This window comes from Microtus pennsylvanicus, chromosome X, assembly GCF_037038515.1.
Source record: "Microtus pennsylvanicus isolate mMicPen1 chromosome X, mMicPen1.hap1, whole genome shotgun sequence".
Classification (NCBI taxonomy): Eukaryota; Metazoa; Chordata; class Mammalia; order Rodentia; family Cricetidae; genus Microtus; species Microtus pennsylvanicus.
Genome location: NC_134601.1, coordinates 15458773 through 15585415, shown reverse-complemented (window position 1 = coordinate 15585415; position 126643 = coordinate 15458773). Strand labels below are relative to the sequence as shown.

At 44.4% G+C, this 126643-nt stretch overlaps 3 protein-coding genes and 1 pseudogene across 3 annotated transcripts; 3 read left to right on the top strand and 1 right to left on the bottom strand.

Annotated features, from left to right (window-relative positions):
- Positions 1–46851: 46851 nt before the first annotated feature.
- LOC142841675 (LIM domain kinase 2 pseudogene) lies at positions 46852–48927 on the top strand (annotated as a pseudogene).
- Positions 48928–63834: 14907 nt separating this feature from the next.
- Positions 63835–65362, bottom strand: Hsfx4 (heat shock transcription factor family, X-linked member 4). Its single transcript, XM_075958570.1, has 2 exons — positions 64862–65362; positions 63835–64437 (listed from the first exon to the last, which is right to left on the bottom strand). Exons 1-2 carry the CDS (start codon positions 65360–65362, stop codon positions 63835–63837), a joined length of 1104 nt encoding a protein of 367 aa, XP_075814685.1.
- Positions 65363–79372: 14010 nt separating this feature from the next.
- On the top strand, positions 79373–80332 carry LOC142841673 (melanoma-associated antigen 10-like). Its single transcript, XM_075958569.1, has one exon. The coding sequence runs from the start codon at positions 79373–79375 to the stop codon at positions 80330–80332; it is 960 nt and encodes a 319-aa protein (XP_075814684.1).
- Positions 80333–89773: 9441 nt separating this feature from the next.
- Tmem185a (transmembrane protein 185A) lies at positions 89774–120388 on the top strand. The gene is made up of 7 exons (XM_075957698.1): positions 89774–90089; positions 104557–104733; positions 107012–107219; positions 114217–114300; positions 118242–118418; positions 118967–119090; positions 120142–120388. Exons 1-7 carry the CDS (start codon positions 90052–90054, stop codon positions 120384–120386), a joined length of 1053 nt encoding a protein of 350 aa, XP_075813813.1. The 5' UTR covers positions 89774–90051; the 3' UTR covers positions 120387–120388.
- The last annotated feature ends 6255 nt before the right edge of the window (positions 120389–126643 follow it).

Genomic DNA, 126643 nt, shown 5'->3' with positions numbered 1-126643 from the left:
TCCCTAGGTCCCCCTGGGTCGTCCCTGGGTCCCCCCCTGGGTCCCCCTAGGGGGTCCCCTGGGTCCCCCCCTGGGTCCCCCCTAGGGGGTCCCTGGCTCCCCCCCTGGGTGCCCCTAGGGGGTCCCTGGGTCCCCCCCCTGGGTCCCCCTAGGGGGTCCCTGGGTCCCCCCCCCTGGGTCCCCCTAGGCGGTCCCTGGGTCCGCCCCCCTGCGTCCCCCCTAGGGGGTCCCTGGGTCCCCCCCCCTGGGTCCCTTTGGGTCGTCCCTGGGTCCCCACCCTGGGGTCCCCCTTAGGGCGTCCCTGGGTCCCCCCCCCTGGGTCCCCCTGGGTCGTCCCTGGGTCCCCCCCCCTGGGTCCCCCTAGGGGGGTCCCTGGGTCCCCTCCTGGTTCCCCTCGTGTCGTCCCTGGGTCCCCCCCCTGGGTCCCCCTAGTGGGTCCCTGGGTCCCCCCTGGGTACACTTGGATCGTCCCTGGGTCCCCCCTGGGTCCCCCTAGCGGGTCCCTGGGTCCCCCCCCCAGGGTCCCCCTGGGTCGTCCCTGGGTCCCCCCCTGGGTCCCCCTAGGGGGGTCCCTGGGTCCCCCCCCCCTGGGTCCCCCCTGGGTCGTCCCTGGTTCCCCCGCTGGGTCCCCCCCCTGGGTCCCCCTGGGTAGTCCCTGGGTCTCCCCCTGGGGTCCCCCTAGGGGGGTCCCCTGAGTCCCCCGGGGGGGGTGTCCCCCCGGGGGTCCCTGGGTCCCCCTGGGGGGGTCCCCCCTGGGTCCCCCCCCCTGGGTGTCCCCCCTGGGGGGTCCTTGTTTCCCCCTGGGTGTCCCCCCTGTGTCCCTGGGTCCCCTGGGTCCCCCTCCGGCACCCCCTGGGGGTCCCTCGGTACCCCTGGGTCCCCCTGGGTCCCTGGGTCCCCCCCTAGGTCCCCCTGGGTTGTCCCTGGGTCCCCCCCCTGGGTACCCCAAGGGGGTCCTTGGTTCCCCCCCCCTGGGTCTCCCTGGGTCGTCCCTGGTTCCCCCCCCTGGGTCCCCCTAGGGGGTCCCTGGGTCCCCCCCCTGGGTCCCCCCTGGGTAGTCCCTGGGTCTCCCCCTGGGTCCCCCCTAGGGGGTCCCTGGGTCCCCCCTCCCGGGTCCCCTCCCCCAGGTCCCCCTAGGGGGGTCCCCTGCGTCCCCCCCCCCGGGTCCCCCAAGGGGGTCCCTGGGTCCCCCCCGGTCCCCCCTAGGGAGTCCCTGGGTCCCTGTGTCCCCCTGGGTCCCTGGGGTCCCTGGGTCCCCCTGGGTCCCTGGGTCCCTGGGTCCCCCTGGGTCCCTGGGTCCCCCTGGTCCCCCCTGGGTCCCCCTGGGTCCCTGGTTCCCCCCCCCTGGGTCCCCCTGGGGGTCCCTGGGTCCCCCCACTGGGTCACCCTGGGGGGTCCCTGGGGTCCCCCCCCTGGGGTCCCCCCTGGGGGTACCTTGTTCCCCCCCCTGGGTCCCCCTGGGGGTCCCTGGGTCCCCCCCCCTGGGTCCCCCTGTGTGTCCCTGGGTCCCCCCCTGGGTCCCCCTGTTGGGGTCCCCCTGGGTCCCCCCCCCTGGGTGTCCCCCCCGGTGGTCCCTGGGTGCCCCTGGGTGTCCCCCTGGGTCCCCCTGGGTCCCTGGGTCCCCCTGGGTCCCCCTGGGGGTCCATGGGTCCCCCCCTTGGTCCCCCTGGGTCCCTTTGGGTCCCTGGGTCCCCCTGGGGGTCCCCTGGGTCCCCCCCCTGGGTCCCCCTGGCGGTCCCTGGGTGCAACCCCCCTGGGTCCCCCTGGGGGTCCCTGGGTCCCCCCCCCTGGGTCCCCCTGGGGGTCCCTGGGTCCCTAACCTGGGTCCCCCTGGGGGTCCCTGGGTCCCCCCCCCTGGGTCCCCCTGGGGGTCCCTGGGTCCCCCCCCCTGGGTCCCCCTGGGTCGTCCCTGGTTCCCCCCTGGGTCCCCCTAGGGGGTCCCTGGGTTTCCCTGGGGGGGGTCCCCTCCCGGGGGTCCCTGGGTCCCCCTGGGGGGGGTGTGTCCCCCCGGGGGTCCCTGGGGTCCCCCTGGGGGGGTGTCCCCCCGGGGGTCCCTTTGTCCCCCTGTTGGGGTCCCCCTGGGTCCCCCGCCTGGGTGTCCCCCCGGGGGTCCCTGGGTCCCCCCTGGGAGTCCCCCTGGGTCCCCCTGGGTCCCTGGGTCCCCCTGGGTCCCTGGGTCCCTGGGTCCCACTGGGTCCCCCTGGGTCCCTGGGTCCCCATGGGGGTCCCTGGGTCCCACCCCTGAGTCCCCCCTGGGGGTCCCTGGGTCCCCCTTTCCTGGGTCCCCCTGGGGGGTCCCTGGGTCCCCCCCCTGGGTCCCCCTGGGGGGTCCCTGGGTCCCCCCCCTGGGTCCCCCTGGGGGTCCCTGGGTCCCCCCCCCTGGGTCCCCCTGGGGGTCCCTGGGTCCCCCCCCCTGGGTCCCCCCGGGGGTCCCTGGGTCCCCCTGGGGGGGTGTCAACCCGGGGGTCCCTGGGTCCTCCTGTTGGGGTCCCCCTGGGTCCCCCCCTGGGTGTCCCCCCCCGGGGGTCCCTGGGTCCCCCTGGGTGTCCCCCTGGGTCCCCCCTGGGTCCCTGGGTCCCCCTGGGTCCCCCTGGGTCCCTGGGTCCCCCCTGGGGGTCCCTGGGTCCCCCCCCCTGGTTCCCCCTGGTGGGGGTCCCCCGGGTTCCCCGCCCTGGGTCCCCCGGGGGGGGTCCCCCGGTCCCCCGCCCTGGGGTCCCCCGGGGGGGTCCCCTGGGTTCCCACCCTGGGCCCCCCTAGGGGGTCCCTGGGTCCCAGGGTCCCCCCCCCTGGGTCCCCCCAGGGGGTCCCTGGGTCCCCGCCCTGGGTCCCCCTAGGGGGTCCCTGGGGTCCCAGGGTCCCCCCCCCCTGGGTCCCCATGGGGGGGTCCCTGGGTCCCCCCCCCCTGGGTCCCCCCAGGGGTCCCTGGGTCCCCGCCCTGGGTCCCCCCTAGGGGGTCCCTGGGTCCCAGGGTCCCCCCCCTGGGTCCCCCTGGGGGGTCCCTGGGTCCCCCCCCCTGGGTCCCCCCAGGGGTCCCTGGGTCCCCGCCCTGGGTCCCCCTAGGGGGTCCCAGGGTCTCCCCCCCTGGGTCCCCCCTGGGTCGTCCCTGGTTCCCCCGCTGGGTCCCCCCCCCTGGGTCCCCCTGGGTAGTCCCTGGGTCTCCCCCTGGGTCCCCCTAGGGGGTCCCTGAGTCCCCCGGGGGGGGGTGTCCCCCCGGGGGTCCCTGGGTCCCCCCTGGGGGGGGTCCCCCTGGGTCCCCCCCCCTGGGTGTCCCCCTGGGGGTCCTTGTTTCCCCCCTGGGTGTCCCCCTGTGTCCCTGGGTCCCTGGGTCCCCCTCCGGCACCCCCTGGGGGTCCCTCGGTACCCCTGGGTCCCCCTGGGTCCCTGGGTCCCCCCCTAGGTCCCCCCTGGGTTGTCCCTGGGTCCCCCCCCTGGGTACCCCAAGGGGGGTCCTTGGTTCCCCCCCCTGGGTCTCCCTGGGTCGTCCCTGGTTCCCCCCCTGGGTCCCCCCTAGGGGGTCCCTGGGTCCCCCCCCTGGGTCCCCCTGGGTAGTCCCTGGGTCTCCCCCTGGGTCCCCCCTAGGGGGTCCCTGGGTCCCCCTCCCGGGGTCCCCCTCCCCCAGGTCCCCCTAGGGGGGTCCCTGCGTCCCCCCCCCGGGTCCCCCAAGGGGGTCCCTGGGTCCCCCCCCGGTCCCCCTAGGGAGTCCCTGGGTCCCTGTGTCCCCCTGGGTCCCTGGGTCCCTGGGTCCCCCCTGGGGTCCCTGGGTCCCTGGGTCCCCCCTGGGTCCCTGGGTCCCCCTGGTCCCCCTGGGTCCCCCTGGGTCCCTGGTTCCCCCCCCCTGGGTCCCCCCTGGGGGTCCCTGGGTCCCCCCACTGGGTCACCCTGGGGGTCCCTGGGTCCCCCCCTGGGTCCCCCCTGGGGGTACCTTGTTCCCCCCCCCTGGGTCCCCCTGGGGGTCCCTGGGTCCCCCCCCCTGGGTCCCCCTGTGTGTCCCTGGGTCCCCCCCTGGGTCCCCCTGTTGGGGTCCCCCTGGGTCCCCCCCCTGGGTGTCCCCCCCGGTGGTCCCTGGGTGCCCCTGGGTGTCCCCCCTGGGTCCCCCTGGGTCCCTGGGTCCCCCTGGGTCCCCCTGGGGGTCCATGGGTCCCCCCCCTTGGTCCCCCCTGGGTCCCTTTGGGTCCCTGGGTCCCCCTGGGGGTCCCTGGGGTCCCCCCCCCTGGGTCCCCCTGGCGGTCCCTGGGTGCAACCCCCCTGGGTCCCCCTGGGGGTCCCTGGGTCCCCCCCCCTGGGTCCCCCCTGGGGGTCCCTGGGTCCCTAACCTGGGTCCCCCTAGGGGTCCCTGGGTCCCCCCCCTGGGTCCCCCTGGGGGTCCCTGGGTCCCCCCCCTGGGCCCCCCTGGGTCGTCCCTGGTTCCCCCCTGGGTCCCCCTAGGGGGTCCCTGGGTTTCCCTGGGGGGGGTCCCCTCCCGGGGGTCCCTGGGTCCCCCTGGGGGGGTGTGTCCCCCCCGGGGGTCCCTGGGTCCCCCTGGGGGGGTGTCCCCCCGGGGGTCCCTTTGTCCCCCTGTTGGGGTCCCCCCTGGGTCCCCCGCCTGGGTGTCCCCCCGGGGGTCCCCTGGGTCCCCCTGGGAGTCCCCCTGGGTCCCCCTGGGTCCCTGGGTCCCCCTGGGTCCCTGGGTCCCTGGGTCCCACTGGGTCCCCCCTGGGTCCCCTGGGTCCCCATGGGGGTCCCTGGGTCCCACCCCTGAGTCCCCCTGGGGGTCCCCTGGGTCCCCCTTTCCTGGGTCCCCCTGGGGGTCCCTGGGTCCCCCCCCCTGGGTCCCCCTGGGGGTCCCTGGGTCCCCCCCCCTGGGTCCCCCTGGGGGTCCCTGGGTCCCCCCCCTGGGTCCCCCTGGGGGTCCCTGGGTCCCCCCCCTGGGTCCCCCCGGGGGTCCCTGGGTCCCCCTGGGGGGGTGTCAACCCGGGGGTCCCTGGGTCCTCCTGTTGGGGTCCCCCTGGGTCCCCCCCTGGGTGTCCCCCCGGGGGTCCCTGGGTCCCCCTGGGTGTCCCCCTGGGTCCCCCTGGGTCCCTGGGTCCCCCTGGGTCCCCCTGGGTCCCTGGGTCCCCCTGGGGGTCCCTGGGTCCCCCCCCCTGGTTCCCCCCTGGTGGGGGTCCCCCGGGTCCCCCCGCCCTGGGTCCCCCGGGGGGGTCCCCCGGGTCCCCCCGCCCTGGGTCCCCCGGGGGGGTCCCCTGGGTTCCCACCCTGGGCCCCCCTAGGGGGGTCCCTGGGTCCCCGCCCTGGGTCCCCCCTAGGGGGTCCCTGGGTCCCAGGGTCCCCCCCCCCTGGGTCCCCATGGGGGGGTCCCCTGGGTCCCCCCCCCCTGGGTCCCCCCAGGGGTCCCTGGGTCCCCGCCCTGGGTCCCCCTAGGGGGTCCCTGGGTCCCAGGGTCCCCCCCCTGGGGTCCCCCTGGGGGGTCCCTGGGTCCCCCCCCTGGGTCCCCCCAGGGGTCCCTGGGTCCCCCGCCCTGGGTCCCCCTAGGGGGTCCCTGCGTCCCAGGGGTCCCCCCCCTGGGTTCCTCCAGGGGGTCTCTGGGGTCCCCCGCCCTGGGTCCCCCTAGGGGGTCCCCAGTGTCCCCCCCCCTGGGTCCCCCCCAGGGGGGTCCCTGGGTCCCCGCCCTGGGTCCCCCCTAGGGGGGTCCCAGGGTCTCCCCCCCTGGGTCCCCCCCAGGGTGTCCCTGGGTCCCCGCCCTGGGTCCCCCTAGGGGGTCCCAGGGTCCCCCCCCTGGGTCCCCCCCAGGGGGTCCCTGGGTCCCCGCCTTGGTTCCCCCCAGGGGGTCCCTGGGTCCCCCTGGCGGGGGTCCCCCTGTGTCCACCTGGGGGGGGTCCCCCTGGGTCATTCCCCTGGGTGTCCCCCTGGGGGTCCCCTGGGTCCCCCTGGGTGTCCCCCTGGGTCCCCTTCGGTCTTGGGTTCCCCTGGGTCCCCTGGGTCCCCCCTGGTTCTCCCTGGGTCCCCCTGGGTCCCTGGGTCCCCCTGGGTCCCCCTGGGTCCCTGGTTCCCTGGGTCCCCCTGGGTCTCTGGGTCCCCCTAGGTCCCCCTGGGTCCCTGGGTCCCCCTGGGTCCCCCTGGGTCGTCCCTGGGCCCCCCCCCCTGGGTCCCCCTAGGGGGTCCCTGGGTCGCCCCCCCTGGGTACCCCTAGGGGGGTCCCTGGGTCCCCCCCCTGGGTCCCCCTAGGGGGTCCCAGGGTCCCCCCCCTGGGTCCCCCTAGGCGGTCCCTGGGTCCCCCCCCCTGCGTCCCCCTAGGGGGTCCCCTGGGTCCCCCCCCCTGAGTTCCCCCTAGGGGGGTCCCTGGGTCCCCCCCCCTGGGTCCCTTTGTGTCGTCCCCTGGGTCCCCCCCCCTGGGTCCCCCTAGTGGGTCCCTGGGTACCCCCCCTGGGTCCCCCTGGGTCGTCCCTGGTTCCCCCCCTGGGTCCCCCCTAGGGGGGTCCCTGGGGGGGGGTGTCACCCCGGGGGTCCCTGGGTCCCCCTGGGGGCGGTGTCCCCCCCGGGGGTCCCTGGGTCCCCCTGTTGGGGTCCCCCTGGGTCCCCCCCCCTGGGTGTCCCCCCGGGGGTCCCCTGGGTTCCCCTTTGTGTCCCCCTGGGTCCCCCTGGGTCGCTGGGTCCCTGGGTCCCCCTCGGTGTCCCCCTGGGTCCCCCTGGGGGTCCCCTGGGTCCCCCCCCTGGGTCCCCCTGGGGGTCCCTGGGGTCCCCCTCCCTGGGTCCCCCCTGGGGGTCCCTGGGTCCCCCCCCCTGGGTCCCCCTGGGGGTCCCTGGGTCCCCCACCCCGGGTCCCCCTGGGGGTCCCTGGGTCCCCCCCCCCGGGTCCCCCTGGGGGTCCCTGGTTCCCCCCCCGGGTCCCCCTGGGGGTCCCTGGGTCCCCCCCCCCGGGTCCCCCCTGGGGGTCCCTGGGTCCCCCCCCCCGGGTCCCCCTGGGGGTCCCTGGGTCCCCCCCCGGGTCCCCCTGGGGGTCCCTGGTTCCTCCCCCGGGTCCCCCTGGGGGTCCCTGGGTCCCTCCCCTGGGTCCCCCCTGGGGGTCCTTGGGTCCCCCTCATGGGTCCCCCTGGGGGTCCCTGGGGTCCCCCCCTGGGGTCCCTTTGGGGGTCCCTGGGTCCCCCCCCCCTTGGCCCCCTGGGGGTCCCTGGGTTCCCCCCCTGGGTCCCCCTGGGGGTCCCTGGGTCCCCCCCTGGGTCCCCCTGGGGGTCCCTGGGTCCCCCCCTGGGTCCCCCTGGGGGTCCCTGGGTCCCCCTTTCCTGGGTCCCCCTGGGGGTTTCTGGGTCCCCCCCCGGGTCCCCTTGGGGGTCCCTTGGTCCCCCCCTGGGTCCCCCTGGGGGTCCCTGGGTCCCCCCCCTGGGTTCCCCTGGGGGTCCCTGGGTCCCCCCCTGGGTCCCCCTGGGGGTCCCTGGGTCCCCCCCCTGGGTCCCCCTGGGGGTCCCTGGGTCCCCCCCCTGGTTCCCCCTGGGGGTCCCTGGGTCCCCCGCCCTGGGTCCCCCTGGGGGGTCCCTGGGTCCCCCCCCCCGGGTCCCCCTGGGGGTCCCTGGGTCCCCCCCCTGGGTCCCCCTGGGGGCCCTGGGTCCCCCCCCCTGGGTCCCCCTGGGGGTCCCTGGGTCCCCCCGGTCCCCCTGGGGGTCCCTGGGTCCCCCCCCGGGTCCCCCTGGGGGTCCCTGGGTCCCCCCCCCTGGGTCCCCCTGGGGGTCCCTGGGTCCCCCCCCTGGGTCCCCCTGGGGGTCCCTGGGTCCCCCCCTGGGTCCCCCGGGGGTCCCTGGGTCCCCCCCCTGGGTCCCCCTGGGGGTCCCTGGGTCCCTGCTTCTACACTGGCGAGAAATGTTTTATGTTGGGCCTGGACCCAAACATTCAACCCCTATGAAAGGGTCATTTGACACCCCTAGGGGTCATAACCGACAGGCTGAGAACCACTGCACTATGAGGAAATAGTGTGTTCAAGGCCATGGTAAACATTAGCTAGTGGCATTTCATTCATCAAGATAGCCTTTCTCCTACAGCTTCCTGCAAGCATCATTTGTACATATTCTAACTGGATGATGCAAGCTACCAAGGCCATCTTCCCTCATTGCCCTGTATCCATCACCTACCCTGTTATGGTTTCTGGTCCCTGGTCCCTTTAAGAGGCAAGCCACGCCTACTCCCTGTGATTCCCCCCCCCCCCAGCCCCTGCCCTGCCATGTTGGATCTCTCTCTCTCTCTCTCTCTCTCTCTCTCTCTCTCTCTCTCTCTCTCTCTGTCTCCTCTTGGCGTTCGTGCATGTCTGTCTGTTTCTCTCTCTCTGTCTCTCTCTCTCCTCTAAGTAATAAAGGTTCAGTTCTGATTCATACTATGTGTCTGTCACATGTCCCTATCCACGTGCCCTCTGGACCTGTCCGGAGTCTGGCACCTGCCCTGCTGGGGATTTGCCAGGGCTCGCAGCTGCTCTGTGAACTCACCGCTGGCTAGTCACCTCATGGAGCAACCAGCCCACCCCACCACTGCTCAGGCTAGGGTGGCTTTCCCAGGACAGGCTGCAAGCTGTCTCCGCCCCACTGGCTGCCACCAGGAATATTATACCCCACTGTTTTTCAACCTTCCTAATGCTGTGACCCTTTAATACAGTTCCTCAAGTTGTGGTGGCTCCCAATAATAAAATTGTTTTCCTGGCTATTTCATAACTTTTATTTTGCTACTGTTACGAGTCATAATGTAAACATCTGTGTTTTCCAATGGTCTTAGGTGACCACTGTGAAAGAGTCAGTTGACTCTCTCAAAGGGGTCACAACCTACAGGTCGAAAACTGCTGACCTACTGTTTTGCTTCAGAGACAGCACATTCAGAGGCAGTGGGTGAGGGACCCACAACAAAACCCAACCTTGCCCTCGACACTGAGATAAGTCAGGTCATGAAGGACACTTCTGGGCAAATCCACATCAAATTGTTCTCTTTAAGTCAGCAGCAGCAAGCATTCCATTGCACAATTTAAGGTAACAAAGGTGGCAAATTGAATTGAAGGGTCTAACTACAACATCATTTTCTCCTGTACACTTTGTTGTAGAATATTTGTTTACCTTGTGTGAAGATGTGTCACTGTGGTTGGTTTAATAAAGAGCTAAATGTCCAATAGCTAGGCAGGAGAGAATAGGTAGGGCTTCCAAGCAGAAACAGAAACTAAGAGGAGGGATCTAGGCTCATGATTTCACCAACTGACTCAAAGCAAGTAAGATGTGTCCTACTAAGAAGAGATATCCAAGCCATGTAGCATAACGTAGATTAATTTAAACAGGTTAACTTATAAGAGCTAGTTGGAGAAAAACCTAAGCTAAGGCCAAGCTTTTATAATTAATAATAAGTCTTTGTGTCATTATTTGCAGACTGGCAGTCCCATCAAAAAAAGTACTACTACAAATGGCATCCAACATTCAGCATGTAAATCCACATAGGGCTTAAAAAAGCTGAAAATAAAGTTTTAATTAGGCTCGGTGTTTGCAGTGTACAGAGGCACAACTTCTTTATGTGACCCTGCTACTAAGTGTTAGGAATATTTTCTAACACAAGCTCAATGCAATGCAAAATCCCAATCAAGTCAAATCAAAACAAACCAAATTAAAAGATATCCAGGTTTAATTGAACTCCTGTCCTCTCCGGTGATCACAAGGGAAATGGGAAAGCTGCCAATGCGACCACGGGGTGGGGGGGGCAGGGGGACCACATGTTTATTTGGGGGGGAGCAGTTAAAATAGCCTGGGGGAGTGGTCTTGACCTTTCCTGGGGAGGGGTCAAGGTTTGGCAGGCTACTTTGACCCTCCTTGGGGAGGAGTTAAGGTTCAAGGGGCACAGGGATGGGGCTTCCAAAGATGGAGGCCGGAAACAGGATTTCACTAAGCACTTGAATGGGATTTATGAGCAATGGGCAATAACTTCTCTTGGCAGGAAACTAGGTAAAAATATGCCTAACAGTGTAAGATGTACCTTATGCATCAGAGAACAACTGCAAGTGCATGACTGCAGGATTCAGGCCGAGAAAGCCTCTGGACAGGTTATGATGTACTTAAAATATGCTTAGATGCTAAAGGGAAAAGAAAATGGGCAGAGACATTTATAGAAAAATAAATAATTTAAAAATAATAGTATAAAATCTTTAAAGAGAGAGTAAAGCAAAATGAAAAGAAAAGGCCATGTAAACATGAAAAATATACAGGGTATCTGGATCCTGTATAATGCTTTGTTGACTTTGAATTTTTTAAATGCTAATGAACAAAAACAATAGCTGCTGGAGACATTGGATTATGGAAACTGTTAAATGAAACCAACACATATATTTTTAAGAATATCTAAACTTTAAAATGGAAGTCAGAAAATACGTTGCATTGGGAGAAGGATAATGCCTTTGTTTCCTCAGAAAACAAAAAGCTATAGATCTCTTCAAAATTATTGAAGAACAGTTTTGACTGGGGGAAAACTTCTGAGGTTCCTGACTACAGACATGAGAAAAGAAAGCAAAAAAGACTACAGGACAGGTGACATGTTTGCCGATTCCTTTACATGGGAACAGCTCTCAGACTGGATGAGTGGTGAGGGATATTCAATTACAGTGTGAACCCCACAAGCATTTGTGTTGATTAAAATTAACCTTGGATCTGGAGGTTGAGTTAATAATTATTTGACACAAAGTAATCACAGAGCATCAAAGGGCATCTTGGGGAGATAGAGAAACACAGGAAGTAGTAGGGAGGGATTTGGAATGGCACAGTTTTTTTCTGGTTTGACAAAGAAGAAGCAAGGGTTTTTCAGAGATACAAGCAAGGAAAGATGGTTATCTTGTTGCTGTCCAGCCTCTCTGAACTAGCAGGTTTTCACCTCAGCCTTTAATCTTGAATCTTATTTATAAATAGAATGATAGAGATTTAGTTAAACCTACCTTTAGTGTCAGCAACAGAGCTCGTGCCTGTGGGAAAAGAATTCCCACAAGGCTAGAGACTGAGCAACCAGGCCACTGCTAGATAGCAGAGACACTGCAGAAACACAATTGCTGGGTTAGATAGCAGTAGACTAAAGTGCGGCCACTCTGCCAAAGTTAAAACAACAGATGAGACATGATAAATCTTGTTGGCTACAGAATCTTCATGACAGTTTGGTTATACAGTCCAAATGGACCTATAAAGTTGACAGATGCCCTTTACCGGCTCAAACATAGAACAGAAAATCATCTTTACCTGATTTGCATACACTGTACATTTCATATTTTTAGTAATACAGATATGTATGTTACCTTTTAAAGTTTGTATGTTTTCAGAACAAAAGAACCAGATATGAACAAAGACAAGACAAGTAACCCATATGATCCAACCTCTCAGAATGCCTCAATTACAGTTTCCTCAAAATTCTACATACAGGACAACTTCAAAGCTGCTAGCTGAGATGGTCCAGCCTCACACACTACTCCAGCCATGACTTCATATAAGCTCTACACTTTCCCATAACACAAAACTAAACAAAAATAATACAGCAAACCCTCTCAGGACTTGACTATTATCCCAAATTTCTCAGGTTCTCCTAAGAATTACATTGTCCCCAAACAAGAGGAAACAGTCTAGAGAATACAATGCCTATATTCCCAAGAGTTGGAGTGAGTGTTTTTTGGTTGGTCGATGGATTATGGAGTTTATCATCATTTAGGAGGTTGTTTGCAAGTTATTGTTGGTCACGGACGGGGAGAAAGCTAAGCAAAGGAGATTAGATTAAAGTATCTCTTTCTGAGGAGAAGAAGGGGAGATATAGTATGAAAATGATGGGATGAATGATAGATTATTGAATCAACTTTAAACTAAAAAGCAGCCATTAATATTTTAATAAATACTTTATATTGGTATGAATTTTTGTATATTGACACAAATTTAAGGTTATTTTGTTAGAACATTATATGTTTCTTTTGTTTAGGGTATTTTTGTACATTAATATAAGTTTAAGGTTATTTTTATTATACTATATAGATGTTTCTACTCTTGTTTAAGGTATTGTACCTCTGAAGATTATTTAAAGCTATTATTATAAACTATTTAGGATAATTAAGTCATACAGGTTAGTAGTTAGTAATCTATAACAATCAAACTTGTAGTCACATTATATATGTTTTGAAGGTAAAACATTTTACATAGATATGTGATCTTCAAACACTTCAGAGGTCTACAGAATATGGCATTTAAGATGTTTTAATAATATGAAGTTTTACATGATGGTGAGACATGTCTGTTCCTGGCAGCACCAATTTACTTCAAAACAGGATGATGGGCATTGAAGAACATCCCTATGAAGTATACTTTTATTGTGGCAAAGTTAGCCACTGGACAATAAACTGTTCTTGCCTCAAGTGTTGACAATATGCTGTCCAAATTGGATAAGCAGGGCATAAAAGAAGGTTACTGCCAAATATTGTCAAGACAAGGTAAGACAGTCATTCAAAAAATTCCTGCTCCACAAAAAAATTGTCAGATATTCTAGGCCTATAGGTCAAAGATGGATAACCCAATGTTGAAGAGAAACCTTGGGTAACTGTCCAGGCATCCAGGTTGTGTACTAAGAAAAGGTAACTGAACCACATGGAAGAACATAGATTAAAATATATGGGTTAATTAAGTTATAACAGCTAGTTGTAGAAAAGTCTAAGCTAAGGTCAAGCTTTCGTAATTAATAATTAGTCTCTGTGTCATTATTTCTGGGCTGGTGGTCCTGATCAAAAAGTACTAGTACAACTCTCTGAGTAGTACTGCCCAGAACTTCATGTCATCTATCAATACTTCCTCCAAGCTTCCCAGGTTCTACAACTTTGATGCTATAACTTTTATTGGGATGGTCAGCCTGTGAAATGAACGGGATTGGTAACCCAACAATGGGAAATATTACACTATCTGTATCTACTTTGCTATGGTAACCCACAAGGCTCAGAAGCTTTAGGTGATTAATAAATGGCTGAAAATGAAGTGAAATTACCAGCCTCCATTTAGGGCTGATAGAGTATCCCTATCTTAGAAACAAGGGATCAGACAAAGCTAAAAAGCAAACACAGCTTAGTTAAGGTAGTTGAAGTCCAAACCCAATCAGAGTCATGGGGTACATCTTCTTCCTATGTATGAAAATAAAGCCAGTGATAAACATGAATCTATATTTCAGGAGCCTCAAAAGGAAAAAGAGAGAAAGGTGGGAAACAGGTCAGCTCAACATTGAGATGAGAGAGTCAAAATGGGGAGCATCTGGGAAAGATAAAACAAGGCACAATGTACTTACTACACAGATGAACAGAGGCCTAGAGTTTCTTCAAGCTCTGAGTTCATGTGGCCCTGAGTCAGGCTGGAGACAAAACCAAAGATGGGGTTTGTAAGGAGACAATTCAAGAGTGCACAGAAGGATCACTCCTCGAAAGAAAGAGTTCTGGATACCTGAGTGCCTCCCTCATCAGAAATGGGGGTCACAGGCTCCAGAGGATGAATGGTAGGGAACTCCAGGGTATTTGTGGCTATTTAAAATTACCAACACCCACATGAATACTGAGTCAAAAGTAGCCCTACAGGACAGGCACTAAGAAGTTCTGGGGACTAAGAGTAGAGACTGAAACAAGACTGAAATACAAATACACATAACAGGACTTGTGCACTGTCAGGGTTTATGTGTCAACTTTACACAAGCTAGAGTCATCAGAGAACAAGGAACCTCAGTTGAGGAAATGCCTCCATGAGATCCAAGTTTAAGGCATTTGTCAATTAGTGATCGATACGGGAGGGTCCAGCCAATTGTGGATGGCTTCATCCTCAGTTTGGTAGTGGTTACTAAGAAAGCAGGCTGAGTAAGCCAGTAAACAGCACCTCTCCGTAGCCTCTGCATCAGTTCCTGCCTCCTGTTTGAGTTCCTGTCCTAACTTCCTTCAATGATGGACTATGATGCGGAATGTAAGCCAAATAAACCCTTTCGTCTATAACTTGCTTTTTTTTTTTTTGTTTCATGACAGCAATAGAAACACTAACTAAAAACCCCAAGAGAATTTGGTACCAGTATACTTGGGTATTGCTGTGACAGACCTGCGCATGTTTTGGAAAGGAATGTGGAAGGACTTTGGAACTTTGAGCTAGAAAAGCCATTGAGTGTTGAGAGGTCAGTGGAAAATTCTTGAGGAACTTGGAAGATATGAATGTCGAAAGCAGTGCAGAAGATAGGCCTGGCTTAGGATATTTCAGAGGGAAATTTAAAAACTCGATGAAGGCTGATTGCTATTTTAAATTGAAATTCTGTAGTTCTGGTAAGCTGGGGCTGAAGAGTCAACTGTGATTAACAAGAGACCAGCACCATTGAAGTAAAATCTTTGAGTTACTGGGACAATTGATGTTGGTAAACTGAAACTGAGAAATTATCAGTGATTTTTAAAAAGACTAGTATCACTGAGGTGAAATCATCTGGGAAGTGTTTCCTGAGAGCACAAAAAAGCTATGTTCCAGGGGCTGCCAGGTCATGGTTGTACCTCATTTTGGCAGCTGGACTTGTTAATGTGTAAAAGTCACCCAGGTGGTACTTGTTTTTGAAGGCATGAAGAGGTCATGCAGAGAAGCTGAGGCTTGGCACCATGAAGAGAGCCTATGCGAGGCTACTGGTGAAAGTACAGCCCAGCTGCAGCAAGGGAGCCCAGCGTTTTGGAGATTCCAGTACCATGGGATGACTATCAAGAACAGCAGTAGCAGTGTACAAGAGCCAGCTGGAACTCAGAAGATAGCAGTGTGTGCTACAGAGGGCAGAGCTAGAGAAGTGACCCAAGCTATTTGGAGGAATCCAGATGATTGTGAGTGGATCCCAGACAGTGGATGAATTGAATTTGATTTTGCTTTGATTTGATTGTGACTGTGCCCTAATTTTTCCCTCTTGAAGTAAGAAGGTATTTGGCTTATTTTTTTTTATTTTACTGGATCTTACAGTTGAGAGACTTTGAATTTCAAAGGACTGAAATTTAAAAGAAATTGGCTATTTTAAAGGGACTAAAATTTTTTTTTTATTTTTTTATTGAGAAAAGTAGAAAAAAAGAAAAAAACAAGTTTCCACCTCCTCCCAGCCTCCCATTTCCCTCCCCCTCCTCCCACCCTTCTCCCCCTCCTCCCACTCCATTCCCCCTCCCTCTCCAGTCCAAAGAGCAGTCAGGGTTTTCTGCCCTGTGGTAAGTCCTAGGTCCTCCCCCCTCCGTCCATGTCTAGGAAGGTGAACATCCAAACTGGCTAGGCTCCCACCAAGCCAGCACATTACGTAGGATCAAAACCCCGTGCCTTTGTCTTTGCGTCTCATCAGCCCTCATTGTTCCCCATGTTCAGAGAGTCCAGTTTTATCCCATGCTTTTTCAGTCACAGTCCAGATGGCCTTGGTGAGCTCCCAATAGATCAGCTCCACTGTCTCAGTGGGTGGGTGCACCCCTCGTGGTCCCGACTTCTTTGCTCATGTTCTCCCTCCTTCTGCTCCTCATTGGGACCTTGGGAGCTCAGTCCAGTGCTCCAGTGTGGGTCTCTGTCTCTATCTCCATCCATCACCAGATGAAGGTTCTATGATGATATGCAAGATATTCGTCAGTATTGCTATAGGATAGGGTCACTTCAGGTTCCCTATCCCCAGCTGCCCAAGGAAGTAACTGGGGACCTCGGCTTGGGCACCTGGGAGCCCCTCTAGGGTCAGGTCTCTTGCCAACCCTAAAGTGGCTCCCTTAACTAAGAATTGTGGTTCCGTGCTCCCCTGTCCAACCTTCCTTTATCCCAATCCTCCTGTTTCCCCAAGGCCCCACCTCCTTCCCTTCTAACTTTTCTCTCCCCATCTCCCCTTACCCCATCCCACCCCACTCCCAAGATCCCAATTTTCTCCCAGCAATTTTGTCTACTTCTCTTAGCCAAGAGGAAAACTATATCTTTTTCCTTGGGTTTCCCTTCTTACTTAGCTTCTTTAGATTCACCTATTGTAGACTCCGTGACCCTTATTTTTGGCTAGAAACCAATTATGAGTGAGTACATCCCATGTTCATCTTTTTGGGTCTGGGATACCTCACTCAGGATAGTGTTTTCTATTTCCATCCATTTGCATGCAAAATTCGAGAAGTCATTGTTTTTTACCGCAGCATAGTACTCTAATGTATATATATTCTAGACTTTCTTCATCCATTCTTCCATTGACGGGCATCTAGGTTGTTTCCAGGTTCTGGCTATTACAAATAATACTGCTATGAACATAGTTGAACAAATGCTTTTGTCATATGATAGGGCATCTCTTGGGTATATTCCCAAGAGTGGTATTGCTGGGTCCAGGGGTAGGTTGATCCCGAATTTCCTGATAAACCAAAACACTGACTTCCATAGTGGTTGCACAAGATTGCATTCCCACCAGCAATGAATGAGGGTACCCCTTCCTCCACAGCCTCTCCAGCAAAGGCTATCCTTGGTGTTTTTGACTTTAGCCATTCTGACAGGTGTAAGATGATATCTCAAAGTTGTTTTGATTTGCATTTCCCTGATTGCTAAGGAAGTTGAGCACGACCTTAAGTGTCTTTTGGCCATTTGAACTTCTTCTGTTGAGAATTCTCTGTTCAGTTCAGTGCCCCATTTTTTAATTGGGTTTATTAGCCTTTTACGGTCTAGTTTCTTGAGTTCTTTATATATTTTGGAGATCAGACCTTTGTCTGTTGCAGGGTTGGTGAAGATCTTCTCCCAGTCAGTAGGTTGCCTTTTTGTCTTAGTGACAGTGTCCTTTGCTTTACAGAAGCTTCTCAGTTTTAGTAGGTCCCATTTATTCAATGTTTCCCTTTAATGTCTGTGCTTCTGGGGTTATACATAGGAAGCGATCTCCTGTGCCCATCTGTTGTAGGGTATTTCCCACATTCTCTCCTATCATTTTCAGTGTGTTCGGGCTGATATTGAGGTCTTTAATCCATTTGGACTTGAGTTTTGTGCACGGTGATAGATATGGGTCTATTTTCATTCTTCTACAGGATGACATCCAGTTGTGTCAGCACCATTTGTTGAAGATGCTTTCTTTCTTCCATTTCTTTTAGCTCCTTTATCAAAAATGAGGTGTTCATAGGTTTGTGGATTAAAATCCGGGTCTTCTATACGATTCCATTGGTCGATTTCTCTGTTTTTATGCCAGTACGACACTGTTTTCATTACTGTGGCTCTGTATTCGAATCTGAAGTCAGGGATGGTAATGCCTCCAGAAGATCCTTTATTGTATAGGATTGTTTTGGCTATCCTGGGTTTTTTTGTTTTTCCATATAAAGTTGATTATTGTCCTCTCAAGATCTGTGAAGAATTTTGATGGGATCTTGATGGGGATTGCATTGAATCTATAAATTGCCTTAGGTAGAATTGCCATTTTTACTATGTTGATCCTCCCAATCCAAGAGCAAGGGAGGTCCATCCATTTTTGGTATCCTCTTCAATTTCTTTCTTCAATGCCTTAAAGTTCTTGTCAAATAGATCTTTCACTTCCTTGGTTAGAGTTACCCCAAGATATTTTATGCTGTTTGTGGCTATCGTGAAAAGTGAAGCTTCTCTGATTTCCCTCTCTGCTTCCTTATTCTTTGTGTATAAGAGGGCGACTGATTTTTTTGGAGTTGATCTTGTATCCTGCCACATTACTAAAGGTGTTTATCAGCTGTAAAAGTTCTTTGGTGGAGTTTTGGGGGTCGCTTAAGTACACTATCATATCATCTGCGAATAACGAAAGTTTAACTTCTTCCTTTCCAATTCAAATCCCCTTGATCCCATTATGTTGTCTTATTGCTATTGCTAGAACTTCAAGCACTATATTAAAGAGGTATGGCGAGAGTGGACAGCCTTGTCGTGTTCCTGAGTTAAGCGGGATGGCTTTGAGTTTCTCTCCGTTTAATTTGATGTTAGCTGTTGGCTTGCTGTATATAGCTTTTATTATATTTAGGTATGACCCTTGTATCCCTAATCTCTCCAAGACTTTTAACATAAATGGATGTTGAATTTTGTCGAATGCTTTTTCAGCATCTAATGAGATGATCATATGGTTTTTTTCTTTCATTTTATTTATATGCTGGATTACATTGATAGATTTTCATATGTTGAACCAGCCCTGCATCTCAGGAATGAAGCCTACTTGATCATAATGGATAATTTTTCAGATGTGTTCTTGGATTCGGTTTGCCAGTATTTTGTTGAGGATTTTTGTGTCGATGTTCATGAGTGAGATTGGCCTGTAATTCTTTTTCCTGATTGAGTCTTTGTGTGGTTTTGGTATCAGAGTAACTGTAGCTTCATAAAAGGAATTAGGTAATGACCCTTCTGTTTCTATATTGTGGAATACATTAAGGAGTATAGGTATTATGTCTTCTTGGAAGTTCTGGTAGACTTCTGCATTGAAACCATCTGGTCCTGGGCTTTTTTTGGTAGGGAGGTTTTTGATAACAGCTTCTAATTCTTTGCTTCCAACAGTTCTTTTTAGATTGTTCACCTGGTCCTGGTGTAACTTTGTTATATGGTATTTATCTAAAAAAGTGTCCATTTCTTTTACATTTTCCAGTTTTGTGTTATACAGGCTTTTGTAGTAAGATCTAATGATTCTCTGAATTTCCTCTGTGTCTGTGGTTATGTCCCCCTTTTCATTTCTGATCTTATTAATTTGCGTATTCTCTCTCTGCTGTTTGATTAGTTTGGATAGGGGTTTATCAATCTTGTTGATTTTCTCCAGGAACCAGCTTTTTGTTTCATTGATTCTTTGGATTGTATTCTGTGTTTCTATTTTGTTGATTTCAGCCCTCAGTTTGATAATTTCCAGTCTCCTACTCCTCCTAGGTGAGTCTGCTTCTTTTTTTTCTAGAGCTTTCAGGTCGGCTGTTAAGTCTCCAATAGGTGCTTTCTCTGTTTTCTTTAAGTGGGCACTTAGTGCCATGAACTTTCCTCTTAGCACTGCTTTCATAGTGTCCCATAAGTTCGAGTATGTTGTTTCTTTATTTTCATTGAATTCCAGGAAGATTTTAATTTCTTTCTTTATTTCTTCCTTAATCCAGGTATGGTTCAGTAGTTGACTGTTCAGTTTCCATGAGTTTGTAGGCTTTCTGGGGGTAGCATTGTTGTTGAATTCTAACTTTAATTCATGTGATCTGATAAGACGCAGGTGGTTACTAATATTTTTTTGTAACTGTGTAAGTTTGCTTTGTTACCGAGTATGTGGTCAATTTTCGAGAAGGTTCCATGTGCTGCAGAGAAGAAGGTATATTCTCTCCTATTTGGGTGGAATAATCTATAAATGTCTGTTAAGTCCATTTGCTTCATTACCTCCATTAAATCTCTAATTTCTCTGTTAGGTTTCTGTTTGATTGACCTGTCCATTGGCAAGAGAGGAGTGTTGAAGTCTCCTACTATTAGTGTGTGTGGTTTGATGGCTGCCTTGAGTTTTAGTATTGTTTCTTTTACGTACGTGGGCGCTTTTATATTAGGGGCGTAGATATTCAGGATTGAGGCGTCATCCTGATGAATTGTTCCTGTTATGAGTATAAAATGTCCCTCTCCATCTCTTCTGATTGATTTAAGTTTGAAGTCAACTTTGTTAGAAATTAGTATGGCCACACCTGCTTGTTTCTTAGATCCATTTGCTTGATAAGCCTTTTCCCAGCTCTTTACTCTGAGTAGGTGCCTGTCTTTGTGGTTGAGGTGTGTTTCTTGTAAACAGCAGAATGTTGGATCCTGTTTTCATATCCAATCTCTTAGCCTGTGCCTTTTTATAGGTGAGTTGAGCCCATTAACATTAAGTGATATTAATGACCATTGGTTGTTAACTCCGGCCACTTTTTTAGTAGTAGGGTTTGTGTGTTTCCCTTCTTTGAGTTGCGCTGGTGAAAGGTCTCCAGATGACTGAGTTATTGTGGGCATTGTTGGACTCCTTGGTTAGTGATTTTCCTTCTATTATTTTCTATAAGGCTGGATTTGTGGCTACATATTGTTTAAATTTGTTTTTATCCTGGAAAATTTTGTTTTCTCCATTTATAATGAACGAAAGCTTGGCTGGATATAGTAGTCTGGGCTTGCATCCATGATTTCTTAGTTTTTGCAGTACATCTATCCAGGACCTTCTGGCTTTCATGGTTTCCATAGAGAAGTCAGGTGTAAGTCTGATAGGTTTACCTTTATAAGTAACTTGGCCTTTTTCCTTTGCAGCTCTTAATATTCTTTCTTTATTCTGTATATTTTGTGTTTTGATTATTATATGGCGAGGGGATGTTTTTTTTTTGATCCAGCCTATTTGGTGTTCTGTATGCTTCTTGAACCTTCATAGGTACATCTTTCTTCAGGTTGGGAAAGTTTTCTTCTATAATTTTATTAAGTATATTTTCTGTACCGTTGAGCTGCACTTCTTCTCCTTCTTCTACTCCAATTATTCTTAGGTTTGGTCTTTTTATTGTGTCCCAGATTTCCTGAATGTTTTGTGATGAGAATTTGTTGGTTTTGCTGTTTTCTTTGATCAGTGTGTTTATATTCTCTATGGTATCTTCAGTGTTTGACATTCTCTCTTCTATCTCTTGTAATCTGTTGTTAGTACTTGTCTCTGTAGTTCCTGTTCGTTTACCCAGATCTTCCATTTCCATTCTTCCCTTGGTTTGTGCTTTCTTCATTGCTTCCATTTCATTCTTCAAGTCTTGAACCGCTTCCCTAACCTGTTTGATTGCTTTTTCTTGTTTCTCTTGGTTTTCTTGCATGTCTTTGAGCGAATTATTCATTTCCTCTACATTTTGTTTGTAATCTCTAATTGTTTATGGCAGTTTTTCACCTCCTGTTTAAGGTCCTCTATTATTTTCATATAGTTCACTTTTGAGTCGATTTCTTCTATTTCTTCAGGAGTAGGGTGTACAATTCTTCTTATTTCGGGATCCCTGGGTTCTGGTGGTGTCATGTTGCCTTTCAGGTTGTTGGAGGAATTCTTGCCTTGGCGCCTTCCCATCTCTTCCTTCAAATGGAGCCAGGAGAGGCCTGGTGTCTTGGTCCAGTCTTTGCTGTGATTGACTCTCTGGGTATATCTCTTCAGTGTAGAAGCAGGAACCGTTCCCGTCCAGATGGGATTCCTCAGCAACTAAACAGGGCCTCCGGTAGCCCAATGATCCAGCGCCAAAAGGATGAATGGAGCAAGGGGGGGCGCGGTATCCAGGAGCGCACAGGAAGCCTGGCACTGGAGCTGAAGGTGCTCGGGCTCCCTTACAGGGGACCCTGAGGCCTGCCCAGTAGGCAGGCACTCACCGCTCTCAAGGGACTAAAATATTAATATTTTAATTTATAAAGACTGTAGGACTTTCAAGGTTATTTATATTTTTAATGTGAGATTTTGCGGATGAATAAAAAAGAATTTGGCTTATGTAGTGATTTGTTTGTGTATCAAGTTGAGAAGGGGTCAGTTGTACTGGCTGGTTTTGTGTCAACTTTACAGAAGCTAGAGTCATCAGAGAGGAAGAAGCCTCAGTTGAGGAATTGTCTCCATGAGATCCAGCTGTAAGGCATTTTTTCAATTGGTGATCAATGGGGAGGGCTCAGCCCACAGTGGATGGTGCTATCCCTGGGCTGGTGGTCCTGGCTTCTACAAGAAAGCAGGCTGAACAAGGTAAGGGAAGCAAGCCAGTAAGCAGCACCCCTCCATGGCCTCTGGATCTGCTCCTGCCTCCAGGATCATGCTGAGTTTTTTCAATGATTAACAATGCTATCGGGAACTCACCAAGGCCAGCTGGCCTGGGTCTGAAAAAGCATGGGATAAATCCGGACTGGCTGAACATAGAGGACAATGAGGAATACTGAGAACTCAAGAACAATCGCAGAGGGTTTTTGATCCCACTGCACGTACTGGCTTTGGGGGAGCCTAGGCAGTTTGGATGCTCACCTTAGGAGACCTGGATAGAGGTGGGCGGTCCTTGGGCTTCCCACAGGTCAGGGAACCCTGATTGCTCTTCGAGCAGATTAGGGAGGGTGACTTGATCGGGGGAGGGGGAGGGAAATGGGAGGCGGTTGCGGGGAGGAGGCAGAAATCCTTAATAAATAAATAAATAAATAAAAAACAAACAACAACAACAAAAAAAAAACAATGCCATGGAGGTGTAAGCCAAACACTTTTTCTCCCCCAAATTGCTTTTTGATCATGGTGTTTCATCATGGTGTTTCATCACAGCAATAGAAACCCTAACTATGACAATTTGTTACATAGAATTCAAACAGCACCAATTCCACCCAACAAGACAAGGGACTCCACAGAAAATTGGGCCAAAGCCATATCTTAAAGGAGGAAACTGGACTGAGCAAGAAGTACGTAAGGGAAACTATCAATCTGAGTCAAGGTACTACAAAGTGCTGGAGCTAGATCACAAGACAGGGTCAAAGGTGAAACCTCTATAGAGGAAGGCTTGCTATGTGTAGGGGAGACTCAGCCAATCACCTTGCTAGCAGGGGGCGGGGTCCCCCAAGGATATTTTTTACTTATAAAGATTGCAGGCGTGCTCCCAGCTGCCCCTTCTTCTGCTTTCCTGTTCTCTGCGGGAACCTGTGGTTCTGTAAGTCTATTTCCCCATTAAAGCTGTATATATTATTACAATCTGTCTGTATTTATTTACACTGCTATGCTTGGTGCCAATGTCGGGGTTTTTGCCCCTCCCCAAGCTGCTCGGGGACTTAGGCTTGAATTTTAGTTTGAGAGAGCTACACGTCCCAATCTCGTAGCCCTCTGACTGGGTCCTAAAAACACAGCACGCTCCTGGGTGCCGTTTTTTTAGTTCGTGACTCGGGCCTCAGTGCTGAGTCCGAGATACACTCGGCCATGCATGCCATAGCCTGTGGGGCCCACCTCGCTGGAGCACATTAACCCCTCCCTGCCTGCCTTGGCTAAGTTTGCAGTGGAACCCCGCTGCCTGAATTAGCGGAAGCTCAGGAATTAGGGGTATTTTCAAAAAAAAAAAGTGGATTAACTGGTTTGATGGGATGATTGGTATTTGTGAATTACTGTTTTTAGAAAATTGTATTGGTACTGTTTCTTGTATATTGATATATTGAATATTGAATGTAAATGTTCCTACCTCTATTTTTGTATGCTTATAACTTTGTCTATATTGTATTGATACATCTACCATATTACAATGTACATTTCTACCTCTGATATTATTTATATAATAACATTGTTTACATTTGATATGTAATGACATTGTTTACAGTTGAAGATCATTGTCTTCATATATTGCACAGTTGTTTATTCTCTTATCTTCAAGTTAGATAGGTATTGAGAATTAATCAGGTCTTTTAGATACATAGAGATTATATTTAGTATAGATAGTATAATCTTCAGCCTCTTCGAAGAGCTGTAGAAAATGGCCTTTAATCTAACCTAGAACCTTCTTAATCTAACCTAGAACTCTGTGCCAACGAGACAGAATCACTCCTGGCGACACCACTCTACTCCCAGGAGAACGTTGAGCATCAAAGACACTCCACTGGGAGCTTGTCTTCTTGGCAGAACTGGCCTTTGGGTTAAGAAAAGCCCATACCTCAACTACTGACAAAGATACAGAATATCCATAAGTGGATAAAACAGGATTGTCTTATCCTGCCAAGACAGGGTAGGATAGTTCTAAAAAAGTTCCTTGCCTTTAGTAATGGTATGTCAGTTATGTTAGGCCTTAGCCAAAGTTGGTTGACTCAACATTACAAACGAGACTTTGGGTGATTGCCCAGGTAGTCAGTTGTCTCTGTCAATTGTTATACATTTTGGATATCTCTCGTTTGTTAGGTAATATTAATTCCCTTCTCAAATCTTTGACGGAGTTGAAGATTAGATAATTGTAGTTACTCTCTACATTATTTAGATTCTTTGAAATAGAACGTTTAGTATATTTATTATTTGTTCCTATTGTATATAGTTGTATTTGGTTTGGCTCTATCTTATTTAGACAAAACAGGGAGATGTAGGGGAGACCCAGCCAATCACCTTGCAAGCAGGGGGCGGGGTCCCCCGAGGATATTTTTTACTTATAAAGATTGCAGGTGTGCTCCCAGCTGCCCCTTCTTCTGCTTTCCTGTTCTCTGCGGGAACCTGTGGTTCTGTAAGTCTATTTCCCCATTAAAGCTGTATATATTATTACAATCTGTCTGCATTCATTTACGCCGCTACAGCTATGGACTTCTCACTTGAAAAAGAAGCGAGAAGAGGGTGGCATTCTCCAAATTGCACAAGGAGACAATAAGAGCAGGCACAGAGGAAGGAGAAACAATGGAAAACACAATATCCAGAGCCTGAGATCTCTAAAGCACCATGCAAGGACAGTGAAGTGGTAGATGAGAGAAGGAGAGATTGTGGATATGAAAGCTAACCTTTTGAGAGATGAGCACAAAAGAGGTGCATCCTTTCAAGACTCTGTCAGTGAGAGCAGCTGTGGAAGCATCTGTTAAAGAGAATGTGGATCGAGGGTTAGAAAGCAGATCATTTCCAAGATTATTACTTCGTAATTCCAAATGAAAAGAAAGATAGAGGAGGAATTCTAGAGTTTTCTCAAGGGCACCTGTGGTGATATTTTGTTTGTGCTTTAGCAAAGTTTGCATGAAGATCAGAGTGTAGAGCAAGTCACGAGTTAGCTTTAGAAGCAAGGCAGTGGTGGAACACACCTTTATTCCCAGTACTCAGGAGTACTGAGGCAGATGGATCTCTGCGAGTTCAAGGCCACCCTAGGCTAAAGAAGATCGAATCTGTCTAAGAGAGAAACAGAATTCATACAAAGGTGATTCCAGCACTTGGGATCACACGCCTTAAATCCCAACACTAGGGAAAGGAGATAGGAGTGATATGGCTGGGCAGAGAGAGGACTATAAGGCAGGAGGAGACAGGAGCTCAGAGCATTCATTGTGAGGATTCATGGAAACAAGATCTTGCCCACTTTGGTCTGAGAATTCAGTAAAGGTAAAATGTCTCTCTAGTACCTGGCTTTTTTTAAATTTTCTGATCTTTCAGCTTGCACCCCGATATCTGACTCTGGGTTTTTATCATTAAGACAAATTCGAATTTGAGCTACAAGTACCCAAATGTCACTCCACCCTATCTAGAACTTGGTAAGATGATACTTTTCCAAGTCCTGCCCACCAATGCAACAGAGTTGGCTTTGCCTTATTAGATGACAGAGCAGTCTTCTGATGCTTGACAAAGCCAATAGGGAGTTTGTGCTCCATTTTGCACCCTGCTCCTAAGGGTACCCAGAGAGATGAGGGACAGCTTGGTAAATCAGAGTAGGGGACCCTTGTCAGTGCCTCCACACAGTTTCTCACTTATGATTTCCACACTGAAAGAATCTGGATCCTTGAGTACGTCCAAATTCTTCAACACAGCAGACAACAGGAAGAGGAGTATTCCACATTTAGGGGGTGCTCCCTCACATTCATGAACTGAAATTGTTCTGTGGAAGGTATTGAAGTGTTTGGCAGAAGACAGCAGCCTTCCAAAGTAGGGGCCAAGGCACAGACAGTGGCATAAATGAAAAACAGGTCCAGTGACCTCTAAAGTCTTGGTGGCTTGCACAGAATCTCTCCCCACATGATGAAGGGACTCTATTCCCCTCCCCTCCCTCCATGTCCTATTCCCTGGGATTTTAAAACAATGATAGTAGGTGCACCTCACTGCAAATGAGATGGCAATCCCTTGTGGACCCAATATTTTTTAAGAAGCTACTGTTTTCCAGGAACCCTGCTTATAGAAATGAGTAAAAATGCACAGATTCTGAGAAAGCAGTTACAGCCTCTGGTAGGTTTCAAGTACATATTGCAAAGAACATGGGGATGGAGGACAAAATACTACCAAAGCTACGAGATAAAAGTGCCTAAATATCAGGGTTAAGACAGTGAAGGCTTATGAACAAAGGCAGCTTGGAGATGAGTGGGGCAGACATGGTGGAGAAGAGCAAAGTCAAAGGGAGAGTTCCCCCAGTGCAGCTTGATGAGTCAGACAAAACAGTACAGAGTGCAGTAGAATGCTGAGCCATGATACACCATAAATGAAAAACTAAGATTGAAGTATGCTCTTTAGACCTAACACAAGAAGACTTGGTGGAAGAAATGCCTTCCATAGGGGATTCACAGGAAAGTTGTGGGTAGAGAATGGCTGGAGCGGGGATATTCAGGAGGCTGGCAGTCTCAACCAGATTCTTAGGGATAATCTCAGGCAGCAGATGAGGACTGTCCTCAGAAAGTATCCCTCATGGCCTGGAGGATGAGATCCAGACCTTGACTCCCAAGACAGTGTGCAGGACTCTCTGCAAGAGAGCACAGGAGCAGAGCAGAGTGCCCTGAAGAAAGACTGGGACTCCAATTGCAAAGTAGAACACTGGAAATGCAGGCTTCATGGGAAAGGTGGACTGTGCTTTGACCATCTAAGAAATGCACGCCATAAGAGCAAAGATTTGCTTTACTCTTGTAAAATAGGTCTTAGCAAGATTAGGGTCACTGGAATAAATGGACAGTGGAGCCTAAAGAAAGGAAGGTTTACCCAGGGAATACAGTCTTGCACTCTAGACTCAGCCTAGAGCTGCCTGGATCCCAGGCTAGAGTTCCTGGCCTTCTTGCAGCCTCCTTGTCCTTGCCACTTTTAATTTTACCTCAGGATGTGACTCACAAGTTTTGAATACATATCTCAGGTTCTGCCCTTCTCTTTCCAAAAGATCTTCCCCACTTGAAAAACACACTTGCTCCTCCTATAGCCTGACTTCCAATTCTCCCTCACCACCCACAGCCCCATGTCCAACTCAACCTCATACCCTCAGTCTAACTGTGTTCTAGTCCTTCATTCTCCCATCCTATACTAGGAATACATAGGCCCCTCCTGTTCACTGACAAAACAGAAGTATTCCAAGTATTCCCCTCAATTCCTACCTTGGAACTCACAGCCCTGCCAGGCTCTGGCTCCTGCAGCCCCAGTGGCAGCTTGCACAGCAGCTGGAAAACTTTTAGATGTTGTTGACCATTCTCAGGAACTGCCTTGCATAATGATAGTCACCTTCATCACAGTCATGTCTGTTGTGCCAGTTTAAATGCAATTGACCCTACAAGCTCATAAGGAATAGCAATATTGGGAGGTGTGGTTTTGTTGGAATAGGTATGGACTTGTGGGAAGAAGTGTGTCACTGTAGAGGCAGGCTTTAAGGTCTCATACATAAATAAGCTAAACAGTGTGGGAGACAGCTCATTTCCTGTTGCCTGTGAATCAAAGATGTAGAATTCTCAGCTCCTTCTCCAGCACCATGTCTTCCTGCACAGCACGTGTCCCACTGTTTACTTTTATGAGAGTTGCTGTGGTCATGGTGTTTCTTCAGAGCAATAGAAACCTTAACTAAAACAGAAGTTGGTACCAGAGACTGGAGTATTGCTGTGATAGGCCTGATCATGTTTTTGTTCAGAGGAATTAGGACTTTGGTACTTTGGGTTAGAAAAGCAGTGGAATGCTTTAAGTATGGCATACTGGGCCATACTAGTAAGAACATGGAAGACTATGGTGCTGAGACAGACTTGAACTGTATGGGGGAAGCTAGCTCAAGTGGTTTCAGAAGAGAAGAATATTAGCATATGGCCTAGAGGCCAGACTTGTGATATTTTGGTGAAGAATGTGACTGCTTTTTGCACTTGTCTGGAGTTTGCCTAAAAGGAGGAGATTTGGATTCCTCTGTAGGCAGAGTAAATACCAAAACAGCCTAGTATAGACATTGTTATATGGTTATTAGTAGTAATTCTAATGAAAATTTATAATGAAAATGAGCAAGTTGAGCAGGGTAAATTACAAAATGTAAAATTTGAGGAGAAAAGGAGTACCAGAAAGTAGAATGGAGCTAAGTCCTGTATTTAAGGAGATAAATAGGTTAAGAAATGGAATAAAGGGAGTGATGAATTCAGTCCAAGATCCCACCCACCAAAGCTTCTAACTTATGAAAAGGAATTAAAGTAAAGCTTGGAGCTGGGTGTGTTGGCAGCGGGTGCTATTTCATTTTCTGGCCGATCAGACCCAAAATAATCACACAGAAACTATATTAATTGCAATACCATTTGGCCAATAGCTTAAGCATATTTCTACCTAGCTCTTACATCTTAAATTAACCCATTTCTATTATTTTATATTTTACCACAAGGCTCTTGGTTTACTGGTATCGGTGCACAGGAGTCTTTCCCCTCCCATGGCAGAAAAGCATCTCTTTTACTCTGCCTATTCACTCCTCCTTTATCTGCTTGGAATTCTCACTGTGTCCTATTCTGTGCTACAATAGGCCCAAAGCATCTTCTTTATTAACCAAAGGTATTCACAGCATACAGAGGGGAATCCCACATCATGGGTGTGATAGGGCACACCTTTAATCCCAGCATTTCAGAAGCAGAGACTGTTGGATCTCTGAGTTTGAGGCCAGCCTGGTGTGCAGAGCAAGTTTCAGGACAATCAAGCTTAGGCAGTGAGGGAAACAACTGAAAACGGAAAACTGGTAAAAATGGAATTGAACAAGGGGAGCATGTTCTAGTCCCAGTAAGGAGCAGAACTTGGCAGCTTTGGCCATGTGGTTATGGCTTTAAGAATAAAAAATGGATTATGGAATTTGCCTCTGTTACTAAGGAAAGTCACTGAGGCCAGACATGTGTCAGTGGTGTCCCTGAATGGAGGCCTAATGGAAGCTTTGTGAAGCTGAAGCCTAGATTTCCTTGGAGAGAGATGCCAGAGTCAAGGAATACCTCCCAAGGAGAGCTGCTCCTAGGGAGTAGAAACACTCCAAGAGAAAGAGTGTTTTGCAATCAACAGAACTGAAAGGAATTGGAGATCTGAAGAGCATTTTGACATCAGACATGGAAATACAGAGTTTGGAGTTTGCCCAGCTGGTTTTCAGTCTTGCTTTGGTCCTGTACTGTGCTCCTTTCCATGTGTTTTGGGATGGTAATGGATATCCTATATGTTGTAAGTATATGATCTGCTTTTAGGATTTTGATTTTACAGGAGATAATAGTTAAGAAACTGGATTAATCTCAGAAAAATTAGACTTTTAAATAAGTTTGAGACTACTATAAATCACAGGGACTTTTGTTGTTTGCTTTTGGCTCCTTGTTCTTTGACTTTGGGGGGGGGGGCGTAAAACAACCCCACCAACCAGCTCCCAAATAAGTCACAGAGAGACATATTATTACTTGTAAGTGCCCCTTTTGACTTATTCCTAGCCAACGGTTTATCTTAAATTATCCCATCTACCTTTTGCCTCTCAGCGTTTTACTTTTCTTATTACTGTAATCTTACTTTGACTCTTATTCTGTGGCTTGCCCCTGGCATCCTCCTCTCCTTTTTCTATCTTGCTCCCTCGTTTCCTCCCAGATTTCTCCTTCTATTTATTTTCTCTGACTGCTAGCCCTACCTATCCTTTCTTCTACCTCACTATTGGTTACTCAACTCTTTATTAGACCATCAGGTATTTTAGACAGGCAAAGAATCACTGCTTCACAGAGTTAAACACATGCAACATTAAAGAATTCATCATATGCTTGCATCATCAAAACAAATGTTCCACAGCATAAAAAATGTAATGTATTTTAAAATAATATTCTACAGAAGACTTTTGACATTGAACTGAATGCATTTTTGCACTATGATATTGCTACAAGCCTATGGGGACCAGGGAGTGGAATGTGGTAGTTTGAAAGAAATTGTCCCCCATAGAGAATGGCACTGCTAAGACGTGTGGCTTTGATGGAGAACTTATGGCCTTGTTGGAGGAAGTGTGTCACTGTGGGACTGGGGTTTGAGGTCTCCTATGCTGCAGCTATATCTAGTGACACACTTCACTTCCTGTTGCTTGTGGATCAAAATGTAGAACTCTCAGCTCCTTCTCCAGCACCATGTCTGTCTGAATGATGATATGCCCTGCCATGATAATGGACTAAACTTATGAAACTGTAAGCCAGCCCAAAATAAATGTTTTCCTTTATAAGAGTTGCCATGGCCATGGTGTCTCTTCGTGGCAATAGAACAGTGTCAAAGACATCTCTTCTCAGGAAGCCTATATCCAAGACTTAATCTTGAAGCCTCTACATCCAATGCTTAAACTTGAAGCCATAAAGGTCCAGCTCCATACTCAAAGTTGGGATATCTCTGAAAGGCCATCTCACTTCAGAACTGTTTGAGGGTTTTCTGAAGCCCTTTTGGAGATTACATAGCAGACTGCTTTCTCTATTTTACTAATCCTGATCTCTTCCCATCATCCTTTTCTCCCTTCTCCGCTTCCCTTTCACTAGCATTGATTCTAGGAGCTCTCTCTAAAAAACTTTCTATGCATTAATGTATTTTAGAGTCTGCTTCCCAGGGATCCTGGATTGTAGCAACAACTGACAGAAAGTTGAGAAGAAGAGAATAAGAAAAGTAGGGGAAAGTATAGGCATATTACTACCCATTGCAATGGATAAAGTAGAAGCTAGGTATGTGGGCAGTAGTGGCATAGACTTGTAATATCAGCACTTGAGAAGTGGGAAAATGATGAACAGAAGTTCAAGGACATCATGAATGTCATAGCAAGCTTACAGCCAGACTGGACTATTTAAAATTCTGTCTTAACACTATCCCGCCTGCAAGAGAGAGGGAAAGAAAAAGACAAAGGAAGAAGGTCAAAGAGAAAAGAAGAAAAGATGGACAGACCAACAGAAAAAAAAACCAAACGGGTGGAGAAAGAAACTAAAACCAGGCATGGCAATTCACATTCTAATATCAGAACTACGAAGGACTGGGTAGAAGGACTGATATGAGCTTAGGGTTACACTGAGCTGTACTGCAAGACACTACATCAAAATAAAACAAAGAAGTAAGTAAATAATTGCTATACCCAGTTGAAATAATCAAGGTTCAGAAACATTTAAAAGATGTGGGTGTGGTATACAACTAAAATTTGAGCAGTTAGAGGTAGAGATAGAAGAATCTGGAATTCAAGGCCAGGAACCACTACAGAGCAAGTATGAAGCCAAGTTGGAATATATGAAGCTATGTATCAAAAATTAAATAAAACATAATATGAATATTAAAGATATAAAGATATGCAATAAAATATTTAAGTAGTGCTGTATGGCTACAGAAAAACACAAAGCAAAATGATAGATGAAATAGAATTGACCATTAGATGAAAACTGATAACATTCAGTGAAAAGAAAATAGGGTTTAGCCTGGCAGCGGTAGCGCACGCCTTTACTACCAACACTCAGGAGGCAGAGGCACGCAGATCTCTGTGAAAGAGAGAAGAAAAAGTGGTGTATATTCTCAGGACTGGCTGTGTGGAGATACACAAGGAAGCATAGGTCTCTGCTCTCCTGCTCGCTGAAAACTGTGGATCTGTGCATGGACATATCCGGGTCACATGGTTTGTGGCAGCTCGGCCTGCCCTTGGCTTCAGAGGACAGTGAAAGTAAACTGCATCAGGACCAGACTTTGACCTTGTCTTCCTTCCCGAAAGGTGCATGTGCAGCCCATGGAACAGGAGCAGACAGACTAGGGCTGCACCACTCAGCAGTCCTGACCTTTGCCTAGCAACCACTCCCATTCACACACATGTCAAGTAGCTTCTGAGATGAACAGCTCGTGCAAAAGGCCACACACACGCTTGCTTGCTTCTGGCGTGCACATCACCTTCCCAGTGGCCCTTCATTTCACTCTCCCCACGTTCAGTACAGATCTCACCACTCTCCTCCCTCCTCCTTTCTGAGCCCACTTTCCCCTCATGCCATTCATTGGTTCAGCCAGCTCAGCTCCTGGTGGGCCAGCTGTTTGGAGCAGGCAAGCCCAGGGCTGCCAGACTAAAGCAGAAATTCTAAATGTATCCACCAGAGGGCGCCAATGGGCAGATGTTCAGCTATTAACACTGAAAGGCAACAGATTTCCTTACTTTGTGAAACATAAGCTCAAAACCAAATATTTAAGCTTCAAATGCCCCACCAGATCTTTTGAAGTATGTCACTGTCACTAAGTGAGCAGGCTCCCTCTGTCGCCATTGCATTCTATGTTGTCTGAATGGAGGGGCTTTTCTGGTCACCTCCCTTTACTCTCTAACTTTGACCCAGGAAGGGTTCTGAATTTCCAAACTGACCTGTCTTCCTAAAGCTTCTCAGGGAAGGGCAGACACAAAGAAGCTGTTGTGGAATGCGAACCTCTGGGCAGAGCATGGCTATCATCTCCCCTTCACCACTGCAGCTGTGTCTGTTTGCCAAGGTTGGGATTCTGAGCACTCATTCACAGGAGTGGGGGCTGGGGTCATCTGATCCTCTCCTCAGACTAGAGTCACTTACTCCCTCTTGCCACCCCTCCCAGCTGCGTGTGGTCTCAGGAGGTTCTAGAGCATGTAGGCGGTGAAAAGTTAATAAAGAGAAGACCCCATCTTTGAAGCTTTGGGGAAGTTGCCATTCACGTTAAGTTGGGACTTTTTAGGATGTAGCTGTTTGTGGGTCATCTATACTCCTGTGAGGAGATCGAGTAAAGTCATTGCAATCTAGAGAACTCTCAAAATATCAACCACGGGGTGTCCCAGAGTCTAATCTTCCAGGATGTCTTTGCCCAAGTACATGCAGATTGACAGGCCTGGCTGTGTTCCTCCTCTTGCAAGTAAGAATTGGGGGCCGTCTAGCTAATTCTAGGGGGTTCTCACTGCTCTAGACACTTCCATGAAAGAAGGAAGCACAATGTACAGAAAACTGTAGCTTGGGAAAGTGTCTTGTCTGCTCATAAGAAGGTTTGTAGCTAGAGCTGAAGAGATGGCACAACAGGTGAGTACCTCCTGCTCTTCCAGAGGACCTGGGTTTGGGTCTGAGGACACACAGCAGACAGCTCTCAACTACCTGCACATTCAGCTTCAGGGAAACCCCTCTCTGTGCTGGCCTCCAAGGAGAGCAACACACCTGTGACATACACGCACAAAACATGCACACACACACAGACACACACACTAAGTACAAATCAACCTTAAAAGAAGAGAAAGTTAGTACCTGTGAGCTTTCCCCTCTTCCTCAAGTGAATGAAGGCTGTGGCCTGACCCTGACACACTCAAGATGGGCCTGCTCAGGTTTCTCCCAGAAACGGGAACTGCCTTGAGCTTCAGAATGTCACTGTGGGTTTGCTGACTGACCTGTGAATGGGTAAAACTGAGCTGCGTGGGCCATAGTGGCCTTCCTCGCTGAGCCTTTGCTCAGGTGGACTCTCAAGACCATTGTCCTCTGAGCACACCATGGGACGGCATCACTTAGCAGGGTTCAGCATGTGCTGGTTAAAGAGACTGATTTCTGCCTTCCCTTTGCAACATGCAGCAAGTAGATAAAGCCCAAATCCCTCCATTTGGTTTTAATATCTGCATGGCTGAGCTGCCAGGTTGTTACTGAGGACATGTGAAAGTTGCTCGGTTGCATTCAAGGCTGCAGAGGTATTTTTCTGTGGTGACATTCACCCGTTTCTGCTCCCTAACAACTAGCAGTCTGTATACTATGCCATGTATCCCTCCTCCCCCGCAGGCAGCTGACCCCACCTGCCTCCTGGAGGTGGGTGTAGGAAAAGCCTCTAGGCCACCCTGCAGCTCAGGTGGATCCACTAAATGACTGTGTGGGTTGAAAAAAATCTCCCTGCTGCTGCTCTATACCCAAAGTCTCTGTTCCTGGTTTTTGTGACTGAGTGCTGGGATCCTTTGCTGGTTATAACCCTGTTTGCAGCAAGCTCTTCCGTCCAGCTGGATGCCTTTCTGTTCAGTGATGCCCTTTAAAAAAAGAAAGAAAAGAAAAAATACCACTTTTCCACCTGACTTTTGGTTCACCGTGAAAGCGCCAAGAGGTAGGAAGGGCTTAGACTCATTTAGAAGCTGTAGTGGTGCTTTAGGGTCCTTCTGCTTCTTGGTTGCCTCGGGGAGGGCTCTAATTGTGGGAAGAAATGCTGGATGTAAGTTCAGTTTGGGGGCCTGACTCTTTGCCATGTTTATGCTCTATCTGTAAAGTATGGGTGAGGAGGAGACATGGGAGGACCTCACATGGGGCCCAAAATATTGTGTGTACTTGATATCCACCCAGTGAAAGGGCTAAGTTTGGGGTGCTACTGTCCACTCTGTGAGTAAGATCAGAAAGTGGAGTGTGTGTGTGTGTGTGTGTGTGTGTGTGTGTGTGTATGCTCGAGATGTCACGAATCTAGGCACAAGAGATGAACCCTTTTACAACAGCCTCCGGTGGCTCAAATTCCTCTTTAACTTATGCTTATTTGGCCATTCTGGGCTGCCTATCCTTACTCCAGGACTCTGGAGCAGGAGCCAGCAAACTTGGGAACTTCCTGCCCAGGAATTCCAACTTTCGACCTTCCTGCTCTTTAATCAGCCTGTTTAGGAGCTCAGGAACCCGGGATCTTACATATTTGCTCCGAGCTCAAACAGTGTACACTGACGAGTGAAAATATTGCTGCAGCTGAGAGCTATGAACAGCAGCTGTCTACCAAATGTTTGTTGTGTGCCAGCATTTGTGTTGGGCCCAGGATTTGGTTTTGCATGGTGACAGGCACCGCACCAGGACTGGCCAAGTCATGCAGGCCCGGAGTGGCACTGGCAGCTTGGCTGATATACTTTATGAACCTGTCCATGCACCTCACTCCTGAATTCCAGTATTAACTCCCGTGCTCCCATGGCTAGCTTCTCTTACTTTCCTGGACCCTGGGCTTCTCAACTCACAACCTCTTAGCTTCCTGCCAGATGAGAATAAATCGAATCCTCTGCTAATGCTCCAGGACCTCACTGAAAACGCACTCAACTTTGTGGTTCAATGCTGCCTTACTCTCCTGGAGAGAGAGAAAGAGAGAGCGAGACAGAGACAGAGACAGAGAGAGACAGGAGACAGAGATAGAGACAGAGACAGAGAGGGCTGCCCCTCACCCAGTCTGCTTGACTGATCTATGGACACTACATCACTTAACACCCCCTTTCCAAACACAGCTTACAACAACCCTCAAATATCCACAATGTCACGATCTCTCATCTGATCGCTGATTGCTCAGAAGGTCATTTCAATTTGGCATCTTCATAGGGGAGCTGTGTCAGCTATGATCAGATTCCAATCCTGTTTAGAGACCATTACACTAGGTCACCTCTTACCCATCTTTATGGTGTTAAGAGGATTAGCAGATAGATAATTATATATTATATATTGGTTAAATATGTATACTATATAGTTATATATATTTATATTGGTCAAACACCAGCTACCTATAACATATATAATATATAAGACCAATCCTCCAAGATATCATAGCAGGCTACATACACGGGAGAGGGCAATTATGAGGCATCACCAACCTTCCCAGGCCAGAAGGCAACAATGAAGTCCTGCTCAGAACCCAAATTCCAGTTGACCAGAAATCACATGAAGTTTCTCTGGAGATTCAGAGATTCGTGGAGGCCAAGTACAGCGATGAAGGTGTAAAGCCACCATTCACTCAGGAGACAATTCCCTCCTCTTTCCTCTGATGTGGCGGTGCCACAGGACGCCAGTTACAACCCAGTTTCAATAAGATCCTGAGACAGACAACATGAGCAAGTGCGGATTTCAACAGAAAACCATGTAGCATCAAAGAACAACAGTGTCCACACTGCAGATACATAGTAGCACTCTCTGTCATGTGAACCATCAGAAAAATGATTCACTGAGCCACAGAAACTCACTTTTAAAGAAAGTAAGACTGGGGGCAGGAGAGACAGCGCAGTAGTTAGCAGTACTCAGTGCTCTTCCACAGGACTCCGGTTTGATTCCCACACCCACCAGTGAGCGCAACTCAGGTTCCAGGGACTCTGACACCATCTTCTTGCCTCTGGGGGAACTGCAAGCATGTGCTGAATATACTTATATGCAGGCACAACATTCATACATATAAAATAAAAACATATAAATAAATCTTTTTTGGAGAAAGAAAAACTAAAAGACCTAGTCTCAGTAAATAATAGAATGAACAAAGAACCCAACTGAAAATTTAAACTTAAAAATATGAGAGCTGAAGTGTGAAGACATCATCAGGAGGAGTGTCAGTAGCAGCAATGGGTGAGCAGAGTGAAGACCCAGAGAAAATATACCAAGAAAACAAGAAGGAGTTTCAACAAAGTTTGGCAATATCTCAGTAATCAAATGTATACCTAATAACCCTAGCAATTCCACACTGAAGGATTCACCCTAAAAAATGAAATTATATGCTCACACACACACACACACCACATAATAGGTGCTTCTGAGACTATACGACTATAGAGATAAATCTAATGTCTCTGTCACAGGGTCTCCAGAAGCTGAGGGTGGCAGTACTTAGCACACTGCTAGGAGCAAGAACAGAAAAAGTACAAACATTGTCAAAAGACACATTTCAGAAGCCGAACAAGCCTGTAGCAGATCAAACCCAAATAAACCTACAGCAATAACACACCAGAATTCTGAGAACAAAAAAAAAAAAAAAAACTTTCGAAGCAGCAAAAGAGGATTGATCCTATACTGACATGCCTAAAACAATTAGAGATGGGCTTCTCATCAGAAAACATGGAGTCCAGAAGGAAGTGGAGGAGGGAAGACCCTGAGGGGAGTGGAGAAGAAATGTCTCCTAAGTTATCCACCCAGAAGGCAAAGCACCCCTGGTGTAGGAGTTCCTTCTGTCTGTGTGTTGCTTTCACTGGTTACTAAATAAGCTGCATTGGTCTCTTGATAGGGCAGAATTTAGGTAGGCAGGGAAGATGGAACTAAACTCTGGGAGGAAGAAAGCAGAGTCTGAGAGATGCCATGGATCTGCCACCAGAGTCAGACGCAGAACCTTGCCGGTAAGCCACAACCATGTGGTGGTACACAGATTAGTCGAAATGGGTTAAATTAGAATGTAAAAGTTAGCCAATAAGAAGTTAGAGCTAATGCGCCAAGCAGTGATTTAATTAATACAGTTCCTATGTGATTATTTCATGTGTGAGCTAGCCAGGTGGGTGGGAACCAAGAAGCGATCCTTCCTTTTACACACCCCCACCTCTACTCCTGCTTCCTAAGCATGACAGAACTTCTGCCTCAGAAGTTGCTCTCTTAACCTGCCTCTGATCACCCCGTATTTAATTCACAGTGAAGTTGGAGGATTAGGCCAGCAGGTGGCACTATGAGGAAATGTCCTGCTCAAGACAGTGGAAAAACACTAAGTAGTGGCATTTCATCCAGCAAAAGGGCCTTTCTCCTACAGCTTTCTGCAAACATCATTTGCACACAATCAAGGCCACCCTTCCTCATCATCTTGTATCCACCCCTGCCGCTTCTTGTGTTTAGAGGCAGTGGGTGAGGGGACTCTGATTAAATTTAACCTTGCCTTGGACACAGTGGCAGCTCAGGCAATGCAGCAGATCCTTGTGACTGACTTTGCAGCAGCAGCAGCTACTCTGGCATGGTCTGGACACAGCAGGAGGTGAAGCAAGCAGAAGTCTCTTGCCCACACATTGTCGTAGGGCTGCAGCTTATCATCTCCGTGGCTCTGGCGTCATGCTCAGGGCGCATCTGAAGCACACAAAGTTCTGTCAGAGGATGACCAGCCAAATGAGCCCAGCATCAAAATCTCATCAGGGAAACAAGACACTGTTCACCTGTACCCAGTGATCGCTGTGAAACCCAAGGACGGACCTTAGTCGGGCCCACACTTCTGCAGGAATCGAAGCCCATCCGATATTCTCCCCTCTCTGCCACCACCTTGCTTCCCACGTGTGTCTATTCCATCCTTGGTCCTGTCTCAGTCTCTAGAAACCATCTTGGGTTGGGCCTCCTGAAGCCCCACCTAACAAAATCCTCTGGACCTCACAAGCCAGCTGCAGTGACCTCTCTTCTGTGAGGTCTTGGGAGCTCTCTGCCCATGGATCAGGCCCTTCTTTCTTTCATTCCTAACTCCTGCTCCCTCTGTTCAAGTCACGTTATTGACAGATGAGGAGGACAACACAGCCAGCGGCCCTGTGGGCAGTGGGCAATGGAGGGGGCGGTATGTACCTGCAGGGAGTATCAGACGGGATAGTGTCTGCTCATCTCTCTCTGTGCTGTGTCTTGATGCTGGAAGAAACGCGCTCTTCCAGCAGGCTGTGCACATCCATGCTAACAGCTCTCCAGATGCCCTGCCTTGGAAGGAGTTCCCGTCCAGACAGCTGACTAACGCACAAGGGGAGGTGGAAGCATCTTCTAGGAAGTGTGGTCTGGGGAAAGGGCACCGTGGGGGAAAAGCTGAATGTGATGTATGAGGAGTGCTGCGCGTCCTTGTGCTTCTCAGCCAACACTGACTCTCCCGTTTCCAAAGCACCCCGTGAATCAGTCAGTGAGTCAGCAGTCAGTCATTATGGACCCCATGGCCTGCTGTGTTTCGTGTGTTAGAAGGATGTGACATCTCCATCCAGGCTCAACACAGGAAGATTTGCTCTCACCTGCCTGACTGACTGGTCAAGACTGACATGCTGGGTCCCACCCTTTTCAATTCTCCCACTTCCTGTTGTACTGTGGGAGGTGGATCTAAATAGAAGCATAGCTCTAGCTCCCGAGTTCCAGGCTTCCTGGATGACCCAAGGTGACACACCTGCTACCAGAGGGCTCTAGGCAAGAAAGGGTCAATTAAGGACTGCTAGAGATCACCATTGAATCTACACAGGAAGCCATGAGGATTAAGTGGCATGCAGTTAGGCACAGGCATGACGTCGCAGCCCGGTAGTTGTACATGTCACATTAGAAATTGGCTGTCCTGTGGAGAGACAGACCATTTGCTGCTGAGGACATCCAGATACCGGGGACATTTGGAAATGCCATCTCCAATGACACTGGATAAGGGTGCTGGTGTCTGCGTTGCTATGGTGACCAACAGGAGGTGACTCAGTGGCTTTGGTAAGGAATCATCACTTCCGGCCTATAGTGGTCCACATCTCAGGGATGGACATGCAGCAGAAGCTGAAACAAACCATGCATTTATAAGATAAATGAAGGACAAAAACAGCCCAAAGTCCAAAACAGATCTGTGGTGTCAATTTCGGACTCCTGTGAGGAAGCCTGTGTCCTAGATGGAGAAGGTCTGTGAGTGCTGCACTCCCTAGGTGCCTCTAAAGCTTCTGAGCCTGTAGAAGTTTTCCTTTGTGGCACCATTGAGCATCCTTTGGATATATAACCAAAAGTGGTATTATTGGGTCTTGAGGAAGGTTGTTTCCTAATTGTCTGAGAAATCGCCACATGGACATCCAAAGGGACTGTACCAGCTTGCATTCCAACCATCAATGCACGAGTGTTCCCTTTACCTCACAACCTCTCCAGCATAAGTTGTCATCAGTGTTTTTGAGCTTGGCCATTCTTTCAGGTGTAAGATGGAATCTCAGAGTTGTTTTGATTTGCATTTCTCTGATGACTAAGGATGGTGAATATTTCTTTAAGTGTCTTTCAGCCATTTTAGATTCCTCCGTTGAGAGTTCTCTGTTTAAGTCTGTACTCCATTTTTTAATTGGGTTATTTGTTCTTTTGATGACGAATTTATTGAATTCTTTGTATATTTTGGAGATCAGATCTCTATATGGTGTGGGGTTAGTGAAGATCTTTTCCCATTCTGTAGGGTGTCGTTTTGTCTTGTTTACTGTATCCTTTGCTTTACAGAAGCTTTTCAGTTTCAAAGATCCCATTTATTAATTGTTTCTCTAAGTGTCTGTACTGCCGGGATTGTATTTAGGAAGTGGTCTCCTGTGCCAATGCGTTCAAGTGTACTTCTCACTTTCTCTTCTATAACTTTCATAGCAGCATTGTTTGTCATAGCCAGAAAATGGAAACAATATAAATGCCCTTCAACTGAAGAATGGATAAGGGAAATGTGGTACATTTACACAATGAAGTACTACACAGTAGAAAAAATATAATGACATTTTGAATTTTGCAAGCAAATGGATGGAGCTAGAAAACATTATTTTGAGTGAGGTAGCAAGACCCAGAAAGACAATTATCATATGTACTCAAAGTGGTTTTTAAACATAAAGCAAAGAAAACCAGCCTACAAACTATAACTCCAGAGAACCTAGACAACAATGAGGGCTCTAATACATGGATCTAATCTACATGGGAAGTAGAAAAAGACAATATTTCCTGAGTAAATTAGGAGCATGGGGACCTTAGCAGAAGGTTGAAGCAGAGGAGTGGTAGGGACAGAAGCAGAGAAAAATGTAGAGCTCAATAAGAATAACAAAAAAAAGGAAAAAAAGAGAAGTTGACTTTCTTTTACAAGAAGATCCAGTGCTTCCCTGCCCATGCTCCTGGGAGAGACAGGATTGCCTAAGTCTGATCTATTCAGGGGCTTTCACTCCCAGGATTTGCCCCCCCCCTTTTCTCAGACTGTAGTCAACAGTGCATATTGGCTACAGAACTGGCAATGCTAAAGTCAGGAGAGTAAACAGTAAAGGGGAAAAGTTCATGAAGCTATTGGAAAATCCTAGCCAGAGTGAAGTCCCAGTTCTGCAAGAGCCAAGCAGACTGGGCTGTACCTGATAGACAGGAGAAGGGAGCCAGTCAAGGGAGAAGCTAGAACAGCATGCTCCCACATCTGTAGAGAGGGCCTCTACCTTGTCACACACTTGAAGAGTGCATCTGGGGATTCAGATTGCACAAGGACTGCAAGAGCCTGCTGGGATACAGGACTCCATGCTATGGGAAGGCCCTCTAGGGATCATACAGAGTTGCTGATAGCCAGGATCTGGAAAAGTGGAGGCAACAGTGGTTCTTTTTAGCATTCTTGAGAGTAGGCATGACCTTGGCAGAAGGGAATGGAGGGGGAACATCAAGGCTACGTGATGTAGTGTGCTGGAAATTGATGCAGGAAGTAAATAAAGAAGCACCAGCAGAGATTTCTTTGTGGAATCAAAGGACATGGCATCAGGACCAAGTAGGGCATAAGAGTGTGCAGGAGAAAGAACACTGGAGTAGCATCACTCAGCAGCTCAGCTCTCTGGTCTGTAGACCATGATGACTAGAAGGGAGTCTATTACAGAACTGAATCGGTGTGAACAGGACAGGTCAGGATGTTGTGTCTTCCTCTTCCTCCTTTTGTCCTTTCTCCCTCTGCCGCATCAAATCCTTGAGTAAATGTCTAGGGAAACAGAATTACACTGAACAGCTAGCAAGCAGGGCTTTGGAGTATACAGCACTGAGGGTAGAAACTATATACACACTGCCCTGAAGGGAACAAAGAATACCTGGCCAGCACAGCTCCATCGCACAGGGGCCAGTGTGAAAGAGCAAGATTCATGAGAAGGAACCTGAGGGCCATCACCTCTACAAGCCAGTCCTCATTCCTACTCACTTTCAATCCATTTATCCCATTTTCTTACCTGTTACTCAGTGAGTAGAAGGGTGGCCAAGGCCCCAGAGGGATGTATGCCCAACATGTCTGTGAACAATGAGTACAAAATGCTTTTGGATGTTTGGGAACAAAGGTTTTTCGGAGGTGGGTTTGGAATAAACTGAAACCCAGGAAACACCGTGGATTTACTTACACTGTTTTTGAAAATGACACCTCCTTCTGCCCCCAAAGAAGACAAAACAATGCACAAAATTATAGGACAGATATATTTTTAGGAAGAAAAGCTGGACGAGCAGAGACAAAGGGGTGCCCTGAATCTGAGTGTAAGTAGTCCCAAACTAGTTGAACGTCAGAAGGTTGGGCAGAATTGTGTTATTTTACCTGTCAAGAACATCTGATTAGCCTCATAAAGAGCTGGTCCGTCAAGAGATGAGCAAGAAGAGACATGGTCTTGTCGGAAGAAGGGTGACACTATGGAGGCAGGCTTTGAGGTCCTATATATGCTCAAGCCATGCACAGTGAAACAGTTTGCTTCCTATTGTTTTCAGAACAAAATGTAAGAACTCTCAGCTTCTTCTCCAGCACCGTGTCTTCCTGCATGCTGCCTTGCTTCCTCCCATGACCATAATAGACTAAACCTCTGAAGTGTAAGTGAGCCACCCCAATCTAATATTTCCCTCTACAACAGTTTTCTTTATAGCTGAAAAAATATGCCAAGTTATAGGTATATATACACATACACATATATATCATATTTTTATTATTTCATTATTATTTCATCAGTTTAAAGATATTGGGTTGTTTCCATTTCTTAGCTGTTGTGTATAGGGCAATAATGAACATGGTTGAGCAAGCAGTTTTGGAATAGAATATCTAATCCTCTGGGCAGATGCCAATGAGTGGTATAGCTGTAATATATGATAATTTTAGTTTTTTGAGAATTTTGTATTTTGATTTCCAAAGTGGCTACACCTGTGTACAATCTCACAAACAGAGTCTTTCACCTTTCCTCAGCAGCATCTTCTATTGGTTGTTTTGTTGATCTTAGTCACTCTGACTGCATCATATGTAAATTAGTTTGAAATTATCAGATATCCTAGAAAATACAAATTTTACAAAATTTAGACACATGGTTTAAGCCAGAATATGTGAGATCCATGAAAGTTATCCTTGTGCGTTTTGCTCTTAGGGCACAATACCTAGGACTGTTAAAATAAAAAAAAAATCCAATAGTAAAATAAATGAAATGAAAAATACCGTAAGATTGTAACTACCCAGTCCCATCATTGCCAAAGAAAAATAAAGAAGACCAAAACACAAAATAAGCTTGAAACTACTGCTAAGTTTAGAAATGTAAATTTCCCTTGCATTGTAGTTTGGGTGGCTTTAGTTGTACCTGCCATCATGTCAGTAGTCCTTCCTCTGGATTTAATGGGAAGGCCTAGAAGATCAGAATTAGTGTCCCTTTGAAAATTCTAGTCTATGTTTTTTTTTTATTTTTGCTTTGTATCTTTGTGAATCGTTTTATTCATTGACTTTCTTCTCCTATTGGGTGTTTAAGATGCTGGGTAGCCAAAACCAGTCATTTATTCTTTTTATTGTAAAGGTCAGTTGGTGCTGTTTTAGGGACTTAGAAGGAAACACCTAACTCCTTTACTTTTTTGTCAATTATACTATATTTTGGGATAGAACACAGTCTTATTGCCTATGTAGGTTCTTTTGGAAGCATCAGGAATATTTTCCTTTGTCTGGGTTTCCTTGGCCTCTCTGATCAAGAAAACAGATGACTCATTGTAGCATGAATTCTAACTGGTCTTAATAAATAAAACCCAGAGTCAGATACTAGGGGGTGAAAGCTGAGAGATCAGAGAAGGAGAGCATCCATTTTACCTCTACCAATGCTCAGCCCAAAGGGGTGATCCTGTCCTCAGACTGCCTACTCAGACTGCTTCAGACTGCACCTCAGACAGCATCCTTGGACTGCAACTGTCTCCACATAACCTCAGACTGCATCAGAATGTCTGTCTCCTCCCACTTTAGATTCATATCTCTGCCCAGTCATATCCATTCCTGTCTCCACCTCCCTTGGGATTAAAGGCATGTGACTCTCGAGTATTAGGATTAAAGGTGTGAGCCACCACTGCATGGCCTCTAGTGGCTTAGCTTTGCACCCTGATCTTCAGGCAGGCTTTATTTGTTAAAACAAGCAAAATAGCACTACAACTCACCTGAGCTATACAACGCTATAAGAAGAGTTTTGTTATTCCCTAGTCCCACGAGATCTAGGTGACCTGGGGGCAAGGACCAAAATATTGGTTGTTCTTTTACTCTTATATCCTCATGCAGCCTCCAAGTGTTCATTAACTACACAGAAAGTCAGTTACACCTATGCTGAAAAATTAAATTATGGTTCAAATTTTAGTTAAAGTTATAACAATTAAGTAGGCATGATGGTACATAACATTAATCTCAACACTCAGGAGACAAAACCAGTTGGATCTCTGTGAGTTTGAGGCTAGGCTTGTCTACAAGGTGAGTTCCAGGATAGCCAGTACTGTTAACTATTAGATTAAATTTGACCGAGACATATTTTTTATTAAAAATAAGCATGCACTTTATGACTCAGGTTCCTAATTAAAAGTCTGAGATACTCAGTAGAAAGTATAAGTAGTTATCTTGATGAAAGATAAAATATTTGTTCTTCATGGAAGTTTTTGTGAATTCATACTCTTTTAATTTTAATTTTCATAGACTTTTGGTTATATAGTTAAATTTTTGTTTTTCCCTAATCTCCTTGTTTTTATTTTGGAACATCTTTACCTTAGAACAGACATATCTATATAAAATGATCTGTCATTAAAAAACTTTATGAACATTAAAAAATAAAATAAATAATGCATTTTATGTTTTAATGAAAAACAGAAAATGTGTATTTGCCCTAAACATCTTAGTTATTTAAAAAGGCAAATCATGATTAATGTCCTAAATTTGAATTTTTAAAAATTAATTTGTTAAGGATTTAAATTTTATTGTAACAAGAACTTACGAATTGTTTTTTATTGAAAATATTTGTTCTTATTTTCATGTATGAGGAATGCAAAGCAGGATAAAGTTTTATCACTCTTGGTTTTATTTTGTGCCTATTCCATTCCCTTGTTTAAACTGCATCTGTAGGCAAGTATATTAATTACTAAAAAAAGACAGTAAGTTACTGTCTTAATTTTTTGGTTCTAAGAATAATAGACCTAAAGGACCATGCCCTTTATGAGAGCATTTATCCATGAGGGTGATTTTGTGAGTATTTATTTATGAGGGTGATTTAGTGCACCACCATTTCTTGGGAGCCAGTTAATTTCCCCAAAACAAATGAACTTCTTTAGATTTCTTTTAACAGCATAGTTGGGACAAAAATCAACCAGCTAATAACTTCAATAAGACTCCTAAAATATGTATTTAAAAGTTTTAGTTACATTATGAACTAAGAGGAATTATTTGGGTTAATGCAACCATTTAATATATGTGACCGTTTATTTACAAGCCAATTTTGAATAATGTAAACAATCTGTAAACAAAATCTGGCGCTGGAGAGATGGCTCAGCTATTAGGAGCATATAATATTCCTGCAGAGGACCTGAGTTCAATTCTTAGAACCTATGTCAGACAGCTCACAACTATCTTTAACTCCAGTTTGAGGGGATATATTTAAGATCTTCTGGCCTCTGCAGATACTGCACCCATGTAGTGCACAAACAGTCATGAGTGCAAAACACCCAGACATATAAAATAAATGTAAGTCTTAAAAAAGAAATCCCTATTACAAACTCTGTACTTTGTGCTTAGAATGTTTTGCTTTATTTTCTTGAAGAGCAACTAACACTTTTAACTGCTGAGCCATATATCTGCCTAGCCCCCAAACCCTGAACTTTTAAGGTACAGCTTTCAATATGAGTAAAACATTTTAAATGTCAAAGACAAAATGCTTAACTGATTTTTGATGAGATTATAGGGCTTTAAAGGGATTTTTTAAGTTTAAATTAGGCATAAGAACTTTGAAAAACCTGGTTTTTTAAGAGATCATAGCTGTATAAATACTAGCTTTGTATTTTAATGTGGCAAATAGAGTAGATTTATCTTAAAATTTAAGATGTTGGTTATTATTATTAAAGACTTAATGGCATAGCTGTTTTATTATAAAAGGAGTGAGGTTACCTCAATTCTGGATGTTATTTCTTGAGATTTTATTTCTTTTACTTTTGAAAACAAAAAAGAAATTTAACATAAAAATGTTTGACAAACATATATGCTCATCACTTTACTCATATAACGGCTTTAACTAAAAATGTTTAGATTTAACACTTGCACGTTAATATTCTTGAAAATATATCCATTACACTTATTCCAATAAAATATTTTAGTGATGGTGTTTTTTTGTTATTAAAGTAAGATAAAATTGAGACTCTTTCCCCAGTGCTGGGTGAACTCTCCCCTGAGGGGTAGGACCAGCTGACATGCTGCAATATCCAGCAAGGGACAGGACCAGTCATCCCAGAACCATTGAAGGGCAGGGATGACTCAGAACAGCATGGTTTCAATGCCCTCCCCCCATGTTAACATGGGCCATTGACATCACCACAGATCCAAACTGCAGCAAGATCATGTACCTACACATGTTCCTCAGCAGCAGCTCAGACCTGGATGCTACCACCACCCCAGTGGCAACACAGGCTCCTCAGATCAGCACTGGCCTCCGCAGCAGCATGGCCCTAGCATCAACATGGTCCCAGGTGGCTGATCAGACCCCAATCATCTGCATAATCCTCAGTGACAACAGAAGCCTTGGACATCAACTCAGACACTGGCTGCCATAGGACCACAGACCTACACATGGTCCTCAGTCACAGCCCCTGATTTGGGTGATACTATTACCATACTTGCCAGACCTGGCCACCCAAATCAGCAAGGCCCCAAGGACCCAGACATGGCCCTCTGCAGCAGCCCTTGCCTAGATGATACCATGGCCCTGGGTGATAGTACAGGCTATTTAGATCAGGATATTCCTGGTGGCAGCACAGCCCTCAGATGGATCCTGACCTTTCTTCTCTCCTCTGCCAGGCTCTAGAGACCTTGGACAATATTTTGTAGGATGGTATTTGATTGTCCCGCACCTCTGGTGCTGAACAGGTTTTTTGGTGAACCCTGCAGATCTCAAAAGTCTTTGGGGGCACCATCAATGTCCACTGCTGATTCAGTTCTCTCATTTTAACAGTTTTAAGAAATTTAAGAGCTCCTCTTCCTCCCTCCCTCATTCGGGGTGGGTGGGACTGAAGGCCGGGACTAACTTGACAGCAGCATCTCATTTTTAGCTAATCACCGGCCCCTTCCCCAGAATGCCTGAGTGTCCACAGCCTCTGAAGAGAGGTGCTTCTCCCGCAGCCCCGAGGAGCCACGGGGCTCCCGAGCACTACGGAGGAGAAGCACCACCCTTGTGCCCCTGCGGGAATCCGCCAGGGAGCCAGGGGCCTAGAGTCCTCTCTCCTGCTGCTCCGGAGGCAGAGGTGAGCACCGGGTGGCCGGCTCCAACCAGAGGTGCCGGGAACCCCGCCTGTCATGGTGGCCGTCTGCAGCCAGCCTGAGGCACTCCCAGACGGGGTTGCAGCTGAGCCTGTTTATCTGGTGTGGGAAGAAGATGGGGAGTTACTTGTCTGTCCCGGCTTACTTCACCTCCAGAGACCCCTTTAGGTGTTCAGAATGCCAGGAATCCCTCACCAACTGGTACTACGAGAAGGATGGGAGGCTCTACTGTCACAAGGACTACTGGGCCAAGTTTGGAGAATTCTGCCACGGCTGCTCCCTGCTGATGACAGGGCCTGCCATGGTGGCTGGGGAGTTTAAATACCACCCAGAGTGCTTTGCCTGCATGAGCTGCAAGGTGATCATTGAGGATGGGGATGCGTATGCCTTGGTGCAGCATGCTACGCTATACTGTGGGAAGTGCCACAATGATGTGGTGCTGGCGGCACCCATGTTCGAAAGGCTGTCCACGGAGTCTGTCCAGGACCAGCTGCCCTATTCGGTCACACTCATCTCCATGCCGGCCACCACCGAGTGCAGACGTGGCTTCTCCGTGTCCGTGGAAAGTGCCTCTTCTAACTATGCCACCACCGTGCAAGTAAAAGAGGTCAACCGGATGCACATCAGTCCCAACAACCGCAATGCCATCTACCCTGGGGACTGCATCCTGGAGATCAATGGGACCCCTGTCCGCACTCTGCGTGTAGAGGAGGTGGAAGATGCGATTAACCAGACAAGCCAGACGCTTCAACTGCTGATCGAGCATGACCCTGTCCCCCAGCGCCTGGACCAGCTGCGGCTAGATACCCGGCTTTCTCCCCGCATGCAGAGTACTGGACACTCTCACACGCTCGGCACCCTGGACACCAAGGAGAATCAGGAGGGGACACTGAGGAGACGCTCCCTGAGGCGCAGTAACAGCATCTCCAAGTCTCCTGGCCCCAGCTCTCCCAAGGAGCCCCTGCTCCTCAGCCGTGACATCAGCCGCTCCGAATCCCTGCGCTGTTCTAGCAGCTACTCACAGCAGATCTTCCGGCCCTGCGACCTGCTCCACGGGGAGGTCCTGGGCAAGGGCTTCTTTGGGCAGGCCATCAAGGTGACTCACAAAGCCACAGGCAAAGTGATGGTCATGAAGGAGTTAATCCGTTGTGATGAGGAAACACAGAAGACTTTCCTGACTGAGGTGAAAGTGATGCGAAGCCTAGACCACCCTAACGTGCTCAAGTTCATTGGCGTTCTGTACAAGGACAAGAAGCTAAACCTGCTGACTGAGTACATCGAGGGGGGCACACTGAAGGACTTTCTGCGCAACGTGGACCCGTTCCCCTGGCAACAGAAGGTCAGGTTTGCCAAAGGCATCTCCTCTGGAATGGCGTATTTGCACTCCATGTGCATCATCCACCGGGATCTGAACTCACACAACTGCCTCATCAAGTTGGACAAGACTGTGGTGGTAGCAGACTTCGGGCTGTCACGTCTTATAGTGGAAGAGAGGAAAAGGCCCCCAGTAGAAAAGGCCGCCTCCAAGAAACGCACCTTACGAAAGAGTGACCGCAAGAAGCGCTACACTTTGGTGGGAAACCCCTACTGGATGGCCCCCGAGATGCTGAATGGCAAGAGCTACGACGAGACGGTGGATGTCTTCTCTTTTGGGATCGTTCTCTGTGAGATCATTGGGCAGGTGTACGCTGATCCTGACTGCCTGCCCCGCACACTGGACTTTGGCCTCAATGTAAAGCTTTTCTGGGAGAAGTTTGTCCCAACAGACTGCCCCCCAGCCTTCTTCCCCTGGCTGCTATCTGCTGCAAACTGGAGCCTGAGAGCAGAACAGGAAGAGTCCCTTGGGCCCAGGCCTGGCCCAGAGTTGTCAAGGCACAACACTACCAGCAAGCTGGAGCACGCCCAGCAGCCCTCATCCAGAACCCATTTGCAGCCCAAGTTCTGACTCGTGTACAAATTCACTTCTGGTTCTCAGAAGTCAGAAGGGACCTTCCATCCCAAATACTATATGTATAAATGCTGCCTCATGCATAACCTGTTTGACCTTAACTATGAATAACAGTATACGCCACTCAAGTTCCTGGGTGACGAATGGAAAGGCAGAGACTGAGGCCACCTTAGGTGTACAGCATAGGGGAGCCTCGCCAACTCCCTGTCTTTCCCTGGGTCAGGCAATGTGGAAGCCCTTATTTGCCATAGCACCACTGTGGCAGTCGCTATCCCGGGGCAAGTCCGCTCCAAGGGATAGCAAAGGAGCACTGAGGGACCCTACCCAGCCTCCTCACACTCACCCATAATGCTCCCTGCTTCTGCTTGTGTCATGAGTTTTGTCTCCCGCTCAAAAGAAAAATGGGATAGGGTTTTAACCACAACACAAAATATAGCTCCTCCCAGCTGCAAAAAAAAAAAGAAAGAAATTTAAGAATACCTTAGTTTGTAACTATTTATCAGACATGCATACTGTATATTCATATTCACACACACACATATGCACAAACACACACAAAATGTTCCTGTGGTATTTTGAATATAATTGGTCCCTATAAGTTCATTGTAAGTGGCACTCTTAGGAGTTGTGGCTTTGTTGGAGTAGATGTGGTCTTGTTGAAGGAAGTGTGTCACTATGGGTGCTGGGCTTTAAGGTCTCCTATACTCAAGAATCTCTGCCCCTTCCCTGTCTTGTTTTCTGGAGCATTTTTGGCATGAGATGTGCATCTCACTGGAAGGGAAAGAACAGTTCCTTGTGAATCCAGCATTTATGAAGATGATGTGGGAAATCCGTCTGTAAATGTGTTGCTTTTATTGGTTAATGAATAAAGAAACTGCTTTGAGCCTATAGCAGGGAAGAACAGAGCTAGGTGATGAAAACTAAACTAAATGCTGGGAGAAAGAAAGCAGAATCAGGGATATGTCATGGAGTCACCAGAGGAGAAAGACACAAGCTGCAGATGGAACCTTGTTGATAGGCCATGAGCCTCATGGTAAAATATAAAATAATGGAAATGGGTTAACCAAAGATATAAGAGCTACCTAACAATATGCTTATGCTATTCGCCAACCAGAGTTTTAATTAATATGGTTTCTGAGTGATTATTCTGGGAGTCTGGGTGGCCTGAAAATAAACAAGCAGCTTCCCCCAACAAATTGGCGCTCCAATGTGTGCTAGCTAAATCCACATAAAACCTGAGAGGGCTTGGAAAGAAATTCCAGAAACTAAAAAACAAAGTTTAGCCACATTTTTGGGGGGATGGGCTCTGCTTGACAGCATACCACAGTTTCTTTAAGAGAGGTCTCCCTGATTCGGCAGTAGAAAAAAAACTGCTCAGTTTCAAAATGGTGGTTTCCTGGTTCTTCAGCACAAATGGCTCTGACTCTCTTAGGAAATCTGTCTATGGAGTATTTGAATGGGGTCGGTGAGCAACATATTACAAACTGCTTAATGACTCGACGTAGACCTGCTGTATACTTGGAACTGGGGCAGTGTGAGCAGCTTGCAGAGAGACATTTGATTCTAAGGACTACTAAGCTAAACCAATATATGCATTTTAAAGATTTCTTGACTTCAATATTTGAGACTAAGGGTATGTTGCTTTGGAGAAGAAATTCCTCTTATGTTTCCACAGAAGATGAGAACCTGTAGGTCTCTTCCAGACTAATGTGCTTTGATTGACCAAGAATCCCCCACCCAAAGGTTGCTATAAATACCCCCTAAAATTACTTTGATTACAAAAAAGCAGGAAGCAGTTTGGAAAGAACTATGTCCAAATCCCCTAAATGATTGTTTATAAATGTTTGTTTACATTTAAAGGGGATATGATATAAAGATGAATGCTTTGTTCTACTGATACAAATTTAAGGTCAATTTTGTTACACATATATTTCTGCTCTTGATTAAGGTATTGTGTTTGTGCAGCTCATTTAAAATGTAATATAGAAAGTAGACCTGAGACAGCAAACTGTAAGTGAGCAGAGGAAGGCACAGGAGCGCTGACCTATCTTCAGGAACACTGAGTAACTTATGGGGTAACTAGAACCGTGACACTGAATGTACCATGAGGAACAACCATCTGAGCTTTAGATTCACTGGCACCTTGAAGATTATTCAACAGAATCTCAGACAGCCCCAACAACACCTATTAGAGGAAAAGATGAATAGATTTCACCAATACCTAGCCACAAACCTAGTCCTACACAAAATACTTGAAGGAAAACTCCAACACAAGGAAGTTGGCTACACCAACAAAAACATGGACAATTGATGGTCTCATAACAGCAAATCCCAAAGAAAAATGCACAAATTAACATCACCAATGATGAAAACTAAATTAACAGGAGATAGCAATCACTGGTCTTTAATATCCTTTACTGTAAATGGACTCAATTCACTGATAAAAAGACACAGACTAACAGATTAGATACAAAAACAGAATCCATCCTTCTTCTGCATACAAGAAATACATCTCAACCTCAAAGACAGACATCGTCTCAGAGTAAAGGGTTGGGAAAAAGATAACAATCAAATGGACATAAGAAACAGTGGGTGTGGCTATCCTAATATATAACAAAATAGACTTCAAGCTAAAATCAGTCAAAAGAGACAAAGAAGGTCATTTCATACTAGTCACAGGAAAAATCCATCAAGAGGAAATTTCAATACTGAACATCTATGTTCCAAATACAAGGGCACCCTCATATGTGAAAGAAACGCTTCTAAAGCTTAAAACATACATTAAACCCCACATACTAATAGTGGGAGACTTCAACACTCCCCTCTCACCACTGGATAGGTCAATCAGACAAAAAAAAATAAACAGAGAAATAAGAGAACTAACAGATTTTATGACTCAAATGGACTTAACAGACATCTATAGAATATCCCATCCAAACAGAAAAGAATATACCTTCTTCTCAGCACCTCAGGGAACCTTCTCAAAAATTGACCACGTACTCGGTAACAAAACAAACCTCAACAAATACAAAAAAAAAATGGAATAACCCAATGTACCTTATTAGATCACCATGGTATAAAACTAGAAATCAACAGCAATACTAATTCCAGAAAACCCACAAACACATGGAAATTAAACAATGCTCGCCTGAATCATCAGTGTGTCAAGGAAGAAATAAAGGGAGAAATTAAAGACTTCCTAAAATTCAAGGAAAATGATCACACAACATACCCAAACTTATAGAACACAATGAAATCAGTGTTAATAGGAAAATTCTTAGCACTAAGTGCCTACATAAAGAAGCTGGAAAAATCCCACACTAGTGAATTTACAGAACATTTGAAAACTTTAGAACAAAAAGAAGCAAACTCACCTAGATGGCAGGAAATAATCAAAGTGAGAGTTGAAATAAACAAAATAGAAACAAAGAAAACAATACAAAAAATCAATAAGACAAAGAGCTGATTCTTCGAGAAAATCAACAAAATAGACAAACCTTTATCCAAACTAACCAAAAGGCAGAGAGAGAATATCCAAATTAACAAAATCAGAAATGAAAAAGGGAGACATAACAACAGACATGTAGGAAATACAGAGAATCATCAGGTCATATTTCTAAAACCTGTACTCCACAAAATTAGAAAACTTAAAGAAAATGGACAACTTTCTCGATAAATCACTTAACAAAATTAAATCAAGACCAGATAAGCAAATTAAACAGACCTATAACTGCTGAAGAAATAGAAACAGTCATCAAAAGTCTCCCAACCAAAAAAAGCCCACGCCAGATGGTTTCAGCTCAGAATTCTACAAGACTTTCAAAGAAGAACTAATATCAATATTCCTCAAATTATTCCACACAATAGAAATAGAAGGAACATTGCCAAACTCTTTTTATGAGGCTGCAATTACCCTGACACACAAACCACAGAAAGACATTACTAAGAAAGAGACTTACAGACCAAAATCACTCATGAACATTGATGCAAAACTACTAAATAAAATGCTGGCAAATCGAATCCAGGAGCACATCGGAAACATCATCCACCATGATCAAGTCAGCTTCATTATCAAGATGCAGGGGTGGTTTAACATACGAAAATCTGTCAACGTAATTCACCGTATAAACAAGCTTAAAAATAAAAACCATATGATCATCTCATTAGATGCTGAAAAAGCTCTTGACAAAACACAAAATCCCTTCATGATAAAGGTCTTGGAGAGAGCAGGGATAAAAGGAACATACCTAAACATAATTAAGGCAATATACAGCAAGCCAACAGCCAACATCAAACTAAATGGAAACTCCCAGAGATTCCACTGAAATCAGGAACAAGACAAGGTTGTCCACTCTCTCCATATATAGTTCTTGAGGTCCTAGCTAGAGCAATGAGACACAAAAAGGAGCTCAAGGAGATACAAATTGGAAAATAAGAAGGCAAACTTTCACTGTTTGCTAAAGATATGATTACATAAGAAATCCCAAATATTCTACCAAGGGACTTCTACAACTCATGAACATTTTCAGTGATGTAGCAGGATACAAGACTAACTAAAAAAAAAAAGAGGAGCCCTCCTGTACACAGATGATAAAAGGGGTGGGGAAGAAATCATAGAATCAACACCCTTCACAATGGCCACAAATAGCATAAAATATCTCAGAGTAACTCTAACCAAACAAGTGGAAGACTTGTATAAAAAGAACTTTAAATTTTTGAAGAAAGAAATTGTGGAAGACACCAGAAAGTGGAAAGATCCCCCATGCTCTTGGGTAGGCAGAATTAACATAGTAAAAATGGTAATCTTACCAAAAGCAACCTACAGATTCAATGCAATGCCCATCAAAATCCCAGCAAAATTATTCAAAGACCTCGAAAGAATAGTATTTAAGTTCATGTGGAAAAGCAAAAAACCCAGAATAGCCAAAACTATCCTGAACAATAAAAGAACTTCTGGAGCATCACAATCTCTGTCTTCAAACTCTACTACAGAGCTACAGAACTGAAAGCAGCCTGGTATTGGCATAAGAACAGAAAGGAGGACCAGTGAAAATGAACAAAAGACCTGGATATCAATCCACACATTTTTGAAAAACTGATTTTTGACAAGGAAGCAAAAAATATCAAACGGAAAAAAGAAAGCATATTAAACAAGTGGTGCTGGCATAATTAGATATCAAGATGTAGAATACTGAAAATAGACCCATATCTATCACCATGCACAAAACTCAATTCCTAATGGATCAAAGACCTTAACATAAAGCCAGCCACATTGAACCTTATAGAAGAGAAAGTGGGAAGTACACTTGAATGCATTGCACAAGAGACCACTTCCTAAATATAACCCAGCAGCACAGACACTGAGAGAAACAATAAATGGGACCTCCTGAAACTGAAAAGCTTCTGTAAAGCAAAGGACACAGTAAACAAGACAAAATGACACCCTACAGAATGGGAAAAGATCTTCACTAACCCCACATCAGACAGAAGTCTGATCTCCAAAATATACAAAGAATTCAATAAATTCGTCATCAAAAGAACAAATAACCCAATTAGAAAACGGAGTACAGACTTAAACAGAGAACTCTCAACAGAGGAATCTAAAATGGCTGAAAGACACTTAAAGAAATATTCACCATCCTTAGTCATCAGAGAAATGCAAATCAAAACAACTCTGAGATTCCATCTTACACCTGAAAGAATGGCCAAGCTCAAAAACACTGATGACAACTTATGCTGAAGAGGTTGTGGGGTAAAGGGAACACTTCTGCATTGCTGGTGGGAATGCAAGCTGGTACAGTTCCTTTGGATGTCCATGTGGCGATTTCTCAGACAGTTAGGAAACAACCTTCCTCAAGACCCAATAATACCACTTTTGGTTATATATCCAAAGGATGCTCAATTGTGCCACAAGGACATGTGCCCAATTATGTTCATAGCAGAACCTTGAAACAACCTAAATGTCCCTCAATCAATGAATGGATAAGGAAAATGTGGTACATTTACACAATGGAGTACTACACAGCAGAAAAAAATCAATGACACCTTGAATTTTGCAGGCAAGTGGATGGAGCTAGAAAACATTATTTTGAGTGAGACAACCCAGGCCCAGAAAGACAGTTATCACATGTACTCACTCATAGGTCATTTTTAAACATAAATCAAAGAAAACCAGGCTACAATCTACAATCCCAGAGAATTTAGACAACCTTGAGGACACTAAGAGAGATTTACATAGATATAATCTACATGGGAAGTAGAAAGTTGAAAAAGAGAAGATCTGAGTAAATTGGGAGCATGGGGACCTTGGGGGAGGAGTGAACGGGGAGGGGAGAGGCAGGGAGCGGAGCAGAGAAAAATTTTTAAAAAAGAAAAAAGAAAGAAAAAAATTAATATATAATTAAAATTATAGGTTAATAGAAAATCATCTATAATAGTCAAGCTTGTTGTCATGTTAGTTTTTTAGATATAGAGAGATATATTTCAGTTAGTTAGGTATTCATCAAATCTTTCAGACTACAGAATTGGAAATTAAAATGTTTTAAGAACTTAGACTTTTTATGACAACAAGACACATCTGTTTCTGGCAGCACTAATTACTTCAAGAAGATGTTGGGGCATCAAAGAGGCTCCTTATGGAATTTGTTAGTCATTTGTGTAAGAAACTGCTCTTGCCTGGACTGCTTGATTTTATGCTGTATGAAATGGACATACAAGACCCACAGAGAAATGACTGCTGAACATGCCTTAAGGTGAGACAATTCTTCGAAGTTCCTGCTTCATGAAAGAGTCTGCCAGACATTCTGCAGGACACAGAAGAAAGTTACCGACAAACTGCCAATATAGGTGAAAATGTCTTTGAAATTTCTTGCTTCATAGAAAAGTCTGATGGAATATAGGTGAAAATGTCTTTGAAATTTCTTGCTTCATAGAAAAGTCTGATGGATACTATGGGCCTGTAGGCTGAAGATGGATACCCCAATGGTACAAAAGAACTTTGGGTGACTGTCCAGGCAGCAAGATGTCCCTGTCAATTCTGGAGTTTTGGATGTTGCTTACAATGCACTTCCTGTTTACTTAGGTGATATTATATCCTTCTGGAGTCTTTAATGGAGTTGAAGAATAGGTAGTAATAATTATAGTTTTCCTTAGTTATGATGAAAGATAAAGTAGATATAAATATTATAACTGTGATTCTTGCTTGATACCTGTTTTGTTATATCTAATTTTACTATGTTAAAGTCCAAACCTTCCTTTTTATTTAGACATAAAAGGGAATATAATGAAGGAAGTCCTTCTGTAAATGTGTTGCTTTTATTGGTTAATGAATCAAGAAACTGCTTTGAGGCTATAGCAGCGTAGAAAAGAGCTAGGATGTAGGGAACTAAATTGAATGCTGGGAAAAAGAAGTCAGGGTCAGGGATATGTCATGGAGCCTTCAGAGGAGAAAGACACAAACTACCAGCTGGAACCTTGCTGGTAGGCCACAGGACTCATGATAAAATATAAAATAATAGAAATGGGTTAACCACAGATATAAGAGCTAGCTAGCAATATGCTTAAGCTTTTGACCAAGCAGAATTTTAATTAATATAGTTTCTGAGTGATTATTTTGGGAATATGTGCACCCGGAAAATGAACAAGCATCCTTCTTCAATATGAAGCCTCCTCCAATTTGACCCAGCTACTCCACAAGCCTCTTTGAGTCATCTAAGAAACCTCCATCCTGCCATGCATCCCACAGCCCTGTCCCTGTTTATACAAAAATACACATGGTCTACCCACAATCCTACTTTTGCTCAAACATTCTAAATCTCTTCCTTTTTCTGCAACCCAACTCCAAATGCCTTAAGATAAATAGCTCTCTCCTTAACTTCTCTCAGGGCCACCCTACTCTGTCACTAACAGCTTTGCTTTTCCTCATTTGGAAGCCCTGAGAACTCCTGCCAACTTCTACCTCAGCACACAGTCCTACCCAACTCCTCCAGCAGACACTTTTAAGTCTATATCAGAAATCTCAGCAATGAGGCCCAACACCTCCAGCAGTCCCTCTCCGCATTATATCAGAATTCTATGCAAGGTTCACTCACACTTCCTAGGTCCCATCCTGATGCTCCCTAGATTTTCCCCACTAGGTCAGTATTCATAATGCTACCTTCAAATCCTACCACGCCACTACAGCTCCAACTCTAGTTTGGTACTCTATGTGTCTACCTACCTAGGTCAGGATTCACAGCTGTGACTCCAATTCTTACCTCAGAAGTCAGAGCACAGTTCTATTAGTTCCTCAGCTCTTTCAATTCTACTTTAGTACCCTCAGTCCCAGTCACATCCTAGCTTTGCTATTCCTATCTCTCTGCCTACCGCTGTCAGTGTCAGTTGCAGGAGAGAGCTGTTTGTTCACCCTGCTGCCCAGTTCCCAGCCACCGGGCTGGCTTAGCCCAGAAATAATCACACAGAAACTGTATTAATTAAAACACTGATTGGCCCTTTAGCTCTAACTTCGTATTGACTAACTCTTACATCTTAATTTAACCCATATCCATTAATCTGTGTATCATGGCCTACCAGCAAAGATCTGGCATGTCTGACTCTGGTGTCAGTTCCATAATGTCTCTGACTCCACTGTTCCTTCTCCCAGCATTCAGTCCAGTTTTTGTCACCTACCTAAGTTCTGCCCTATCAACAGGCCTATTTCTCTATTCATTAACCAAGGAAAGCAATACACAGGCAGAAGGACTTCCCACACTATTTCCCCTTTTCTATTTAAACAAAAATTAAGGCTTTAACATAGTAAGATTCTAGCAAGAATTACAGTTACAATATTTATATCTACTTTATCCTTTATCGTAACTAAGGAAAACTGTAATAATAACTATCTATTCCTCAACTCCATCAAAGACTAAGTAAACAGAAAGTGTATTGTAAGCAACTTCCAAAATTCTAGAATTGAAAGAGACATCTTGCTACCTGGACAGTCACCCAAAGTTCTTCTGTACCATTGGGGCATCCATCTTCAGCCTACAGGCCCATATTATCCAGCAGACTTTTCCACAAAGGAGGGAATTTCAAAGACAGTTCTGCCTATATTGCAGTTTGGCAGTCACTGTTTTTTGTATCCTGCAGAATGTTTAGTAGAATCTTTTATGAATCAGGAACCCCGAAGGATCGTCTCACCTTTAGGCAAGTTAAGCAGTCATTTCATTGTGGGTTCTACATGTTTAGTTAAGCAGTCCAGGCAGGAACAGTTTCTTGCCCAAATGGCTAACTAGTGCCCATCTACCTCTTGAAGTAGCTTGGTGCTTCCAGTAATAGATGTGTCTCATTGTCATGAAAAGTCCTTAATTTTTAAAACATTTAAATGCCATATTCAGAAGGTCTTTGAAAAATCCAAAGAAAACCTAACTGACTGAAATATATTTCTATACATCTAGAAAATCTAACTAACATGACTGCAAGCTTGACTATTATAGATGATTATATATTAACTTATATTTCTTAATTATACATTGCATTTTTAAATAAATACACAAGCACAATACCTTAATCAAAGGTGAAATATACATATACAGTATAACAAAATTTACCTTAATTTATATCAATAAACCAGATTCATACCAATGCAAATTATTCATCTCTATAGCATATCCACCTTTAAATGTAAACAAACATCTATAAGCAATATTTGGAAATATGGGTGTAGTTTTGTCCATACTGCTTCTTGCTGACTGGGGGCACTGTTAATCTGGTCTTTTATGGTGTATCCTGTGTACTAGTTTCATCTCAGTCAGCAGTTGGGCAAAGTAATTTTTTGAGGAGTGTTCAAGGCAACCTTTCAGGAGGTCTTATTCCATGAAACCACACCAGTCTGGAAGCAATCCCTAAGTTCTTATCCTCTGAGGAAACAAAAGAAGAACCTCTTTTCCAAAGCAAAATAATCTTAGAGCTAAATTTGAAAGTCATGATTCCTTTATAAGATACATGCTGGTTTAGCTTAGCAGTCCATACAATAAAATGTCTCTCTGTAGTTAGGTTATTTACAGTCAAATAATTAAAAGATAACACAATAATATACTTAATCCAGACTCTCTGTGAATTTTCCATATTTATGTGGCTTATTTTTCCTTACTCCTTTTAATCTATGACTATCTGTACTCTGTCTCTTTAAAGACTTTACCCCCTTTAAAAAAAACATTTGCTTCTTTTCCAACCCTCTATACTCTTTTTCTTCTCTTTCAAGCCTACATACATTTATCTAACACTGTGACCCATTTATATATCTTTTTATCTGGGTTTGTCTTTATTGCAATTTATAATTATTTTCTGACCAGAAGCACTTCTTAAAATGCTAAGTGCTTAAGAATCTAGGTTGTGACATTACTAGGTCAAATATGGTACTTCCTGCTTGCCCTGCCCAGTCTAAACTTAAGCAGTGCCATTACTATGATATATACAGTACTGCCTGCTCCCTCAGCACAGTTGCTCAACACAGTCCAGCATGGCAGAGCTTCTCACTGCCTCTGAGAGACATGCACAGTACCCCTTCTCTAGGTATACAGCTAGTCCATTCCAAAAAAATGGACTATGGATATTTTCCTTTGTTTAGAATGTTGGTTACAAGTTATTATGCATAATTCTTAAGAGAAAAGCTATACAAAGAATATTAGATTCAGAGTTCTTGGTTGTTTTTTTTTTTAAGTGGCGGAACGAAGTGCTGTGAGAAAATGGTCTGTACCCTGTCACTTATATTTTAAATAAATGCTGATTGGTCAGTACCCAGTCAGGAAGTATAGGCAGGATGACCATGCAGGAAGTAGAGGTGGGGCAATGATAATTTTGGGAAGAAGGAAGCACATTCTGTAGTCGTGATCCAAACACAGTGCAAGCAAGATGTGACTGACCCACTGAAAAAGGTACTGAGACGTTTGGCTAACATAGACAAGAATAATGGACTAATACAAGTTATAAGAGTTAATAAGAAATCTGAGCTACTAGACCAATCAGTTTATAACTAATATAGACCTCTGTGTGATTTCTTTGGGATTGAATGACTGTGGGACCAGGCAGGACAGAAACTCAGAAAACAAGTGTCAGTTCCCCACGCCATGTTTTTATGTCATTACTCAAAGACCCACCTTTATTTTACCTCAACAAACCTTGCATGGCTATTACTCCTATAGGACTCCAACTGTTCTGAGCACTCATTGGCCTGCCTAGCTCCTTCCATTGCCCCACCTCCCAGCTCATTTCTTAAGGCTCACAACTTTCCTTTGCTCTTTTCCAGGTCTTTCACCAAGGCCTCAATACTCTAAGTCCAACTGTTGCATGGCCTCACTCTAACCAGTTAGTCCTCTTATTTTTTTCTCAGTTCTATCTGCTTCCTGGTTCTGTGCCAGAGACCTGGCTCTAGCATTGATTAATCAGAGCTCCCCAGATTCTGATGAGTTCAACAGTGTCTTCTAGTGGTCAACCCAGATTAGTGTATGGTTACATACATGACTTTCTAGTCCTTGATGCAGAAGTGGTGGGTCTGGGCCTGATTGGCTTCATACATTGCTGTGGTGAGTATGAACTTATGTGTAGGTGCAGGTGTGGCTGTATGTCAGTTTATACCTCTTGTCTAAGAGATGTCAGAGTTTGGACAAAAGCCTTGGAGATTAAGCATGGGAATAGCAGTCAACTGGGAGTAGCCTCAGAAATCCACATCAACACTGGTACCATGTGGACTGAACTTGGTCATATATTCTCATCCATAGCTCTGAACATCCCTTCCCTAGGTGTGAGAGACATGTATCCTTATATTGAAAATCTGACTGGGAATCCTGGAGGTGGAAGACTGTGCTGTCCATGACCAAAGAGAGCTTGATCCCCCATAAACCTGCCTCTTGCTTTAGTTCTTACTATTGTGTAACCCAATATCCATGGATGACTGGTCAGAGGCCACCCTTGCCAACCCAAGCCTCCTGCCAGCCTATCATGGCCTCTCTCCTTCTAAGCATGGATGTACACAGGTAGAAAGCCTGGCCCTTTCTCTACTTGGACCAGGCTCTCTTTGTGCTTAGGTTGTAAACTCACCAAGACACAAGACTGGGAGGGATGAAGGTCTGTGATCTGTGATACCATGCTGTGTGTGGTTTGCTAATTACATGAAGGACAGTGGAATTCAACACACCCAAACCCTTGTCTGAAACTAAATTGAAAGAGATGTCATTAATCTGGGAAGATGTAATCTTTTGCCTGTTAGATCCTGCCTACATTGTAGTACAGTCTACTAACTAAACGTATTTTCTGATCCACTGATTGTTGTCTCTTGTGGTCCTTGAGCCAGATAAGCAAGAAACTTCCTCTGGCCTTGATGAACAGAAACAAGTTATGTTACTCAAGGAGTATGCTTTTATATCTCTGCTGGTGAGCTAAGAGTATTGGTGGCAGTGACATAGACAAGTATGAGACACAGAGGATCCAAGAATGTCCCTCTATAGTAAATACCAACTTACTCAGCTTAAAATAAACCTAACTAGGCCCAGGGGCTCCTCCTTCCTGTGTATTCCTCTAGGGCATGGTGACCTCCTTCAGCACTGACAACACATTGTACTCTTGATAACTTTCTCTACAAATCTATCCTATTCTGAGAGGTTCTCGAAAATTCCACAGACTGATACCAGTTATCTCAATCACAGTCCTTAGCATTGAATTTGTCACTGAACAGGTAGGTAGCCATTGACCTTTGAAAAGGAGAGGCAGTAGGCCAAGTTTAATGGAGTTTCAGGTAACATGGAAAATGGCTCTGAAACTGAAGGGCTGGGTTGTGATATCTTTCTCTATTTGGAGCCTGAGAAAGTATCTGAGAAAGATAAGGTTTACTTGCCCCTCCTTCCAGCAGTTTTATGTTGTTTGTCTTATAATGGGTCAAACTGTGACTAGTGCTTGTGTTCTATGCTCAGTACCTACCAGAAATGTACCATCAGCAATCACAATGAACACTATGAAAAAAAGGTATAGAAGAATGGTGCTGTGGAAGCTCCTTCAGGCAATAGCTTTTAAGATACCAGCCCACTTGGGTGTGGTCTCTTATAATATAAATGCCAAGGTAAATTGTGAGCTCACTCTTTCTCTTCCAGCTGCTGGATTCAGTTCCTGATCCCCGTTCGTGCAGAAGACTGTGATCTGTGGGTCTACCCCTAAATAAATAACCCTTTATTATGCTCTATTATAAGCTAGTGTGGTATTTCTTTATAGTGTCCATCTTCAGAACATGCTGTGAATGACACCAAGGAAATTAAGGCCTCGCCTTGGCAAGAGTACAGACTTGACAGAGCAGTGACAGGTGCTTCATGAAGGTATGTAGAACATGGTGCTGACTCATTAGAGAAGAGACCTTAGGATGCCACTCAGTAAACTGGCATTTCTGTTTTGGTGTGAGCTGGAGGATATATGCTGAACCTTCCTGAAACAGCACTCTGTCTTTAGGCTCACCAGAGGAACTTGGATGGGGTAAATAGGACAAGGTTCCTCAGACTCAGGTAGTTACTGCTCCACTCTTGTTCTCTGGTCCTATTTATAATCTGAGAGCCAATGTCAGGAAAGCGTCTGTAGCATTGCACTCTGTGTGCCTGATTGTGTGCAAATGGCAATGCTTGTGACAGGCAGCACAGATACCAAGTGACTGACATGGTTTCTAGAGCTCAATCCCTTGCAGAGGAGGGTGTGACCACTATGGGCTCTGGGGATGGGGTGTAATGGTGCTGAGAAAGCAGCTAAATAACACCTCATTAACTCACCAACTCACCATCACAGTGCAGACTCTAAAGTCAAAGCAGCATTGAGCCACCAATGGCTTGCTGAGTGAGAAAGACACACTATGGACTGTCCCCAGATCCACCCAGACTGCTATGCTCTCATGAATTCGACGTCAGTGAGGACTTTCCTCTCTCACTGTGCTTCTGTGGCCTTAGTACCTTGGCCTTCAGGGGAATGGAAAACTACCAGGAAAAGACTCTCTTACTTTGGTTGCCTGCTGTTGCCTGGATTGCACATAAATGGTGTTTAATGTCCTGGGGCCCCCATGTGCTTTCCCATGTGTTGTTTCTGTCAAAACCCAGGAAGTTCATGCACAGCATCCTGGGGACCAGGTGGCAAGCCTGGGGCCAGGCACTGAGTCGACACCAATGCCCTGGAAAATCTGTGATGAAGAGGGCAATCAATAGAGAAGCGCAACAATGTTGGGTTCTCCTACCTCCCACGGTGCAAGAGCCCTCTGGAGAGGTTCCTCCAGGCACGGAAGGGTGGCTCTCACCCAGCCATTTCTTATCTTAAATGTCCTAAATCTAGCTCTGACTCTTTTAGGTTGATTAAGAAAAGATAAGTGGGGGACATTTTATAGCAACATTTTGCAGGTTCTGTTGCAAAGTTTCTAGTGTCTGTCTTCCTTTTGTGTCAGGTAGTTTCCCACCCCCATGTGCTGAGAGGAATGGTCTGTATCCCAGGGACCAGGGCATAGTAGTGCTCACTCCTTAGCAGATGGGCAGCCAGTTTAAGGCATGCTCATACGGGGCTAATGGATGCTTGATAGTAACCCTCAGGTCTTGCTCAGAAATTTCCTGATGACCTCTGTTGGGGGTACAGACACAAGACAATGGAATCTCCTAATTCCAGACCCCTGAGCAATGTGAGGTGAAGCTAGTATCCAATAAGCAAGTGCCAGGGGAGCATATATTTCCAGGCTTGTTTTCCACCCTACTGGGAAGAATGCTTTGCTGAGATCCTGAAACTATTGCTGGTTCTCCTGAAAAGATAAAGTGAATCCAAGATTGGGGAAGCCAAGCATACAGGATGGTACAGAGGGGCAGATATGATACAGACTCTGGATTCTAGTTTAGATTATTTATTTACCATCATGATATTTACGCTTCTGATGCCAAAAGTTGATATATTCTCAGAAGAAATTTTCTACTGGTCTTCAGGGACCTGCGAGTTCATAAGCGAGGACTATTCTTTATGGGCTCACAGATTACACTCTTGTAATCTGAGGAGCCCTCCTGCTCTTCATCGGGAGATTCGTTTGTTGGCCTTCCTAAGAGGGTAGACAATAGGGCAGAGCAAGAACTGTTGTACAGAGACATCATAGAACTTAAAATGGGTTGATCTGATGAACTAGCACTTGAATTTTCTTCTGTGCCTTGAATTCCAGGAGCAGTTGGGGGCCCACATATAATAGTGCCTGAGGTATCATCTGCAATTGGGTTACTTGACTCCCCCGGAAGCTGCATTTCTAGTGAACGTGGAGGAATAAATTTCATAGCCCACACAGCAGAGAATACAAAGCCTTGATTTCCTTTGTATGCCTGGTCATTGGAGCTTTTCTTCTTGGCATCTTCACAGTCTTCCTCAGGTTTGCGATAGAATCGTGGAGAATATCTGGTAGGTGACTTCTTCTTTTTTGAAGTTGGCTCTTGAGAAGATCTAAGTGGAATAGGTACACAGAGAGCTTGGTGGGCAAGATTTTTTAGGTCTTCTTTGCCCCAGATATACTCAACAAGTCCAGGCTTATCTCTCTGAAAGTTGAAGTGACGGTACATCTGAAACAAAATGAACAGTTTAGCTATCCTAAGATGAAATATGTGTTGATCCCCACAACCCTCTTCACCACCAGTCACATTGTCCTAGTTTGTGATTAAAAAATAATGAGTTGGCAATGATTCTTAAACAGTATGTAAGTTAAGATGATCACACATACATACATACATACACACACACACACACACACACTGGTGTACATGCATGCACCACTATATGGCTTTTCATAGCCATTCTTCTTGTTTGAATACTTTTAGGTGGGCCTTATGTAATTTAAGAACAAAGCCATTACATTCAAAATCTACTTTTTTGACATTTTAGTGACCCTCCTGCTAAAATAGAACTGACATCATGTATGGCATGGATTGGGGGAGATACATGTATGCTTCTGTTGTTAAATTAGGACAAAACTACTTTGTACATTACCAATATTCTCTTGTACTCTTCAGAGAAAGCCACAGATGTCTCAGGGTATATCTTTCTGAATCCATATATGTTGAGCTGGCGAATAAAACTCTTCAAACTGTCTGTTTCAAAAATCTTCTTTGCCCCCTTTAGATGAAGGACCTCTTTCTGGAAAAGGTCTACCTCAATCATTATGGTGTCTCCTTCCTTAGTCCACTTCACTGACTTGAATGCCTCATTCTGCACAATGGACCAAAGCTTCATGGGAAAGGGCAGACTGAAAAGGTTGGTGTTATCTTCCTCACTGGCTATTGGTTGGCTTTGGTCTTCAGGTAGTGGGATCTCTACATAGGCTTGATCTTGTATGACATCTTGATCATCTTGTCTCACCAGACCATCTTTTGAATCTGCTTCTGAATCATGTGAAGAATTATATCTATCAAGAGCCTCGCTTTCAGGCTCTTGATTAACAACTGGGCTCACATTGATTCCACAATTCTCTTCTACACTCTGACTAGCCATGATGCTGTAATAAGTCCATCAGGAATGTTCTGAACAGCAGACCACAAGTCCCTGTCTTAGCAAGTCAGAGTGTTGGTTCCAGTAGGAACACCCAATAAATAGTGACTATAAGTTCTAGATTCTCAGAAGGCATCTGTTGAAGTCATCATTCTCTTTGTTTGTCATGTCACTAAGATGGCTCATAGTCAGTCTGGAGAGGGAGGTCAGGCCAAGTATATGTGGTAAGCAGATAGATAGATAGGAAGGCCCAAGTTTTTCTTTTTTCTATTCTAAGATATTATGTAAATTCTCAGAAAAAGAGCCCTATATGATGAGACATATCTTGCCATGGGACCTGTATAAGTTGAAAAGCACAAGCACCTTTGCCTCTCTCAATCCTCAAGATTGGGAATGGTTGTTACTATTTTCTCTGTTTAGTTCAAGGACCAGCCAATCTTGGGTATTAGGATGAGTAGATATATCTTAGGCAAAGTGGTCTAGCTTTGTTTATACCATATACTTGTCCCCCATCCCACCCCTATCTTATTCTTGCATTGGTTTCTTCCAACCACTCCTCTGATTTTCATAGAGATCCTGATAAATAACTCATTTCCCTAAAATCTAATCAGCTTGTCCCCTAAGTCATGTTGTGTGCCCAAGTAGGATGAGATGGACATACTCATCTGATTAATTAATGGTAGAATTTTTCTAAGCAGTCTTGTTTGATTACATGGCCACATCCTCGTTGGTACTTTGAATTTCCATGTACACCTTGACTTGCCAACAAATCACTTTGTTCTTTGGGTCAAGATAGAATAACTAGTCACTTCTGCTTCTTTCCTTTCTTTCTGTGCCTTTACTTTCTCCAACCCCCTTGTTCCCTCTCAAATTTGTGGCCCCTTTTTCTTTGATTGTTACTATTACTACACACAAATTGTTACATATACACAAATAAATAAACAAACAAAACCATATAAGTCCATTTAGTGTTGCTTACATGTATATGTTCTTAGGCTGACTGACTTCTTATTGCATAATCAATTGGGGGCTAATCCCTGAAGAATGGTAACTCTCCCATTGTCAGCATTTCTTAGTTGTCTATAGTTCTTTGTCTATGGATATGGATCTGGTGAAATTTCCCCCTTCCATGTATTGGTATTGTCCTTGTAATCTGGTTTCATTGAAACCCATGTTAAGGAAAGTTTCTATCTGTTTAACTAGACACAACTAAAATAAGTCAAACTGATATATCCTACTGTGTAGTGATAAGGAGCGGCGGGCTACGTTCCTGGCACCCGGCCGCCCGCCCGCACGGCTAGCTTTATACCCGAAATAATTACACGGAAACTGTATTCTTTAAACACTGCTTGGCCCATTAGTTCCAGCCTTCTATTGGCTAGCTCTTACATATTGATCTAACCCATTTCTAATAATCTGTGTAGCCCACGAGGTGGCTTACTAGGGAAGATCTTAACCTGCGTCTGTCTGGAGTGGGAGAATCATGGCGACTCTGACTTGGCTTCTTTCTCCCGGCACTACTGTGTATTTGAAAACCATTTACACACTTGTAGTGCTTTAGCTGTGGTAGAAGGTGAATTTCTTCTTGAATTTTAATTGTATTAACTTATATAAATATATAAATAATTATATAATGAATATATTTATATATATATTTATAATTATATATATCCACATTTAAATACAATCTTCTGAGTTCTTTTAATGTTTGTCATATGTATTTGTGTTTAGGGCTTACCACTTGGGATTAGAGAACCTATCATGGGTTCTTGTCCATGGAGAAGACTGAATCTTCCTCTCTCAGAAGTCTTTGGTTACCTATAGCTTTTAATCTAAGTATGGAGCCTTATGAGATTTTCCCATGTTGTCATTGTGCTAATCTTACATAAAAGGCTATCTCATAGTAGAAATCCTGGTCCTCTGACTCTTACAATCTTTTTATCCCCTCTTCCATTATGTTAACTGAGCTTTGGTTGTAGGGTTGTATTTTAGGTGTATTTTTTAGAGTTGGGCACTCCACAGTACGTTTCTCTCTGAATTTTGACCAGTTGTGGATTTTTGTAACAGTCTGTGTTGAAGGGAACTTAGAGGAATGTAAGCAGGAGGGGGTGGGGTGGCAAAGGTAGGCTCCCTGGGATGGTGGCTTATTTTTCTCAGAAGATGCTGAGAAATATCTGGAATGCGCAGGGGCATATATATAAGCAGGGCTAGTGGGGGAAAGGGAAGCACCACGGAAGAAAATACATTACCCAAGCCAGCACCTGTTTAACAGTCTTCAAGCCTTAGGCTTCACCTATCCTAAAGGAATAAGGCGGTTCCTTTCCTTTTCTCCATGACTATAATTTGCTGTCTTTCCCTATTGGTCAGTTCTTTGTTCATGCAAGAGAGTTACATGCCAGTAATTCCATAGAAAATTGCCAACCACGCCGCTCCTAGTTATACATGGCACCCTTTTCTTTGCAGTTTTACATTAATTTATTTATTGTGCATATGCAGGTAAAATGTGGGCCATAGAACCCATGTCAGAGGACAGCTTATAAGAGTCTGTTTTCTTCTACCAAGCAGGCTCTGAGCATTTATCTCAGGTCACGCAGCTTGGCAGCAAGGGCCTTTACCCATTGCATTATCTTGTCCTGAATTCTTATATTTTTTCCTTCACCCCTTAGGGCCACATTTTGTACCCTTCCTTTAAATCTTATTTCTAAGATTTTTTCCTAGATTGTTTAGATCATGTGCTACTACTCAAAGGCCTGTTCTTATGACTGTTTCTGTCTTCCTGACACACTAATTGTGTATGGGAGGAAGTGACTTTCCAGTGTTCTTGGAGATATGCTGTGTTACTTGATCTCCATTTGGTAGTTTGTGGTAACCAGGATAGAAACCAAGGAAGCATTATTTGGACTTTTCAAATAGCTGTGACCTGCCTCAAAACTGGTCTGTTGAATTTGGTGGCAGAAGGCATTGATTGCAGCTCTTCAGTCAGCCTGTATTTTAATCTTTATTCTTCTGATACTTCAATCATTATTTAAAGAAATCACAACCTCTATAGATTGCCAGAGCAAGGCCTTCAAATAACATGACATAGTCTAGGTACCCTGTGCCCCTGCTTTTTTTATATATGACTCAGGATTGGTGGGGTTGGCAGGATATAGAAGACAAGTTGTCAGCCCATCATCATGATTTCTGATAAGTCAGTCCAGTGTGCTCACTGCAGAAGGTCCATCCAGCCTCTTGTAAACCTGCAAATTTACTGTGGAAACTTTTAGAAGTGGTCATTTCATGGACATGAGAGGGCCTTTTTACTTTGGGTATTATCTCCCATTTTTATTTTCTATGCATTTTTATTTCACTCAGTTTATGTTGTTTCATATTTTGATTTGCGTTTTCCATTACATTTAGCATTAGTTTGTGTTCTGAAATTTTTCTTTACAAAAGTAACTCGACTTCTAACTAGATCTGCAGCCTAATATAGAGTATACTTGTTCACAGTTTCCATGATGTAGGATTCCTCTCAGTATGTTATGAATATGTTTTATTACCATTGGTTAATAAAGAAGTTGCTTTGGCTTATGGCAGACCAGAATATAGGTAGGTGGGAAAACTAAACTGAATGCAGGAAGAAAGAAAGCAGAGTCAGGCAGATACCATGTAGCTGCAGAAGGAGAAAGATGACAGAACCTTACCAGTAAGCCACAGCCTCATGGAGATACACAGATTAATAGAAATGGGTTAATTTAAGATGTAAGAGTTAGCCAGAAATACACCTGAGTCATCGGCCAAATAGTGTTGTAATTAATATAGTTTTGTGTGATTATTTGGGTCTGGGTGGCTGGGAAATGAAAGTACAATCTCTGTTTACAAATGACACCCAAATATTTGGCAAGAATTTCTACATAAAAGTCTAAGAAAGCTTTGCAAAATGGCTTTTAGACCCAGAAAATAGGAGTCAATTGTAGCTTCTTGGTAACTACATATTTTTAGATAAGCTCTGTTTGCTGACAGTAAACAGAGGAACTGCTCCTTTAAGGGACTACTTCAGGCCTCAGCATTAGCAGCAAAAACTGGGGGGCTCCTTTAAGAGACAGCTTACTGGTACAAATGGATCTGGCTTTTTCAGGAAGTCTTGTTATAGAGCACTTGAATGGGGCTTTGGGCAGTGCACTGTAAGTTACTTGGTGGCCATGTGGGCCACCTGCTTCTGAAAGTTGGGGTGGTAAACACAGCTCTCAGAGTTGGTAGTAAATGAAACTCTGCCATGTTGCAAAGCCAAGGAGGGAGGAAGCAACAGCCAAAGTGGCTGCTCTGGTCCTAGCCATGCCTGCTTAACAGTTCACAGCAGTGATCAAAAAAGGATTAAGGATGTACAATAAAGACAGATTCAGACAGAAATAAACCTGTGAACCAGTCATGGTGTGTTTTAAAAAAAATGTACATAGGCTTAAGAAAATAGGTATAGGCAGTTATAGAAAGAAATAGTTTTTTTAAATGAAACAAAGTCTTTAAAGAGGCAGTAAAAGTAATATAAAAGAGTACCACAGATTAAAGGAGTAAAGTTAATAAAATAAATATTAAAAGTAATGGAGTAAAAAAATAAGCGATGTAAAGATGTAATAAACACAAAGAGTGTGGATTATGTATATTAATGTTGACTGTTAATAAGTTAACTGCTGAAAAATATTTGATTCTAAGCTAAACTAAACCAACATATATATTTTAGAGGTATCTTGAGTCTAAGGATATGTTACTTCGGAAAAGAGGTTCTGCTTTTGTTTCCATAAAAGATGAGAACCTGTGGATTCCTTCCTTGCTAATGTGGCTTGATGGACCAAGACCCCCCAAAAAATTCTCTGTGAACCCTAAAAATCCTTTGTCCAACAAACAGCAGGAAGCAGTTTGGAAAAAAACTATGCCCAAATTCTCAAAATGATTGTTTATGAATGTTTGTTTTCATTTAAAGTTGGTTGATTGTAAGTGGTTAATGGTCACAGTAAATCTCTTTCTTAAAATAAAGGGGTAATATGATATATGAATAATTTACACTGATATGGTTCTTGGTTTATTGATATAAATTTAAGGTCAATTTTGGTATATGTATATTTCTATTCTTGTTTAAGGTATTATGTTTATACAGCTCACTTAAAAATGTAATGCATAATTTAAAAATATGGATTAATAGATAGTCATCTATAATAGTTAAACTATAGTCACATTAGTTAAGCTTTCTAAATGCACAGAGATATATTTCAGATGGATAGGTATTCCTCAAACTTTTAAAAGACCTACAGGATATGACAATTAAAAGGTTTTAAGAACTTAGACTTTTCCTGACAGTGAGACATGTCTGCTTCTGGCAGCACCAATTACTTCAGAAAGGTTGATGGACATTGAAGAAACTGGTTATGAAATTTGCCTTCAATGTGACAAGGCTAGCCATTTGGTCAAGAAACTGCTTTTGCCTGGACTGTTGATGCATGCTATATGAACTGGACATGCACAGAAAAATGACTGTTGAACTTTCCAAAAGAGAGAAGAGTCCTTCAGGGTTCCTGCGTCACAGAAGAAACAGCCAGACATTCTGCAGGACACAGAAAAAAGCAGCAGATGAATTTTGCCAGTACAAGGCAGAATAGATCTTCAAATATCCAGCTTCACTGAAAAGTCTGACAGAAATTATGGGCCTATAGGCTGAAGATGGATGCTCTAATGTTACAAAAGAACTTTGGGTGACACTCCAGGCAGCAAGATGCTGCTGTCAACTCTAGAACTTTAAAAATTGCTTACAATGCTCTTCCTGTTCACTTTGGTAATATAATATCCTTCTGGGGTCTTTGATGGAGTTGAAGGCAGACAGTTGTACTTATAGTTTTCCTTAGTTATGAAAAAAGATAAATTAAATATGAAACTTTGGAACCACAAAGAAATATTGTAACTATAGCTCCTGCTTGATATCTGTTTTGTTATATGTAGTTTTACTATGTTAAGTTAAAGATCCGCCTGCCTCTGCCTCTCGAGTGCTGGGATTAAAGGCATGCACCACCACCGCCCGGCTCTAAACCTTCCTTTTTATTTAAAGAAAGGGGAAATGGTATGGGATTCCCCTCTGTACGTTGTGAATATGTTTTATTACTATTGGTAAAAAAGAAGTTGCTTTGGACTATGGCAGACCAGAATATATGTAGGTGGGAAAACCAAACTGTATACAGGGAGAAAAAAGGCAGAGTCAGGCAGACACCATGTAGTCATGGAAGGAGAAAGATGCTAGAAACTTACCAGTAAGCCAAAGTCTCAAAGAGATACACAGATTAACAAAAATGGGTTAATTTAAGATGTAAGATCTAGCTGGAAATATGCCTGAGCTATCAGTCAAACAGTGTTGTAATTAATATAGTTTTGTGTGATTATTCAGGTCTTGGTGAATAGGAAATGAAAGTACTGTCTCTATTTATATGTCCCCGTTCAAGACCTACACACCAATTTTCTAGGATTGGCCCATGATTTTAAATTTGATAATATTTTTGTTCAGAAATGTTAACTGTTGGAAGGGGGCTTCTTGTTTGTCCTGGCTGCCCTGAACCGAAATAATCACACAGAAAACTGTACTAATTAAATCAGTGTTTGGACCATTATCTTTGGCTTCTTATTTGCTAACTCTTATATCTTAATTTAACCCATCTCCATTAATCTGTGCATCACAGTGAGGTTGTGACCTATCAGCAAAGTTTCAACTCGTCTGTCTCCAGTGGCAGCTCCATGGTTTCTCTCTGACTCCACCTTCTTTTTCCCAGCATTCCATTTATTTTTCCCTCCTAGCTCTGTTTCCCTATAGCTCTGCTATAGGCCCAAAGCAATTCCTTTATTAACCAATGATATTCACCGCATATAGAGGGGAATCCCACATGAGTTAGCTACAGGAAGTACATCCTAAGAATGACTTCCAGGCAGTTTATTGATTAACAAAGCATACATCTCCCAGAGGACACTTTTTACAACAACTTTAATAGTTATTATTGTTTCCTTGATTTTCTTTGACCCAGTTTACAACTGTAGGTCCCATTAGGATATAAAGTGGGGCCATTTGCAAGTCTCATTGTTGTGGTGCTACAGCTTCCTACTCCCTGGGGACATAAAAACTCTCCCTTGCATCAAAGAGTTCCAAAATGTGAGTCACAGAGCACAAATGAAGCAGAGATATTCACTGGTTTGTTGTGAAAGGCAGCACTCAATCCCCTTTGCATAAATATTCCTCTGAGTGGCCTCTCTCAGCTTCCCTTATGTTCATATGTTCCTTGTATACCTAAGAAAGGCTGTGGTGGAAAGTTTCTTCTCTCAGGTGTGATTAGTCTTAACCACCAACTACTAGAAGCTCAGTTATTGTAAGTGCTACAGATGAAGATGAGGATATGAAGAAGGAGGAAGAGTAGAAGTCAGAGGAAGAGCTGAATGAAGAGGAAAAGGAGGGGGAGGAAATAAAACAGAAGTAAGAGATTGGTAAGAGGAATAGGAAGTGGAAGTAGAAGGGAAAAATCTTCACAAATTGTTGTTGTACACAGTGAGACCAGATATCTTGCCATCACCCAGGACTACAGAATAGTCATGGCAGACATATAAGTGATGTTATTACCTTTTCTCCTACATTATCCCAAAGCTCTGATTTCTCTGTCAGAGAAAATTATCTACTAGTTAGCACCTTCCAGTCCGCAACTAATCTAATCATTTCTAGACAGCAATTTCCCTTAGCCTTGATGCTTCCCCTACATTCCCATCTGCCAAGGCCATGCCTGCTTTCAGAAATGCTAATGGAAACCACTGTTCGCATACATAAAACCAGGTCCATTTCAGAGACAAGATGAGAGCAGAGCGTAGACTATGGATGCCAAGGTCCAGATATGCAGACGCTGATCCAGCAGCATCCCTGCAAGTGGGCGTCCACCAAAAGGGGGTGACTTGTGCGGATGAGAACTATGTAGAAGTTGGTCCCTGCATTCTCATCTATGTCCCCGGGGAGCTGGTGCTATTTTGTGAGGTGCCTGGAAGTTGGGGGTCGCCTCATTGCAATATCCAGACTGGAGTCCCCCTTCCACCTTTCACCATTTACATTCTGGTTAGGGGTGGGATGGTGACCACTTTGTGAGCTTTCAGAAAGAGAGATGGCCATGCCACACTTTCAGAGTGGAGGTGAACACTTCAGGAGGCAAGAAATGGGCCCTTTGAGGAGAAGCAGACCCTACTGAGGCAGCCCTTGCCTTTGGACAGCATAGACACAAGGAGGGCCACATAAGCAAACAGGAACCATCTAGTTCCGTGAATGCTCTGCCTAGGCTCCACCTTCTGGAAGGTATTCGCTGAGGGAATGAGTGTCACTTAAATTGCAGGGTGCAAGTAGAACCTGAGTGGACCTGGAAGGCCGGCTATGGTCAGCAGGTCCCCAGGAGCCTAGTGAAGTCAGTGTGGTGTGTGCTGCCCCAAACAGGGTTGTCCTGTGGAAACTAGGCCCTTACCGTCTCCCTAGACCATCAGCCTTCCCTCTCGGGGTGGCATTCTGAGGTCCCAGAGATGTGGAGACACATAACTTCCTCAGGGAATATGGACGTGGGGTCTCAGAAGCACAGCTAAATGGACATGGGGTCTCAGAGGTCCAGCTGAGTGGACGTGAAGTCTCAAAAGACCAGCTGAATGGATGTGGGGTCCCAGAAGCCCAGCTGAATGGACGTGGGGTCCCAGAAGCCCAGCTGAATGGACGTGAGGTCTGAGAAGCCCAGCTGAATGGACGTGGGGTCCCAGAAGCCACATCTGAAGCACACAGGCCTAGAGCATACAGGCTCGACTGTATGTGTTCACAGTCCTCCATCCAAGGTGAGAGCGACTGTGGGAAGAAGCCCCCTCAACTTTGGCAGCATCCACATCCGGGGACCTAGTGAGGCTCAAAGCCATTTTGAGAGGTTCCAGAAGGTCCCAGCCAGGCTCATCTTCCTACATCCGGGGAACTGGAAGGGTTCGGAGCCATCTTCCTTGGCGACCAGAAGGGTGTCGGCCACATCGTACTCCAGGTATCCGGGCACTGAGGGTCTCACAGGCATTTTCTGAGGGCCCTGAAGGGTGTGAGGGATGGACGAGGCGCCTCCGGCATCAGGATATGGGGGGTTTGGAGCCAATTTCCTAAGGGCCTAGAAGGTCGAAGGGTGAGGGCCAAAGCGGGCTCCTTCTATCCGGGGCTGAGGGGCTTGGAGCCATTTTGTGAGGTTCCCGGGAGGGAGACCGTCAGGCTGTGCTCCTTCCATCCGAGGCCTGGGGGACTTGGAGTGATTTTGTGAAGTTCCCGGGAGGGAGACCATCAGGCTGGGCTCCTTCTATCCGGGGATGTGGGCTTGGAGTCATTTTGTGAGGTTCCCAGGAGGGAGACCATCAGGCTGGGCTTCCTACATCCGGGGATGGGGGCCTCAGAGCCATTTTGTGAGGTTCCCGGGTGGGGAGACCATCAGGCTGGGCTTCCTACATCCGGGGACCTGGAGGGGACCAGAAGGGTGTCGGCCACATCGCGCTCCAGGTATCCGGGCATTGAGAGTCTCACAGGCGTTTTCTGAGGGCCCTGAAGGGTGTGAGGGATGGACGAGGCGCCTCCGGCATCAGGATATGGGGGTTTGGAGCCATTTTCCTAAGGGTCTAGAAGGTCGAAGGGTGAGGGCCAAAGCGGGCTCCTTCTATCCGGGGCTGAGGGGCTTGGAGCCATTTTGTGAGGTTCCCGGGAGGGAGACCGTCAGGCTGTGCTCCTTCCATCCGAGGATGGGGGCCTCAGAGCCATTTTGTGAGGTTCCCCGGAGGGACACCATCAGGCTGGGCTTCCTACATCCGGGGATGGGGGCCTCAGAGCCATTTTGTGAGGTTCCCGGGTGGGGAGACCATCAGGCTGGGCTTCCTATATCCGGGGACCTAGTGAGGCTCAGAGCCATTTTGTGAGGCTCCAGAAGGACCCAGCCAGGCTCGTCTTCCTCCATCCGGGGACCTGGAAGGGCTCGGAGCCATCTTCCTTGGGGACCAGAAGGGTGTCGGCCACATCGCGCTCCAGGTATCCGGGCATTGAGGGTCTCACAGGCGTTTTCTGAGGGCCCTGAAGGGTGTGAGGGATGGACGAGGCGCCTCTGGCATCAGGATATGGGGGTTTGGAGCCATTTTCCTAAGGGTCTAGAAGGTCGAAGGGTGAGGGCCAAAGCGGGCTCCTTCTATCCGGGGCTGAGGGGCGTGGAGCCATTTTGTGAGGTTCCCGGGAGGGAGACCATCAGGCTGGGCTCCTTGTATCCGGGGATGGGGGCTTGGAGGTTCCCAGGAGGGGGACCATCAGGCTGTGCTTCGTACATCTGGGGCCTGGGGGACTTGGAGACATTTTGTGAGGTTCCTGGGAGGGAGACCGTCAGACTGGGCTTCCTACATCCGGGGATGGGGGCTTGGAGTCATTTTGTGAGGTTCCCCGGAGGGAGACCATCAGGCTGGGCTTCCTATATCCGGGGACGGGGGCCTCAGAGCCATTTTGTGAGGTTCCCGGGAGGGAGACCATCAGGTTGGGCTTCCTACATACTGGGATGGGGGCCTCAGAGCCGTTTTGTGAGATTCCTGGGTGGGGAGACCATCAGGCTGGGCTTCCTATATCCGGGGACCTAGTGAGGCTCAAAGCCATTTTGTGAGGTTCCAGAAGGACCCAGCTAGGCTCGTCTTCCTCCATCCGGGGACCTGGAAGGGCTCGGAGCCATCTTCCTTGGGGACCAGAAGGGTGTCGGCCACATCGCGCTCCAGGTATCCGGGCATTGAGGGTCTCACACGCATTTTCTGAGGGCCCTGAAGGGTGTGAGAGATGGACGAGGCGCCTCCGGCATCTGGATATGGGAGTTTGGAGCCATTTTCCTAAGGGTCTAGAAGGTCGAAGGGTGAGGGCCAAAGCGGGCTCCTTCTATCCGGGGCTGAGGGGCTTGGAGCCATTTTGTGAGGTTCCCGGGAGGGAGACCATCAGGCTGTGCTCCTTCCATCCGAGGCCTGGGGGACTTGGAGCCATTTTGTGAGGTTCCCGGAAAGGAGACCATCAGGCTGGGCTTCCTACATCCGGGGATGTGGGCTTGGAGTCATTTTATGAGGTTCCCGGGAGGGAGACCATCAGGCTGGACTCCTTCCATCCGGGGCTGAGGGGCTTGGTGTCATTTTCTGAGGTTCCCGGGAGGGAGACCATCAGGCTGGGCTTCCTACATCTGGGACCTGGGGGGCTTGGAGTCATTTTGTGAGGTTCCCAGTAGGGAGACCATCAGGCATCTCATGCTGCATTGGGTACCTATAGGCCAATGTTCTAATTTGTGGTGCCTGGGGTCAGTCAGAGGGCTCTTCCTGCTCCCTGGAATTGGGAGCCTGGAGCCATTTTGTGACCTGACTAGAAGGGTGAAAACCATGCCGTGTTTTCTGAGTGGAGGTGAGCAGTTTCTGGGTCATCAGAGGCCCCTTTAGAAGAGAAAGTTGTCAAACATGCTAGTGTTGACCCTTTGCTTAGCTTTGGAGTTGGCCTTAACTTTGGAGTTGGCTAGGAGCAAGTTCAAGAGTTGCCTAGACAGAAGCTCCTCTCATTTCCATGGTCAAAGTCAGTGGGGAGAGTAGACAGGGGAAGAAGCTCCAGAGAGAGGGGCCTACAGAGTTTCTACTGTGTCCCGGTAGTGAGCACTGCAACAAATGAGGGCCCAGTTGCCCTAAAAGCATTGAACTAAGTCAGTCACTGTAGACAAAGGAGGGATGTTTTTCTCCTCTTTGGTTTGTTGTTCTGTTTCTTGAGACAGGGTTCCTTGGTGTGAGATTGGGCTGTCCTGGAACCAGCTGTGTCGAACAGGCTGGCCTCAAAGTCAGTGAGGTCTGCCTGCCTCAGCCTCGCTAGTGTCGGGGTGAAAGGTTTGTGCCACCACCTCCGCTCCTCTCAAAGGAGTGACTTTTAAGAGGTCCGGTTAACCTGACAGTGGCTTTGCATTCAGCATGTCTGTGGGACCCTACTGGACTGAAGAAATGCGCTCTGCCTAGAAGGTACCCAGATGGTATTTCCACTGTGGTGCACCTGGAGGAATTAACCTGTTTCCCCCTCCTTCCTCCTTGTATGTGCTGTGCCTTTCCTTCTACTGCACTCTGTGAAGGAGGGGGATTTGTCCTGGGATAAGGCCTCAGAGATGTAGTGGGAAGGATCCAGGGCCACCAAGGAGGAAACAGTCAGACCTCTGATATAAGACATACAAAAGCAGCCCTTGCTGTCAGCACAGACTAGGTCGACTGTGGAATGTAGGTATCACCTCTGACTTGGGGTTGAGGGGATGAGGTGGAGACTCACAGGTGGCTTGGACCTGAAAGATGGATCTGAGAGTCAGGAAGGGCGTTGTGAGGAACAAGGAGGAAGGAAACTTCAGAATGTGTGAGAAAATGCAGGGCCTGCCCCCTTTGCCCATCTTGAGCAGTCGGGGCCCTGGCATATCCAGAGTCGAGATAAATTCACATCTGTGTCCTTTCTCAAGACTGTGAGCCTTTTCAGCGTCGGGGAGCACCACAGCCCAGAGGGGAGCAGGCCTGATCGCCAGAGGTGATATCCATTTTCCATCAGGACTCCAGGTGAGCTGTCACGGTCGGAAATGAACATGCAAAGAGGGCCTCGTCCCCCAAACAAGAAGACTTCATAAAGCATGGGCACCGCTCTTCTCATGCAGGGGGGGGGAGGGGGGGTGGGAGGGTGTGAGTGGGGTCTTCTGTGCCTGGCTTCCTTGGACTGCATGACTTGGGTTGAGAATTCTACCGGGAATGATGATTTTGTTCCTAGGGTTGATATCAGATCAGCAGTGGCAGCCACGTCTGGAGAGCAGCGGGATTCTGCAGAGTGTGGGCCTCCCCTGAGGACTGAATCTGAAGGGAAGAGCCAGAGGACCTCATTGCCTGGGTACGACCCGGATTCGATGCCCAGGGGCACCAAGGGTTTGCGTACTTCAGCACGCTAGAGTCCTTGTAGAGGTGGGAGCCCTGTAGAGATGAGCCCTGGACACGTGGCCATCATGGCTGTTCCCCCACCGGAGTTGATGAGCTGTGCCACCAGCTCTTTTCTCCTGAGAGGATGGTTATAGGGCCGCCAGGTATGGAACTTCACCGGAGCAGGAGACCTTGTCTGAGCCGAGTTCTTGGTTAAGTCAGCCCCTGGGAAGTTCCAGGAAAGGATCCCAGGAGGCAAGTGAAGGAGACAGTGGTCCCTCCAAGGACTTCCCTGAAGCCCTGTCTCACAGACGTCCTGGGAGGGGCTGCAGGGCTGAGTCTTCTGCCCTGGTTCCAGGGAATAGTCTAAGGGAGCTGAGGGGCCTGCTAAGAGCACCTTGGCCTGGGTCATCAGAGGGAGGCTCGGGTCTGTGAGGAATCATGGTGAGAGTTGAGAGAGTCCCATCAACCAAAGACAGAGAGTACTGCCTACCTATCTGCCTTCCTGATGGCTGTGGGAAAATGGAGACTTTCTTCCCCTCTCCCATTCTTCTTTCTTTCTTATAGGCATAGTCTCTTGCCTTAAAGACGTGGGACCCAGGGGTCACGGGGAAGCTCCTGGAACAAGCCATTGATATAGGTGAGAATTGGGCTGGTAGACTGTTCTAGACCAAATGAGTCACACTGAATCGACCTAGCTCTTTTAGCTCTCTTAACTTCTGCCCCCACGAACAGGTGTCAGGAGGTCTAAGGTGTCCTCACTGCCTTCTGTTCCCTCTCAGAGACACATAAACTTGTTTTGAGACTTTACACGAGAAGAAGCACACACCTGGGGAGCTTCCAGCCTCTCAGAGGCACAAGCAGTACCAGAGTACTTTGGCCATAAGTGCACTCCCCAGGCAAAATCCTGTGACAGGTGCTTTTTGAGAGTTGCCCAGGGAATAACTGTCAGAGTCCTCTCATCCTCTCCTTTCCTCCCCCAGGTCTGTGAGTCTTCATCTCTGTGAACCGCCCCTGCCTGTCCTGCCTGTGTTCCCAAGGGAACTCAGCATGGATGCTACCAAGATCAGCCAGGGCCTCCACCTCCCTGACAGCGCTCAGTCCCAAAGGGAGGCAAGAGGTCTGGTGGGAGCCCAGGTCCCCATATCCGAGGCAGGGGAGGAGGAGGCCACTGCCACCACCTCGGGGTGTGTGTCTCTTGGAGGAATGCTGAGTTCTCCCCACAGTGCTCAGAGAGCCTCTTCTCCCACCGCCATGGGCTTCGTTGCAGTGGCACCGTCTGCTCAGGCCTCTGGCAATCAAGCTAGCCTTGTCGCTAACCCTGAGCCTCCACTGCAGAATGGGCTCAATAGCAAGAGTGTGGATTTGGTTCTCTTCCTACTCCTCAAGTACAGGAGGAAGGAGATAACGACTAGAGCAGAGATTCTGCGCATGGTCATTGGAGATCATGAGGCACACTATTCCCTGATCTTTAGGAAGGCCGCTGACTGCATGCGGCTGATGTTTGGCCTTGAGATAATAGAAAATAACCCCCTGGGGAACCCCCGTGTCCACTCCTACTCTCTTGTCCATGCTCTTGGGATCACCTATGACGGGATGCAGCATGGTTTCCCAGGCATACCCAAGACAGGCCTGGTAATAGTCATCCTGTGCATCATCTTCATAGAGGACGACTGTGTCAGCGAGGAGGTGCTGTGGCCTATATTGAATAGGATGGGGCTCTATGCTGGGAGGGATCATTGCTTGTGCGGGGAGCCCAGGAGACTCATCACTGAACATTTTGTGCAGGAAGGGTATCTGGAGTACAGGCCGGTGCCAGATAGTGATCCTCCCAGCCATGAGTTCCTGTGGGGCCCGAGAGCCCATGCTGAAACCACCAAGGTGGAAGTCTTCAAGTTTTTTGCCAGAGTTGTTAAGCAGGATCCCATATCGTACGTTTTCCCTATGCAGAGAGATGAGATTGAGAGGTCTGAGGCCACGATGCCCCAAACAGTGGCACTCCTGCCCTGACCAGCACACATTCTACTGCACTGGCAATTTCCAACCAACATCAGGTTGGGCGGAGTCACATCTAAGAGCTGTACCCTCATTGAAGTGCAGGTGGGAGGAGTTGGGACCCTTTTCTTCTTGTTGTTCTGACTGGGTGATTTGGGCATTCTTGGTATTTCACAATGTTGCTACTTTTACTGCAAGGTTCATTAGGTGGAGATGTTTTCCTTTTACAAATGGAATTAGGAAAGCATGTATTGTTTATGCTGATTAGGAGAATTTTATCATTCTGTAAACACTTGAGAATGACTCATATGTAACTTGTAACATGTTTCAAGATACTGTGGCATTCTAATTGGGATTACCCACTCAATGGGAAAGACTTGGGATTTTCATGAAAAAAGAATAAAATTATTTTTGAATGCCTTACTAGTTTTAGCTTCCTGTTCTTGTTAGCTTGTGAAAATGAGAGTTAAAATCATGTGAATGCAGTCTCTTCCCCATCCCTTCACTGAGCAAGCACCTGCTCTGTGAAAGGACCTGTGTTACCAATAAGATGTGACAAAAGGATTATCCATCCTTTTCTGTGACAATGTCAAGTTCAACAGCAACAACCCTGTCAGGAAGAACGTGGGAATTCCCCTTAGGTCACAAGTGTAAGCACAGGAACTCTGCAGAGAGGTCCCCTAGGGTGAGAGTAGTCAGTGGTATAAGCCAAGACATTTCATTATGGGTCTCAGAAATAATAGGCAGGACCAGGCCCTTGGGAGGAGATGTGAATGACTTAGGACTGTGAGAAGTGAAACTCCTCTGAGCGGTCACTGTTGCTGGTGGACTTGGCAAGGAGGACTCAGGCTGGGGTGTCACTCAGTGATTGAACACTTGGATAACACAACTGGGGGGGTGTATCCTCATTCCCTCAAACAAATCCAAAATGTACAGAGAGTAATCATGTCCTGGTGCTAGAGTTACAGATGAACACTGAACACTTGGATAACACAACTGGGGGGTTTTATCCTCATCCCCTCAAAGAAATCCAAAATGTACAGAGAGTAATCATGTCCTGGTGCTAGAGTTATAGATCAACACAGTCCATGTACTGCATGGTTTACCCCCACCCTCTGCAAGGGATTCCTGACCCATGTGGTACAATTATGAGAATGTGAATCCTAGAGCTCCTAGGAAGATGGCTTCTGCATTCCTAGTCAAGAGAGACAGAGCTGACTACCAAAATAACTTTAAAAGCTTATAATGTGTGTTAGTGTTGTGCCTACATGGTAATGTATCATACATGACCCTGGTGCACTCAGAGGAAAGAAGAGCGCATAAAACCAGATTTCATAAAACCAGAGTTAGAGATTGTTGCAAGTCTCCATGTAAGTGCTGGAAACTGAACTTTTGTCTTCTAGCAAGTTTGTAGTCAAAGCTCCAGCCCCAGACAAGTTTTAAGTTAATAAAATTATTCGTCTATGTATACATGAGTGTGAGGGTGTATACATGCATTTCTCAGTGCTGGTGGGGATGCCAGAGGACATACATCAAGTTGGCTCATCCTTCCACCTTGTGATGGCAAGATCTCACTTGTTGCTGCTGTTGGAGTGTGTAGTCAAGGCTGGCTGACCTGCGAGGTTCTAACCCATTCTGCTTCTCACAATCCCATCAAAGTAGTGCTAGGATTCCAGGTGCACCCTGCTGCATCCCAGTATAATGCAGTTTGCAGGGAAGGAAATGATAACCTCAGGCATGAGCAGCTATCGCTTTTATCATCTGATCCATTACCCAGCCTTAAGATTGCATTTTAGCTCACTTATCTTTAGTGTAGTTGTGCACCCTGCTGCATCCTACTATGTTGCAGGTAGCAGGGAAGGAAATGATATCCTCAGGCATTAGCAGCTATCACTTTTATCATCTGATCAATCTCCCCAGCCTTAAGATTGCATTTTAGCTCACTTATATTTGGTATAGTTGCAACCCAGATTTCAACATGTGTCCAGTGAGTGGGAGGATTTAGTGACATTTATTCATGGAATATCATTTTGTTTTCATAGCTATCCCATGTCCACCTTTCACTATAGTTTTTCTCATACAAGCCACTTGGAACCAGGGCTTTACTGGCAGACAGATAATCCGGCCATGCTGATGGGCATTCCATTAACCATCTGAGGAACCCAGAGGCTCCAGCATTGGGAATTGTCATGTGATTCTAATTGGTCTTAACAATAAAAACCCCTAGTCTGATCTTAGAGGATGAAAGCTGAAAGGCCAGAGAAGCGGAGCATCCAGCCCCTTGTTCTTACCTCCACAAAATCCTCATACTGAATGGGGTATCGTCTCTCTACAAGTCCTCACACTGAATGCCTTGAGCTCCTGTCTCCTCCTGCTGTATATTCCTCTCCTCGCCCAGGTATATTCCTTCCTGTTTCCACCTCCCCAGTCCTGGGATTAAAGGTGTGAGCCACCACTGCTTGGGTCAGTTTCTCATTACGCTGATTCAATCTCAAGTAGCCCAGAGTGGCCTTGAACTCACAGGGATCCCTCATCCTCTGTCTTCTGCTGGCTGAGATTAAAGGTGTCTGCCACCACTGCCTGGCTTCTTTGGCTAACAGGTCTAGCTGGCTATACACTCTGATCTTCAGGCAAGCTTTATTTGTTAAAGTACAAACAAAATTGTCACATTTCCCCATTATGTGTCTAAAATAAAAAAGAAAGTTATAACAAATATACGAAAACCTATGTCCAATAAGTACAATGGCTATATAAAATACACACATGCAATAAGTACATCAACAATGTCTATTCATTTGCATTTGACAAATTCAGATAAAGTATCCACTACATATCCCATCTTGGACACTTGTTTTGTTCTGCAACCTACTTGTCATAACCAGGACACTCTTTGTGGTCACAGGTTTGGAAATGTCCGATGGAGCATGGTAGTCTCAATGTTTAATATACAATTGAAAGCAATAATTGTACCTTTCCACACTATTTCATCACAGAAATAGTAACCATAAGGAAGACAAGCCCCATGAACCCCTCCCCAATCCAAGGTTGGCTGCTGACAGGCCCAGTCTCACGAAGACCCAGTGCAGACAAACCACAGCCACCATGAGATCCTGTTTGCAATTGCAGCATCACAAGCTGAAGAGAGAATTTTACATCATCATCTGGCTCTGATATTTCCCTGGTCCCTCTTCCTCAATGTTCCTGGCCCCCTCCCTTGAGCTTCAGGTGGGATGGTATAAATGACCTGTTTAGAGCTAAGCGTTCAACCATTATTTATTCTGGGCATCTTGAGGAGCTATGCATGTCTATATTCAGTGACATTCACTGCAAAGAGAACCTTCTTTGATTAAGGTTGATGAGTGTAGCATTTGCCTATGGGTACAAACATAAATACTTGAGAGTGAAATTTGGCACAGTCTTTAAAGCATGGGATTTTATTTTAGTTTTTTATTTTATTTTTTTAATTCATTTTACATACCAACTGCAGTAATATTTCATTTGTATCTTAATAAATAAAGCTTGCCTGAAGATCAAAATACAAAACAGCCACACCAGTTAGCCAAACAGGCCAGGAAGTGGTGGTGCATACCTTTAATCCCAGCACTAGATAGAAATATATGGCAAAATGAGACAGAAATTCTCTCTCTTTCAATCTGAAGGTTTTATAGAGGCAAGAGCTCCCTAATGTCTTGGCTGCTTTGATTTTCTGATCTTCAGGTTGGACCCCAATATCTGTCTCTGGGTTTTTATTATTTGTGCTACAGCCAACCACATTTCCCCCTTCCTACCTACCTACCACTCTCCCAACACCCCCAATCCACCCCGCATCCAGTCCTCTGAAAGGGTAAGACCTCCCATGGGGAGTCAACAAGACTGAGCACATATGTTTAGGCAGGACCAAGCCCCTCCCAGCTGCATCAAGACTGAACAAGGCATCCCACCATAGGAAAAGCTAGCTCATGCACTGGGGACTTTAGAGAGAGTGAAGGGGAATCTCAACCAATCACCTTGTTTGGGGGGGGGTGTTTGCCCCGGGGCCCCAAATAGCTTATAAAACCATCCATGTGCGCTTGTTTGTCCCTTTTGTTTCCTGCTCTTCGCTGGAACTTTGGCTTTGTAAGTTCTCCCCTTATTAAAGCTGAATATATTATATTGAGCTTGCCTAGTTAATTCTGTTCACCGTTCATTTACGCCATAACAAGAGAGGAATTGTGGGACGTCAGCCCACTGTGTCTGTTCTCCTTCCTGCTTTTCATTGTGAGCACTTAATTCTGTCAAGATGTGTCATCCTCAACAGAGGCCCCCAAACATGGGAGCTAAATAAAATTATTGCACTGAGACACTGCCTCAGGCATATCCTTACAGGAACAATAAGCAGAGTTGTCCAGAGAATAAGGCCAGGACAAACTATCATTCTCAGTCTTAAGAATGTTTGAGTGTATGTGTGCACACCTCTTTGCATGAGGACGTGTGTATTTCTTTGTGTGTGTGTGTGTGTGTGTGTGTGTGTGTGTGTGTATGTGAAGAAATATAATCCAAGAAAAAGTGGTTACCAACTTGATAGTGATTGGTCTGGGAGGTGTTTGAGGGAGAGTTACTGAGAGCGACTGGAGGGAGGAAAGAAATGTGGTGATTCTATTTAAATTTAAAACATTTTTAAAAAGTAAAAAAAATCAAGAAAAACAAGCAAAGAATTTGTGTAAGAAATTGAATATTGCTCTGTAATGAAGGGACAAAGTCTGGTCTGTTCAGGTAGGTCCAATTTGGCTCTCTGGAACTTACAAGAATGTTTAAATTTATAAAAAGAGATAAATTTTAGATACATTAAGACACTCATGGTTATGATAGTATAGTGTTAGAATAGATTGCTAGGATTTTATAGGTTGCTGTTAAGATTATGAACAGTTATATAATGAGAGATGAGGGAAGGGAAGAAAAGGAAATTATTAGACCTTTTAATGTTTTACCTGAAGCAAACCTTAAGGCACATGTGTTGGAGGAGAGCCACTTGTTCATCCCGGCTGCCCAGAACTGAAATAAGCACACAGAAACTGTATTAATTAAATCACTGCTTGACCCATTAGCTCTAGCTTCTTATTGGCTAACTCTTATATTAATTTAACCCATTTCCATAAATCTGTATATTGCCATGTGGCTGTGGCTTACCGGGTAAACTTCCTAGCATCTGTCTCTGGTGGGTGTAGTAATAAGGGCGAGCGGCGGCGGGGCTGCGTCCCCAAACACCCCAGCCACCTGCCCTGCCCGGCTAGCTTATGCCCCGAAATAATTACACGGACACTGTATTCTTTTAAACACTGCTTGGCCCTTAACTCTAGCCCTTACTGGCAAATTCTCACATATTAATTTAGCCCATTTCTAATCATCTGTGTAGCGCCCCTAGGTGCGCTTACCGGGAAGATTCTAGCCTAAGTCCATCCTGGGTCGGAGCTTCATAGCGTGCGTCTTCCCTGGAGCAGGTAGCATGGCGTCTCTCTTGCGTCTGCTCCGGAGAGGAGAGCTGTGGAGTCTGACCTCACTTCCTCTTCCTCCCAGCGTTCTGTTCTGTTTACTCCACCCACCTAAGGGTGGGCCTATCCAATGGGCCTAGCAGTTTCTTTATTGCTTAGCCAAAGAAATCAACAGATTGATATATGACACTCCCACATCAGGTGGGTCCATGGCATCTCTCTCCACCTCTTCTTTCTCCCAGCATTCTTTCCAGTTTTCCCCATCTACCTAAGTTCTGCCCTATCAAGAGGCCAAGGCAGTTTCTTTATTCACTAATAGTAGTCATAGCACACAGAGGGGACTCCCACATCACCTCCCCTTTTCTGCTTAAATAAAAAAGCTTTAACTTTAACATAGTAAAATTACATATAAAAAAACAGGTATCAAGCAAAAATTACAGTTACAATACTTCTATTTACTTTATATTTTATCATAACTAAGGAAAAGTATAACTATAACTATCTATTCTTCAACTCCATTAAAGATTTCAGAAGGATATAATATTACCTAAGTAAACAGGAAGTACATTGTAAGCAACTTCAAAAACTCTAGAATTTACAGAGACATCTCGCTGCCTGGACAGTCACCCAAGGTTTTTCTGTACCATTTGGGCACCCATCTTCAGCCTATGGGCCTATAGTATCCAGCAGACTTTTCCACGAAGCAGGAAATTTCAAAGACAGTTCTACCTATGTTGGCAGTTTGACAGTCATTTTCTTCTGTATCCTGAAGAATATCTCTCAGACTCTTTTATGAAGCAGGAACCCCCAAAGACCATATCACCTTTAGGCAAGTTCAGCAGTCATTTCTCTGTGTGTCCTGCATGTCCAGTTAAGTAATCCAAGCAAGAGCAGTTTTTCCCAAATAGCTAACCAACTCCATAAGGAGCCTCCTCAATGCCCATCTTCTTGTTGAAGTAGCCTGTGCTGCCAGGAGCAGATGTGTCTCACTGTCACGAAAAGTCTTAAGTTCTGAAAACATTTAAATGCCATATTCTGAAGGTCTTTGAAAGATTTGAAGAATACCTATCTATCTGAAATATTTCTCTATATATCTAGAAAATTTAAGTAACATGACTAAAATATTGACTATTATAGATGACTATCTATTAACCTAAATTTTTAAATTACATGTTACACTATTAAATGAACTACACAAACACAATACCTTAATCAAGGACAGAAAAATACATATACAGTATAACAAAATGTTCCTTAAATTTGTATCAATAAACCAAGATCCATACCAAAGTAAATTATTCATCTCTATAGAATATCCCCCTTTAAATGTAAATAATTATAAACACTATTTGGGAATATGAGTGTAGTTCTGTGCATACTACTTCTTGCTATTTAGGAACACTGTTAATCAGGTCTTTCATGGTGTGTCCTGTGGGCTAGGTTCATCTCAGTCAGCAGTTGGGCAAAGCATTTTCTTTTTGGAGATGTTCACAGCATCCTTTAAGGGGGCCTTGTTCCATGAAACCATATTGCTCTGGAAGCAATCCACAGGTTCTAATCTTCTGTGGAAACAAAAAGAGAACCTCTTTTCCAAAGCAACATATCCTTAGACCCAAATTTGGAAGGCATGATACCTTTATGATATATGCTGATTTGGTTTAGCAGCTCTTACAATGAAATGTCTCTCTGTACTTAGCTCATTCACATGGTGCGGGAAAATTGTCTATATTCTGTCGATTGTGTTTCAAATAAACGCTGATTGGCCAGTAGTCATGCAGGAAGTATAGGCAGGACAACCAGACAGGAAGTAGAGGCAGGTCAAGGAGAACAGGGTGAATTCTGGGAAGGAGGAAGCCCATTCCTCCACAGTCCTGTGAATCCTAGTAGAGCACAGGGCTGGGCATCTAGTGCATTTGAGGCAGTCAAGGTAATTCCCCCTCTTGAAGATGAATATCCAAGCACTGCCATAGTCGAATTCTTTCAGTATTTTTATTTTTTTTCATAGCAACTTGGCTTGTCAAAGTAAAAGAACATAAAGACAATGTTGATATAATTTTATCATGGTATTCAGGATAAGAAATCCCCATGGCCTACCCTAGAGGGAACTGCTAAAACTGAATTCATGACCCCATAGAAAAGTGTCTCAGTTCTAGGAGTACCCAGTAATCTACCAAGAGTAGCATTGGTACTCTAAGCAACTTACCACGAATCTTTTGAGAAAACCATGATTCGAGTTATTCAAGAGTTATAGCTGAAAAGCTGTTTTCTTGATGTCTGCTTGAGGTGAAACCTTAGGAAAATAAGATGATATTGGCTACTCAGTATATTGGCAGTTAACTTTTGTTAGCACTCTGTTTTGCTGAAATGTTAAGTTGCAACTTTGTTTCTCTGCCTTCACTAGCAAATTTGTACTGGGGGTATTATGCAAGCTTCTCTTTGCTTTAGCTTTTCTGCACTTTGCTATTCACTGGGGGAGACTTCAGGGCTAGAGTTTGGACATCATCAGGAGAATGGTCAGAGAAGGTGGTGTAGTCAGACTTTTTCTGTCCTGCCAGCCAGCTCCTGAATAACCACATGGAGGCTTATTAATTATGACAGCTCCAGCTGATAGCTCAGACTTGTTTCTCACTAACTCTTATAACTTAAAATACCCATATTTTTTATTAATCTATGTTCTACCATGTGGCTTTTACCTCTTTGCCATTTTGTGTATTTGACTCGTTCTGCATCTGGCTGACTTCTCAATCCTTCTTCTTTCCAGTGTCCACTGTGCCTGGAAATCCTTCCTAGCTAGTGACCATTTATCTTTTTATTAAACCAATCGCAGTGACATATCTTCACAGAGTATAAAGGAATATTCTAACAAGGTGATAAAATTCTAAGAGAGGGTCATGGTGCTTCAGTAGCTGGTTGCTTCATTCAGGTTAGTCACTCATAAACGACTCATATAATAATATCCATGTCTCAGTGGGTGTTAGGGAGAATAATTACCACTTGTGGAATGTTTTCAAGTTTCCAGAAGAAAGATGATACATCATGGCAAAGCATGATTCTCCCAACTGTGTTCATCTTAAGCTTCCCCTGGGGCTAACCAACATAAAATTGCCATTCATGAAACTCAGCTATTGTAACAAAGTTGAGTATTACTCATAATGGTCCCAAGTTAATGTTTAAGGTATTGCTGTGCTGATGAAAACAACAACTCTTAAATTGGCTGTAAGTAAATATGGTAGACTAAGTCCTCTGCTATGACGTTGTACCATTTTTGAAGTTGAAAAGTAAACAGAATTCTTTAAAAAGGTTGGCACTTAAAAGAACAACAGCTAGCAACAGCATTCTTTGAACATCTAACATATGGTAGGGCTATGCATTATGCATGATCTCTCTGAACTTTCCTAACCAAAGTGGAAATGTAGGGATTTTTGTGTCCGTTTTGCAGAGGACAAAATCTGAGCCACCAAGATGTTAACTTGTCCAATAAGATGAACCTGGCAGTTCTAAATAGTATGACTGGGAATGGGAAAAGCCCAGCTTGAGCCACCACAAAGTTCAGACAGGAGCCAAGGAGACTCTAAACTAGATTAGGATAAGTTCCACATCTTCAATTTGGGCATCCCGATGGATAGAGCTGCTGCTAACGACAGTGGAAACCCAGGATGGGGACATGGTTGACGGGGTAGATAGATGACTTTGGTGAAAGATAATGTGAGTTTGAAATTGTCAGGATATCACAGTATGCTTGGAGCATGGAAAGGAAGTTTATATACAAACTGAATTTAGTGGCAACTCTGGTAGGTGTAGCTCAACGGTACAGTCAATTTTGGGGAATCCTCCAGACCTTGGTATGGGCCTGGGAGACAGGTGGGTGACAGGTGTCTATGATGATCTCACCCTGGGACTTCAGTTTGGCGTTCACCCTCTTAAGGGCTTCCCCTCAGTTAGCGTTCTCCATCCCTGAGGTTCTCCATCCCTTCCCTCCTCTTTTTGTAGTCGCTCTGCCCAGCAAGCTGGTATTGGGGAGCAAAAATAACCACAGCCGGTTATCCAATAACCTCCCGGCCTGGCGAACGTGGAGCCTTCAGCGCGCATGCGCGTTCTGGCTACGGAAGCCGGAAGAAGTGTCAGAGGCGGTTGGTTGCTCGGGTTTCTGCGTGCGGCGGCGTTGGCGACGCGGCTGGCTTTGGCAGCATGAACCCTCTGTGAGGCGCAGGCTTCGCGGCGCGGGGGGCGGGGGAAGAGGAGGACGCCTCTGTGAAGTTCTCCGCCATGAACCTGAGGGGCCTCTTTCAGGACTTCAACCCGAGGTGAGGCGGTTACGTTGGCGGTGCCAGGCGGGGGCTTGGATTCGGGCAGCGGCTGGGAGAGGCGAGGTGGCCGCGGTGCTGGAGCCTGAGGACCCCGGCACCGGCCCGAGGCTCCTCACGGCTGCCAGCTGCTCTCGGGAAAGCTGTTGTCGGCCTCTTAGTCCGTCCAGCCACTTCTTCCTTCCGCACCAACTGGAACCAACCGGCCGTGGCCCAAGTTGCCCAGCTTGGAGCGGTGTCCTCCTGGAGGGAAGCCCATTGCTCTCCACTCGTCCTCTTTCTATCGTATACCAACTTCTCTGTCTCGATTTCTCTTTTTCCTCACCTCACCGCTCTGCCTGCCTGTCCCCATTCTCTGTGCTAGGGCCATTTCTCTTGACCCTGACAACACCCCACCCCCCACCCCCGGCCACCTTCCCAGATGTTTCCTCTAGTTCCAGCTCTTGGAGTTTTCCTTGGATTTATGCCTGTCTGCCGTTACTTTGCTTATTTATCGAACAGATATCTGAGATACTGAATTTTTAGAGTCGTTGCCAGGGTATTGTAAATCTTACATAATACCTTTGGGGGATGAACCTGATCGTTTCCATACGCATTTTCTTAGCCTTTGTTGTAAGTTTATTCGCAAGAAGTCGGTATTGCTCTGCTTATTTCCAAGACTTGAAATCCGTAGTGGGCAGTGCAGAGAAAACACTGGCTTAAAGTCTAAATCTCTGTCCGTTCACTTGCCAAACTGTTGTAAAACTGTTCTCTCTGTGAGGTGTGAGCTTCCAAAACAGAAACCACTTCCTGATTGTCCCCTTCCACAGCACTTCCCACCCACCCACCCCATCTGTCATATAGTAAGTACTTAGAAAACGTCTTTGGAAGTAAACTGAGTCAAGACCTAGATTGGAGACGAGGCCATAGGTAACCAAGTGATTCTTTGTTCCTCTTTAATAAGCTGTGAGGTGAGTTCACTTCACTGATCTCTTTAGTCCATTACGGTGTAAAAGGAGGATCGAAGACAGGCATTCAAGGAAGCTATTCTTGTCAGTCCCAGCCTCCAGTGCAGGGATAGACGATTGGATGTATCGTGCATTCCTGAACTTTTCTAGCCCAGCGAGATCACTTTCTTGGCTGTTTGTTGGACATGAAAGGAACTAGAGAGAGAGGGAGAGGGTACTATTTGGAGTGCAGTCTTCTTTAAATTCTAAAACCACTGCTAGAGACTGGGTGCTCTCATTTGTCTTTGTGTTCATATTCTGGCCTTGATCTGTGGATGTCACTGTTGGCCTCGAAGTTATTCTGCAGAGAGGAGTTCATTTAGAATAACTATACTGGAATTTTTTTCCTCTGCTGCTCCTAGGACAACTTGGGGATGGCACTGAAGCTGGGCACATCTTGTATATTTTCTAGGAAGAGAAATAAATGCTGAATAGTTTTATGTCCTTGGGCAACTCACTTATCTGTCAGTTTTATCTATAGAATGAGTATAATTGTTCACAAGGCTATTGCGCCTGAACTAATGGCTGAGTCCAGTGTTACAAATAGAAAGTTCTGTGACTTGTTTATTAGGGATCAGCTAGGCAGAAGCTGCAAGGGGCTGTTTCAAGTTACCTGAGAGCTGTGAAAGCAGTAGTGCGCCACTGATAACCATTTATTTTTCCTTAAGCATTTTTTCCTCCCAATACAAGTCTAAAAATGATAATGAAATGCTTTGAAGAGATTTATAATAATCATTAATACACTTATTAGTGCTTGAATTCTAAATGGAGTACAATGCATCTCTCCCTGAAATAACTTAAAAGGTCTCCTGTAGGCCACCATTGTCCTGATTCAGTGTTATTAGTGGGAAGGAATAGTATTACCTTAAAGATGTTCCAAGAATACAATGATGAGTTTGATATTAACAGGTTAGATTTTCTTAGATAGTGGTGTTTTATGTATTATGGTTGATCTAGTTTTTAACATTGTGTTTTAATCTTCTCCATGCTGACAAAAGCCTTTCAGACACCTGGAGAGCAAACTGAGGGGTGGACCTCAGATCTTTGTGCTGCTGTCTGTCTCTATTCTGAACCAATTCGTGTATGTTCCTCTTACTCCCGGGCTTCATCATACCTACGCATTTAATAGGGACTTTGGTAACTTCTATTTACCATTGAAATCTCTACTCACTTGGTAGTTGCTGAGAGAAGTTGTCCTAGTTTCCCCAACCCCAATCTCTGTGGAATAACATAGTCCCCTGTTTAGAGCACTTATCTGTGCCCTTGCATGTGTCCTTTTGTTTATTTAATATTTCTCTCCCCTACTGAAATTCAAACCATGTAGGACCAAACCTGTGACTTCCATTACTGTTGTTTCTATGATATAACAGCTGGCTCTGTAAGTATTTGCAAAATGAATGGTAACTCAACAGAACTTGTAGGAACAGTCTAGAACTGCTTTCTTCAATGACTGCTTTCCTTCTCGTTGTATGGACTATTTTCCTTCTATGTCCCTTCAGAGTGCAACTATTCCATTGACGAGATGGGAAGGACTTTGAGAGTAAAGAAGAATGTGCTCTGGAGATTATTTCTGTAGCACAGATATAGCCACTGTTATGGTTTGGTGGTTCCTACCTTGCAAGTCTTGGTCAGTGAAAATTCACTGTGATATTGTCATTTTTCTAGAAATAGTAGTAACACAGAATGATTCAAAAGTGTTTAGCACCCAGCTGTGAAGGGCTAACAGCTGACCCTCTGCCTATTTCCCTCTGCCACAGAAGTGGTTGATCATGAACTTTCTTTCCCTAATTGCCTTTTAGTTAAACAAGTTAAAATTCTTGAAACATACTATGTCTACCAAAAATTCTTTTTGACTGCCTGAAGCCTCTAACAGCTTTACAGATTAAACAGACTGTTAGAAGTTTACAGAGATGGGAATCTGATTCCAGAATGTCTGTCCCTGGGAGGTACAGATTTGGGTGTATGTGACTTTAAATCGGCAACCTGACTATACCACAAGGCCTCAGGGTTGTCTACTCTTTTGGTAGAGTTGTTATTTGTTAGAGAAGGCCCTTCAGCTCTGCCAGCCAAACAGCATTGAAAGGCTGTGAGAACTCTGCTTGGCCTACTGACTCATCTGTAGTGGGCTCGTGATGGGAGTGCGGTGTATTCCTTGGGTATTCTAGACTGAAACAAAGACTGAAAAATGCCTTTGGGGTGAGGATGGGGCTTCCTTATATGGACATGTAATCCTAATGAACTAAATTATCTTTGCAATCTTCTTGTATACTCCTTATTCTAAAGCTGCTCTTTAGTCTTTGTAAGTTGTCTTTTATTTGAAATCAGGAGAAAAAATAATGTGATTGCTGGTGATAGTTCACTAAAGGCTTCTGCAGCCAGCAGATATGCACATGGTGTACAGACATGCATACAGGCAATACATCTATTCATATAAAATAAAGTAGTATGTTTTCAAAAGAATTGTTAAAAAGGAAGGATAGTGTAGTATGATCACTGCACATAATGTGTGCAGTGTTAAAAAATACATGCTGTTGATGTTAGGGTATAGTTCAGTGGTCGAGCTTTTGTCTAACATGCAGGTTTGATTCTCTCTAGCATTGTAAAAAGTACATTGTGTTAGTTACTCCAAATAATCCTTAAACTTTTAGAAGTTGGCCACTGATCTGTCATTATGAGCGTACTGTCAGTACTGATAACAAATTACTGTCGGGATGACTGCATATCCATTGGTGGGCGTATAAAGCCACTGATAGAATACTGTCTTGACTTTTACTGATTAATAGTTGTTAATAATAGCAATGACTTATGAGCATCCACCATGTGTCAACACAGTGTTGGCACTTTATTTTTCATTATCCTTACTCTTTACAATAGCCCTACATATCAGAAATCAGCCTCATTTTATTTGATTTTCTAATTTTAATACTTTTTTTGTTTTGTGTATGTCTGGGTGCACATACGGCACAGTGTGCACATGGAGGTCAGAGAATAGCTTGCAGAAGTCAGTTCTCTTCTTCCAGCATGTTGGTGCACATGGAGGTCAGAGAATAGCTTGCAGAAGTCAGTTCTCTTCTTCCAGCATGTTGGTCTTGGGGATTAAATTCAAGTCAGGCCAGTGGCAAGTGCCTCTGCCTATTGATTAATCTCTCTGGCCCCAGCCAGTTTCATTTTAGAGAGTCTGGACTTCTCTAAAGTCAGACAGGCAGTTGTGAAGCAAATCGAGATTCTAATCTAGGTCAAGTTCCTTCTGAAGCTTTTTGCTCTACTCTACATGTCCTTCCTTCTATGACAGTATGTTCAGTATACTGAGGGGCCATTTTGGCTAGTGTTTTTTCAACTTGGCATCAGCTAGAGTCATTTGGAAGAGGGAACCTAAATTGAGAAAATGTGTGCCACCCCCACAAGTTTGGTCTGTGGACAAGCCTGTGGGGGCATTTTCTTGATTAACAATTGATAGAAGAGGGTTCACCACTTCTAAGCTGGTGGTCCTGGGTTCTGAAAGAAAGCAGGCTGGGCAAACCATGAGGTGTAAGCCAGTAAGAAGCTCCCCTCCATGGCCTCTGCATCAGCTCCTGCCTCCAGGCTCTTTCTCTGCTTGAATTCCTGCCCTGACTTCCCTAAGTGATGGACTGTTACCTGGAAGTGTAAAATAAAAATCCTTTCCTCTCCAAGTTACTTTTGTTCATGATGTTTTAGTACAGCAATTGAACACTAAGACAGGGACCTTTTATTTAGGAGTTGTAAAATGATTATACAAAGCAGACCTTATATTGGTGTTTTTATATTCAAATATCATTCAAAGAAGTTGGGAAAATAAAATATACCCATTCCACTGCTTAGAACCCTTGTTAATATTCTAGAATGGCCTTTGGAGTCAGTTTTATAAATCACTTAAGAAAATCTATCTCAGTGCATTATAATAATCATTTTTGAACCAAAATAGTGACACCTAGTTTGATCATATATCTTATTCACTAAATTTGGCACTGGTTTAATTTTGGCAGTTTCCAGAACTCACATCCACTCTCAGCAAAGATTTGGCACTATTTATATAGTCGAAATAATGTATATCAGGCTCTTAAGGCACTTCTGAGAGGCATGTTCTAAAAATGATTTGAGCAATCATAGTGGAAATAATGCTTTACCTTCAATGGGAATCGTCAAAGGATGTAAATTCCATTTACATGTATAATTTCTGATTGTTAAAATATTGCCATTACTTGATAACTTACAAACATAGTTTTTATTGACTGTGATTTCTTTGAGGGCCAGGATTTTGAGGCACTGAGTAAATGTGCTGCATGTGTATATGTTGAGCATAAACTGGCATAAACCGTTGGAAAATTCTATCGTAGGAAGGAAACAGAGTATTGGAGGAGTATTGGTTTCTTAGGACACTAGAAATTAAATTTACCAATATTATGCTATGATTTTCTGATTGTTTTTCCCAGTGATGAGTCATAAGTATATAAGGTGACCAAAATTTTCAGATAAAGGTCTCGTACTGAATTTAGGTGTAGATGGTGTGTGACTGATAATATATGATCAGTCATATCTAATGGTTAAACCATGATTCAGTAGTCAGGAAAATTATTACCAAGTGAGATTTTTACAACTTGTCTCTTCAGTAATACTACAGAAACAATATATAAAATATATTATTTGCACAATGTTTTCACTTGCTTTTATCTTAAAGAATCAATGCATAACAAATCAGATGAGATAAATAGGCTATAAAGAATTTGAGTGTCCATAATAGTTTGTCAGTTAGAGCCAGTCTCTCACATCATAAACATAAATATGTCACCTAGAGTATGGTGTGTGTGTGTGTGTTGGGAGGTAGCTTACTTGCATCTGTTTATACCTGTATTAATACTCTAGTTAACCCAGGAGATTTCACTGGAGAAACCCAGTGGGTCTAAAGGGTCCAGGTGCATTCTTTTAGTTTTCAGAAAACAGTTTTTAAAATTTTATACTTAGAGTAAGCTCTTTGGTGTCTGTTCATGAGCCTGAGCATTAAACTCCTTATACATTTCAGAAAGGTATCTTTTAAAAAGTATTATTTTTATTTTATCTGTATGAGTATCTTGTTTAATCTATGTACATATGCATGCAATACCCACAGAGTACAGAAGAGGGTATTGGATCCCCTGGAATTGGAGTTCTAGAACTCTAGAACTCTAAAGCTGTTGTCATGTGGGTGCTGGGAACCAAAGGTTAATCCTCTGTAAGAACAGAAAGTGCTCTTAACTGCTGGGCCATTTCTGTAGCCCTTTAAATTAAAAATTGATGGCATTTAGAAGTAACTCGAGAGATTATTAGGGTACCACATGCTTGCGTTTAAAAATGCCAGCTTCAGAAGTAGGACACTTGGGTACAAAACTAATTTAATACTTCATGTGACGAGTTGGGAAGAACAGTAAGTACATTGATACAACAGTGACTGAGTGAAGGAAAACACACTGGTGTGACTGATTTTAAAGCTATTGTATGCCTGGCATACTTCGTTTAGAAGACAACTAACAGACAATACTGATGATTTGTATTACGTTCTTTGGCAAGCATTATCTTGAAAATGCTAGACATTTCAAGGAAAAACTACTCATAATACTTTTTTTTAAATGGTAAACTCTGAATTTTTATAGGAAAATGAGATTTTTGTCAAAAGCTTGTAAACACTACCATTGGCGTGGACTAGCTCTCAGCATTTAAACCACTAGTATACTTTGTTCATATTCAGCCTTATTTTGCTGTCCTTTATTCTCCCTTTTCACATTCTATGTCTTTTCCGTGTCATTTCTCTTCTACTTTCCACAAATGATAGAAAATATAACAGTTATCTTTTTGAAGTCTTGCTTATTTCACATAACAGGGTAATCTAAAATTCTATCAATTTTCTTGCAAATGATATAGTTTTATTTTTCATTGTGCTAAAATAATACTGCATTGAGTATATATTCCACATTTTCTTTCTCCATTAATTCCCTTGATGGGTACCTTAGCTGATTCCATAATCTTGCTATTGTGAATACTGACTGCCACAATAAACTTTTTCTTCAACTATCTTATTAAAAGCTGACTTATATTATTTTAATTTTATACTTCATAGTACAGTTGGATCATATGGTTAGTTCTATTTTTAAATATACTAATTTCCATAGTGGCTGGTCTCATACATTCCCAATAGCAGTAAATAAGATCCCACTCACTGCCTCCTAGCCAATATTTATTTTTATTTGTTTGAATTTGTTATGGTTTTCTTGATGATAACCATTCTGTCTGGGATGAGATAAAATCTCAATGTAGTTTTGATTTGCTTTTCCCCTTTATCATGTATTCATTGACTGCTTGTATTTTTTCATTTGAAATTATTGGTTCAGTTTATTGGTTAATATATTAATTGACTTATGTACTCTTTACATTTTGAGGTTTTAAAATGTTCTGGATGTTAATATCAGGTGAATAGCTGGCAAATATTTTCTCACATTTTGTAGACTCTCTGTTCACTTAGTTATATAACTTTTTTTTTTTACTGTGAAAACGCTTTTAAATTTACTGCAATCTTATTTTTCTCTCCTTGTTCTAACTACCTAGACTATTGGGTCACCACTTCTGACTACGTCTTGAACTGTTCCATATGTTTTCCTTTAGTAGTCTCAAAGTTTCCGATCTTTTGTTGAGGACTCAGCTATTTGAAGTTTATTTTTGTACAGAATGAGAGATAAAGCTGTAGTTTCAGTTTTCTCCATGTGGCTATCCAGTTTTCCTAGCAGCATTTAACAGGCTGTCTTATATCCTGTTCATGTAATCAGATGATTTTTGACAAAGATGCCAAATACATTAGTTACATGTTGTTCTGTGATGCCATTTGAAGTGAGGTACTGTAATACTTCGAGCATTGTTAATATTACCCAGATTTACTTTGTGTATTTAGGGCCTTTTCTGTTTCATATAAATGTTAGGATTCTTTTGTGAGAAATGTCATTGGAATTTTTTTGGGAAATTGAGCATTGAATCTGGAAATTACTTTTGATAGCATGACCATTTTGACAATAGGAAATCTACCAATTCATAAACATCAGAGATCTTTGGATCTTCTGGTGTCTTCCATAGTTTCTATTATATTATGTTTGGCACAATGGTACCCCAAAGATATCCATGTCCTAATTCTAGGCTCCTGGAATATATGGTATGACAAAAGAGACTTCATGGATATATTTAAACTTACAGTATTAATTTCTGTTATTAATGTGAAAAAATGCCACAGGCTTATTTCACAGTTCTATCTACCAAAACGCTAGGAATAGCATGTACTATTTGGATCCTTTGTTTTGAGTCTGACATTGTTAAAATCAAATCATCTGAAGGCTCTGGGCTATTAGTCAATTTCCAAAGTAATTTTGGCTGTTGTGAAAATTTAGGTCCCTGTACAGAAAAACATTGCAAAAATGATTCTGATAATAAAAACATAGAATGTATTTTCTTGAAATTATAGGACTTAAGTTGCCCTATTTGCTGTCTGTCAGCCAAAACTCATTCTTAGGTTTCAGAGGCTACTTCCATTCTGTGGCTCATTTTTTCTTCTTTTCCTTCAAATCCAGCAGTAAGAAATGGCAGAATGAACTCTTACATTTGGAATGTGTCTAATATTTACCCCCTTTGCCATATCTCTTTGATTTTTTTCTTCCTGGTTTAAAATTAATTAATTGGTGTGTGTGTGTGCGTGTGCGCTCACGTGCGTTTTCAGGTATGTGGCTTACATATCAAAGTCAGAAGACAGCATTCAGCAGTTAGTTCTCACCTTCCACCTTGCTGAGGCAGGATCTCTCTTCTTTCTAATACTATACAGGATATTTAGACTAGCTGGCCTGGGAACTTCGGCTGAGTCCCCTGTCTCCACCTCCCATCTCTCTGTAAAATTGCTGGGATTACAGATTTGCCCCACTACATCAGGTTGTAAGGCTTGTTTGTATTCCTGCTTTAACTCATTGAATCATTTCCCCAACCCATTCCTGTTATGCTTTTAGGAAGTCACATGGTCACCTTAAGCCTACCTGAAAAATTCAGGGCAGTCTCCCTATTTTAAGGTTACCTGATTAAGAGCCTTAATTCTGTTTGGAAGTTTCCTAACACTAGGAAACTTGTATAACTAAAGAACAAAAATCTTGGAACACTCTGGAATTAGAATAGGGATATTAGTCAAGGGTCGGGCTTAGTGCTCAAGTATTTAACTATCATGTATGAGGCCCTGGAGTCAGTCCTTGGCACTGTAACAACAGGAAAGGGAATGATTAGCCTGATTTAAGTGAACCCAATCTAATCATTTGAATTCTGAAAAAAATTCCTGGTATTGGGAGAAATATGGTAGAAATAGAAGTTTAAAAAATGAATAATGAGAAATTTTCAATATGCTTTTGTTGGCTTCAAGATACAGGAACCTATGATCAAGAACTGAAGATATACCTGTAGTATTTAAGGACAGTCCCCAACTGACAACACAGAAACAGAGACCTTAGTTGCGCTTGGGTCTTCCAACACCTGGAATGAATGAGCTTGTAAACAGATTTTACTTAGAATTTCCTGATGATAAACAACTTGACTTTGTAGCTGAGCAGATTTCATGAATTCACGGAGAAGGAAGCAGCAATCACAGGGCAAGAACGGGTCTGCATGCGGTCCTCTGTATATACACTATAGCTTTCAGTTTAGTAATTTTATGGGTCTCTTGACTGTGGGAAGAAGTAAACCTCTAATTCTTGTGCCTTTTCTTGCAGCTCCTTTATTTTTCTTTTGGCTTGGCTTGTCCAGCCTCAGTATGATGTTTTTTTTGTTTTATTATATTTTATTTTGTTATGTTTTGATATCATTCCTAGAAGCCTGTTCTTTTCTAATAAGAGATAGAAAGGGATGGATCCAGGTGGGAGGGGATGTGGGGAGAAATTTGGAGGTGGGGGGAACTCTAATCAGATTATATTGTATGAGAAAAGAATCTATATTTAATAAAAGGGGGGAAACAAACATGATTTTGGTCTGCTGAGATTCTAAAATCCAATTATGACCATTTGTCATAGAGAACTGAGACAGTTGATAGTGTAAAAGATACTAATGAAGTCACTCCAGCATTCTTTTGGATAATATACCTATTTGGTATACCCGTCTCCATCTTTTTGCTTTTAATTTATCTAACTTTATACTTACATGGGTTTCTTTTTTAACTTTGCTTATTGTTTGTGGCTTTCACATCATGCATCCTGATTCTGTTCATCTCCCTGTCCTTTGGTATCCTCCCTCTGCTCTTGAACACCCCCCCCCCCATAAGATAAAATTTAAGAGAAAAGAAAAAAGAGAAAAACTATCATCAGGAAGCTGTAGTGTTACACAGTGACTCCCAGAATATATACCCTTTAGCCCATACATTTTTACTTGCAAATGTTCAGTGCAAAGTCGTTGGTCTGATTCAAGGCCTCTGGTTTCTGCTATACTGTTCATACTGGGCCCTCACTTGGACTCCTCTTAGGTATCCTGTTGTCCTGTGTCATAAGATCCTGCAGCTTTGGCTCTGCAGGAACGGCCCCTTCAAGTGCTCCTGCAGATAATACATGGGGTGAATGGTGGAGTGGGCTAATACATAGTGCTGGTTCTGTGTCTGGTGGTTGCACCGTTAGTCAGCCCTTCAGCTCTCCCCGATCCTTAGCCCCAGGTGAGCTCTATCACTGCTCCTCCTAGTTCACCCTATGCAGCAAGGAGCAAGGGCTGGGGCTGGTTCTCCTGCTTTCAAGTCCTCTGGGCCAGCTCACCCACACCTACACAACCAGGGCCAGCTCTACTCTGTTGCACAGGTGCAGGAGCCACTCTCCTGAGTACTACAGCCAGTGAGGGGCAGGGACAGCTCTCCCACTCTCATGACCTCAGAGCCAGCTCTCCTGCCTGCCACAGATGGTGAAGGGGGTGGGGTGGAAGACCATTTCTCCCTCACTGGTCACCCCACCATATGGCAGATGAGGGGTGGGGCTAGGTCTCCCACACTCCTGTTCTCCTGGCAGTTCACCTGAGCCAAGTCAACAGGGTCAGCTCTGCTATGCTGTCCAGGTAAGGTACAGGGCCCACTTCCCTGAGTGATGCAGCTAGGGGCTAGGAGGAGGAGGGTGTAAGCAGAGACTGCTTGTTTGTTTCCCAGCCACTCGAATGATCACACAGAAACTATATTAATTAAAACACTGTTTGGTCAATGATTCAGGCATATTTCTAGCTATCTCTTACATCTTGAATTAACTCATTTCTATTAATCATCTATCCGCTTGAGGCTGTGGCTTACTGGTAAGGATCCAGTGTCTGTCTCCTTTGGCAGCTACATGGCACCTCCCTAACTCTGCCTACTCTCTCTCTCTCTCTCTCTCTCTCTCTCTCTCTCTCTCTCTCTCTATATATATATATATATATATATATATATATATATATATATATATTTCCCACCTGGCTAAGCCCTAGACTAAAGCAGCTTTATTCACTAACCAATAAAAGTAACACATATACAAAAGGACATCCCACATCAGGAGGTCATCTTTCCCTCAGCACCACATAGCAGATGAGGGTTGGGGCCAGATCTCCCACACTCATATTCTCTGCTGCTCACTCCCCACCCGCTGCTTCCTTCACTCCCCCCACCCTTGTCATCAGGGTCAACTCTATTTTACTGCTAAGGCAAGATGTAGGACCTGTTCTCTGGAGTGCTGCAGCAGGTAACAGGCAGGGCCAATTCTCCCTAGTGTTGCAGCCATTGAGTGACATGACCAACTATCCTCTGGGCCTTTGGTGCCATCTGTCTATCTATCTATCCATCCATCCATCTATCTAGGTTTTTTGAAACAGAGTTTCTCTGTATAGCAGTCCTAGCTATCCTGGAACTCAACTCTGTGGACCAGGCTGGCCTCACCTAGAGAGATCCACCTGTCTTCCTGCTACAGCCTACAAACTACCTCCTGTCAGTAAACCCTGGCAATGCTGCTTTTGTCCTCTTTGTTACTTTTCCTGGTTCCTTCTGTTCTTCACTGCCTGTTGCCAAACTGTTGTATATTTTGTTCAGTTCCTTTTTTTATGCTGGGGAGATAATTTTTAAATTTGATTAGCTATGTTGATTATACTAAATAATGGGTTTTTTTATGGCATTTTCACACGTATATAATGCATTTTTTTAAAACTCATATTCACTCGCCATTGGCCCTTCCTGTTCATTTCCCACCCCCACAGATCTTCCGCATTTTCATGTCTTTATTTATTTTAGTGTGCCACTGGGTTTCATTAGGGTCACTTACAGACTCCTGGGGGAGGGATTATTTTCAGAAACATAGACTCCTTATCAGTGACTATGCCACTGAAGGAAGTATCTTTCCTTTCCCCGGGGGCCACTAACTACCTGTAGTCAGCAAATGGTGGGGCCTCACGAGGTACTGGGGACAGGAAAGGTAAATCTTAGTCCTGTTTTTATATCAAGGCTAGAAGTAGATGTGCTTGACAATGTAATATCATATTATTTCGAAGACATCTACCAAAGTCTTTTCTATTTGTGACATGAGTATGTGTATATATAGATGTATCTGTAATTTACTCAGGCATTTAAAGTAATATATGTTGTAATAAGGAGCGGCGGCGGGGCTATGTCCCCAAAACCCCAAGCCACCTGCCCGGCTAGCTTTACCCGAAATAATTACACACAAACTGTATTCATTTAAACACTGCTTTGGCCCATTTCTATGTAGCCTCTTCTAGGCTAATTCTCACATATTAATTTAGCCCATTTCTAATCATCTGTGTAGCGCCCCTAGGTGCGCTTACCGGGAAGATTCTAGCCTAAGTCCATCCTGGGTCGGAGCTTCATCACGTGCGTCTGCCTGGGAGCTGGGCATGGCGTCTCTCTCTGAAACGTCTGCTCCCCAGCCGAGAGCTGTCAAGTCTGACCTCACTTCCTCTTCCTCCCAGCGTTCTGTTCTGTTTACTCCTCCCACCTATCTCCTAACCAATGAGATGGGCCAAAGCAGTTTCTTTTAATTTAACCAATGACCTTCCTCCATCAAATATATATTATTTTAAATATGTGCGCCATATGAATATGACAGATAATTGCTTTTTTTTCCTTTTGTGTGTTTTTTGTTTGTTTTAAATATTTTTTATTTATGCATATGTGTATGTGTGTATGAAGGAATGCCACTAGTGTGGTTGTGCCTGTAGAGGTCCTCAGGGTGTCTGGTCCACTGGAGTTGGAGTAATAGGCATTTGTGACCCATCTCCTGTCCATGCTGAGAACTAAACTCGGGTCCTCTACAAAAGCAAGTAGTACTCTTAACTGCTGAGCCATCTCTGTAGCCCCCTTTGTTTTGTGTTTAAGATAGGGTTTCATGGGAGCTGGAGAAATGGCTCAGTGGTTAAGAGCACTGCCTGTTCTTCCAAAGGTCCTGTGTTCAATTCCCAGCAACCACATGGTGGCTCACAACCATCCATAAGGAGATCTGGTGCCCTCTTCTTGCCTGCAGGCACACATGCAGACAGAATACTGACAATACTGTATACATAATAAATAAATAAATCTTTTTTAAAAAAGATAGGATTCCATGATATTTTGCAGGCTGGCTTGGAACTCACTATTTAGGCCAAGATGATCTGGAAGTCACAATGTTCCTCCTGCCTCAGCTACCTAAATGCTGGGATCACAGGTCTGACCACCATACTTGGCTATTTTTATTTTTATCAGGACATTAATGTCCAAAGGGATACCTTTATGAGAATAGAATCAAATAGTCAATGACAGAGCTTGACTTTCCCCCACTCTCCATGTTGTGGTAAAACTAGCTCCTTCTGTTTGGCATGCTTCCTCATCTAATTTGTTTGTCTGTCTAACAAACCTCCAGTTACCTCTGAAGTTCTGTGGTCACCATGTCTCTTCTTCCTACTACCTCAGCCAGATCCCATACTTTCTTTTCCTAGCCGCCTTCTCACCATTTACACAAATATTACACTGCATCTTAATCATGCCTTTCTGTATACAGATTCTATCAGAAATTCCTTGGAAGCAGGAGACTTAATTACCTGCTTTTGTTTTCTTGTCCCCAACACAATGTCTTCTACATAGAACTTTTAAATAAATAATTGTTGAATTAGTGATTTTTAAATGTGTTATTTATTTTTATTTTATGTGTATGAGTATTTTGCCTGCATGTATGTATGTGCTCCCTGTGTGTGCAGGGCTTCAGGGGCCAGAAGAAGAGGTTGCACCCCCGGAACTGGAGATATAGATAGCAGTTAGCTGTCTTTTAAGTATTGGGAACTGAATTTGTGTCCTCTGGAAAAGCAGCCAATGGTCTTAACTGTTGAACCATCTCTGCATCCCTGAATTAATGACTTTATGAACTGAAATATGTCTGTAATTCTCTTCATTATCAGCTGTTTATTAAAATGAGTTCTTTTTCATCATTTTTCTTTTCTTCTAGTAAATTCCTCATTTATGCCTGTCTGCTGCTGTTCTCTGTGCTACTGGCCCTTCGTTTGGATGGCATCATTCAGTGGAGCTACTGGGCTGTCTTTGCTCCAATATGGTTGTGGAAGTTAATGGTCATTGTTGGAGCATCAGTAGGAACCGGAGTTTGGGCACGAAATCCTCAATACCGGTAATACTGCTTTATAAAACTCACTGGTCTATATCTTGAGAGAGCAAAATCTTGGTGGTTCTCACCAAAGATGCCGTAAGGACAATTTCTTCCTATTCAAAGTTTTGTGAGTAGTGCAGTCCAGCAAACATGCTTGTTATTATAAAAAAAAATGTGTTAGTTTGGACAGTTTAGTGCCTAGATAGCCCAAAGATCCCAAATACAGAAATGTTATACCATAGCTGATTAAGAAACACAGAAATACTGTGTGTGTCTTCTCCAGTTTATTTTTAGATCTAGGGTTCATTTTCTCCTATTCTTCTAGTCCTGGAGTAAACTGGTAATGATGTCAGAGAGTGAGCTTGGTCCAAAGGCCATGAGTCCCTCAGATAGGAACTAGGGAATGAGATAAATTGAGAGTCAGGTGTTAAGAAAGGAGGCAGAGCTTTGGGGGGTCATGGAAGTGGAGGAAGCCTGGTGTGTCTGGATTCTATGGGAGCCTCTCCCTTTCCTTTTTCAGAGAAAAGAGAGGCAAGGGGAAGACGTAGCAAGTGAGAGCATCAAGAAAAATGCAAAAGTTTCTGATAGAACAGTTAGGGAGGTAGACAGAGAGGCAAAGAGCTGCTTAAGGGAAAAAGGATAGAAGAAAGCCACTTCAGCTTTAAAGGTTCTTGATTATCAACTCTTTAAAAAAGCTAGGGACAAAAGCAGGTGGTGGTGGTGCATGTCTTTAATCCCTCGGGAGGCCAAGGAAGGCAGATCTCTGAGTTGGAGGCTAGCCTGGTCTACAGAGTGAGTTCCAGGGTGGCCAGGGCTACACAGAAAAACCCTGTCTTGAAAAACAAAGAAACAAAAAAAGCTGTAGTTTAGACTGTGTGGAATGCATATCCTATAGGTATGTAGGACTTCTAAAGCTACACACTAAGAATCTTAGCAAATGAAGGATGTTTTTGTGTGAATGTTTCTTTTTTGTTTTGAGAATATAATATAATTTTTCAAGATTTTGTTTTTGTTTTCTGAGACAATTGTTTCACTGTGTAGCCCTGGCTGTCTTGGAACTCATTTTGTAGACCAGGCTGGCCTCAAACTCACAGAAATCCACCTGCCTCTGCCTTCCAAGTGCTGGGATTAAAGGTATGTGCCTCCACTGTGCAGCTATTTTGTATTTTTAATCATGTGCCTGTGTGAATGTGTGTCCCATGTGTGAGGGTACCAATGAAGGCCAGAAAAGGGTGATAGATCCCTAGGCCTGAGTTATAGGTGGTTGTGAGCCACCCATTGTGAGTGCTGGGGACTGAACTTAAGTCTTCTGGGAGAATAATAAGCACTCTTAAACATTGCACCATCTTTGCAGCGCCCATTTTGGTTGTATATTTATCTCTTTTATGACAAAAATTTCAGATCTCTATTATATGTTTCTCAAAAATAAATTAACTAATTGATACCTAAAAGTTATATGCCCCCTTTCTCTGTTTTGATATTTTCAAGTAAGGAAAGGAAAAAAGTTGTGTTTGTGGCTGGCTAGATGTATGTTATGCACAGGTACAGTCATCCCCTGTGACCATTAATCAGTAGTATGCCAGTGAGTTGTACAGGAATTACCTGCAACCTTCTTTCTTTTCTCTTTGTCCTAATTTCTAGAATACTTATCACCGATAGGACAAATGTGTCAGTAATGGTTATCTGTACTTTGAATGGAAATTTTAGGCCTCTCAAATGCATTATAAACATTTTCAATTTTAATTTATTAAAAGTTAATGTTTATACAGCTAATTGAACTTTGAGCACAACCTTTTTATTTTACAGTATATTATACTGGAATAAAGATTAATAAAAGAATTTTATTACTTTTTATTTGTGTTTTAAAGTAGCACCTAAGAAAATTGGTATATCTTCTTGAATTTAAACTATACCTGCAGGTAAAACTAAAGTAATATTTATAGTATTACATGAAATATGGTGTGTATTGTTTTTAACTCAATGGAAAGGATCGTGAGACTTAAGAAATATCAGAACTTCTTTTTTACAACAGAAGTAGCTAATAGAATAATCTTGGAAGTGTCTCTTTATAGTTGAATTTAAAGTTATGAACATAAGTGGTTATGGAGATTTGAAAGATTGTCTATTAAAGATAGGTTCAAGTTAGCTCTCTATGTCATCTCCTCTGTGCTTTTTAATATTTAAAAGTTGAAAATCAGAATGTGAATTGAGTTGGTATTTGCTGTGGATTTTTTTCCTTGTACTGAGGATTCTGAATTGTATTTTTTCTTTCTTCTCTTCTCCTTCCATCCCCTTTTAGAGCAGAAGGAGAAACATGTGTGGAGTTTAAAGCCATGTTGATTGCTGTTGGCATCCATTTGCTCCTGCTGATGTTTGAAGTTCTGGTCTGTGACAGGATTGAAAGAGGAAGTCATTTCTGGCTTCTGGTCTTCATGCCATTGTTCTTTGTTTCCCCGGTATCTGTTGCAGCGTGTGTCTGGGGCTTTAGGCATGACAGGTCACTAGAGGTAAGATTTGTGTATTTAATCATCTTTTAAAATCTTACTCTAATGTCAGTCTCTTACCCTAGGTGAAGAACAGACTAATCCTTAACTCTGATTGTGGTTTACAGAGGAACAAATGTCTTCAGCTTTCTCCTAGCTTTCTATATTATAAGCTACCTGTGTCTATCAGTCTTGTGAAATAACCGAGAGGATTTACAGAGATACAGACACGAGAGTGATTTCAAGGAATGGATCCACATGGCTGTGGAGCTGGTATGAACAGACAGGAAGGCTGGGGACTCAGCAGGAGTTGACACTCCAGATTGGAGGCTGAATTTCTTCCTTTCCAGGAAACCTCAGACATTGCATTTAAAGCCTCCATTTGGATAAGGGTCACTTACCCTACAGTATTGAGAATAGTCACCTTTAAAAACTTGATGCTGTCACAGCAACACTTATCCTAGTATTTAATTAAATAACTGGTACAATAGTTCATCTGAATTGACACATAAAATTTAACTGTCTCACTACCTCATCCCCTATGATGTCACTTCTTAGCTGCCCTCTAGTTGGCTTGTCCCGATATGCCCATGTGTTATTTAGTCTTTCAGCAAATTTTTTTCAAGTATCTATATACACAAGCCCTTTAGACCCAAGAAGAGGAGCTATAGAATTAAATAAAATACTAAGACTAATAATAGTGAAAACACTTGTAGATGATATTTATAGTATTCTTAATCTGGGCCAAGCATTTGCATGGTCACCTCATAAATAGCAGCAGCATAGTAAATATTTACAACAACCTTGTGAGAGAGGTGCGGTTGTTTTCCTGAGAAGTATAGTTAAATGCCAGAGCATTTAACTACAAAGGAACTGAGGACACAAAGCAATGCACTAATAGATTTGGAGGATAGTGGGATGCGTTAGAAATCCTCCCACACACACTTCTCATCTGTTATTTCATTTTCTGTGATTTTAGTTACTTGACGTCAACTTTGGTCTAAAAATGTAGTATAAAATAAGATGTTTGGGAGAAAAATTAGTGTACAATTAATAAAACCTCAGAGAAAGATACTGGGGTTCAACCTGAAGTTCAGAAAAGCAAAACAGTCAGCCACTGGCTCTTACCTTCTTACCTCTCCTTCAGTCTGAAATGGTGATCCTGCCTCCAGGAATCTCAAAATGAGACTGTGACTGAGAGCTGTCTCCTCCCGTTTTATAATCCTCTCTAGGGCTGGGATTAAGGGCGTGCAGCACGGTTTCTATGGCAAACTCGTGTTGCTACTAGTGGTGTGTTTCTATGGCAAACTAGTGTTGCTACTAGTGGTGTGTGTCAGCACTGTCTGATCTGTAAGGCTGACCAGTTTGGCTGTTTTACTTTTCTAATACTCAGGTACGCTTTATTAAAATACAAATGAAGTGCAACTACAAAAGAGCATATGCATGCTACTTTGATCATAGTATTTTGTTAGAGTTGTTCTGTTTAGTGATTATTGTTGTTAACCTCTTAATTGTTACTAATTTATAGATTAAACTTTTATCATAGGTATGTGCATATTGGGAATAAAACAATATATAAATGGTTTAATTTAGTGTGCAGTTTCGGATATCCACAGAGAATTGTAGAGAATATCCCCCACAAATAAAGTACAGAGTGTGACTGAACATGTCTTGTTTTAACCTGTGTGGATAAATGGGAGACTGCAGCTGGTCTGGAAGGAACATATAGAACTGGAGGCTGAACCTAGGGATAGGTTTAAAACAAAATCCCAAGAGAAAGGTATAGTGATAGAGCTAGGTCACAGGAACAGTACCTAGAGTATCAAGAAGGATTTAGTCTCGATGGACAGGGATCTTTCTATTATAGAAGTGTTGAAAAGGCATGGAGTGAATGTGATATACTGTAGAGGGAGAGTACCTTTCTCAGCCCTCATTTACTTTTTTTGTAGTTTTTAAAAACCTTCAGTAAATCCAACCACTTCTTTTTTTTTTGTACTACTCCCCTCTGACTTCTTACCAAAGACTGCTGAAAAAAGTCACCTGATTGATGGACAAAACCATCATAGGTTTATGGTTTGCAGCTTCAGCCAGACATGGATTAGCAGGGCCAGAGCATTATCGACCTCAAAGAATATATACTGATTTGTGGTTAAGAATGGGGAAAGTTGTATTCTCTTTATAGGTAAGGTACAGGTATGCACATAGTATATTATCACCAAAATATGTACAACACTAAAATTTTATGAGAGGTATAATTAGGAAACAAATATATCACAGTGGTTTTTAGAGTTGGAGAGTCAATATGGAAGCAAGGATATAGGTGGTACAGTCCAGTACCATCTGTCTGTACACATGACCTCTAATTTCCCAGGGGTATTTGAGTCTTTGCCCTTCTTAAAAACCTCCATGTTCTCCATCTTCTCTGTTTTCAGGCCTGTCTCTCCAGAATTTGTTCTAGAAGTTGGCCACACTTATCCCAGAAACTTTGTTTGTGCATCATTCATTCTCTCTCTCTCTCTCTCTCTCTCTCTCTCTCTCTCTCTCTCTCTCTCTCTCTCTCTCTCTCATCTGAATGAGAAAAAAAAGTTGTCATCTTTTTTTCTTTCTAGTCACAGAGCAGCTCTTCCATATTACTCTGTCTCCAATGCTTTATTCACTGCCTTATTTCTCACTTACTCTGTGCTTACTGAGCTCTATTCCACATTCACTAGGACCTGGCACAAATGCCTCGAACCAAATAGAGTAGGTTTCTTTCAGTAACTTATCTTTTCAGACCACCTACCACTGTGTGGTGGTACCTTTTGCACTTCAGTGACCAAAATATCTCACAGAAACAATTTAAAGAAGAAAGAATTGAAATGTGATAAACTAATTAACCTTCCAGAAGAACTCTCAATGTACAGCATTCAGTCTGTAGAATATATATTGCTGGCAGCTTTTAGTCAGATTTATAGTGAGAATTGGGAGCAAAAAGCAGAACAGAAAGGTTTAAAGAAAGCTACAATTTAGGTTTTGTAATAGTTACTTTCTGTTACTAAGATAGCACCCTGACTTATAGAAGAGTTTGTTTGAGATTTACTGTTCAGATGGATAAGAATCCATGATGACAGAGGCAGGAGGCAGGATAGCAAGAGCAGGAAGCTGAGGTGTCACATTCTCAACCTCAGTCATGAAGACTAAAGAGAAAATTACAAGGAGGAGGAGAAGACTTTTAATCTCAAATCTTATCCCCAGTGACAACCTCCCTCTGGCATGGCTACACCTCACAAACTTACTAAGACAGTACCAGGAACTGGTGACCAAATGTTCAAATGTGTGAGACTAGGATGAGCATTTCTCATCCAAACTATTCTGGGTCTAAAAGGCCATGTGAAGTTGGGGCTAAAGGAAGCTTGGCATCTGAGAATATTGGATACATTTTTTTTAAAGTCAACTATATTACACCATGACAATAGGAAAGTATCTCTGAGGGCTTTGCAGCAATTATGATTTCAGTGGTGTAAAATTATGAACTCATTTGAAAGATTTTTTTTTTTACAAGAGAGCGCTTGGGATTTTGTCCAGGTATTTATTGACTGGTGTAGCCATGGTGTGAGCAGTGGTAGACTTTGGTGTTGTCCACAAGTTGCTAGTTTTGTAGGCATAATGTAGAAGTTACAAGGTCACAAAGAATTCTACTTGTATTTCAAAAGAAAGCCTGTGGTGCCTGGCAATGTGTGTGACAGTGTCAGAATGCCAGCAAACAGCCTTTGGTAGGACAATGTGCAAAACTATGAGAGGGAAACCAAAATTCAGTGGAGACCCCAAGATGTTAAATATACCAAGGATGTGGAATATCTGTCAAAGAAAGCCATTGGAAGTGATAAGAGAAGTTCTCATAGAGATAGAAAATAGAACCTGCCAGGGGCTCCTTGTTGAGAAAGTAGAAAGGAGCATAGTCCAGGCATACTGAAAAATAGAGATGAGAGGAACTGGTCAATCCAGTGGACCCCACAGTAGCCAAAATGTTCCTAGGATAGAAATAGGAGAGAAATGTCGGTGCTAGGGAGTGGGAGCCTTTACACAGAGATGGCTCACCAGTGAAAGTGCTTGCTGTGAAGGCATGTGGTCCTGCGGTTGTATTCTGCCTCAGTCAACTGTTCTGTTGCTGTGAAGAGACACCATGACCAAGGCAACTCTTGGAAAGGAAAGTATTTCATTAGGGACTCACAGTTCTGAAGTTAGTCCATTAGCATCATGGTGAGGGTATGGTAACATGTAGGCAGGCTTGGTGCTCGAGAAGGAGTCTAGAGCTCTCTGTGCAGATCCAGACAGTTGGGAAGACAGACAGCCAGATGGACTGGACCTTGCCAAAAGCAAAACACACATACACAGACACACACACACACACACACACACACACACACACAAAACAAAAACAAAATAACAAAACCCTCAGATCCCACCCCCACCCATAACATACTTCCTCTAACAAGGCCATACCTCCCAAAGCTTGTAATCCTTTGAAACAATGCTACTCCCTGCTGACTAAGCATTCAAATCTATGAGCCTATGGGGACTTACTTTTCAAACCACCACAGATGGAATCTCAGTGCAAGGAGGCAGAAAGAGGCAGCTCCTGAGGGCCTTGCTGACCAGGCAGTCTAGGCATAGGTTAAGTTACAGGCTTTATAAGAGACCCTGTCTCAAAAAAATAAAGTAGGACACTGACATGGTGGCACATACCTTTAAGGCAGAGGGCAGATAGATCTCTGAGACAAGTCTGTTCTACATAGTGAGTTCCAGAGCAACACAGTGAGAACCTGTCTCCAAATAAGTAAGCAAATGAATTGGATGGAGAACTTAAGTAATTGAGGAAGATACTCAACGTTAACCTCTGGCCTCCCTGTGTACCTATGTGAGTGAATCCTCATGCATACACACACACACACACACACACACACAGAGAGAGAGAGAGAGAGAGAGAGAGAGAGAGAGAGAGAGAGAGAGAGAGAAAGAGAGAGAGTAAATAATTTCTTATAAATATGCACTGAAGTGCTTTCATCATCCTAGTGAACTCTGCACCAGGAAAACTGACTGGCACCTGTACCATGCATACTCCTAGCTTGAAATAGTTTGTTTTTCCCCTTATCTTCCACTGTGTTACCTGTATTGGTGCAACAAAATTACAAACAGCATTTTCAGCAGCTGTTAGGATTAAAAGCTGGATTTGGAAGATGTGGGTGAAGAGCTGGTAGAGCGTTCTCTAGATTAAAAGTATGTTTATAGACAAGGACGAAGTCTGTCACCAGATAAAAGCAGCCTGGGGACCTTTCGGTGCAGAGTCATTCATCCATCTTCAAGGGACTAGAGCTATGGAATTGGTTTTTGGAGGGTGAGTGAAAACCTGGGCTAGACTTAGGAAGTCATAATATCAGTAAAGAGGGAGTAAGGTTTCCTGGGAGAATGGGCAGAATGTGATGACTGAATATGAGAATGTGGAGACCGCAATAGGCTGCCGTGTTGTCTTACAGTGGTACAAAGGGGAGGGACAGGGTTCAGGAGATGGTGAGCTAAGTTGGGGATCAGTTTAATGACAGGTGCTTTTAAGAGAGCCATGTGACACCTGCACACTGGACCTGTCGTGCAGCAGTAAGGCTAGCTTGCAGGCAGATTTCAGAACCAATCACTAGGCAATATGGTAAGCTGCAGTGTTGCTTAAACTTTCCCCACCCCAGGTGAGGTGAATGGGTGTTTGTGTGATTCACTAGTAGGGATACAGTTTGGAGTGCTAGAAATGTGACCTTTTAAGGACTGGAAAGGGAGCCCAAGGAGAGATTTCTGAGTACTCACAGGATATCAAGACTGTACAGTAGGATTCTTGAAACTCAGATAGTAGTAAAAAGGAAGATGGATTGACCAACCATGAAACATTCTCCAAATAGACCAGTAAGATACAGGTACAAATATTCCACCTATTGGTACTGAGGGCCTTTGTGGAGACAGTTTTCTTGTAGGATGGAAGTTGTCAGTAGCTTGGAATGGAGGACGAGACAATAGGGCCTCATGTACCCATTTCTATCTCAAAAAGCTGGACTGCAACAGAAAAGGGGATTGGGCTAGGGGTACTGAATCACAGGAGAGATTAACTTACTTATATTTGGACATTTGGAGTTTAATTGGGAATTGACAGTATCTTACTTAAGGTTTCTGCTGTGAAGAGACATCATAACCACTGCAGCTCTTATAAGGAAAACATTTAATTGGGGTGGCTACCTTATAGTTTTGGGGTTCAATCCATTATCATCATGGCAGAGAGCATGGCAGCATGCAGGCAGACATGGTTCTGGAGAAGTAGCTGAGAGTCCTACATCTTACAAGCAACAAGAAGTCAAATGTAATACTGGGTGGTATCCTGAGCATGGACACACTTCCTCCAGCAAGACCATACCCACTCCAACAAAGCCACACCTCCCAGTAGTGCCACTCAGATTATGGGACTAGTCACATTGAGGCCACTACAGGCAACTAGTTTCTTACTGGGAAAGGTCAGTAGCATAGTCAGAATTAGATGTAACACCGAATCTGTGAGTGTTAGCTTGAGGTGAGAAGGTCCTCAAAGAGTTGGGAAAGAAGGCATGAAATTTAGGGCAGAGTCCTGGGTAGAAGTAAAAAGAAGTCTGAGGGTGGTTATAAGTACAGATGATTGTCGGTAGGTATGGAAAGGAAGCTGGGAGGAAATCTACTGCAGATTGCCTATTTTTCTTTCTTTTTTTCTAGAAAGGTCATGATCTGGCCAACAGCGCTCAGATCTTGAACAGCGAAATGGCCAAGGCACCAGCTGACCATAAGGATTAGACAAAAAGACCTGTGCACAGTTCCCCTAAGCATGATACTTCTGTGCTTTTCTGTTGGCAAATAATCAGAAGCAGCACAGTAGTATTAAAGTTTTATTATAATTTGCATTGCCTGCTAGCATGTTAAACATATAATCACTATGTTAAATGCAACTTGTTTAACTGGTTCTTTTTTTGTTTTTTAGCTAGAAATCCTGTGCTCGGTCAACATTCTTCAGTTTATATTCATTGCCTTAAGACTGGACAAGATCATTCATTGGCCCTGGCTTGTATGTAGCTTTTTAAATCCTTAAACAAACACTTTATTATAAAAGTAATTCATATTTATTGCAGGAGACGTGTAAAAAACAAGCAAGCATGTGAGCAGCAGACTAATGATCACATATAACACCAGTGCTGGGGGCTAACATAGAGGGTTTTATTACCTTGTACATAAGCTCTTGAGGTTACTCTGTATGGAAGATTTTGTATCCTGCTCTTTTGTTTTAATGTAGTGTAAGCATTTGCTCAGATCAAGAAATTGTCATTGTAAATGTGACATTTAAGGCTTCATTGATTCATTAGTTGCATTTATGAAACATCTAGTTGCTGCTAGTACTTTTGATTTCAAAATGTTCCCATATGTATATATATATTCTTAAATTTTCTGAATTTTTTTAACTGACACCCTAGTTACATTTATGGGGAAGAGTCGGACCCTTTATTGTATATTTATAATATATAATAATTAAATCAGCTTAATTACCATATCTATTACCTCAGACATTTATCATTTATTTGTGCAAGGAGTGTTCAAAATGTTTTTCTCTTTTAGCTGTTTTAAACTATTTAATTATTATCGATCATAATTATCCTACTATTCTATAAACATTACAAGAACTTTTTATCTCAAATCTCTGGTGTATTTTTGGCTATAAAAATCCTTGTTTAATATTTTACTGTTTTCTTAGAAAGTATTCTAGGAAAGAGTTACTGAGTTATAAGACAGAAACTTTTAAGAAATTTTTAAAGATTTTTTTTAAAGATTTTATTACTTTTATGTATATGAGTATTGTATGTATGTCAGTATACCATATACCTTTAGTGGTTGAGGAAGCCAGAAGAAAGGGCATATGATTCCCTGGGGTTGGAGCTACAGATGATTGTGAGGCACCATGTGGGTACCATGTGTGCAAGACCAGCAAGCACTCTAATCCACTGAACCATTTCTCCAGCCCCAAGATTGAAACTTTTTAACAGATTCATTAACTATTGATATGTTTAGTTAGTGTATACAATAATGGGGTTAATTTTTACATTTTCATGTGTATATGTTATTCATTGTTGTTTGCTTAAGTTTGCCCCCATTACCCTCTCTTATTCCCCCATCCTGCTAGATCTTTCTCCTCTCCAAACCTATAACCTTTTACTTTCGTGTCATATATACATGTTTAAATCTAAATTCCACATATAAGAGAAAACATGTATTTGCCTTTCCTTTACCATGTTTTACTCTCTCTTGTCCCTACCTTAGACTCCTTCCTTCCCAACATGTTCCCCATTTTTCTTTTTTTTGAATTTTCTAGACAGGGTTTCTCCATAGCTTTTGGTTCCTGTCCTGGAACTAGCTCTTGTAGACCAGGCTGGCCTCGAACTCACAGAGATCCACCTGCCTCTGCCTCCCGAGTGCTGGGATTAAAGGCGTGTGCCACCACTGCCCAGCTCCCATTTTTCTTTTACTTTCCTGCCATGTCATGTCATTCATTCATACACGTGCACACACACAGACTTTTTAATAATATGGAGTTGGATTGATGGCTTGGAAATAGCTCCTATTCCAGAGGATCTGTTGCCTTCTGGCCTCCATGGGCACTGCACAAACTTGGTGCACAAACATACATGCAGGTAAAACACCCCACACACATAAAATAAAAGTAAATCTTTTTAAAAAGAAAAATGTAGGTTGGGTGGGAACCTTTTGAGATTATTCATATACATACATTTTATGCTCTTGAGCAGTGAAGTTGTAAGTCATTCTTCTAAACCATGGCTTCAGTTAACACTTGGTTAAAAGTGAGTGTGTGGGTGGAGAAGATAAGATAAACATTGATAAACATCAGAAGATATGCACTAGAGAATACAGTATTGTTTCAAGTAGTAATAATTTAGAAAAGAAGATTGGGCTGTGGTTGTAGCTGTTTGTAATGTTTGCCTACCATGCACAAGGCCCTGGATTCATTCCGATTACTGAGTAAGCCAGGCCAGGTGGCACATGTTTGTAATATTAACACTTGTGAGGTATAGACAGGAGGATAAAAAAATTCAAGGTTAGCCTTGGCTACATGCAAGTTCTGGGCCAGCCTATACTACATGAGACTGTATCTCAAGGTGTTATACCAGTGTTTTAAATTTTGAATGGATTGTGTTTTCTTTGCTGCTTAATATATATTTGGTGTGTGTGTGTATGTGTGTGTGTGTGTGTGTGTGTGTGTGTGTGTGTGTGTGTGGTGTGTGGCCAGCCATCCACTTGTATATGTTAAGAAAAAAGGAATCTTGAATGCTTTCCACAATTAGGTAACAGGAACCTGATTCTTAACCCTGTACTAATCCAAATGAATGAAGCAGTCTTACTGCATGTATCTTATAATTGATAAAAAAGCAAAAGAAGATATTAAAACCACTATCCTTCTATTCGTGAAAGAAGTACCAATAAATTAACACCATCACGGATGTACTTTAGAGGAGCTATTGGAAGCAATACATAGACAGACATTGTAACAAAACCTGTCATCAAGAACTCCAAGCTACTCAAGAGGCCTAAAAGTCATGAAACAACTCAAATCACATGTGTAAGCTGAAATGGCAATTATAGCACTGTTAAAAGAAAGGTGGGAAAAATTTTGAAGCCTGCAATTAAGTGAAGCATTCTTTATAAATGGCATCAATAATATGCTCTATAAGACAAAATTATAAATTTAGACTTCTTAAAATAAAGGAAAAGATAGATCACTGGCTGAGGAAAAGGTTTTGAAAGTACATGTCAAAACTTTGACTCACTTAAAAAATAAAGACTTACTTATGTGTGTACCCCATACATCCCCCCACACCAATACACACTAGTGATTGAGGAAGTGAGTGGCTATGAAAATAAAGTGAAGACATGAGTACACAAGATTGCGTGAGTGAATGAAAATGAGACTGAGTGTGAGAATGGGGGTGAGAAAGTGTGAGTAAATTTGATAGAATGCAAATGTGTGAGAGTTAGCTGTCCTGGAACTTACCATGTAAACCACAGAGATCCGCCTGCCGAGTGCTGGAATTAAAGGCGTGCGCCACCACCCAGCTCAGGAAGAATTCTTATGTTGAGTAACTAGACAGAGGGAGAGATTGAGTAAGCATGAGGGGTTATTTGAGTAAAAGACTATATGAATGAGCGATGGGAGGAGGTAGGGATGTAAAAGAGGAAGTATGAAGAAGTGAGTGAGAGTGAATGAGTGTGTGAGAGGAAGTGAGCAAGAGACAGAGTGGTTCTGGTGCTGAAGGCAGAAACGATTCTAGTGGTATAGAATGGACATGAGTGACAGTGGGGGAGAGAAGTATATGAATAGCCAAGAATGAGAGAAAATGAGTGGACTGACAGAGGGTATGTAGAGCCAGCTAGGAAATATGAGGGAGCATGGCAGAGCAAATGATTGCAGGCCTGAGGGAATGCCCGGTGTGCATGATGGTTAAATATGGGATTGGGAGCATGTGTGTAATAGTGAGCATGTTAGTGATGAGTTAGGGAGCAAGAGACCGGGGATGTGGTAACAAGTGACTGAGAAGAAGGAAGTGGGAGTGCCCGCGAGTGAAGGATTATGGGAGTGATTGAGAGAAGGAAGGGAGTGTGGGAATGACTGGGAGTGAGGAAGTTTGGGAGTGAGTGAATGACAAAATGAGTGACTTGAGAGGGAGGGAATTTGGTAAGAAAAACTTTAAAATATGCTGAAGTGGAGGTCCAACTGGAAGGTTGTTACCTGAAGGGAAGAGGGCCTAATGACAGCATTCCTGGACAGAAATCCCATGGCAAATATCATATTTCCCATACCATCTCCATAGAAGTCCTAGGCAGGAGGACTGTCTGTAGTCATGCTTCCCCTTGACTACCTGAACAGACCCCGCCAAGTGATAATGGTAGCTACCAGAGGCTACAGAGGAGCTCTGAAGACACTGTGTTTCTACTCCTCTGCAGGTCGTGTGTGTCCCTCTGTGGATCCTCATGTCCTTCTTGTGCCTGGTGGTCCTCTATTACATCGTTTGGTCTGTGCTGTTCCTGCGCTCTATGGATGTGATTGCAGAACAACGCAGGACACATATAACCATGGCATTGAGCTGGATGACCATTGTGGTGCCTCTTCTTACTTTTGAGGTAACCTTTCTACAGGAAACTTCCTGTGCTCCCACACCCCACCCTTATCTGGGGCCCATCTGCCATAACTAGGTAGGTATGCTGTGGTCTGTGTGGAGGACAGGAAGTTCAGAGTGAATTTAGGACAATGAGATATGCTTGCAGAACTCACAGAGAGTAGTACAACTCTAGCTGTAAGGCATCTGCCCATGTCCACCTTCTACTTTCTGCAAGTGAGTGTTGGATATCCTGGTTTTGTGTTGAGTTTGGTGGGGAATTCTAGACTAGATACTATTGACTCCTTTGAATAAACCCTGGGAGGAGTTTCTCATAAAACTTCTGGCAGTGGGAATCTTTCAGCTGGGTGGACTTTGACCCTGGGAAAGGATGCAAACTAGCCCATGGTCTTTTTCCCTGGATAAATGTTTTTGTGCTATTGCCTATGGTGGCCTTCTTTCTTCTCAGACATGGAGTAGGTGACATGGGGAAGGATTATAATGGGGACAGCTGCAGACTTGGTCTATTTACTGGTGACACATCAATAACACTTTGACTTTGTCTTTCTGTAGATCCTGCTGGTTCACAAACTGGATGGCCACAATGCTTTCTCCTGTATTCCAATATTTGTTCCCCTGTGGCTGTCATTGATCACACTGATGGCAACAACATTTGGACAGAAAGGAGGAAATCACTGTATGTCCATAAACCAAGAAATTCTCTCTCTCTCTCTCTCTCTCTCTCTCTCTCTCTCTCTCTCTCTCTCTCTCTCTCTCTCTCCCTCCCTCCCTCCCTCCCTCCCTCCCTCCCTCTCTCTCTCTCTCTCTCTCTCTCTCTCTCTGTGTGTGTGTGTGTGTGTGTGCGCGCACGCACGTGTGTCTTCTGTCTGTGCATGCACTGTGCTTTGTGACATGATGAATCTCAGGACCCCAGTTTAGAAGTTGTTCTGGGTACTGTAAAGATGAGGAAGAACAGTAGTGCTCCTCAGAAAGGACATACTATCACATTTGCTTTGGGATGCTAGTCTGTATTATACCTCATTTGCAGTGCACACTACAGGGACAAGTGGAGGTAGAACCAGACATGGCAGGTGTCTCTTTGAGTTCTCATTCTATGCTCCTTAAAAATGGACTCTAGATTTTTTCTGGGTCCATGAAAAATCCATATCTTTCAGCAAAATGTCAAGAGTCATCCCAGGTCCCTTTCTACTCATCTCTCCTCAATAGAATAGAATATTTTCTGTTTCATGGAGCTAGGCTACTCTGTCTTAATTAATATACTATGGCACGCACTTTGGAGGTAGTCTTTGGTTGGTGTACAAAGGAGTTCCACGATATTCCGGAATGGAGTATAAGAAAGGTTTATTTATTTGGGGTTAAACTCACAGAAAGGGTAGCAATTCACAGTCCTTTGCCAGTGCTGGGGACTGAAACCAAATCCAGTCACATAAAGCTGCACTATTTAGCCTACCTCACCATTTTCAACCATGAGCTCTGATTGGAGGCTGGGAAATCACCTTCCAACGGGGACTTGGGGATGCTGCCACTACTGGCCTGTGGTCCCACTCTGAGAACTTTGGATGTGGAGATCTAAATCCCTCTGCATACTGGGCAATTAGATCCTGGGCAACCTTCACTTGTGAGGAAACTGAATGCAGTGGTATATAGTGCCATTAAAGCTCATTGTTCAGGAAAGAAATGTGACATGAAACCCTAGTGTTTGAAAGAAAAAAATTCTTATTTTTCAGGGTGGTTTGGTATTCGCAAAGATTTCTGCCAGTTCCTGCTTGAAATATTCCCATTTTTGAGAGAATATGGAAACATTTCATATGATCTCCACCATGAAGATAATGAGGAAACAGAAGAAACTCCCATTCCAGAACCTCCTAAAATCGCACCTATGTTTCGCAAGAAGACCAGGGTGGTCATCACCCAGAGCCCTGGCAAATATGTCCTCCCTCCACCCAAATTAAATATTGAAATGCCAGACTAAAGTGCACCACCGGGGCTGGAGTGTGAGTGCACTGGAACGCACACTCCCACTTCCTTGCCCCCAACCCAGGCCTAGAACTGCGGACCTCCATCTGAAGCCTTGTTTGCGTCCAGTGCCAACCAGCCACTCATAACAGAACATAGGTGGCAGGAACTAAGGGTGTCTACCAATACGGATGCCAGTGACACATCAGAAAAAAAAAACACTTCTTTCTATATGGGTACCTGAAGTGTGTTCTCATTCCTGTGGTACCCACCAAGGGATAACTGCTGCCAAGACCTGCAGAAGCACATCTGTGGTCTTGGCAGATTTTCTAGTGCTAAATTTCTTTTAAAGTATTGGAAGATGTGGTTCTTATGGGACCACTTCCATTTGTGGCTCAACTGTGCTGCTATAGGTAGCCAGTGGGGACTGTAACTAGGTCTGTGCACACCTGTTGTGTTCAGATACAGTCCAACCTTGCTTTCCCTGTCCCTGCTGTACAGAAATTTCGCTTTAGGCAGGATGACAGCAGGTTTGCAGGGCTTCATCAGTGAGCCCTTCCCAATGGCATGATTCCATGCCTGTATAGTATTTATATAGCTATTTTAGCATTGTAATATACAGTATCAAATCCTAGTTCTGTACAGCATATTCTCTGTTAAAATATTTTTTTACAAGCTTGTGCTGGAGATGGATGGGTTAAGCCATGGTAGAAGCAGATGGCTCAAGTGTTTTGACCCAGACAGATCCCCCACCTTCACTTACCATGACCACCAATACCCTGGAGTCCATCTTTTACATATTAGCTGCTCCTGCTAGCACAGTTTCTATAAGTGAGAAGAGGTCTGTGCTTTTCCAACATGTGGGTGGGAGAATCAGCCTAAAATCCCAAGAAGTGCCCTCTTAAGACCAGGGCACTGGAGAAGGTTGCCAAGGTAGAGCAGAACAGCCAGGGACCTCTGTCCAAGTACAGAGAGGTGTGCCCACCTGCAAGAAAAATTCTACATGCTGGTACATAGATGCCCATCACCTGTCAGCAGTTTCTCCAGGTTCGGCTGGTATAGTCAGCCCCAAACCCACTGTACAAGAACAATAATTTTTAGTCTAAATCAAATAATTCATTTCCCAATGGAAGTAAAGGGAGCATTGATCTTCTTGATCAGGAGGTGCAATGGATTTTGACAGTCACCTGATAAGTGGCTTCAGACACACATAATTGAAATCTCCTATGACCCTGATCCTACCACTGGCACAGGCCTCTAGCAAGCCTGTTCTGTTTCAGGAGAAACAAGGAACAGAGTGTAGCATTTTTTGCTTGGTCTGTTAAAAATGTGGCTAAATCCACTATTTTTGCTCCTGTAGTAGTTCAATAAAGTGGTTCATTTTACACATGTACTGTGTGTATTTCACTTTGTAGAGAAACTGGAGTTGTTCTTGCCCTGTGCCGAGAACATCATCTGGCTGCCACTGACAAGTAAAGCAGGCAGGTAGGGTGAGCATCCTTTACTGGGTCTCTTCAAAGCAGCAGTAGAGGGTATACAAAGGGAAAAACCACCTGCCATCCATTCATAGTGGCTTGATGATGACCTTCTGCCATTGTAGAAGCTTTGGATGCCTTCTAGACTGTTCCTAGGGTTTTAGAACACTCCAGCAATTGCAATGCACAGTTCTGTCTAGCTCTCTTAGCTGTGTCTGCAATTCAAAAGGAATTTTCCTGGGTGGTCTTTCAGGTCATGGTTGACAGGAACTGACAGGAAAATCAAACAGTTGCTATTGGTGAGAAATACCCTGCATGTAACCAGAGATCAGGCATGAATTCTTTTCTTGAGCTTCATGGATTTCAGAAAATGCCTTGTTCAGTCAAAGCAGTAGCTGAGATTCACCTGCCAGGTGCTTTGCTCCTGTTTTATGAACCATCAGTTCTCTGCTCCCTGTGAGGAAATTAAGAAATTTCTGCTCCTATTGCTTCAGCTTACTGCTCCCAAAGGCCTGGGACTCTGGGGTCACTATGTGAACACTGTGGAGATTTTGTTTATTGTAACACGAATGGGGCCTGCTTGTTGGGGTTTCTGTCCCGCCCGGTACCCTATAGCTGGCAAGCCCCAAAGAAAATCACACAGAGATCTCTATAAGTTATAAAAGCTGATTGGCCCATTTGCTCAGGCTACTTATTAGCTCTTGTAGCTTATATTAACCTATTATTCTGATCTATTTTTGCTATATGGTTCGGTACCTTTCTCAGCAGGGCAACTCACATCTTGCTTCTTCAGAGTCTGGTCAGGAGTGGGAGGAATCAACTTCCTCCTTCCCAGAATTCTTCTGTTCTCATTGCATCATTTCTACTCCCTGTCTGGTTTTCCCGCCTATACTTCCTGCCTGGCCAATCAGCGTCTATTTAAAACATGATTGACAGAATACAGACAATTCTCCTGTACCAGTTTATTCTTGGAAATGTCTGAAGAGAGGTAGTTCTATGTGCAAGGACAATGGGTTATCAAAGCTGTTTTGACTTGTCATCTCTGCTCACCTCTCCGCACCACACCCCAAATGAATAATCGATTGCATAGATCAAATGTGGGTACAAAACCCAACCCACATCTTTCTTGATATGTTTCCTGGTCAAGGGAATTGAAGTTAGCTGTGAGGCTAACTGCCAGGTTTCCAGTCCTTTGCAAAGACCCAGTAGTAGTCTATGTTTAGGAGGGGCACATATGTAGGCTAAAGGGATTCAAGAAGCAGGCCACCATTTCCTTTTCTATGAACTGTGACACTAATAGATAGCTAATGCTCATGTCTAAATAGCCATCTGTCATTTCTCTCCTGGTCAATAGCATGATGAGCTTTGTCAGGAGGGTCTTTAAATTTCATGCTACCCCCTATTTGTGTGATGATCAAAAGAAACACTACTGTAGCTGCATCATTGTTCACCATGCTTGAATTAACAATGTTTGACAAGCATCATTGTGCAAGGAAGGGCATGTGGTCTATGGGTTCTGGCCAGGAGCCTTGTATTTCTTAACCATTACATTCCTATGATACTGCCAGACTTGAAGAGTGTTAAGACAAGGAGGCATTCCATGGATTGTGCTTAAAGTTTGGTGTATCACATTAAACAGCAAAGGACACTTATGTTGTCTTTTTCATGATAACTGTGGAGCAAATGTTCACATGATAACACATCTCTTGTCTAGCCAGGACATTTATGAAGTGACTGACTGGATATGTTACGACGCCCCTCTCTCAGGAAACCTGCAGTCACTTTATGATGCCTTTGGCAATATCCTGATCAAGGGTGCACTATCCACATTGCACTGTCTTGTCTACCTCACCCAAAGGCAGGCCATCACTAAGTATGGCTAGACATGAGGAAGATGATCTAAGAAGCTAGGGACTAGTTTTGGGTTTGGAAAGGTACTTTTTCCTCTATATACAAGGGACCCCAGGATAAACATAAAAATACTGGAGAGGAGAAAGGCCTCTCCAGCTAGGCCTTCACTCAGGATATTACCATTTCCACTCACTGAGCCAGACCCCAATAGCTCTGCAGATTCCAAGACAAGGCTTAATACAAGAGTCCTTTGGAGTAGAAGTAGAATAATGCCTTCCTACAAGTCTATCTCTTTTGTGGGTTGCATTATTGGGGGTACCTTTTTCTGGCCTAGGGCTTTAATTTATCCTTTATTCATTGTCATGTTCCCCCACAGATCCAGTGTTCTCTCTCTCTCTCTCTCTCTCTCTCTCTCTCTCTCTCTCTCTCTCTCTCTGTTTGTGTGTGTTTGTATGTTCCGTTAACCTCAGAAAAGAGGCAGCTGTGAGAATTCCTTCCTGAGAGAAATACAAAAAAAGTTTACTCCCTCTTCATTAAGTTCTAACAACAAATTGTCCTGTGATTTCAACATAGTTCACCCTGGGTATATAATGAGGTTTTGTTTTGTTTTTGTTTGTTTATTATTTTCTATCCTGACCAGTTTCCCCTCCCTCCTTTCCTCCCAGTTCTTCCCCTACTCTCCCTCTGTCCCCACACCCCCAGTCCACTCCTCCATTTCTGTTCAGAAAAGGGCAGGTCTCTGATGAGTATCTATAAAACATGGCATATCAAGTTGCAATAAGACTAAGCACCTCCCTTTGTATTGATGCTGGGAAAGGTGACCCAGTATGAGGAGTAGGGTCCTAAAAGTCAGTAAATGAGCCACAGAGATAGTCCCTGTTCCCACTATTAGCAGAAGAGGGACAGAAAGGATTGTAGGACCCAGAGGCGTCAAGGACACCACAAGAAAACCCACAGAGGCCCAGACGCGCAGAGGCAGAGAGGTGCAGCGTCCAGACGCAGCGGAGAGGCACCACAATCAGAAAGAGGCTTTGGGGGACCAGCGCGGCGGCAGACGCAAGAGGCGGGGACCGGCGTGGAGGCAGATGCAAGCGGCGGGGACGGGCGTGCAATAACGAGAGCAGATCGCCCTACTACAATTAAATCAAGGAGGTAGGCCTTTTGTTGGCAAGGTCACTGGCAAATGGGGAGCCTGGTCCTGTCCTGAAGACCCTTCAGAGGGGTGAGAGGGTTCTTGGCCTGCGGCAGGAAGCAGGAAACAGAGCGAGGGCATTTTGTAAGTGAAGCCCTTGGCCAGCAGGGAAACTTGATCCGATTTTTAAAAGACCCATTAGATAGGATCAATAGGAGGAGATGGGCAGGCGCCAAGGCAAGAATTCACCCAATAATCTGAAAAACAACATGAAAACGCCAGAACCCAATGATCTTACAACAGAAGTATTTGAACAACCTAACACAGAAGAAGTGGAAAAAATTGACTTTATGAAAGCAATAGAGTCCCTTAAACAACATGTAAAAAACACCCTTATAGAAATGGATGAGAAGTATAACAAAAAGTTTAAAGAAATGAGTAAATACGTACATGATACCCTGGGAAAACAAGAAAAGACAATCAAACAGGTAATGGAAACAGTTCAAGAATTGAAAACTGAAATGAAGGCAAGGAAGAAAATACAAACTGAGGACTAACTGTATATAGAAAATCTAGGTCAGTGAGCAGAGTCTAAAGAAACAAGCATAATCAATAGAATACAAGAGATAGAAGAATCTCAGATTCTGAGGACACCATAGAGAAAATAAACGAACAGATCAAAGAAAACAGCAAAGCCAACAAATTCTCAACACAAAACATTCAGGAAATATGGGACACAATAAAAAGACCAAACCTAAGAATAATAGGAATAGAAGAAGGAGAAGAGTCACAGATCAAAGGTGCAGAAAATATTTTTAACAAAATTATGGAAGAAAACTTTCCCAACATAAAGAAAGATATTTATTTAAATATTCAAGAAACATACAGAACACCAAACAGACTGGATCAAAGAAAAACATCTCCTCACCATATAATAATCAAAAAACAAAATATACAGGTTAAAGAAAGAATATTAAGAGTTGCAAAGGAAAAAGGGCAAGTAACTTATAAAGGTAAACCGATCAGACTTACACCTGACTTCTCTATGAAAACCATGAAAGCCAGATGGTCCTGGATAGATGTACAGCAGAAGCTAAGAGACCATGGATGCAAACCCAAACTACTATACCCAGCCAAGCTATCGTTCACTATCAATGGAGAAAAAAAGATATTCCAGGATAAGAACAAATTTAAACAATACATAGCTACAAATCCAGCCCTACAGAAGTAATAGAAGGAAAATCGCAACCCAAGGAATCCATCAAAATTTTTCTCAGACCTGGAGAAGACAATAATCAACTTTATATGGAAAAACAAAAAACCCAGGATAGCCAAAACAATCTTATACAATGAAGGATTGTCTGGAGGCATTACCATCCCTGACTTCAAACTCTATTATAGAGCTACAGTATTGAAAACAGCTTGGTATTGGCATAAAAACAGAGAAGTCGACCAATGGAATCGAATAGAAGACCCTGACTTTAACACACAAACCTATGAACACCTGATTTTCGATAGAGGAGCTAAAAGTACACAATGGAAAAAAGAGAGCATCTTCAACAATTTGTGCTGGCAAAGCTGGATGTCAATCTGTAGAAGAATGAAAATAGATCCATATCTATCACCATGCACAAAACTCAAGTCCAAATGGATTAAAGACCTCAATATCAGTCCGAACACACTGAACCTGATAGAAGAGAAAGTGGGAAGTACTTTACAGCACATGGGCACAGGAGACCACTTCCTACGTATAACCCCAACAGCACAGACACTAAGGGCATCATTGAATAAATGGGACCTCCTGAGACTAAGAAG

Coding starts and splice junctions, on each gene's coding strand:
- Hsfx4 (XM_075958570.1), bottom strand. CDS start 65,362: ATGGCTAGTCAGAGTGTAGAAGAGAATTGTGGAATCAATGTGAGCCCA. Junction 64,438..64,861: donor AAGAGTACAAGAGAATATTG/GTAATGTACAAA, acceptor ATTTTGTTTCAG/ATGTACCGTCACTTCAACTT.
- LOC142841673 (XM_075958569.1), top strand. CDS start 79,373: ATGGATGCTACCAAGATCAGCCAGGGCCTCCACCTCCCTGACAGCGCT.
- Tmem185a (XM_075957698.1), top strand. CDS start 90,052: ATGAACCTGAGGGGCCTCTTTCAGGACTTCAACCCGAG. Junction 104,734..107,011: donor GCACGAAATCCTCAATACCG/GTAATACTGCTT, acceptor ATCCCCTTTTAG/AGCAGAAGGAGAAACATGTG. Junction 114,301..118,241: donor TCATTCATTGGCCCTGGCTT/GTATGTAGCTTT, acceptor ACTCCTCTGCAG/GTCGTGTGTGTCCCTCTGTG.